General features: G+C 40.4%; 1 pseudogene; it reads left to right on the top strand.

The window, feature by feature from the left end:
- The first annotated feature begins 44,340 nt into the window (after positions 1-44,340).
- LOC118983194 (U1 small nuclear ribonucleoprotein C-like) lies at positions 44,341-143,703 on the top strand (annotated as a pseudogene).
- Positions 143,704-144,179: the final 476 nt, after the last annotated feature.

The following is a 144,179-nucleotide window of genomic DNA, read 5'->3' as shown; positions in this document are numbered from 1 at the left end:
TGGATGTGTGGGAAGTCCAAGAGCCTTTGACATGCTTCACTATTTTTTTCTTCCTCATTCCCTTTCACTCTCTTCCCCAACAAAGATTTATGACGGAGGGAAAGATCAAAGAAAAATAAATGCAAACTCTAAGCCAAGAGAGCCTCCTTGACAATATTTCAGCTCTCCTAACAAATTGCCTGATCAAGTTCACCTGGCTCAATCAACAAATCAGAGAGGGGATTTTAACCCCTTGCCCACCAGTATCACTTCGGGGATAGGTAATACTTGTCTAGCATTACCTATAGTAAAGTTCATTATGAATTATTATACTAAATAAAAACAATAAAACTAATCATAGTATATGAACAATGGTATGGTGATCCAATTAAAATAATCACAGCAAAGCTACCTTATCTCTAAAGCCAAAAAGACAGTGGTACTGTTATCGAACAAGGGTCCGAGGGGGGGGGCAATACTTGGCCCATCGAGGGATGCCAAAAACTGCTTCAGAAAACAGAGGCCCCTCCCAAGGACGGTATACTAATATCTATTGGACTCTTCTGTCCACCGCCAATTGGAAAGACATCTCTCAATGCCAGAGATTTGTGAAAAGGAAACAAAATGTTTATTTAATGCTATTAAGGCCTAATGCCTTCCTTAAAATATTAAAGTCTTTAAGGGTGTACACCTACACACACACACAGCACTCCCTTCTCCCACTGTCCCAACTCTGGGTACCGTAAATCAGGAAAAGAGCACATGTCCGTTTTTCAGGTCACTGGCACGTGAGCTGTGTCGCCTGTCCAGGCAGGATCTCCAAGTAATCCAAAGTCATGCAGCACCTTCCACTGGCAAGAGTTCTTTGTACCAAGTTCCAGTCAAAGTCTCTCCTGCTTTCCGGGCCACTTGGCCAAAGGGAGCTCCTCAAAGCCGCGTGGGCCTCTTCTACCAAAGCCGCACTCCACCAAAAGCGCGTCTTTCTTCTTCACCTAGCCTCAGGGATCTCCATTCTGGCAAAGCTGCGTGGTCTTCCCTTTTACCTGGCCAAGAGGGGGTCTGCACTCTGCTGAAACCGGGTGGCTCTCTTTCCTAATGGCTACAGGGGGTCTCCATCTTTCCAAAACAGCGTGGCTCTCCCCCTCACCAGGCCAAGAGGGGGTCTTCACTCTGCGAAAGCCACATGGCTCTCAAGCAGGCACTCTCTCAGAGAAGCAGCCCCCAATTCCATCCTGGATAGCAACCACTCACTTCTCCCTCACCCAAAACTTGGCCACAGCTATTTAACATATCTATGAAACCAGTTAAAGGTTATAGATATGTTAAATGACCATTCTAGAGGTTAGCTGTAAAACTGTTGCTATGCAAAACAGCTCTCAATGGCCCTGCTCCATTCGTCCCTTCCCCCAACTGACACCTGGTGGGGTGAGGGGGGGGAGGACATCTTAATAATATTTTTTCCAATATTCTTATACACTTTGAGTTCTGGACACCATTCCAAATCTTTCCTAGCCCCCCCCCCCCCCCCCCCCCACCTTTTGGCTGCACCCTGTATCAGTACAACAGATTCCTGACTTGGTCTCTGTTTTTGACTTGCTTCACTGCCCTTGTCTGCATCCCTGACAGACCTGACCAACAGCTTCAGGTTTGCCCTGGTCTCTGGGTTAATCAGAAAGTAGGGCACGGAATCCAGAGTCTGAGGCCTTAAAACTAGGTTATGTGGTCAGCCAGGCTCACTAGCTGTCATGGCAAAGATAGCCCAAGGCGTCTTTAAAGCCTCTGAGTTATAACATTCTCCATCTCCCAACCCTAACCGAGGCTAAGACACACTGTCTTAGTCTGTTTGGGCTGCTGTATTATAAACAACAGTTTACTTCTTTCAGCTCTGGAGGCTACAAAGTCCAAGATCAAGACACCAGAAGTTTCGGTGTTTGGTGAGGACCCCCTTCCTGGTTCCCAGTTGGTCCTCTTTTCACCGTATTTGCACGGCAGAAAGAACAAGGGAGTCCCCTGGCATCTCCTTCGAAAGAGAACTAATCCCATTCATGAGGGCACCGCCTTCACAATTTAATCGTCCCCAAAGGCTCAGCCTCCAAACACACTGGCCATTAGGATTTAGCATATGAACTTGGGGAAGGGACACAAACATTCAGTCTATAGCATACACCTCGGAGTCCATCCCCTTCCAGTGTTCCTTACTAACATAGTAGCTAACACTTATTAAAGATTTACTATGTGTGCAATATCTTAAACACATCATTTTATTTAATCCTCAACACAGCCATATAAGGTAAGTACTATTGTCATTACCAGTTTACACAGGAGGATATTACTTTTTAAAGGGATTGTGTAGTACAGAAGCTGATGACCTAATAAGTAGCAGAGTTGGAGTTTGAATACGGACAATCTGGCTCCAGGGAACACATGGTTAAGCCATTGCCTATGTAACAGGGTGCAGGCAAGGCGGGGGGGCCCTCAGGTGGGGATTTGTGGTGGGGTCCAGAACTCAGGGTGTCCAGGAAATATTAGGGGAAAAAAGGAAAAATATATAGAGGATGTCCTCACCCCCACAAGTCTGAGCTGGGGGATGGGACACATGGAGCAGGGCCACTGAGAGTTGTTTTGTGTAGCAACAGTTTCCCACATAACCTCTACAACGGTCATTTAACATATCTATAACTTTTAACTGGTTTCATAGATATGTTAAATAGCTGTGATGCTTTGAGCCAGGGGAATGGGAGTGACTTCAACCCATGATGCAAGTGCGAGCCAACTCTTCCTGGTTACCGCGCCTGAATGAGAGCTTAGAGATGATTGGCTCCACACCAGGGGGCCACGCCTGCCCAGACTCACTATATGGCAGCCCAGGAAAGCTGGAAGAATACAGAATGCTGGCGGGTGTAACTGATTGTGGGAAGAGTCGAAAATGGTGCTGTAGAGGAAGACTGGCATTTGGGAACACGTGGCTTTGGCAAAAGTTGGCACTGTGCAGCTGTAGGGTACACCTTTTTTGCCACGTGGCTTAGGAAGCGGGAGAGACCTTGCCTGGAAGAAAAAGGGTGAAAGGATTCTTGCTGGTGGGCCGTGAGAAGGTGCCGCATGGTTCTGGGTTAACTGGAGATGGGGGCAGCAACGCAGCAATGGTGCTGGAACCGAGGGGCTGCCTGAACCATGGACGTCTCCTTCTTTTCCTGAGATAGGGTGCCCTGGCCTAGGAAAAGGGGAGAAGGAAGGACTGTGAGTTTGTGGGCATTCTAACGGACTTTAGTATTTTTAAGGGAGACATTAAGTCATTACTCTAAGTCTGTAAAACTCTTTAAATAAATAATCCCTTTCCTTTTCACCAATCTCTGGCAGTGAGAGATGCCCTTCCCAGGCAGCGGGCCAAGCGAACCTAGTACAGGACGGGGACCCCCGGAGCACAAGGGTGGGTCCATTCGGCAATAGTATACCGTTCACCACCACCCTCACCTGGGTCTGTTGTGTAGCACCTACACGGCTGGCATCCCATCTTCCAGCCCGTGTCCCACACGACTGTGTGGGTCCCTCATAGCCTGCTGAGCTCTTCCGTCTCGGCACCCTAACCTCAGAGAGGAATCTTCCTACCTTCAGTGCAATCTCAAGAAGGAGGAAAGAATTCTGTCTTCACTGGAAGTTACAACTTCCTGCCTGAAATTTTCAACTCTGGCCTCGTCCTAACAGATTCTTAGGCTTCTAAGCTTATACCATCCTTTGACACTGTTTTTAACTATATCAGCTGCCTGGGACCAGCTGCCAAAGCTCAGCTTATTAGGGCTCTCCAGAGACACAGAAACCACAGCAGCTACCTATCTATCTACCTACCTACCTACCTACCTACCTAATGTCTGTCTGTCTACCATAAAATTTCTCATACTAAACTGGCCCGTGTCATTAGAGAGGCTGAGCAGTCCCTTGATGTGCTGCCTGCGAGTTGAGGACCCAGCAGAGCTGGTGCTGTAAACTCGGGCCCAAGTCTGAAGGCCTGAGAACCAGAGTGTGGATGCTGTAATTCCCCGGGCAAACCAGAGGAAGACTGATGTCTGAACTCAAACGGTCAGGTAGAAGGAGAGCATTAAACCTTCCTCTGCTTTTTATTCTACTCAAGCCGTCACGGGTTGGATGACACCCATCCACACTGGGGAGAGCCATCTGCTGGACTCGGCCTACCAATCTGAATGCAGCTTTTTCCTGAAACGCTCTCACCCACATACCCAGGAGGAATATTTAAACCATGTATCTGGGCATCCTCTGGCAGAAACAAGTTGACAGATAAAATTAATCATCCCACGTGGTCAGCCTCTTCTGTCTGTCAGAGCCCGGTGCTTTTGCAAACCCCGGCGTAACTTTGGTTCTTCCAACTCTAGCACGCCTCATGTCTGTGTGGTGACTCACCACGGCGGGACGTGGATGAAGGAAGACTGTTTGACTAGAGCATATTCTCATTTCACAGTAAACTTCTAGTAAGTTGTGCCCAAGAAGATTAGCCTGTCAGACCCAAGTTTTTGGCTGCTCTGTGCTTCCAGATAGAATTATAAACTGGTGTTTTCTATGGTTTTCAGTGAGCTATCTTTTGCCATTCAGAATCACTTAAGTGACTTTCAGATTTTTTTCTTCATGACATACCAGTATTTCTCCCATCCTTGTACTGTTATTATTTTTTGAGTAAAACTCCTTAGAACTAGCAGGAAAGGCCACTTGAAATTAAAACCCCACAAAACAGAGCGAATGAGAAATGTACATTTCTCTCAGTGACCTTTTCGTCATTCCCCGTGCATTAAGCAACTGTGCATTAAGCTTAATAACTTTGGGCTAATGTTCAAAAAGGACAATGGAGGCCCTGCAAGTGACACTGTGAATATTGAAGTCCATAGGGTAGAGGGAATGTGATCGCCTTCTCTCTGCTGATGACGGAGCAGCCTCATAAAAGGGAAATGAGGGTGTGAGTCTGGATGCCCACCAGGGGCCTTGCAGCTGTAAAACTCTGAGTGGTCAGCGGGGACAGCCCAAATAGGGTGGGTTAAAGCGTGAAGGTGATCATTAAAAGCACCACACTTGGCCCTAATAATTTATTTCCCTTGTATTGATCTAAATGAATATATTGCTACTAATATCTCAGAAATAACGACCCCTTGAAACTCTATTATAGATTTCAGTACCAAGTAAAGACTATGGGTTATTTTCTGGCCTGGTGCCCATAAAAGTGAGAACTAACATCAGTTGAGACTCTTGGTTGTAAACCTTAGAAACTAACGCTGGCTTCTTAGCAAAAGAATTTATTGGAAGGAGGGGCTGGTTCACAGAATCAGTGGGAAGCTGGAGGACCTAGGTTATAGAAATGGACCAGAAGGTTGGGACTTCAGCGGCCGGAGAGGAAACGCCACACCTTATTTTAGGCAATGCGTCCCCAGACCACATCTACTGTGCGATGAGCCCAAACTTTCAGAACAGGCAACCTTGTCACGTAACTGTCTCCTCGCTCTGAAAAGGAAATGATGGGCTCACCTACGCCTCTAGAGTAGGAGGAAGGTAAGAACTCCTGCTCCTATTCAATCTGTGTTCAAAGAGTTTCATCCGAAGGCAGATTGGGGAGGAGTATGACTGAATGCCAGGCAGCCAAAAAAAAGTTTGCTACGGTAGTTCATTATAACAGGTTATACACCCTAAGTTTGTCGCTGTGTGGCAGTGAGAGTGTATTCACAACAGTGTGAGTGTCAGGGTCAGATTTTGTTGGACGCCAGGCCCTGCCATTAGCTAGCCATGTGACCCAGAAGATGCTTTTTTAACTCGGGGATTCTCGAAGGATTTTCTCTCTTATAGTTAGAGACTGGGGCTGAATGCATGGGAACCATGACACACCGTAGGTTTTATTATTTTACTTTTCTTAAAGGAAGATATGTACCTCAGTTTGAATCTTGAATAGCTTATGCCTTAGCAAGCTTTTTCATAAAGCCTCTGACCAAGAGTCTTTGAAATGACAAAATAGCACAAAACAGCAATCAGTAGCCTGGAGCTTGAGCCGCGTTTTACAAACCAGTCGCAGGATCTGGGCGGAAGGACACGGTTTCTCAGCAGTGGTACCAACCGAGAAAGCGCCCTCTGCCTCCTAATTGGATCTCTCCCTTAGATTGAGAAATTAGATCTGCACCTACCATTTAGGAGGTGGAAGTGTGTGTGAATTTTGCAAGTACATTTGCTTAGCATTAACACTGTCGTCGTAAAGGACAAAGTGTCTTCATTTCTTTTCATGCTAAGTTAGCAGGGAAGATCAAAGTCCCCTCTGTTATGACTGAACTGCACAAGCATCTAAAAATGCCTTCAGGACTTCAGAGAGAAGTCACCACAGTGCATGACACTTACATTCTTTTTATAGGCTTACAGGTCTGTGAGGCTTTTTCCCCTGCTTGCAACCTAATACGGCCAGTTACTGCGCACTATGGCAAATGAAATCAAAGAGGCCTGCTTTCAGGAGCCACATTTCCTTAACTGAAAGTGCGGAGCCTACCAAGCAGCTGTGTTTTGTTTGTTTGTTTTCCTAGTAGAAGATGCTTTTGACCTACATTTCTTTTTAATTTTAGGGCCTTCAAAAAATTCTCCAATATTAACTTCAGTTAAGCAAGAATGAAATTAGTATTTTAAAACTGGGTCTTAGGGCATATATTACAGCTTCTGGTGGATACTGGTGAGCCGAGTCCATCTCATTAAGTTCACAAAGACTCATCATCTTCCAAAGCTAACCATGTTCAACATCCAAATATTACCAGAAAATCCCTGACTGGAAGTGGTGTCAAGAACATTGCAATAGGAATAAAAATAACATCATTTCTCTACCAGAAAATATCATGGATATTTTCTCTACAAGAAAAGAGAAAATATCATGGATATTTTCTCTACAAGAATAAGACAAAACTTCAGTTGTGAGCATTCTTATAATACGGAAAAATCAAAAGCAACCGAAATGTCCAGCTCTAGGGGATTGAGTAGATGAAATAAATGCGCTCTGTCTCTATAAAAGAAAACCTTACCACAGAAAATAAAATGAGGAACATATATTTAATGGCATAGACAAATGTTTATGATATACTATACATAAAGTTTTAAACATTCATCCCTGACCGTGTGGCTCAGTGGGTGGCAAGTGGTCCCATGAAACAAAAGGTCACCAGTTCAATTCCAGTCAGGGCACATGCCTGGGTTTGGGGTTCATTCCCCAGTCGAGGCACATCCAAGAGGCAACTGGGCCAGGTTTCTCTCTCACATTAATGTTTCTCGCCTTCTCTTTCTCCCTCCCTTTCCTCTCTCTAAAAATAAATAAAATCTTTAGAGAACACAACATTCAATTCAATCTCAATTCTGTAAATACACAGAGACACAAACAGGAGAAAGAGTAACGTGACATACCAAGTGCATAGTTATTTTTTCTAGATGTTGAGATTATAGTTGGTTTTTATTTTTTCCTGTTGTATATCTAGTTTCCAATTTTATAGCAAAGGAAACTTTGAAACGGTAAGTTACTCTGCACCCAAATGAGATATGATTGGCATTATTTTGTTTTCAGACTTAGCGCCAACGCCCAAACTTATGTCAGATTTTTGCAGTTTTTCTCACCCCTAAAGAAAGTATCAGCCTCATGGAGCAAGTGGGTGAATATCAGAATTCACAAGCTGTGAACATTTTCTCTCCCTCCATGTACAATTCTCTGACTCCATGTCTAATACCAGGTTTGTATTTGACCAGATGGTGCTGACACACGTGTACACAGTTTCTTGCTTGAGTTGCCCATTATACCCTTAATCAAGGTGCCTAATGAATGCCCAAATATCTGAGCATCCCCACTGCAGTCGGTAGTCAGTAATGTAGAGAGCAGCCCCTTACTGGAAAATAGACATTGAATATATTCCCAATACATTCTAGTTCTGAGAAGAAGTTAGAGTTTGTTTCTTCCATGGTCCCTGCACCTGAGATTTGTTTCTGGCAGGAGCTCGATGCCTTTTATCCTCCCCCGAAGTCGACACTATTCTTCTGAAGTCTAGCACGCTGGTGAGGCAGGTGGGCTCCGGAGTCAGAAGGCCTGGGTTGGAACTTCTAATGCTACCACCAACTAAACCTGCGTGGCTTTGCGCGAGCCATTGAGCCTCTTCAGGTTTCAGTTTCTCCACCTATGAGACAGGAAAATACTGGTGCTTTTTCCCGTGGGGTTGTTGTGAAAATTGAATTAATACATGTATTATTTAAAACAATGGCACATATTAAGCGCTTTATAAAAGTTAAAGGCATGCTGGCCATTCTGGTTTTTCTTCCTTAACCCTTTGTAAATCCATCCTCGCCCTTCTCTTCCTTGCCCAGAGTGGCTGACTTCTGTAAACTGCAGTCCCCAAGCTCTCTCCCCTCCAGTTTCCTGTGGGGTTTGCAGGGGGATTGCAGGTCAGCAGGACTTATTCCGGCCTGACTCTGCCCCTCTCTCTGGGGTCCTGACAGTGTCCGTCTTCCTCTAGGGCTGCAGTCTGAATGGCTACAGCTGGTAGCAGCCCTGCGCACAGGACACCCATTTTTCTGAGATTTCTTTACCACCATTCCCTTCCCCCACTTCCTCAAGCCTGGGAGTAGCAGTAGCATCTCCCATGTTGCCAGTTCCGGGATGCTTCACCATGCATTGTTGTTCCCTGAAGCCTGCCCAAACCCCTGTAAGTAGTCTCTTCCTTATTTATTTTCCAGTTAATCTCTTTTGAATGAGCCAAGTGCTTCCTGCTGGGACCTTGACTGACACTTCTGACCACTATTAATATCTGTGTTCTTTGGCTCATAGTGCTACTGCGGTCAGAAGAGACTCTAAGCACAAAGGTGATCATTTCATTGAGCAGGCAAGGCACCCAGCGACTTTCAGGTTCTTCTGAATTATGAATGCCTCCAGGTTGCTAAACCAGCTAGGAATCATGCCGGTGAAATCCGAAGGTCGAAGTTTTTACTTGCTGTTTTATTTGTGCAACAGGATATCTGCTGATTAGAAATCACACTAAGCTTTGGACTGTTTTAAGCATCTTATCTATTTACACAACTTTGTAAACCAAAAAGGGCAAGAAAAATACCTGGTGGTGATTTCTATTAAATTTATACCAGCCTGTATTTCTGAGTCAGTGAGCTATTCATTCCTTTATTCATCAAATATGAATTGAGTGACTGCTCTGTGGTAGGGGAGCATTCTGCTGGAGAAAAACATTGTGAGCAGAAAACAGAGGTACTCTGTTCTCATGGAACTTAAATTTCTAATGTGGGGGAGAAAACTTAATTCTGTAATTTCACACACACACACACACACACACAGTAACATTAAATTATATCTGTGACAAGTGCTATGCAGGGAGGTCCTCGTGAAACCAGGAAAGTCTCGGACAGGGAGATCTGACCTGCCTGGACACCAGGCATCCCTCAGACAATGATGTGAGCTAAAACCAAAAGAATAAGAAAAAATTGATAAGGGAGAAGTTATCGTAAAAAGGAGAAAAGCAGGTGCCAAATCCCTGGGGTGAGGGCCATGGTGAGACCTGGAGGAGAGAGAGGGCCAGGTGTTTCGGAGCACAGAGAGGGAGGGGGAAGGAGAGGTACGATGAGGCTGGGAGGGAGCTTGGGGCCAAACAAGATGGGGCTTTAAAGGCCACAGCCAGTCGTTTGTTTTTATTCCTAAGACAGGGTAAGACCATCAGAGGGTTTTAAGCAGGCCACAGGCAACTTTCAATCTCATTGGGTTCGAGTTTGACAAAGATGGTTTTGCCTCTACAGGAGCTGTTCTTCAAACTCCAGAATTCTAGACAAAACAAAACAAAACAAAAAAGTTGAACTAATAATAGAGAATATGCCCTGGCTGGTGTAGCTCAGTGGATTGAGCACAGGCCTGTGAAACAAAGAGTCGCTGGTTCAATTCCCAGTCAGGGCACATGCCTGGGTTGCAGGCCAGGTCCCCAGTGGGGGACCCATGAGAGGCAACCACACATTGATATTTCTCTCCCACCCTTTCTCCTTCCCTTCCCCTCTCTGTACAAATAAATAAATAAAATATTAAAAAAATAATAGAGAATATTCACTACATTTTTGGCAGGTGATTAGGCTGGGACTGAGTTAATTCGTTCTAATCAAAAGGATTCTTCTCAAGGCCTCAGCAGTGACAGGTAATTTCAAGACGTGATCGTTATATGTGTCTGTTTCTAATCAATCCCTGGTACCACATTTCAGCAAGTCAACACTGCTACATATTTTCGTTACTTTCCGGTAATTTTCATGTCACAGCTGTCACTGGGCTCCCCGCTGGACCCAAGTACACATAACTAATTAATCAATCAATCAGGAAGGAGAGAAAGACATGCCTGATGCTGCAATGAGAATCTTTGCTTGATGAACTCGATAACTACTTTGGGGTGGAATAAAAAATGAGGCCTCCTTAATGGGAGACAGAGTTTGCAGATTTAAAGATAATTCCTAAGACTAATGATCTTTGTAATTTGGAGTGTGCACACCACTGTTGCCTAGCTGGTTATACCACATTATCAGGAGAAACAAATCTATGGCTGGAACCCCACTGCTCCTACTTCTCTTCAGTGCAGAGGGAGGCAGAAGGCAGAGGGCGAGAACAGCAGGTACAGGGCAGAGCTCCTGGGTCTGGACTCAGGAGGTCTGGCTTCTAGTTCTCGTCTACCATGTGTGTATACTTGGGCAAGCCATTTTACCCCCCAGGGCCTCATTTCTTCATCCATTACTGTTGGGTGTATTGGAAGTAAAGGGAAAGATGCCATGGAGCAAAGCCAGGCAGCAGATCAGGCGCAGACTCAGGGTACGCCCAGAGCTGCACCATCCCCTGGACCTCCAGGTCCAGAAAGTTAACTCGGTGTACCCACAGCTGACCATGTTTACTAAAGATGGCTGCTTTGTCATTTTAGTAACCATAAAGAATTACTGAAGAAGGCTCTGTTAGTTAGGTTAGGCCTCATAATGAACTCCAGGAGTGCTACCCAATACAGGTATAGTTGTCACTCATGAAAATCCTGTGTGTAGGAGGCAGCCATCCTCCCTTCTGACACTGTAGTTCCTAGCATGCGTGACCTCCAAGTTTGCCACAGTAAACAAAGACTACATGGAGGAAGCACATTAGCTCAATTGCCTCTGGCAATGAGAATTAGGAGAAGTGACACACATCTCTTCCACTCAGCGTGCAGTGGGTGCACCTAGCCACAGGGCCCCGATCTTTCTGAGGGAAGCTGAGAAAGGTGTAGTACGTGGAGTATAAGTGAGCACTATGACATGACAGCTGCAGTCAATGGTAGGGGAGTACCTGGGTCCCTGTTGGAAAGGGTTCCGAGATCTTGTCCAAATTCAGCAGGAAAAAAAAAAGGCCCCATAGAGGTATAAGATATTTTGGTGTAGTGTTCATCAACACATTTTTCCTTTGACCAGAGTAATACCTTGTCCTTCTTTTAAATGTCTCTGAAAAATAAAATTAGTCTAGAAAAGGTGGTGTGATTGGTATAGAATTATGGAAAAGGAAATTAAAAAGTCCTTTCAGAGGCAAGTTATGAAAAACTAGTAAATGAGTAGGTATGGGAGAGTTAGATGGGTTGGTTAATACGGCATCAGCAGACACTGACGAGTGAACTAAGTGCTGTGATGTAGAAGTATTTAGATTGTGCCTGCTTGTAAAAATGGAAAACTTTTGGCTACTAGCATCACATAAGGAGCTAGGAATCTCCGTATCCCAAAGAAAAGAATGGAAAGGAGAGCAACCTGCTTTTGCCCTGAGCTCAGCATCCCAGTCCTGCCCACCACCTTTCCGCATGCTGCCCAGCTGCCTGCCCTCCTCTCCCCAGCTCCTTGGACTTGATGCCCCATACGTCCAGATCTGCGGCACCGATTACATTTCCTGTGAGTAGCTGGCTTGCCAATCCCAGACCTTCCAGGACAGGGTGTCCTTTGGTTTCTTCCATCTGATGTAACCCTGGGAGAGGAGGACATGCTTTCTAGCTCTGCTGTCGGGGGTGTTGTCCGTGAGTTTTCTCCTTCATAAAATGCGTGTATTGCATGAGCACATTGTTTCCCAGACTTCCAGCTCTCGTTCCACTGGTGGTAAGTGTTTTCATTTAACTAACAGGACATAGAAGCTATGATTTCACAAAAATAAAAATAAAGTAAAAAAAGGAGAGAGGGCAGGAGATTAGAGGGAAAGTTACCAGGGCAAACAATAATTCCGACCATTTCTACTTGTTAAAAGTAGGCAGGGAAGCCTTGCACTGAGCACCTGCCCAGTAGCCCACCTATCCTGTGAAGGGGTGACCCTTACGCATGGGAAGACTGAGGAAGCAGACATTACGTTGGGAGACCAGGATCGAACCTAGGTGGGGTTCATATCAGAGCCCATACTATCTTTTAACTTCTCAGCAATATTTTCCCCCAACATGGATGAGAGATGACAGAGAAATTCACAGAGAAAGCGAGGAAAGATTAAAATGGCTGGAGGGCGGGGGACAGTAGCACCAGGAGGCAGGTGGGGACTGAAAAACAGAAAAAGAGAAATCTTCCCTGTGGCCCGAGTGGGTGGAATAGATTGAAAACACCTCTCAGCCAGGAGGTGTGTGAATGACAGATTTGTCCTCAAATCTGAAGGGCAATGGGATGATGGATCTGAGACTCCCTGAAAATGTGCATCGTGAGACAGAAAATGATCACATGGGTTTAGAGCTTCGGAGAACAGGGCAGAAGCCCTGGCAGCTGGAGTGAGCGGTGCAGGGTGTCTGGGAGAGCCCTGCAGAGGGTAGCAACAGAAAAGACTTCATGACAAGCGAATCACTGAGAAGAAACAATGGTAGAGAAAAGAAGGCTGGGCTGCTGCACTTGCTAATCTCCCTCAAAATGTTCAGGCACGTGTTTCTGACCTAAAAATTTCAGTCCATGTCTCTTCTACACATGCCGACTGCAAGCAGTTTCTGGGTGTTGAAGAACCAGATCCTGGCAGCCAACACCACCTCGGGAAGGTCCCATTCTGCATGCCGAGGCTTCCACGTCTTCTCAGAAGAATTAGCCGTGGAAGCCATAGCCGGCTTCTAATCGCTTCAGACAACTTCGGACAATGATGGAGAAAATATAGGCAGCTTATCAGAACAGAAAGCTCCTTCTTGAGATCACAAAGAATTTCTTTTCCTTCTCACTGCATGTTCCTTATCTCAGGAGGAAAGAAAAAACTGAATGAAGTGAGCTGAAAAGGAAAAGAAAAGAAAAGAAAAGGCAGCGGTTCTATAATGTGGGGATTGGGATGGAGTTTCCAGCCAATGGAAAATGCTATTTATATGCCAGGTTTGTGCAATATTCAGCCCAGTGTTTGCAAATTAATTGAAAAACGCCCTGGCTAACCTGAGTTACAGCAAGCATATTAGGTCTCTTCAGAACAAAAGCAGGAGAATGCTTTTGTTTGGTTGCTGGTGCAGGTGACCTTGTGAAAAGCACACTATAAATTGCTGTAATTGTGGGATGATAAGCCAGGTTGATAGATTTCTGTCACTCTCCCTCCGTAAAAAATGGGCTCACCTTCCTGAAGTCTGCGGAGGCATATACATCAAACAGCACATCCTTGCTCTTCGGTCAAGACAGGTTTCTCTGCACGTTTGCCAACACCCAGCCACACAAGAATCCACTTGTCTTGCGACATCACTTGGTATCTTTTCCTTGAAGTTTTGTTCTGTTTCTCTTTGCTTTCTAGACATGTACACAGGTTTGGACAATGCTGTCTGGGTTCAGTTAGAAAACAGTGGAGGTGGGGAAATAGCCCCCACAAGACACTTATTTCACTTCTTTGTTTTTCAGACCAGACAGGCACAGGGACAGAGCGAGAGAGGGAAGGTGGGTGCTGTACGGGAACCAGCCAGAAAGACTGAAGGTGCCCAGCCCATGAAATCTGCTGGTCCAACGTAAAGCAGTGCGCTGGGGCGGAGGCAGCCTTAGACCCTACCGTCCGTGGGAAGGATAGGTCCATGGAAACTACAGTACATAGTCTGTACTCTCCTTAGAGAACATACTTGCTCCCTGTTTTTCCACTTAGTAAACCATGTGCTGTAAGAGTATCAGTCCTCTGCTATTTCCATGAGACAGTGAGGAGAAAAATTGACAACACCAAAGCTCCTTTGCCTAAAAAATCAAGGGTTCTGATGTGTGGGAACGTGCCGACATAGAATTCTTAAGAAATGAGCGCAGGCTTAGTCTGGGAGCTAAGAGGGTGGATTGTGGAGTCAGGGAAACCAACCTGGGCGTGAATCCCAGTTTAGCTGTGTGACCTGAAATCTGTTATTTGACTTTAGACCTAAGTTTCCCTGGATGCCAAAGGGAAACACTAGGCCCTGGCCGACAAGGTGAAACTGAGGGTTAGAGATGCTGCAGGAAAAGCCCTTAGCACTGTGCCCGGTGCATAGTAAGCTCCAAACAATGGTAGTTTTCTGCTACAAAGGGAGAACTTCAGTATACAGATGTGTTTCTAGCAGGGCTCGTTACGTTGCCTGAGAAAGCAGTATGACATACGGGGAAAGCGTTGACTCAGATAAACAACAACCACAGTAACAACAAAATGTACAGATTCTGGAGTCAGATGGCGCCACAGAGGCTCCCCAGGGCCATGTGGCCTCCAGAAAGTGGCTAAATCTTCCTGGGTGTCCCTTTTCTCAGTTATAGAAAGGAGATACTATCTTCGTCCTAGGAACATTATAAAGAGTCAGTGGTGTTTATAAAAACAATTAAGCAGATAAACAGATAAGCAAAATGCGTGGCACACAATACACACTTAAAATGTGCGTGCTCCTTCCCTCCTCCCCCACCTGAAGCCCAGTGACAAAGAAGAAGCCTGTGAAAACTAGTGTTCCTGTCTCCCAGCGTTAATAACACAAATGGCACGTGCAATCCTTTCTACGGTTGTGAGATACAATTTACTCCGTGCGTGTACTAGGATTCTCCAGAGACACAAGCCAATGGGATGTATATACTCACCGACGTAAACAACGTTATTTTGAAGGAATTGGCTAAAGCGAGTTTAGAGACTGGCAAGTCCAAAACCTGCAGGGCGGGCCAGCAGGCTGAAGGCCTCGGAAGGGCGGCTGTAGCCGTTCAAGACGAAAGGCAAAGGCAGTGTGCGGCAGAATTTCCTCTGGCTCAGGGGAGGTTAGTCTTTTACGCTGCGTAGGCCTTCAACTGATTGGATGAGGCCCACCCACATGAGAATGGGGACCTGCTTGACCAAAGTCCACTGATTGAAGTGTAAACCTCATCCAAAAAAATGTATACTCACAGAAACATCCAGCATCGTATTTGATCAAATATCTGGGCACCATGACCCAGCCAAGTTAACCCATAATTAACCATCATATACATCTTAAGTCATTTCAAAGGGACTCATGTAAAAACAGACAGGCAACTGGTTTGTTAAACTATATTTGAGAAATTAGAAATGGAGGGGAATGTCCTTCCTCAATCACCTGTGAGCTGGGGCTGGGAAGGGGGTGCACAATAGTGGCAGGAATCCAACAGCTTTTCAGCATTTGTTCTTACTCCTGAGAATCTGTGCTGCTTTTGGAGCAAAGACGAATGTCTCTGTCACAAAACAGAGCAGCCATCACTGCCTTCTCTGTGGCAGTTCACGCTTGTTACTGGCCTTTCAACGTGATTCCTAAAACAAACAGTAAGTGAGGTCTAATGTTCTCTGATTGTGGCTTGAAGATAAAAGGGAAGTCTAAGCTTCGTGTGACATGCAGATGCTTCTCAATATGAGAACTGAGACGTGCGACATGTTCTGGTATATTTCCTACCTTTTATGCTGCGTTTGACATGCAACAATTGCTTTGAGACTGGCTACGAAATGGCTATGGAAGTTGTTTCCAGAGGCTGTCTACTGAAACACCTTCTAAACGCTCTGCTTAATTTCTTCCCCACATTGTAATTCATTGTTGGCCTTTTCTACAGTGAATTGTTGGAATTAACCAATAAATCAGCAGGAAAAGACATGCCAATTTCCTTCCCAGTTGATAAATTACAGCGTGGGCATGGTGTAGTATGTTCTATTGTGTGTGCATGCATGCTTGTGCACGTGTGTTGTTGTCCCCACTTAAATTTACTTTTCAAGAGATGCTGAAACCTTGGAGCTTCTGAATTGGTTGTCAGTTTTAATGGGTAATATAAATATAGTATACTGTGTTATAAAAAATCTACTCTATCCATCAATAAGTGGCAGTTATTGACAACTAGAAAATAATATTATTCCTGATTTGCTCATAGGCGTTTACCATAAAATGATTTGCTTTTAGTTCTTACACTCAACTTGTGTTTGTTCATTCCTCTATCTCTTCCATCTACGGTTTTCTTAGTAATTAACATGTTAAATATATATTTAAAGAGTAATATTTCCATTAATCTGTATATCAGTAACTCCTGTAAATAATGCTGTAATATCCTTTATCTAACAAAATATTAATGTGGTAAAGATAATAAGAGTTCTTTTAAGGGAGAGAATATTTGCTATTCATGTCTCATAAAAAATAAGGGATGGACCCCCTGCTCAATGAGCTTACCATTAAAGCCCTTTGACAAATATAAAATGACTGTGCTGGCCAGTGATAACTCTGAAGGTGGCTTAGTGGCTTCCCAGGATGACACTACCACCCATATGTACAACGAACTTCCTTGAATTCCTCCCTTATTGCTGTGCAGCAACGTGGGCAGGAAGGCTGAGCAAAATCACCTGGGACAACCTGTCCTAAGTGACCACCTTCTGCACGTTCTGGCCTGTCTCTATAAGGCAGAGATTTTCCTTGGGTGCTGTAGTGAATAATGCGAAGTTCTTCAGTGGTCCAATCAAACACAAATATTTTGAGAGGTTTTTCTGAGGATTGATTGCCTAGTGACTTACACAGTACCTAGCACAGAGGAGGATTTCCATAGGGTGTTTTCCACAGAAAGAAATGACAGGGCTTTAGAGAGAACCTTGCAAAACACTTAAAGTAAAGGAGGGAAAAAAAGGAAAAGAAGTTTACAGAAACCAGGACCATCAGGAAGGAGCAGTTAGTGCCCAGGGTCCAAGAGAGTCTAGGCAAGATAATCTAACATTTTCTTTTCTAAAAGTGGTTTAAAATATTGTGCCCTGTGCTCTCTTTCTATTCCAAACCAGCCTGTTCACGCCAGGGCTGGGCCTTGTAAATAATTCAGTCTCCTGCCTAACAGTGAAATATATAAGATATGGGAGACCTGGCATAAGAGAAAATCACATGGAAAAAATCTAAAGTTTAATTAAATGAAAGTTTCAGGTGAAGCACCAGTGCATTACAGCTGCCAAGCAAACAAACAAACAAACAAACAACTCTGGGAAAACACAGCATGAATTAACTGAGAAAGGCTATCGTCAACAGGGGAGACTAAAGTGATAACACGAACAGACAGATGAAATCTAATGGTTCTGGCCCACGAGGGGTTAAACTCTTTAGGAAGGACTTGACCCACTATACTGTGTCCAAATGAAAGCAATGAGAGCGTCAGAAAGGCATATTATATCAAAAGTTCAAGCAATAGAAACTATTCTTTAAGCTGGGTATCAGAAAAAGTCCTAACAGGAAACTGAGTCCAGCCGAGATGGTTGAAAGACCGCAATAAAGTAGCTGTTTTGTAGATGTGTGGGCAGGGTTAAAGGATTCGTGGAGGAGGGGTGTTGAACAAGAGCTGTAGTCACAGAAACACAACCCAAAATGTGGATTGAGAAGGAACAGAAATCACTAACCCCTCTTTCCTTCTAACACCCAGGTTAGGTTCCTCTTGGCCCTTCCCATTGACCAAACCCAAACGGGAAATCAGTTAGTCCTGAGTTCTACTCTGCAGGGCTTAGCTTCTCAGGACCCACACAAGGGCTGATAAGGCAGAGAAGGGATCCTGGACAGTGTGGGAAAAGGAGAAACCAACAGAGACCATCCAGCACACCTTGGAAAATAGCAGATTTCAGATGTTTGTAGGAATGACCTGTGGAACAACAATGACGCAGTCAGAGATCGTACTGGGTCATGGCCCTGAAACCTTCTGAAGATCCAGCTTCTGTGACAGTCGAACTTCTGCCACATTGATTACTGAGCTTCCTATTCCTATGGAGTTTGACCAGCAGCTGGATGACTCTGTGTTGAGGGTGGTAGTGGGATGTAGATAGAATTTCTGCGTATGGCTCTTCAGCTACAAAGACACTATTATTTACGAATTTCCACCATTTTTATCTTTCTTCCAGGATCATATCAGTGTTTCACTAAATATTACAATCTGTCTATACCCTTTCTTCCCACTTGAGTACCTTGGGGAGCCTTTTTGACAACAGAATCAGTGGGTATTGCTATCTCATTTTGCACCTTTGCTAAATAATATAAATCACGGTAAATTCTCAGTTACCCAACAGTGAACTATTTTCCTTCTAGATTATTCATGACGTTTGGCCACTTTCTTCCATTGCTTAGCCTATTCAATAGGCCATTTTTTAAATCATTGTCACCCTCCCAAGAAAGCTCCACTAATTATACCCATTGTTTTATGTTTTTCAGAGAAATAAATCTGATTTCTCATTTCTCTCTCCAGATAATGCTTTCACCAATAAAATAATAGAAGAAAAAGCCCAAGTACCCCTGTGGTTTTGTAGCGAACTTACAAGAATCAGAAAGGGCAGAAACGTTGGCTCCCCTCATGGACATTCTGTAATTAGCTTTGTTAACATTTTGAATCATTTTTGTTCTCCATTTTTGTTCTTAAGTTGTTATCTACGGAATGACCCCTCATTGAATTTGCTAATCCAAGAGGAAAATGTTAAAATCCAAAGTTCCAATTCTTTTTTGAGAATTCTGGACTTCTTGGGGAGTTGTCTTTCCAGTTCCCCAATCTCACCACATTTTGCCCCTCCCAATTCGGAATTTGCCAAAAGAAGGCAAGGCTTACGTTTATCGTCTTTGTATTGTTTGTGCTAATTACCCCTCAGTTCACAGGGTAGATAAGGGGAGTCTTTGTATCTCCATAAACTCAATCCATCTTTGAAAATTATCATTGAGAACCTTTTAAATTTCAACCTTTAGCCTTCTGAGCACACAAAAAACATTTGTCATGGCAACATATTTCTCACAGTCTAGCATCAAAAGTGTAGTGACTCTTTTTTCCCTACTCTACCCTTAACCCCAGAAAGGGCCTGAATAACCTGTAAAATAAAACCTTAGTTTTTGAATCTGTACCATTACTACCTCCTTAACCATCTCCCAAGTCACCAAAAATATATTTGGATTTCCCAAACATAGTAACTTCTTCTTCTTTTTTTTTTTTGGAAGAGAGAACATATTTTATTGAGCCATTTCTGAGCTTGATTAACTAAAGTATTCAGATACTTGGTGCATGAACCTCTGTTTTTATCTTGCCCAGCCCCACAAAACTTTAGGAGAAGGAATGCTCTAGCTCATTCAGGTGTGTGGCTTTCCTTTCTATGAAGAGATGCACAATTTTTTTTAAAGATTTTATTATTTATTTTTAGACACAGGAGAAGGAAAGGAGAAAGAGACAGACATGTACCCTGACTGGGAATTGAACCAGCAACCTTTTGGTTTGAAGGCCTGTGCTCAATCCACTGAGCTACACCAGCCAGGGCCAAGAGATGCATAATTTTCACATTATTTACATATCAATTTTTATGTTCTTAAAATACATATCAATTTTTACGTTATTAAAATACAGATTGTTTTCTGGTTTTTTTACTATAATAAACCATGATGTGTTGAACATTTAAGTCATAATGCTTGCTTTCAAAGTTTGTCTTACTTGGTGTCTAATTCTTACTCATTTCACAAGCCATGTCTGTTTTTGACACCCAGCAGTATAATGAGGACAAAGCAATAGAGAGAGGTGTAAATAAGCTGTGAGGGGGTTAGATTTCAATAGAGAGCAAGAAACGTCAATTGCTGGTCACTCTATTTTGAGGTCAGTGTTAATTTAGGAAGTTGAGCACAGGAGCATACAACCTCTGCTGACCTCCCCCAAACCCTGGGGGCTCTAGCCCCGGGCAGCCGTCTGCCTGGAATGCTAATTTATTCCTCTTTTCAATCCAGCTCCATTAAACAATCCTGTGCACTCATTGAGCCCAGGATGGCTATCGAGTCAATCTAATAAATCACACCTGTGAGGCTTAATTAATGTTTATAAAATTCCTCAGGATCTCAGGATGAAAGGAGCTAAATGCTCAAATTGGCGAGCATAACTATCGTTGTTGTGGATTTCTTTTCATTGAGCCCAGTCTTCGGTTATAAGGTATTGATGGCCGTGAGACTCTGAGATTCATTAATTTCAGCTGACTTGTAGGAGGACTTTTCGAGACTGTAAATGATCTTGGGAACACCTCATTTCAATTTCTGTACAGTACATTATCTTTACTCATTAAAAAATTATCACAGTGATGGATTCTGCTTAATTTAAATTGACTTCTTTGTGGGGGGGAAAGGCAATTAAAGTTAAGAATACGTAAAAGGACTCCTAGGTGGGGGAAAGTATTTCAGTGGGAAAATAAAATAGCACCTTGATTCTTGTTTTGTCTGATTAGAGGAAACACATTCTCTTTAAAGTTTCTCTCTGAAGCCTTTCAGGCCAAGTTGATGAACTTGAGCTATGTGGAAAGCATGTTCTACTAACTGTTTGAAAATAACCAAAATGAATACTCACCTCCCAGAGGAAGACACTTGCAATAATGTTTAAAATTGATAAATTAAGCTAAAATATGAGATATTTTTAGAGAGATGAAAATAGCTCTAAGGGAAAAGACAGGGTGACCAATGGATGTCCCAGTTGGTCCAGGGCTGTCCTTGGTTTCACACCAAAGTACCAGGTCCTGGGAAGCTCCTCAGTTCCGGGCACACAGGAGCGGTTGGTCATCTTAAAAACAGATTCAAGTGCAAAAGTGGCTCTTCAAACCAGGGAACGAAAAAGGTGGGTAAAAGAACTGGACACTAGAGCTCTTATTTATAAGCCATTTGTGACTCTCTCAGTTTTAAGTCATGTAGATGCATGGCTTCGATTTAAAAGTTAGAGCTTAAATATAATGCTCTTTTAGCAGAGATGAAAGGAGGTAACTGTGTGGCAGCGAAATCGGCCATGGTGAGTGGGGCAAAAGAGCAAAAGATAGTAAGTTGAGCATTGTTTTGGGGAGGTAGGGCTCACACAGATAAAGGAGAGGCCGCCACACTCTAAAGGGTCTTTTCTTTCTGCCTCTCACCTTTCCTCCTTCCTCTCCCTTCTTTTTTTTTTTTTTTTTGCCTTGTTCCCCTGAAGCTTCATGTTCCTTCTTTGCTAGCCACTGATTATTTTAAATTTTAACTAATGAGGTTTTGAGTTCTTGTTCACTCAGTCAGTGTTTTGCCACTTAAAGCCAGATTTCTAACTCAATATTTCCAAACGTTTTTTATAAGGTGGAAATCTTGCATTGTTTATTTCACTGAGGCCAGGTTTGCCAGATAAAATACAGGATGCCCAGTTACATTTGAATTTCAGATAAAGAATAATCATTTTGTGTAACTGTAGGACCCAAACACTGCCCTAAAAAAAGCATGGAACACAGTGATACTGAAACAGTATTTATTTCCCTTACATTCAAATTTAACTGGCCATCTGTGTTTGTATTTGTTAAATCTGGCAACCTGACTTTAGGCCTCATTTTTTTGCCCCAAATTGTATGTGGTGTGGGGGAAGGGTCTGAGGCTGGAATTGAAAAGGATTGGGTTTGTTATTTAACTGTCCAGAGCTTCAGTTTTCACATGTGCAAAATGAGGGTGTAGATCCAGGTATTCTCTCAACTCGTCTCCAGCGGTCAGATTTATAACTTCACCTTGCTTGAGAATGGCCTTAACATAGCCGAAGATGTGTCATGAGCCACGGTTGATAGCTGTTGACCTTCTTTTAAAAATTATTTTATTTATTTATTTTTAGAGAGAGACGAAGAGAGGGAGGAGGAGACAGATTGATGTGAGAGAGAAACACCAATTGTACGGACCCTGCCTGGCAACACAGCCCAGGCGTGCGCCCTGAGTTTGCCCTCTGCAGGAGGATGCCCGGCAACTTGAGCCACACTGGCCAGGGGTGTTGACCTTACCTTTTCCTGTCCCGTTCAAGAAAGCGGGAGTGGAGAGATTGGGCATTTCGACCCTTGCAGATCCTCTGAGGTGACGGAGAGATTCCTGAGATGCAGGTCACACTTTATGGCTGTTTCAAAATCTGGCAGCAAGAGAATTTGAACCAGACTTTGAAGGTCAAGAGTCTTTTCCATAGTGTCTGTGTGAGGAGGAAAGACAAAAGAAGTGTCTCAGGGCAGCTTCAGCCCCGAGATATGCTGGGTATGTCACGTTTTACTTCCAGAAACATGCAGCCGGCTTCTTGGCACGGCATGCAGATTGACCGAGCTTTGAAAATTTCATCTTTTAATCGAGGGAGGGGTTTCCACACGTGAACCGAAGGCCACCACTTCACATTTATAGCTGAGGGATCAGTGCCATGTGGTGGAAAGTTCACATGCTTTGAAGTGAGCCAGGCGGGGGTGGCAAACCCTGGTGCCCAGCCATCCTAGGTTGTGACGCTCAGCAAGTCACTTTATCGTGATGTGTAAAGTGAGGAACAGCTCCCATTCAATGTGTGCTTACCATGTTCCCTTGCTACCTGCTTTATTTGCTAGCTATGATTAACCCTCACACTGTCTCCAAAGCCTAAGTAATATTACCAATTATAATTCCAATATAGTTTTGTCTATGATTACGTATTTTCAATTACAAATGAGGAAACAAAAGTTAAGAGAAGTATAAAATCTGACCAAGGTCATATGGAATATATGGTAAAGCTGGGACTTGAAATCAAGTCTGTCTGCCCAAAACTCTCGTTCTTTCCATGGCACTCACTGTCTCGCACCTGTACGTTCTCTCCGTCCCATTGGGCATTTCTGTCTCTGAGCAGATCCCTTCCCTTGGGTTATAGTGAGAATGAAAGGACACCACGTAAATGAAGCAGATAGCACAGCGCCTGGCACACATGGGCACTCCTTAAATCATTTCCACATTCTCTTCCTTTGACAATGATACTCATTATAGTAATACTAACCAAAAGGAATATTATATGATGCAAATATTTGCCATTTTCCCCCAAATCAAATGTTTTGACCACTTAAAACCACTCAAGCCTAGGGAACAAAAATGCCACAGTCTAGAGATGTCTGGCCAACCCCTGAAATGTCATTATTTTAGGCAAGGGGTGACTAAACCCTAGCTTCTGAGCCACAGCTGGCCAGCCTCCTGTTTTTGTAAATAAACTTCCATTGGAACGCGGCCAGGCTCTTTCATTTGACTATTGGATGTGACTGTTCCCTGCTGCAACAGCAGAGCTGAATAGTTATGAGAGATCCTATGACTCAGGAAGCCTAAAATACTACCCTCTGGCCTTTACAGAGAAGTTCCTAGTCCCTGTCATAGACTACACCAACACGGTAAGTGCAATCATTGGCAAGCTTGGAAAGAACTTGAGCTTCAGCATCAGGGAGGAAACATTACTGAGCTGCCTCACAGATCTGAGCCTCTGTATGTGAGGGCTTCACAGCCATGAACAGGGCCAGTGCATTGGTAGGGGACAAATTTCCAAATGCACATCAGTGCTATGTGATAGGGGAAATGAAAAACAACTTTTTTCAGCCTTGATTAAACTCGTTCATAGGTGCTTTGAATGGGTCGCTCAACCCACAAATAATAAATATAAATGCTACCATTAAAGGACCACCAGAATTACTTCTTAAAAGGGAGGCCTAGTGATGTAACAGAATGCATTTGCTCTGTCATACAAAGTAAATCTAACAAATTCTTCAAAGAGTATTGAGCAGGGCCCCTGTGCTACAACAGTGACTAAAGGAGCCATTTTATAACTGATTTATAGTCATTTGCCTTTAAATACATTGTTTGTGATATCTCCAAAGTTAATGAAATGGAGGTGCTTTTCAGTTATTATTCTTGCTGTTTAATAATGATGAATTCAGCCACTTTAATAATTCAGATTGACCATCACCCATTAAGTAAAAATGAATAGGTTACCCTTCTTATAGAAGATACTGTATTTTATGGTTGCTTTTGTTGTTCGTTTTGTTTACTTTTGTATGAGTTAAAAATCTTTTTGCCACAAGTGACAGAAAAACTAACTCAAAATGGATCAAGGTGAAGGGAGGAATAAATTGCCTGATGAATCTCAAAGGTCCACGAGTATATCTGGCTTCAGGTGTGCCTTCATTCAGAGACCAAACAAGGACAGTAGCATCGGCTCATTCGCTATGCCTCTTGAGGGGAGCTTCCTGGGTACTGGCTTTGCTTCCTGTAGATTTGTTCCATTTTAGGTTTTGTGAATTTCAGTCTTACCCCTCAGAGCTTTAAGGTTGCTGCTGATCCAGGCTTCACCTCCGATCTCTGCTAATTACAGTGGTAGAGAAAGAAACATTTTTCGCCCCAGAAACACCAGCTAACTTCTCACACTGGCTCTAATCCCCAGACTGATACAAGGGAGGAGATAGGCTGACTAGTCTAAGGCAATCCAGATGTATTTTTAGAGGGGAACCAGTGACAATTCCGTCTAAACCACTTTGGCTGAAAGTAGAGGAGAGAGAAGTACCTGAAAAAAAAATCAGAATTGTGTTGCTGAAAACAAGAGGGGAGGAGAAGCTACTTGTATTATGAAGAGGTGAACAAGCTATGTTCTCTACTACTCTGCAGCAGATTTTGTGCTCCCTCAATTGGCTTAAATTTTGAAGTACACTAAGGAAGAGGAGCTTTATAGTCAAAAGTAGGCATTTTGGAGTCAGACTCCTGGAGTTCAAATCCCAGCTCGCTTCTTAGCAGTGTGACCTTGAACAAGGTATTTAATCTGTCTGTACTTAGTTTCCCCTTCTGTAAAGTGAGAGTAAAAATACCTATTTTACAGGTTGTAGTGAAAACTAAATGAGTTAATATGTACATAAAGCAGTTTGAATAGTAATACATAGTAAGCATTGCATATTATCGTATTTAGGTTCAGATAAGTCGGATATGCCCAGGACTGCAGAAATGTTCCTAGGCTGGCTATCTGCAACCTTTTTATTTTTCATTGGAATTGCGATAAGATAGGACTACTTCCCCTCAGCATTTGTTACCTTTTGTATTAATCAGGATGGATTATGTTTAGCTGCAATAACAAGCAATCCCAAATGCTCAGTGTCTTCACATAACAAAGGATTATGCATTATGTCCACCACAGGTTATCTGGGGGCTTTCCTCTATGTTGTTTGTGTTCTTCCTTTGGGTCTGTGGATGACAGAGCAGCCACAATCTGGGGCGCTATTGGTCTCCTTGGCAGAGGGAAAGCTAATGCAGCAGAACCGTACAGATTCTTAAAGCTTCTGCTCTTGTGTGAATCTAATGGATTACAATTCCATTGGAAAAATCAAACCACGAGGCCCTAAGCAGTCGGGGTAATACAATCCTGTCCTGTGCCAGAAGGAGTCAGACTATCTGCAGGCAATCTTAATGGCCATCAGATTATTTGTTGATATTTCTGCTTAGTTAAAGTGCCATGTCCCTAAGTGACTTACAAACCTCTTGAGGTACTTAGTTCTTCTGGATTTTCCCATAGAAATTAGTCCTCCGAACAGTGAGACTTTGATCAGTGTTGTCTACATTGAGCTACCATATTTTGAATGAATGACCCATTTGGATTATTTTCTTAAATGGGAATTTAGGTAAAATATGTGATCAAACAGATATTAGTTGGATGATTTCATTTTTTGTCTGTACAATGGAAGTAATAATACCTACATATAAAGTATGTATAAGGGTTGCTATACATGTTATAGCGAGCTCACACCTTGGGAAATACATGAGTTTAGACTCTTTTCCTATTGTGATTGGCCAAAGAAATGGAGATTAGAGACATTTCCACAGGCAGTCATCTGCTGCCAGTGAGGTAGCCCTTGTGAATGAGGATGGAGAGATTTCATATTTGGGGCACCTGGCTGGGAAGTAGGGCAGAGGAACAATTTTTTATGAGGCCAGAGAACTAACTGATCACGGGCCACAGGAAGCTGACCAAGGCTCCAAGCCCAGCTTCATGGAGGGATGCTCTGTATGGTCCCACGGGGCCCGCTCTCAGCTTGTGAACAAGAAGTTCCATGTTCTCCATGTGTTTTGTTTTACACCAGGCCACACAAATCATGTAGCCAGACCTGTTCAATACAAACGGTTACATGGAGCCTCTAGTTTCTCTGACCCTCCCCCATTACTTCCTTGATGGGAGGGAGCAATGAAGACATCAGAGGTGGTAGAGGCCCATCTCAGGGAGCACCTAAAGGCAAAGAGGAGCCAGTACGCACTTGCCTCCAGTGAAGTCACTGTCCTTCCTGGGGCACTGGGGTGTTGGCGGGTGGGAGGGAGGGGCAGGTTTCCGACACAGTCCACTGCTAAGGGGGGGTTCTGCAGCTTGACCCACCTGGGAAATGTGATTCAGTTTGGGGGGAAAATGGCAGTGTCTACATGGCAAAAGTGGACACATAGGTTCATGTGTTACGTAGCACAAAGTTATAACAGTAAAAACCTTTAAAAATTACTAATTTTTGTTATAAATCGCTTATCTGGAAATGAAATGGAGAGACAAGGAATCTTCGTACCACCTGGGAAAACTATTATGGGGCTCTGTACAAGCGACGAGCATCAGGACCCACTAACTGTAGGTTCCCAGTTCAGGGGCCTCAGCAAGGTGCTGGCTGAGAGAGAGACGTGGGAGGCACAGGGCCCAGGGCAACCTATGGGGCAAAGGAGATGGGCACGCTGCCTCGCAGCTGCTGGGTGTAGTGGTCTCACATGGGAGACTGGACAAACCGCCAGAACGCTGGGCCCTCTGGGGCCTCCAAGGTGAGGCGCCTAAGGGACAAGAGAAAGACACTCTGGGGGGGGTTTATCCTTACGAAATATGTGGTCTCACGTGTTTTGAGAACATAAGAGAGACCATCGTGTACCCATAATTCAGATTGAACACACTCTAACATGCTTGTTTTATGTCAGACATACTTGCCTTGTATCTTTTTTTTAAATACAGTATTCCTAATGAGTAAAAGCCTTTTGGTAACCCATTTATTTCCTTTCCTCACTTCTCCCCTTAGACAAAGTGCTGCTGTGGCTTCTACTTCTACTACAAATGCAGATGTTCATAAAAATCAGAAGTGATATCATCTAGATTTTTATATTTTACATCAATGGCATCCTACAGTATATGTATATTTTATATATGGTTGGGATGTGTCCATGTTGATAGATAAAGATTCAGTGCATTCATTTTAAGTGATGAATGTAGCATTTCACTGAATAAATGAATAGACTATAATTTATTTATTCCCTGCCATATCTGAGATAATGGGCATTCTTGTCTTGCCCTTCACTTTAAAGAGAATAATTTCTAAAGTTTCAGCCTTCAGTATGACGTTTTTTAGAGGTTTTTGACATGTGCTTTTATGGTGTTAAAGAAACTTCATAATGTTTCTGGTTGACTGAGTTATTATTTTACCAAATGTTTTTTTGCACTAACAAGATGACCCTATGAATCTTTTCATTTAACCTGTTAATATCATTAATTTACTCACTAGGTGTTTAAGGCAGACACCGCTAGTTTGTGGCTCAATATTTATTCTTCCTCATTTTTCTTATGAACAGAATCCTGATTTTGTTCAGTCCAGTTATGGTGAAAGCCAATTATGATTATGCTCTTCACTGTTTTCCATCTTCGCTTTCAGCTAGAAGTGACATCCTGCTAGTCTGACTGATGACATGTGAATGGGGTTCTGCCAGGATAACTCCAGGGGAAATAAAAGGAGAAAACATGGAGACAGATCCCTTCATCTTCCTGCCTTCTTCTTTTCTCGAACCCGGGTCTCATGCTGGAACTGGAAACAGCAGCCCTTACATGACCATCAAAATCAGAGCTAAAAGATCACAGGATCATCAGTCCTGATATTAATGAGACGCTGAGCCAACAGCAGCAACTGTCTGCCTCCAGATTTCTTGTTGTGTAAGTAAATGCCTGTTTGTTCAAGACATTCTAGACAAATTCCTTATTGCTTGAACCTGAACGTGGTTCAAACAGACAAGCTGATGATTATCAATGATAACCACCTCTGTATTCTTGAAATAGACCTTAGTTGGTCGCTATGTATTTTAAATACAATATCGTATTTATTCTTCTCATACATTAAGTATTTTGCATCTGTGTTCATTGATGACATGGGTATACAAGTTTTCATTTAAATACTATTTTTGCCCAGTTTGGGCACACCCATAACAATAGATGACCAGCTTTCCTTCTCATTCTAATCTTTATAATAATTCATATAACATGATGCATACATGCCAATACTGAAGCCACGTATCTGGGTCTGGTTTCATTATTTCTGTGGTGAATGAAGATCTCATTAACTTAGTTTCTTCAGTGGTTGATTGCATGTACATTATAATAATATGGTACTTTTAAATTTAATTTTGGTAAATCATGTTTTTTCCTACTTTAAGATTTCAATATTACTATAATAAACTTGCTCATTATATTTTCTTATGGTTTACCCATCTTCAATATGTCTAAAATGATCCTTTTATTATTCGTATTGTTTTTATATACTATTTTCCCCATTCCACATCTTCCCAGTTTATAGTCTTTTTAAAAAACATATATTTTATTGATTATGCTCTTACAGTTGTCCCATTTTCCTCCCTTTATTCCCTTCCACTCTGCATACTCCCTCCCACCAGCATTCCCCCCAATTTTTATGCCCATGGGTCATACATGTAAGTTCTTTGGCTTCTACATTTCCCATACTACTCTTACCCTCCCCCTGTCTATTTCCTACCTACCATTCATGCTACTTATTCTCTGTACCTTTCCTGCCTCCATCCCCCTTTCACTCCCCACTGATAACCCTCCATTTGATCTCTATTTCTGTGGTTCTGTTCATGTTCTGGGTTTTTGCTTAGTTTTTTTGTTTGTTTGTTTGTTTTTGTTTTTTTCTTAGGTTCGGTTGTTAATAACTGTGAATTTATTGTCATTTTACTGTTCATAGTTTTGATCTTCTTTTGCTTAGATGAGTCCCTTTAACATTTCATATAATGAGGGCTTGGTGATGGTGAACTCCTTTAACTTGACATTATCTGGGAAGCACTTTGTCTGCCCTTCCATTCTAAATGATAGCTTTGCTGGATAGCGTCATCTTGGATTTAGGTCCTTGCCTTTCCTGACTTGGAATACTTCTTTCCAGCCCCTTCTGGCCTTCTGGTTTCTTTTGAGAAATCAGCTGACAGTCTTATGGGCACTCCTTTGTAGGTAATTCTCTCCTTCTCTCTTGTTGCTTTTAAGATTCTCTTCTTATCTTTAATCTTGGCTAATGTAATTATGATGTGCCTGGGTGTGTTCCTCCTTGGGTACAACTTCTTTGGGACTCTCTGAGCTTCCTGGACTTCCTGGAAGTCTATTTCTTTTGCCAGATTGGGGAAGTTCTCCTTTACTATTTTTTTTCAAATAAGTTTTCGATTTCTTGGTCTTCCTTTTCTCCTTCTAGCACCCCTATGATTCAGATGTTGGGATGTTTAAAGCTGTCCTGGAGGTTCCTAAGCCTCTCCTCACTTTTTAAAATTCTTGTTTCTTTGTTCTATTATGTTTGAATATCTTTTTCTTACTCCTGCTCCAAACCGTTGATATGAGTCCCAGTTTCCTTCGCATCACTGTTGGTTCCCTGTAGATTTTCCTTTACTTCACTTTTCATAGCCTTCATTTTTTCCTCCACTTTGAGACCATACTCAACCAATTCTGTGAGCATCCTGGTTACCAGTGGTTTGAACTGTGCATCTGATAGGTTGGCTATCTCTTCATTGCTTAGTTGTATTTTTTCTGGAGCTTTGATCTGTTCTTTCATTTGGCCCATTTTTGTTTTGTCTCAGCACACTTGTTATGTAGTAAGGGGTGGAGACTTAGGTTTTCATGAGGACAGAGCAACCCAGGTCACTATATGTGGGGGAGGGGTCCAAGAGGGAACAGTTCTGCTTGCTCTGCTCTTGGCCAGTTTTCAGTCACTTCCCTTGCTGCCCACAAGCAAACTGGGTCCTTCTGGTGCTGATTCCTGGGCGGGTGGTTTGTGTATGTTTTAGGACCCTATGGGTTTCTCCAGTGAACTCTTCTGAGGGACTGGGAGTTTCTCCCGCCTCTGTAACCCCCCACAGGTGTTTTCAGTCAGATGTTTTGAGGCTTTATTTCCCCTGCTGGAACCCTGGGTTGCACAATCTGTCCCGCTCCCCACTTGTGGTTGTGGAACTGCCTGATTTGCCAGCCGCTTCCTTGCCTGCCCCAGCCCTCCAGCCAGCTGCCTTGCTGTGGTCCTCTCTGCCCAGCTGCCCATCTCTGGCCCTCCTACAGGTCTGGGTGAGTGTTTCTTCTTCAACTCCATGGTTGTCAGACTTCCATATAGTTCGATTTTCTGGCAGTTCTGGTTGCTTTTGTGTTTTTAAATTTGTTGTTGTCCTTTTGGTTGTGCAAGGAGGCACCTATAGTCTTAATCTGTACAAAGATCCAGCTTTTAACTTTCAGCTCTCTATTTTTTTTTATTTTGTTTTCTATGTTATTTTGTGCACTTACTGTTTTCTTCCATTTGATTCAAGATACACTGTTCTTTTCTTCTACTTTCTGGAGCTAATTGTTTTGCTCATTTTCAATCTTCCTTGTTTTGAAATTGATGTAGTTAAGGCTACAGTCATCCCTTTAAATCTTTCTCTAGCTGCGTGTTGAAGTTTAGATGTGTGATGACTTCATTATCATTCAGTTCCAAATATTTCATAAATTTCATTGAGATTTCTGCCATAACTCATGGATTATTTGAAAGCATATTTTTCAATTTTCAGATACTTGGTTTTTTTTCCTTCTTTTTAGAATTGATTTTTGATTTTATTACATCATAAAATGTGGTCTATAAAATAATGACTCATTAATAGCTGTTAAGATTTTCAGGCCCAGGACTATGGATCAATTTTGTATGTGCAAATGTCCTGTGAAGAGCACATAATCTTAGTTTGTTGAGTACAGGATGACTTTTTTTTTCTCACCTAGATAAGCCTTGTTGATCTAGAAGCTACATTCTTTATCTAGTGGTAGAATTATTCTAGTCCTCTTTCCATGATTGGAAGATTTCTCAAGGCTCCAAGAATTATCCAGGAAACTGAATTCTAGCTTTTCTGCCCTGTGTCTCTATTATCACCCAAGCCACCCAAATCCCACGCCTCAGCGTTAGGAAACAATATATGGGTTCAAAGCTTCTGTTGGTTCCTGCTGCATCAAAAAAATTATCATTAGCTTTTGTTCCTGGCACCTGGGGATTTCCCTTCTTTCTTTCAAAATCAGCAGCTATATTTAATTCATCGTTTGTAAATATTTTTAGTAGGGAGGGCATTCTTTGACCCTGTCAGCTCATCTACCATGTTTTCTTGCAGTCTGGGGTTGAGCAATTTGAATACTAAAATAAATCCATTATATTATGAGTGTTATATCTTTAAATGCATGGCTCTCTTTAATGTAAAGCAACTGTCAATTGAACTGCTAGAAAGCCTCCCTTGGACAGGTGTCAATGTGTGTGTGTGTAAGATATGAAACACTCCATGCAGACCCAGATGTGTGGGGACTGATACTTTTATTTTCTATGCTTAATTTCCATTCTCAGACAAAGATTTCACCCCTCTTCTTCCATGGCTTTTCTCCCTTTCCCCTTCCTGCTCACTCCTTCAGCTATGTACCCACTTCTCTTTCTGAACCCCAGGTGGGGTTTGTCCACAGTTCTGTTGTGACATGTGGTCACTATAGGTCACATATGTATCCACAAAGATTACCACTGAGATGTTCATTGCACTAGGAGCCTAATTCTTTCAGCAGTTCTCTGAATTTTGCATTTTTTGGCTACAAAAGTGATTTTTTTATAAAGTTTCCTAAGGTTCCCTCTACTTACAGCACAGCCATTGCCCCTCTGAAATGTTGCCTTGGATGTTATTGCTAGAATGGACACAATGTGTTTCTCTGATCTTGAGTTCCATAGACCTCTCTGAGGACTGATATCATCTCCAGATCTTTTAGGAGGTAGAGTTCTACTCTACCCTGAGTCTTCTAGTCCTCTTTCCATCTTGTTCTTTCCCATCTTCCATTCTCCTGGCATGGGAAATTGTAGGGACAAGAGTGCGGGATGGGGAGGCTATAGGGAAGTGTTTCCTCTGTGACTTTCAGAACTGCTCCCTCATACCTTATTTTGTTCATTTGTTTGGTCTGTGCCTATGAGTCATTTCTAACCTCCTGGAAAGGAGAGTCTTAGTCTCCTGGAAAGAAAATCCAGATGAGAAGTGTTGGCTAGGAAATTTACTACATCCCTCTCCTGAGCAATAAACAAAGTTCATAAATACCTGCTTGAAATGGGGGAAACAGGGTAAAATGTAGAAAAAGAAAATGTAAATAACATTTCAAACCAAGAAGTCATCACAAATTGCTGTCAGAATCCCAGAAGCTCCTTTAAAAATATTTCTACAAATTGTCATAATTCTCCCAATTGGCCTCTGCATCACTGACGATCTCCTACTAGGATCTCACTGCTCTCAACTTCTATTTTCCTACTTGCCTCATGGGCTTGCTGAAAAGCAAATCCCTACTTCAGTGATAATTGAACTAGATATAGTATTCTAGGTTGACAGCTACTTGCCCTTAACACTTAGACTATGTTATTCTGTTGTGTCCTATGGGACTTACTGTTCAGAAAAAAATTTCAGATAATTAAAATTCTAGTTTCTTTTCCATGTTATCTTTTCCAAATCACATATTTTTTCAAAATCCACTAAATGTTATAATCTTTGAATCTATGATTAAAAATATTTTCCAACAGATATACAGAATTTAACCATTTAAAGTAAAGAACTAGCTGACAACTTTTTAATTAGAAGGCAATAATATTGTCATTGCTCAAGCCATTTTAGAGATTCCTCTTTCAGGACCTAGGGCCTGCGTCCCATTCTTTAAAAAATAGAATTAGTGCCAAGTCTTCATCCTTTTAGCAGTTTTGCAAGTTGCAGGTGCAAACACTCTTGTCAACAAGATAGTCAAGTCATAGTCAGAGATAATCGTAAAGCAATAAACAATTATTTTTTGAACTTCATAAGTAGTCTCCAAAGGCAAGATTCAAAGACATCTTCTAAAATTATTCTAAACAACGGTATAAATATTACAAACTCTTACTTGGTGGACAGGTTGTTGGACAAGCATTGTCCCTTGGTAATGGGATTCAAAACTTTTAACAACTGGAGGCGATGTAGTTAAGTTTGTACCCCAACTTTACCATTTACCCAGAAGTTTGACCTTGGGCAGGTGATTAAAATTATATATGATTTAGCTTCTCATATGGCAAAATGAGAACAGTTATCTCATAGAGTTGTGCCTGGAAAAACCCTTGAAGGATTAATGACCAGAAATAAAATTAGAATACTATTAATTTCAAAAAATTAAGTTGTATGTGTTCCCACACTCTACCCTTGATGCCAGAACAACACCAAATCCCATACTAGACACAATGCCTTCGATAGTTAATACTAATTATCATTCTACAACCTAACAAGGCATCATCTTCATTAATTATTTATAATTTTTCTCCTCTAAGTTTTTGTATAGCTCTTATGTACCATATCCAGAGGATTACACTCATGGAAAACACATATAACACAATATCTAAGTAATTCAATTTTAATGCAGAAGCAGAACAATAAACAAAGGCATAACATATATAAAAAAGTCATGAAAAAGATGAAATTTATAGAGGCCAATGTGTGAGGTTGCCAGGGATATTAAACCTGAGCTCGTGGACGGAGAACATCACACGATCCCACTTTAGAGCAGTGACAATGTCATGCAGCTCCCCTCCCAGTGGGGGGCCTCTGGTGGGCTAGGAGAAATCCTTGTCAGTGGTTGTAAATGTAACTGACATAAATAGCTTCCATGCTGGAGAAACAATATAACATGAAATGGCTCGAGAAGTTGAGTTATTACAACCCGAATGGGCTCATTTCTGAGTGCACCTCTATATAAGATAATGACAGTATTTAGCATGTGTCTGGCACATAGAAAGTGTTTTATAAATGACAGCTGGTGGGCCTGACTCCACAGTTTTACCATTACATCTTTCTCATTATATCAGTTTTTATACTTGATTCTGTAAAAGATAAAACTTACCTCCTTTTTTTTTACCTTGCCACTTCCAAGGGATTTCATGTTTAAATGACTTTTAATTTTTTTCCATTGAATTTTAAATTGTATTTATATCTTCTTCTATACATCCCCATTCCAGTCCCTTCATGAATTAAATCTATTTGGAAAGATACATAATTGGCTTGCGGCTTCAGCATGAGTCAATATGTCATTAAGCAATCATTTATTTAATGATTGCTTAAGATTGCTTAAGATAAATCAGTAAGAAGTTAAAAGATAATGTTTTATGATATAAAGGTTGATTAGTTAACGTTTTTCAATGTCATGAATTTTTCTCTGGAGAAAAAATAGTCAAAAACTCATTATATTTATAACAGATTTCTAGTTGTTGCCATATTCAAATTTTGTCCCCAAGTTTTATCTAACATGATTTTCTCTTCTTTAAGTGACCTTTGTCCCAAAACTCACAGCCAGCGTATAATGAGCATGAGACCCTGAATTGGGGTGGTAACTATGACAAAGTAGCATCAGCAATTTTAATGAGAAGAGAAAATACAAGAAAAAAAATAATGGTTGAGCCCCATGTGCGTTTAGATCAAATTAAGTATAAATATATACTTCAGTAGCAGTGTACGATCAAACCTTCTTCCCCCCATTACAAAAACTACCCTTAAAACATGCCTGATCAAATTGCATGGAAATGGGAACAGTGACTTTTTATTCTTCTACCTCNAAATCAGTAAGAAGTTAAAAGATAATGTTTTATGATATAAAGGTTGATTAGTTAACGTTTTTCAATGTCATGAATTTTTCTCTGGAGAAAAAATAGTCAAAAACTCATTATATTTATAACAGATTTCTAGTTGTTGCCATATTCAAATTTTGTCCCCAAGTTTTATCTAACATGATTTTCTCTTCTTTAAGTGACCTTTGTCCCAAAACTCACAGCCAGCGTATAATGAGCATGAGACCCTGAATTGGGGTGGTAACTATGACAAAGTAGCATCAGTAATTTTAATGAGAAGAGAAAATACAAGAAAAAAATAATGGTTGAGCCCCATGTGCGTTTAGATCAAATTAAGTATAAATATATACTTCAGTAGCAGTGCACGATCAAACCTTCTTCCCCCCGTTACAAAAACTACCCTTAAAACATGCCTGATGAAATTGCATGGAAATGGGAACAGTGACTTTTTATTCTTCTACCTCTTCAGTCCACAAAACAGAGTAAGGAATAAGCCACCACGTGTGCCCAACGCCGCGTGCTTCCTGATTGTCTTTAAAGGCACCATTTCTTCTTAAAAGAAGCAAGTGCAGTCGGATCACTGGTAGATCGCACAGTGATGGTTTGGGCTGTGCATGCTGGGTCGTAACATGTGAGTGCTGCCACCAAACACCACAACCGGCTGCTCCTACAGCAGCCACGAGTATCATCGCCCTGTGGGCTGAAAGCATCACTAAGAAAACATCCTCTGTCTGCGTTTCATCGTGGAACCCATCTGTAAGATTCTACTCCCCAATCCTCTCTTTGGTCTATTGTGAGCACACAGGCACTAGAATCCATCTAGAACAATGTTCAAAAAGTGACATGTCCCCCCAGGGGAGGGGGGTTCAGGATCCCTGGAAATTAACTAGAGATTTAAATGAAATGTAACTGATGACAGCAATGGACATGAAGAAATTCAGATTTGCCTAAAAAGAACAAATAATAGTGCCCTCTCCAAACACCCTAGCTCTTGTTAAGGAAACATTCCTTTGGATCTTCAGCCTGATCATATACATGTATAAAAAGCTATTTTTTAACAAATTGATCATTAGTTTAAAACTAGGAAATAACACGTATTTCAGTATGGTGTTGAGTTAGATACAGTATTTTTCAGACCATAAGACACACCTAGGTTTTAGAGGAAAATAGAAAAATATTTTGAAGCAAAAAATGTGGTAAAATAGGGAATAACATAAATAACATCATACTTCACCAATGTAAATGTAAACAGAACTCAATAGCAGCATTAACAACCATCATTTCTCCCAAATTTGGTGGGGTGAAAGTGCATCTTATAGTCTGAAAAATACGGTCATTTATGTTAACAATGTATATAAAAGTTTTAAAGCTGCTAAAGAATTTTTAAAAGGTTACAGAGAGTTATATACAAAAAGATAAAATTTATCATTTGGGTACTTGTACACATCAAAAAGGAAACTGTATACAATGTTATTTTTAAGAAGCAATTACTGTCTCAATTGAATTACCTCGTGATTAAGAGAAAAATATTTTAGAGGGCAGATAAGGCCATCTTGATACTGTTTGCATCAAACAGATAGTGAGAGAGGGGTGGGAGATAAAAGTGGATATAGAATTTCAACATCATGACCCTAACCTTTGATAGGCAGATAAGAATGTCCATTGTAGAGGAAATGAAATTCGGCAAAGTACGATTAGATCACCATGTGCAAAGGGAGAAGATCTTATTCTTGGCTTTTTATGATGCAAGAATAAAAGCCTTGTTTTATTTCTCTCTCAGGTGATGCATATCTCATTATGTGTGAAAATCAGGAATTAAAGCTGACTCCTCGTTGATGTCTTACTTCACTTCTTCCTTGGAATGAGGAAGCAAATTGAGAGAGACATTTAACGTAGCTGTAACTTTACTCATATAATTTTGTGAACCTTTAGAATTTACAAAACCTTCTTACATTCATCATCTGGCTTGAGTCTCACCACAATGCTGAGAGATGCAACTGGCCGAGTTCATTATTATTCCCACTTTACAAATGAGGGGAAAATGGTCAAAGAGGTGAAATGTTTAGTCTAAGATCAAATCGCTGTGTGTAAGCCAAGACGCAGTGTTTTTCGTGTGAATACACAGGCAGGATACTTCTTCCACTTGCTCCCACTCTTTCCTGTCCTCCAGGTTTTCACTGGACTTGGGTTTTGAGGCTATGACTGTGAAGTTCATCGTGTCCTGTGGTGGTGCACGATTTTCAATGCAGCAGATTCAGGAAGCTTTTTGCCAAAATAACTAGTGTCAGTTTGGTTTAAAATTTACTTCAAAGGAATAGTGAACACGTTTCTCTTCTGTGCCTATTTCTGTTGCAGACAAGCACTTCTACAGTGTCTATGGTGATTTGCGATATGCATGTGAGGTCCAGAAAGAAAAGCCCCAAATGCGTTATCATGGTGCATTGAGAAAAGCAATTTGAAATAAATTCGTAATAGCCCCTTGCAAAACATAATAAAATTCTTAGCTCCTGCTATCATTTGTTTTAGGATAACATTTTGACTGTACTGTAGTCCTAATGACCATACCAGAAAAAAAAAGAAGAAAAAAGAAAAAAAGAGAGTTAAAGGAAGACCTCTAAGTTTTTCCATATCTAATTATAGTGTTGAGAAATCATGATGTTGCTGTTTTATGTTTGTTTTACTTTAACAATGTATTTAAATAAAAACCCATTAAGTAGTCCAATTTTCACAGACAAAATAATAGCATTTTTTAGCAGAGTTCATGATCCTAAAAGTCAAGACATGCAAGGTTTCACTTCTTAAAAACAAACTGAGTATCACTTTGCAAAGAGATTGGGGCAAATGATGGAAATGCATACCAAATGGCTGTGGGAGAAGAGCTAACGGCAATTTATCCCTGCAGTTTCCTGAGAAATAAATTTGTGTTCTCATGTAAATACCCAGGGGGCAAGTTTAGTTTATAAATTACACAGAAGGAACTACTTCCCCCCAACTCCCCCAATTAAAAGGCATCTCTGTAGCCTTGAATTATGTGGGGTTGCATCGGATAACTAAAAACTTGATAAGCAAAGAGCTGTGTCAGGGAAATTGTAAAGAAGATTTGGGACTCTTTCATTTGTTTGTCACAAAGCCTGAAGCAGACCAATCATGAAAATGGAAATAATCATAATAATAACAATAGCAAAAACTAGCTAATGTGTACAGAGGACTGGGGCTGTGTATGCATTGTGCTCTCAGAGGAAGTGCCCCCATGAATTATATATATAATTCAATATTCCTTTCATGGGTAAAGGTATTGCAATTTAGTGAGGTTACGTGATGTGCCCAAGCACACATTGGCAATAAATGGTTTAGTCATAGTTTCAACCTGGCCCAGGAAAGAGCCTTCAAGGGAAAAATCAGGTATTCTGGCTCCACCTCGACTCTTTTCTGACTCTGTGGTTTGGATCATTCACAAGACCTCCATGAACTTTAGTTTCCTCATTGGTAAAACTACAAGCTCGATAATTCCCCGTCCATAGTTGACAAACTGTCAGAGTATGGAAGGGGCAAGGAATGGGCTTGGAATTCTTTTGCAAGTCTTCCATGTACTACTGTAGACTGAATAAGTAATACGGTTTGCTTATATACATGCTTCTATTTTAGAGGGGTGTAGATTGTTTCTGGAATATTAAAAGAAGCTTCAAGGTTATTTCTGAATTCCTAGAATCTCTGTCATAGTGTACATTCTCAAACAATAAGCTAAAGAGTTATTGCTGTGAAATCAGAACTCCTGAAAATACTTTTACATCAAAATTGGACCTTTGCTTCTTCAGAGGTAAGAATTCAAGATAATATCTCAAAACCCTCCCAGTCATAAATTTCTATGATTACAGGAGAAATTTTAAATGACTTGACTATTCTAAAACTTTCAGGCTGACGTATTTAATTACTTTTCCCACTCGCACGTACAGTTTTCACGTACTGCTTTTTTGGCAAAAGGGTTGCAGTCCTCAAATGCCCTTGATGTAGTCAATGAAAAGCAGAAGCCAATAGTTTCAGCAATGGCTACTCCTTTGAACCCTCAGTGATTTTTTTTTTTTGCATAAATTGGCCACTTCATATCCTATTGGCGATCAGTTGGGCAATACTTCAAAGCTCTCAGACTTTGTCACAGTAAGATGCTTGAAGAAAACTGATAGTTGAATCAAAAAGCAGCCATGTGGGCATTTCCTTACATGGAGTTTCTCTCGTTCTGCCCACTGAGGATAGTTTGGCCAGTTCTGAGCCACTTGGAGTGGGTCAGGACTACACTTACAGCCCCACTGATCATAGTTGCAATTGCTGATGGAAGGTTGACCGTGGAGGCGACCTGAGCTGTGGCAACTTTACTGACAGTTGTAGCTTTGCTTGGGAGTAACTTGCACAACCCTTCTTTTGTGCATGTGATACAAAGCAAGCCCATCTTCCTGCACACAGCTGGAAAACTCATAAACTTTCTGAAGGCAAATTGGTCACGTGGATTAGAATTTGTTTGACTCAGCAGTTTCTCTTCTAAGAATTTGCTACAAGAAAAAAAATGATCATGCAGGGGAAAAATATTTAGAATTGAAGGTGCTGACCATAGGGGTTTGTTTATCTGCTTTTATCATAGCGATTTGATTCAATAAACAGTATTACAGCCATACAGAAATACTATACAGCTGCTAAAAATTTTTAAATAAATTTAATAGCAATGATAGAGATAAGTTAAAAAAGGAGAGTAGGTATATATAAAATGTTAATAATGTTTTAAGTTAATTTTAAAATGTGTTAACAATTTTGTTTTGATTTTCCTAAATATAAAGGCTGCTGTGGCATTTGGACATAGAGCTTAGTGTATATAACTACCTACCTTTTTTTTTTCCTTCAAACACAACAGAATGGTTCCCACTCAGCACCTTTGTAACCGGGGTGCTGTCTGGAAAACCCTTCTCCCAGATTTCCACGTGGCTGGCTCACTGAAGTCTCTCTAACCACCTGTCAGAGACTGCCAGTCAGTCTCAACCACATCACTCTGGTTTTATTTTCTTTATAACCCTTGTCACCATCTGAAGTTACCTTATTCACTTTTTTGTTCATTTGATTATTTTTGTCTGCCTCAGAAGAATGTAATATCTAGGAGAATAGAGGCTTTGTTGATCCTGTCTCCTGCTACACACAGAACCATGATAGATACCTCACTGGTACTCAGTAAGTATTTGTCAAATGAATGTTTTTGTCAATGTGTGCATCACATTTCTGCCTGTTCCGGTGGATCCTTGGGGCTCCTTGATTCTAATATAAGAAGTAAACATGGTGTCTTGATATTCATCAGAAATCATTCTTTTGACCAATAACTGTCAAATATCTTTACCCCATCTTTGTTATTCATTTGAGAAACATTAACTGAGTCTCTTTCATGTACCAGAGATAGTGCTTGGCGCTAAAATAGATATAAAATAAGAATTAGATTTATTTATTTCCTTTTAGGAGGCTCATGGTTAGTGGGAATACAGTCACATACCATATGGAAGGATAGTTAATAATGGTGGGATAGGAACAGAAAAGAGGTGTGCGGGATGCCGTGGGAGACAAGTTAGAGGGGGTGCTGAAACCCCCTGCTGATGTGGAAGGCTTCATGGTTGTGAGCTGGAAGGACTTCCAGGCCAAGAGAATGGAATGTGTTCCATAGGCTTGACGTGTTCCCAGAAGGATAAGCAGCTCCGGATGACTAGATGTAGATGAAGAGGTGAATCTGGCCATGTAGGTGAGACACTGATTGACACTGGACTCATGCCATGCTAAGGAGTGTGAATTGTGTCCTATAGGCCATAGAGAATGATGAAGAATTCTCAAGTTGAAGATCCCATAGTTAATAAGCCTATATTTAAAACTGATAGGATTTTCAATTCCTTGGAGAAGAGTATTTGCATTCAGTGCTCATCATCTTTACGCTTCCTGTTTTCTCTCCCTATCTTCCACATCTAAATAGGAAGTCATGAGCACAATGTATATCTCTAATTACCTACTTCCTTTTATCTGCATTTCTCATCCTCAGCTAACTTCATGGACTTCTGCTTAGACACCTGCAGTAACCTCCTAGTTGGTCTTTTCACCTCATTCTTGCCTCTCTTCAATGTCCTCTCCATGTGGCAGCCAGAGGCTTCTTCTAAAATCAAAAGCATACCACTTCCCTGCTTAAAAAACTTTCTATTGCCCTTTGAGTGGAACCCAAATGCCCTCCGATGGTCTGGGAACCCAGCACGACCTAGCCTCTGCTCGTCTTCCCAACCTATTTTGTGTGTCTCTCTCCTCTATTGTCTCCTCAAACACGTCAGCCTCTTCCTCACCTTAAGTCTTCACGAGGTGCTTCCTCTGCCTAAAGTGTTCTTCCTCCTGTTTTCATCTCATTGGCCTTTTCTTACTCTTTGGGTATCAGCCTAAATTTAATCACATTCCCTAACCACACTATCAAAGTAAGTTCTCCTTTCCTTGAGTAGCCAGCCCTCAATAATCCCCACCATTATTTAGTCCCTGCATTAGTGTCCTAGGGCTGCCGTGATAAATTTTCCCAAATTGGGCGGCTTTTAAAAAAGCAGAAATGCGTTCTGTCACAGCTCTGGTAACTAGATGTGCAAACCAAGATACTGCAGGCTCTAGAGAAGACACTGTTTGCCTCCTGGTTTCTGCTGGTTGCCAGCAATCACCTGCACTCCTTCACTTGTAAATGCATCACTGTGATCTCTACTTCTGTCTTCGATGGTCTTCTTTCCTATGTGTCTGTCCATCTACAAATCATTCTCTTCTTACAAGGACACTAGTCATTGGGTTTAAGAACCACCATCTCCAGTACGATTTCACTTTAATTTGGTTGCATCTACCAAGACCCTGTTTGCAAACAAGGTGGATTTGGGTACCAGAGTTAGGACTTCAACATACCTTTTTTGAATTCAGCCCACAACTGTCCCCTCCCACATTGCATGGGACTGACCTGTGTAACTAATAGGATGGGTGACATGACAGTGTGTGAGTTTTGAGACTAGGTCATAAATGGCATTACAGCTTACCCTTGCTCTCTCTTGGATCGCTCACTCCAGGGAAGCACTCTCTGTTGGGAAGACACTCCGGCAGCCCTCTGGAAATGTCCACATGAGAAGGAGCTGAGACTGCCTGCCAAGAGCTGGCACCAAGTCGCGTGCCACGTAAGTGAGTCAGCTAAGAAGCAGATGCTCCCGTCGCAGTCCTTAGAATACAGCCTTCAGATGATGGCAGCTCTCGCCAGTATCTTTTTTTTACTGTATTTTTTCTATTAGCATCTATTCACCTATGACCCCTCCCCCAGTAATCACCACACTGTAGCCAACCTCTTGAGCCAGAGTCATCAGTCTAAGCAAGTTCAGAATTCCTGACCCATAGGAACTTTGAGACAATACATGTTTATTGCTTAAGACCATGAAATTTGGGGCAATTTGTTACATGACAACAGATAATTAATACACCTCCAATTTTTTGTTTTGTGCCTATTACAAAACAAGTATTTTTTAAAATGTTAGCTATTATTATTAATAATAATTTCTTTACAAAAATAACTCAATAGTATTGCCTTAGGTATTATTTTAATCTATTTCTATACACCCATCCACAGTTGTATTTGTGAAATATAATATCAAAAGATACCATAAAGAAGAGTAATCTTGCTACATTAGGAAAAAATATCTGCCATTTATTCAAAATAAACAGATCACTAACAGAAAAGCATGAATGAATCATAAAAACATTATGCCGAGCAAAAGGGGTCTGACCCATAGAGCATATGATATATGATTCTATTTACACAAAACTCTAGGAAAAGACATTTCTAATCTGTAGTGACAAGAAGCATGTTAGTGCTTGCCGGGAGAAAGGGGTGAAGGGGTAGACTGACTGCAAGGAAGCACGAGAGAACATTTAGAAATGATAAAGATGTTCTAAGTGATGACTGAACAGTCACATAGATGCACACATTTCAGAACTCATCAAATTGTGTCCTTAAAGTGCATGCGTTTTATTACATGTAAATTGTGTCTCAATACAGTTGATTAAAAAATGTACACTTTTCAGAGCATTCATGAGCCAAGTGTTTTCCATAATTATCTCTTGTACAAACCAATAGCCCTGTGTTTTGAAAATGGAAGTTGAGTCTCAGAGAGATTACTTGACTTCAAGGCCACACAGGCTTAGGTCCAAACCCTTTTGCTTGTTTCAATATGCTTTGTTAGAGTTGAAAGGAATGTTAAATGTCATCTGATCCAGAGATGGCCAACTCTAATATTTTTAGAAACTTGGCCACAAAAGTATGTAGGGGAGGATGAAGCACCAGAAGACAGAAAGAGATTGAGACTATTTTTTTTCTGGGCATGAGGAAGACACTCATGAAACAAACCACAGGGTCACGTTGAACATTTTACAAAGGAGGAAACTGAGACCACAGAGATTTAATGAATTACTTGCCCGTGGTCACCCAGCTGCAAAAGGGCAGATTTCCTAAAGGTGAGAGACAAGTTGAGGTAGGTGAACTAGGGAACGAGATAAATAATGGGACGGCAAATACTTAAAATCCCAGCATGCAAGAGATTATTGCACTTATGCATTATATAATATAAAATCAGAAATTCAGTAGGGGAGCACATACCACAGTTCATGTGGATTTTGATGACTAATTTATTTGCCTGCTCATTTTTCCATCCACACATTTATTGAGCACCCACTACATGCAGAACAGCATGCTTGGAGATCTACTCCTCCTGTGTGCTAAGTGTACCATCCTCTTTGAATCCCCCAAACCATCAGCCCCATTAGCCTCCCCCTTGTCCAACAACTCTTCCATGACTTTCATTCATTCATGTAGACCCTTTCTCCACGGCCCATTGTCTCCAATTATCTGTAAAACACACTTTACACTTTATTATAGCCCTGTAGAATGCTGTCTGGTCCACTAAGTGTTTTAAATGTGTATGTCTTATCTTCCAAGCTAATTTGTGAGGGATTTCTGAGCCATCTGAGAGTAAATATCTTGAATGGCTTAAGAGCCCCAGAGCGCCTGGCACAGGTTAGGCACACAGAAGACTCCCCATCAGTTCTTATCAGTTGATGATCCTGGTGTCCCGGGACAGCAGGATAATGTCTTAGGTTGGGTTTCCCAGAATCCCAACTTGAGAGAAGGATTGGAGTGCAAGTAGATTATTTCTGAGGCATCTCTGGAAGAGATGGAATGGGCCTGAGCAAATGAAACAAGGAAGGGAAAAGAACTGGCAATGGGAAATGTTCATGAGCTGATTGCTGTATGGGTCATTGGAGTTCAGTCCCACTGGGGACTTCTAGAAGAGTCTGTGGCATACCCCCTGGAGTCGTCCAACCTGCAGGGTGAGGAACAGAGGGATGCATTCACCATCTCCCATTCATCACAGCTTGAGAGTTGCTTCCTAGACCAGAGACTGTCCCTAGGAAGAGAGACCCACATGCGGGCAGCGAGACTCCATGGTGTACACAGGAATGTGGACTGCTAATGGGATACATGAGGGCACCACCAGCTTCAGCTACACAGCACATTCCCATCAAAGGAAGGCTTTTTCGTAGCAACAACACCAACCATGCAATGCCCTCCGGAATACAAAAATAAACACATGTTCCTGTCTGCTAGGAATTTAGCTCTGTTGTTTCTCACTGAAGATTATGGAGAAAGGCAGAAAAAAAAAGGGAGAAAGAAAAACAGCCCACTCCCCATCTCCTTGCAGTCTATATTCTCTGATAAAAATTTTACACGATTCTGCCCACCCATTCACCGCAGTCAAGATTCCCAGACAGCCATCATGTTTAACGGCTTATAGTCACTGTCAGAGAGGCATGGAGTCAGACCAGGGTTCGGAAGATGAAAGAGATACCTTTGCTCACCTCAAGTCCCCAGCGTGCCCCGGCTCAGCTTCAGTGATATTTCTACATGGGTGTTTTATTAACCCATCCCGAATATGCAGCATGATTTTCTGTGCCAATTAAACTAATCTTTGAAAGAAGGAGAAAGGAACCATGGGAGGGAGAGCCACCACGAGGACTTCACAAAGAAGTCATGAGGAAGAGGCGGCCACATGGTGCTTTTGCCGTACAATGAAGCTGTCTGTTCTTGTGAAGTACTGTAATTATAAAGCAATTTGCTACCTCTAATGGGAGGACTTTCCTTTCATAAAATATTAACTAAATATAATATCAGTGCAATAGGTTAGGAAGAGTCTTAGTTTCTCCATAAAAAGTCAATTTGTAACCACTATAAATGCCTTCTTCAAAATGATGGTTTCCAAAAACACCCTCCATGCCCGTCGCCACTTGGCCTTGAATTAAGCGCAATGCATTTCCCCGTCCTCTCTGGCTGATTTGCTGCTAAGTGCTTTTCCCTGTAAACATGTTAATTTGTGATCCTGTTCCATCTTCTTGGGGAACAATTCTCAGCTGAATGCACTGCTGTTTCCCAGGCTGTTTTTTAGTAATGGTTGCGTCCCAAAAACCTAAATTGCCAACCAACGAAAAAAACCTCAAGTTTAGGTTGAGGACATAGTTTGTAAAATCCCAGCTTCTTTGTACTGTAGGATTACCTGCACCTTTTCAAGTCATGCGAAGGACGGCTCATTCTGTGAGGCATATTCTCCAGGCAGGATTGCTGTCTGGACGGCAAACACAGGCAGCCTGGAGTTACCAGCTCAATTCTGCAGGCAGGGCAGACAAAGGCTCTAGGTGCAAGTAGGAAAGTCAGAGACTAGTGGGGAGTGGGAGTTTTCTACTTTTTTTTTTGCTATTTATATCTTTGCATAAAATTTTGTGCTTTTTTTGTGTATGTGTTTGTGTGTGTGTGATGCTCTGAAACCTGCGTAATGAATTAAAGGACCGTTTCCGGCTATTGCTTAGTTATCACCACTTCTCCTCCGCCAGAGAGCAGCCAGATGATTTGTTTTTCTAGGGAACAGAGACAATCTAAAGTGAGAAGTGAAGATGTTTATTTCCCGGGATGGTTTCAGTCCACGGTGACATTTTTCACTGAGAGAAAAAAACAACAAAAATAGCCCAAATAGCAACCACCCAACAGATCCCCAAACAATTTTGTTTTTAAAACCTTCTTTGTGGGAAGTAATGCATAGAAAATCCATACTTGCTCATTTGGAAATTGCCTAAGGGCTGCATCCACTTCCACACATTCCTCTGTTGATTTACACTTCTTAAATGGATCATCAAACTCTATTGATCTTAATCAGCAGAATCCTTTTGGTTTTCTAGTTCTTAGGATTCTCCAAATTAGCCAAGACATTTTGCAAGGAGAATGTATGTTGTGTTAGGACCAGGAGTTGGGGCATTTTTTAGATTAATGCCGAATGCAGACTGGAAGTAGACCTCTGGCCCCGTGTAGGCTAACATTCCGTGTATTCTCTGAATGGGTGAATGAATCCATGAGTTTAATCAAATATTCATATTTAAATATTAGAATATTGGTAAAGCAAGTTGTGTACCGGTATTATAACATGAGCTAATATTTAAGTACACACTGTGTGTTTACCTAATTATTATTATATGGAATATATTTTCTTTACCTTATATACATATGTATATATGCTCATGTATATGGCAAAGTAAATGTATATATGCCTATACATACATAAATGCAGTAAAGAAAAATAACCTGGAGAAATATTCACAAACTGATAAAACTGATTCTCCCTGGCAGATAGAACTTGCGGGGAGGGGGTTTCATTTTAGTTGTGAAAATGGAAAATACATTTAGTTGTGACTATTTCAAACAAACAGGGATAGAATACAGACTAACGTAAGAAACACGCATGGAACCGCCCTTAGCTCTATCAGATCTCAACATCATGGCATATTGCGCTTGAGGTCATTTTTTAAAGAAAACATTTCAGATATAATAGAACAGCATTTCATTTTGCTACATGATGTTTCCATACTACTTGAATTTCATCTCATGAACCTATTTGTGATCAGTAAAAAAAAACTAGTTCCAATTTGAAAAATAAAGAGTGGACATAGCCAAACTGAAGAGCAGCGAGTTTCCCCGGCTCATCTGCAGTTGTGTTTCCAAGGAGGTTTCCTGCGTCTGTTATTAACAAGAAGTGACCTCGGCCTACTGTCTGTCCGCTCACAGCCGTCTGGCCGCTGGAAGTGGCGAGCCGGGACTCAGAAACACAATGTCAGTTCAGGTGCTGACGGGGTGGCAAGCCACATGTTCCTATTTATCCCTGTCAGCCACAGGCCCTATTAACTATTTTTAATGAATCACCACTGCTTTTACTTTTGCCATCAGCCCTGACCTTCACCATTTAGAAACACATGGTCTCTCATAAACGATAGCCCACGACGTACGAACTTGAGAAGGATTCTATCACAGCTCAAACTACAGTATCTATCACTAAAACAAACAGCTCATTCTAGCCGAAGAGACACTCATATAGATCACGAAACCAACCTTCCATATTTCGAAATTTACTGCCCCGTGTGGGCTGCTTTTTTTTTAAGGAGGCCAGGCAACCTTGCTCACTTAATACTTTTGATAAACTTCTGCTGACAAGGAGTATGATTAATGATGGTTAAAAGAATTGAATCAAGAGTAGGAAAGACAGAGCCAAAAAAGCAGACTGCTGGGCTGATGGAAACTAACGTCTCTACAGAAATATATGATGGGCCCTCCTTTTTTACCATGCCAAGTAATTACTTGCACAGGCCTGTTGTAATAATTCCTATTACAGCCCAAACGGAAAAGTCAGTAACTCACCGCCCTGGGACAAGGTGAAGGCAAGGCCAGAGGAGCATGGATCAATATTTCATTTACTCACTGAGGTTAGCTCCTATCCCTGTATCAAATTCTTTTACAGAAAGCCATGAAAGAAATGAGGTTTGCTGCAGAACACCAATACAGGGGCCTTGTTTCCTTGGGGTGCTTATGAAGGAAGCAGAGCAACAAACCCTTTCAGGAAAACAATATGCACTCAAGGTCACTCATTACTTGCTACTGTTGGAAAATAAAGTGCCATTAGCCCGATATGAGTAATGTACATCAATCAACTGCAGACGAGAAAAAGTATGTTTTCAAGTTGGTGGCGCTGCTGGTAATGAATGAGCCGTTTGAACACTGTCTACACAATTTTATAATTGCGAAAAAATGTTCTCTTGACAGTGCATCATTTTTTTTTCTGGGTTTTCTTTTGTTTGTTTTAAAAAACCATTAGCATTTATCTCCGATTACCTCCTGCCTTTAAAAAAGAAAGGGTGGGGGAGGCCGTAATGATTCTCTCTGCCACCAAGAGGCTTCTAGTTTGGTACATTTCCTAAAGAGAAATCACAGGTAAGCTACAAAATGCCCTAAAGCAGAAATGAAGCATGCTGTTTCTCAACAGGTTTCCTTTTAAATGTGTAAAATGTAAGATTTCCTGTTTAAGTTTTCTATGAAGCTCTCTGAAAAAATGGGCTCAGTACTAATAAATTTTTGGTCATGAATGTTACAAAACTAGCTTATTATTATTGATGTGGAATTCTTACAATTTTACATAAAACCAGATTTAAATAGTCCCGACATATATAGACCATACATGAAATGCACAACCTGAATCCTATCTACTCATAATATTTATTGTCTAGTGTTTTGGGTTAGAACAGACTTTAATGCTACATTGTTCTCTTTCTTGAGATTTTATATGAACTTCTATTTATAAAACGTATTTCCACTAGACCTCACACTTCCATGTGGAATGGTCTTAGGAAAATTCTTCTGCACTTGCTTTTCTCCCCCCACGTCTCTATTAATTCCTGGTCGCTTTCCTTAGGATTCCAGGAAGGAAGAAGGAATGAAAGGATTGATTTACTTGCTTAGAAACCTAGGCTACTGGCAGTCACGACGGATAACTTTGAATGTTTCTTACAGTTCATTTTTTTCTCTGAAATAAATCTACATCCCTTCCCTGGAACTTCAAAGCCGCCGTCCACTAGGTCTTCCTATCTCCATGCCATGGACTGATGTTTAAATCATGGCAGGGAAGTCCTGGGCTGTCACGTGGGCCTTGGATGTGTGCTCATCTCCAGAAACTGGGGTCAGCTGGCATCAGCATTGACTCAGGCCGACCGGACTTGAGACCCGGCCAGTCGACACCTTAGAAGTATTTTTAAGTGTTTGGGGTCTGCAGAAAAGTACATTAGAGTTTCCTAAGAATTCTTGCCCCTCCTCCACTCCACCCCTTAAACTTGGACCCCAGGAGCATTTCGAGGGAAATTCAATCCATATGTGCCCGATTCGTGTTCACTTAACTCATTGACATGTTGTTTTCCAGGAGCTGATTGATGTACAAGGAGTCTTCTGACCTTTTTTCCTGAACCTTGCAGAACTGCCTTTCTCTGAGCTGGAAAACTGCCTTTCACTTGGGTAAGTAGCACTTTGGAGAGTTGAAAGTTTTGAGCTCAGCTTGAAACATAGTTCCCAAATCCACGTGGGCTTCTGGTCTTGACAAATGTGGCCTCGATACCTTTGTATAAAACCCTTTCTTGCCTCATTTTTTTTTCATGTGTGACATTCATAGCTAGAGGGAAAAAAAAATACAAAGATAATGATAACTTTCAGAGCATCCAAGCAGGTCTCTTTGGAAGTCACAGCATCACTCTGGTGGTGTAAGATGTCCAAGTCCATCTGTTCTCTTCAACCATCCTTCACTTGCCTTGATTTCTTTTATGTGGTCCCAACCCAAAGAACTTCCTCTGCCAAGTTTCGAGTGTGTAATAAAGGCAGCAGCTGACTTTAAACCCTGCTTTGATTCTGTTAGGCAACATCTCAGCTTGGGTTAGGTTCCCCAGCGAAGTATTTCAGTGGACTTTCATATAGCTCCCCCTTGGAACTCATCCTAAAATATGCCACTCAAGACAAACTACTCTCTCCATGAGTTTTAGTAGGTTCAGAGGGAGCTCTGACTGGGGTGTGCCCCTGCCCAGGGACAGCTGGTTAATTGATCTAGAATAGCTGGAATAACACCATGAACGGATAGTCTCTTAGCTCTTTTAAAACTCTGGATAGAGACACTAAATTTGATCCTGTGACAGAAATCTACAAACCCAAATGCCTAACAGGGGACAGATAAGAAATGTAAGTAGGCGAAGCAGAGTGAGGGGGCCTGGTTCCAATAAAGAGTTTGTGGCTAAAGCTCATCTAAGCTGATGTCCAGAGGCAGCGACTATAAATTGTTGCAAGCTTGGTGTTGCCAGGGCTCTCAGGATTTTAAAAGAATCCAGAGATCTTCTAATTTTTAAATATTTGCATCTAATTCACATATGATAAAGTCCTGTTTACAAGCCAATTTTATCCAACCAACTGGGGATAAAGTGAGAGAGAGAAAGAAGAATAACAGCAGTTGGCAGTTCGTTGGATGGTTGTCAGGTGCCAGAACGTATGCGAAGTGTTATACAGACATTATTTCATTTGCTCCTCACCATTATCCTACCATATGGATATTATTATTTTTCCCTGTTATAATGAAAGAAAACTAATATTTGGGGTCCTTGTAAAAATGCAGATTCTCGGGCCCCTCCCACACCTGTCAAATCAGAATCTCCAGGCAGAGGACCTGAAGGTACTGGAATGTACCCCACGACTGGAGAGCCATTGTGTCATGACAGAACACAAAGTCTGTGCACTGAGCTTCAGAAAAGACCTGGTCCAACTGCCCAGTTTACAGATGAGGGTCTCAGGCAGGAACGGGCTTGCCCACGCCTACACAGCAGAGCCGGGAGTCAAGCTCAAGCTACCTGGAAAGAATAATAATATCAGCAACACTAATCAGGATCCCAGGTGCCATTTACTGAGGACCTCCATGCACCAGGCACTGGACAACTAATGGTATCACCTCTGATTTAAGCCTCATAGGCACTCCAAAGCAGATATCGTTCTCTCCATTTTATAGGCAAGTAAGCAGACCCAAGTGGCTTTCAAGGTCACTCAGAGAAAAGTAAAGCGTAGAATCTGTTTCATTTTTTAAAGATTTTATTTGTTTGTTTGTTTGTTTGTTTGTTTATTTTTAGAGAGAGGGGCAAGGAAGGAGAAAAAGAGAAGGAAAAAACATCTATGTAAGAGATAGATTCATAGGTTGCCTCTTGCACACCCCCTAACCGGGGGCCTAGCTCGCAGCCTAGGCACGTGCCTTGACTGGGAATCGAACCAAGTCTGACACTCAATCCACTGAGCAACACCAGCCAGGGCTAGAGTCAATTTTTAAATTCAAATATATCTGTTGCCAAATCTGGAGCGCTTTTCATTATGTAACAAGGAAAAAAACTGCTGGGTCCTTCTGACTGAATGCTGATGAAGCTATATCTATTAAGCAAAAGGTCTGAGAGCACATTCAAAAAAACCCTTGGTGACGGCAGTGGTGATGGTGGTGATAATATGGAGGAGGATGAGGAGGAGAACGAGGAAGAGCCCAGAACTGTCAGATTGCCCAAAGTGAAATCAATGGGCAGAATCATCAACTTGTTGAAGGAACTCCCTTCAGAGGCCACTTAGCCCCTAAGGGGCTTGGTGCCCTCATCTTTTGAGTGAAAAAGATTTTCATAGATAATCTTTATGCTCGTGGACGGTTTGAAAATTCAGTATCTCTAAGTTGAGTCAGAAGCATTTATACCAAGGTAAAGGCAGGAATGAGTGCCCGATCCCACTGAGGGAGCCCGGAAGGCTGCCTTGGCCCCAGAGCCGCACCCCAGTAGGTCCCACAGCACCACTGTGTGAAGACTTGCTGACAGCCTCAGAATCCTCCACAAAACGACTCAGGAAAAGAAAAAAAACCCTGAAGCCAGGGAGAGGTTCTCACACTCCCTCTTAGGAGGCAGCCTCATATCGTCCTTGAATGTGGCCTTTGACCTTCAAGCCTGGGCAGTGGCTTCTATTGCTTTCTCCAGCCTTCCCTTCCTCCCAGCCTCCACTCCACTGTCCTTCCTTCCTACACAGGAAGCCAGCTCCTTCCATGATGGAGTAAACCTGTTCCTGGAGGTCACGGTACTCGGACCTCTGCTTTGCCTCATTCAACATCCAGCCAAAGGCCACAGTCAATACCACAAATCACAGCCAAATGACAAGGAGGCTCTGGTCCATTCTCTCTCCCTCTGAAGATCCCATTTCTAACACTTCGCACTTTTATTAAGCCAATTTCATTAGTCCATGTTTCCTTAAGAGGCCTGAACTAAAGGCTGTCTTTGGCACAAGAAAGAACTTGTTCCAGTACCATTACCTAAGAGACACATAGCTCCTCAGGGGCATCTACGTGTTTACAAGTAGCTGTGCCTCAGACAGACAGCCCTCAGTATTCAAAAGTACTTCATAGCAAAAAAAAAAGATCAAAGGCGTTATGGGCGAAGAAGCATCTATCTCTACGGAATGAATCTGTAAGAACATAATGTCAAAGCAGTGAGATATAAATGTGACTTGTCATAAAGTTATCTTTTGTGGAAAAGAAATGCTGCCATTCAAAAACACATAAAACCCCAGCTTGCTTCAAATAGTACATACATATTACATCCTCAGATCCCCACAACTAAATCAAATCAGGAGTAAGGCAAAAAGACCAACTCGCAGAAGTTTAATTTCTGTGCACACTACCTGGCGGAATAAAAGAAGGCTTTAATCTTTTAACACTTCTGGGTTTTAAGAGTAAGAGAGAGGAGAGAGGGAAGATGGCAGATAGGTAAGAGGGAGCGGATTCCACTTCCCCCTACACACGGAAGGAAAAACCTGGCTGATCTACGGAGCAACAGAGGAGACAGCCAACGGTACTGCAGCATATATGAAAATAGGAGATCAAAAATTGTAGCAGACATTGAAAAACCAGATGGTAAGGAGAGTGCTTCAGGACAATAAGGGCCCAGGGATCAGCTCGGGGACCAGGGAGGCTGCAACCCCAGGCCCAGCGCCCACAGGGCTCTTGGGAGAGAGCTGGGTCGGTGCTCCCTACCTGGCCAAACAGGGTTTGAGCAGCACTGGGAGAGACCTGGTTGCTTGAAGTCACAGAGAGTAGAGTAAGGAGTAAGTGGCAAACATAGGGGGCTGTGAGCACCCATGCATAGTCCTGGGAAGAGTGTACGCTAGAGCCTGTGGGACCAGAGGTGGCCTGGCCGGGTGTATATGCCTGCAACCCCAGGAGAGAGAGCTTTGTGGAACACCTGAAGACCACACCCAGGGTCCTGGAGAAGGGCACTAGCTAGCTCTGGGGAGAATGCACACGAGGTTGACTGAGTGCTGAACAGGAAGGGAGAAAAGCATACCAGTTGCGCCTCAGCCTGCTGCAGCCAGCAAAAACAGAAAAACCATTTGGCCAGTTTGAAACCAGCAAGATGTGGGTTTTGTTTGTTTGATTTTTGTGTGTGTGTGTGTGTGTTTCTTTTTTAAAAAATATATTTTATTGATTATACCATTACAGTTGTTCTATTGCCCCCCTTCATTCCCCTCCACCCGCACACTCCCTCCCCCATCATTCTCCCCGACTTAGTTTATAACCACCTGTCTCAAGTTCTTTAGATTCTATATTTCCCCCACTATTCTTGCCCTCCCCCTATCTATTTTCTACCTACTGTCTATGCTATTTTCTGTACCTTCTCCCCACTTCTCCCCCTCCCACTCCCCTGTTGCTAACCCTCCATGTGTTCTACATTTCTATGGTTCCACTCCTGATCTAGCTTTCCTCTTGGTTTGCTTTTGTTTTAGGTGTGGTTGTTAATAACTGTGTGTTTGCTGTCCATTCACTGTTAATATTTTTCATCTTCTTTTTCTTATATAAGTCCCTTTAGCATTTCATATAATAAGGGCTTGGTGATGACGAACTCCTTGAACTTGACCTTATCTGAGAAGCACTTTATCTGTCCTTCCATTCTAAATGAAAGTTTTGCTGGATAAAGCAATCTTGGCTGTAGGTCTTTGGATTTCATGACTTGGAATACTTCTTTCCAGCCCCTTCTTGCCTGTAAGGTCTCTTTTGAGAAATCCGCTGACAGTCTGATGGGTACTCCTTTGTAGGTGACTGTCCCCTTATCTCTTGCTGCTTCTAGGATTCTCTCCTTCATTTTAGTCTTGGCTAATGTAATTATGATGTGCCTTGGTGTGTTCCTTCTTGGGTCCAACTTCTTTGGGACTCTCTGAGCTTCCTGGATTTCCTGGAAGTCTATTTCCTTTGCCAGACTGGGGAAGTTCTCCTTTATTATTTGTTCAAATAAGTTTTCCACTCGTGGCTGTTTCTTTCCCCCTTCTGGTACCCCTATAATCCGGATGTTGGAACGTTTAAAGATGTCCTGGAGGTTCCTAAGCCTCTCCTCATTTTTTTGAATTCTCATTTCTTCATTCCTTTCTGGTTGGATGTTGTGTTCTTCCTTCTGGTCCATTCCATTGATTTGAGTCCCAGTTTCCTTTCCATCGCTATTGGTTTCCTGGACATCTCCCTTCATTTCAATTAGTTTAGCCTTCATATGTTCCTCTAATTTGTGGCTATAATCAACCAGTTCTGTGAGCATCCTGATAAATAGTGTCTTGAATTGTGCTTCTGAGAGGCTGGCAATCTCTCAGTCGCTTAGAGTTATCGGCTCTGGGACTTTGAGTTCTTCTTGCCCCATCTTTTGGGCTGTTCATTCCTGTTACGTAGCAGGATCGGAGCGATAAGGTGTTCACTAGAGCAGGGCAACTCAGTCGCTGGGTTGTGATGCTGTATGTGGGGGCAGGGTCAATGAGGAGCAATGGCGTCCCGTCTGCCGCCTGCCGCCGCGGCCCCCACCATCCACGTGTTTCTTTCCACTGCACGCGAGTGTGCCACCGCCGTCAGCCCTCCACCACTGGGTTCGCCCCCTGGGGCCTGCATGGTTCGACTCACTGTGCGCAAATGTGCGGCCGAGGTCAGTCTGCCCCACACCCTGACTGGGTCCGGGCCACTTGCACGCCTAGGTCGGGGGATCTTTCCTGCCCGACCCTGCTCCGCTGCTGGCTCCCCCTCTCTTATCATCCTGGTTGAACGGTTAATTGTTGTTGGAATTCCATATAATTCAATTTTCTGTTCTTTGGCTCTGTCTTTGTTCTCCAAACCTTTGTTGTATTCAAACTTGGTTGTGGGAGAAGGCACAGTGATTCCACCTATGCTTCCATCTTGGCGGAAGTCTCTGTTTGTTTGATTTTTTAAAGTAAATTTTTATTTTAGAATTTGTATTATTTTTTATCTCTTAATTCCTTTTGCTTCTCTTTTCTTCTTTCTTGTTTTATTCCTTGTTCCTTTCTTTCCAATTTTATCTCTTCTTCCTTCCTTAGTCTGCTTTCTTTTTTAAATACCCACAAGTTAGACAAAACACCTGGAACTGTGAAAAGACCAGAGTTGAACCCAAAGAGGGGGCATCCCAACAGCTGAGACAGAGCGACAAATTTCACTTTGTGGTTACAGAGAACCTGCAAGTTATTGTGTATTTGTATTATTATTTTTTCATTATTCTTACATATTTTATTTGAATAATATTTTTGTATTCCTCTTCTTTCTATTTAGTCTTCTTTGCTTTACTGGTTAGATTGTATCATTTGACAGGTTTCCCCTATTCTCTCATTCATAGCGTATTGCTAATTTACTGTCCTTCACTTCACCTGTGTCCCATTAGCACACTACTGAAGGTCCTATAGTCCCTATTCTTGGTATCTAGATCTTATAGATACTATCATATGATTGTTGTTCTAATATTATTGTAAACAATAGCTCTTCCATACTATTGTAAATACTACACATCACCCCTCCCAGATCTTAGTTCACTTCACGGTTTCCTGAACTCTATTACTGTAGTGGTTAACTCTATTCTCTCACATGCTACACCTATTTACTATCCTTTACTCTCACCTTACCTCAGAATTTGACCTTCCACAAACTCACTGCTTTTTAGATCCAATTCACAATCCTTCCCCCCACCAAAAGAGTCTTACTTTCTTTACATTCTTTCTAAAAGATGGCTAGTTGGATGGAAGATCACTGTTAACACTATACATAGCCAAAGGATCTTCTATCTCTTCTCTACCAGCTGCTACTGTAAATAGCATACAATACTCTCTTGCTGTCTTAAACCATTTTGCCTTACCCCTCCAACTGATCATAAAAAAGAGGAGGCGGAAGTGGTGAACACCAGGATACCCAAAGGAGACTGCATCACTGAATCCCACAGGTATTCTACCACAGAAGTTCACACCATAAACTTAAGGAGTCAGAACAGATCAATTTAAGAAGCTGAGGCTAACAAGAAGAGTCTCACAAACAATGGGAAGACAAAGAAACTTTCCCAAATGAAAGGAAAGGAGGAAGCCTCAGAAAGAATGCTAGATGAAATAGAGGCAACTCAACTATCAGATATTGAGTTCAAAACAATGGTTATCAGGGAGTTCCATGAGCTCACAGTGAATTACCAGAAACTACAGGGAAACTACAGTGAACTCGCTGCAAACTATATCAACATGAAAAAGGAAATAAAAACTATCAACAAAGGCCCAGAGGAAATGAAAAATACAATATCTGAACTGAAGAACACAGTAGAAGGAATCAAAAGCAGATAGATGAAGCAGAAGATTGGATCAGTGAGCTGGAGGACAAAGTAGAAAAACACACCCAGAAAGAGCAAGAAAAAGAAAAGAGGCTCAGAAAGAATGAAGAGGAATTAAGGGAAATGCAAAACAATATGAAACAAAAATGATATCTGTATAATAGGGACACCAGAAGGAGAAGAAGAAGAACAAGGGATAGAAAACCCATTTGAAAAAGTAATGAGGGAATACTTCCTGAATTTGATGAGAGAAAAAGTCATACAAATCCAGGAAACACAGAGAGACCCAATCAAGAGGAACCCAAAGAGGCCCACTTTAAGACACAGACAGAATCTTAAAGGCAGCAAGGGAGAAACAGGAAGTAATATACAAGGGAGCCCTGGTAAGGTTAGCAACTGACTTCTCAATGGAAACGCTCCAAGCCAGGAGAGAATGGCAAGAAATATTCTAAGTAACGAGAACCAGAGGCCTGCCACCAAGGCTACTTTACCCAGCAAGGATCTCAATCAAGATAGAAGGCCAAATAAGGAGCTTTCCAGACAAAAGAAGTCTAAAAGAATACACCTCTACCAAACCAGCTCTGCAAGACATGCTAAAGGAACTGCTTTGCGGAAAGGAAGGAAAAGAGAGAGAGAGAGAGGAACACAGGTATGAAAATGACAATGAATAAGTACATATCAATAATAACCTTAAACATAAATGGATTAAATGCTCCAATCAAATGACATAGAATAGCTGAATGGACAAGAAAGCATGACCCACACATATGCTGCCTACAAGAACCCACCTCAGGACAAAAAACCTACATATACTGAAAGTAAAGGGCTGGAAACAAATTTTTGAAGCAAATGGACAGGAAAAAAAAGCCGGGATAGCAATACTCATATCAGACAAAATAGGCTTCTAAAAAAGGGTCATAAAGAGAGACCCAGAAGGTCACTTCATAATACTCAAGGGAAGAATCCACCAAGAAGACATTAACATCGTAAATATATATGCACCCAACATAGGAGCACCCAAATATATAAAGAAAATCCTAGAGGATCTCAAGAAAGATATTGACAGCAACACAATTATAGTAGGGTATTTTAACACCCCACTGTCAAAAATGGACAAATCTCCCAAACAAAATATCAACAAAGATATTGCAGCATTAAATGACACCCATTGATGAAATGGACCTTATTGATATATATAGAGCCCTCCATCCCAAAGAAGCTAAATACACATTCTTTTCAAATGCACATGGAATATTTTCAAAGATAGACCACATGATAGGACACAAAATGAGTCTCAACAAATTCAGGAAAATAGAAATCATACCAAGCATTTTCTCTGATCACAAGGGACTGAAATTGGAAACCAATCCCACAAGAAAAAACCCAAAACACCCCAAATCATGGAGACTGAATGGTATGCTATTAAGCAACAAATGGGTCAAGATTGAAATTAGGGAAGAAATCAAAAAGTTTCTGGAAACAAATGAAAATGATCTCACAACAACCCAAAACTTATGGGACACAGTGAAGGCAGTCCTGAGAGGGAAGTTCATAGCAATTCAGGCTTACCTAAAGAAGATAGAAACATTTCAAACAAACAACCTAACACTATGCCTACAAGAACTCAAGGAACAACAAAGACAGCCAAGAGCTAGGAGAAGGAAGGAAATAACCAAGATCAAAGCAGAATTAAATAACAGAGACGAAAAGCACAATTCTAAGGATCAGTGAATCCAGGAGCTGGTTCTTTGAAGAGATAAACAAAATTGACAAGCCTTTAAGCAGGCTCATGAAGAAAAAAAGAAAGAGGACTCAAATAAACATAATCAGAAATGAAAGAGGAGAGATTACAACTGAAACCACAGAAATACAAAGGATTGTAAGAAATTACTATGCAGAACTGTATGCCAAGAAATTTGAAAACCTAGGTGATATGGACAAATTTCTAGAAAAATATAGTCTTCCAGAACTGAAAAAAGAAGAAGCAGAAAACCTGAACAGACCAGTAATAGCAGAAGAAATTGAAGCAGTAATCCAAAAACTCCCAACACACAAAAGCCCTGGACTAGATGGTTTCACAGGAGAATTCTACAAAGCATTTAAGGAAGAGCTAGCCCCTATCCTTCACAGATTATTTCAAAAACTTCAAAATGATGCAATACTCCAAACACTTTTTATAAAGCCAACATCATCCTAATCCCAAAATCAGATAATGACATAACAAAGAAAGAAAACTTCAGGCCAATAACACTGATGAACATAGATGCTAAAATCCTCAACAAAATATTGGCAAACTGCATCCAACAATTCATTAAAAAGATCATACACTATGACCAAGTGGGATTCATTCCAGAGATGCAAGTATGGTTCAACATTTGTAAATCACTAAATGTGATACACCACATAAACAAAAGCAAAGACAAAAACACATGATCATATCAATAGATGTGGAAAAAGTATTTGATAAGGTACACCACCCATTTATGATACAAACATGCAGCAAAGTGGGAATAGAGGGAGCATTCCTCAACATAATAAAGGCCACATATGAAAGACCTACAGCCAACATCATACTCAATGGGCAAAAACAAAGCTTTTCCACTAAGATCAGGAACAAGACAAGGCTGTCCACTTTCACCACTTTTATTCCATATAGTATTGGAAGTCTTAGCCACAGCAATCAGACAAGAAAAGAAAATGAAAGGCACCCAAATCAGAAAGGAGGAAACCAAACTGTCATTGTTTGCAGATGACATGATAGTGTACATAGAAAATTCTATAGACTCCACCCCAAAACTGCTTGACCTAATAAATGAATTTGGCAAAACAGCGGGATACAAAGTCAATATCCAGAAATCAAAGGCATTTTGGTATACCAACAATGACTCAGCAGAAGCAGAAATCAAGAAAAAAAATCCCATTCAATATAGCAAAAAGAAAAATAAAATACCTAGGAATAAACCTAACCAAGGAGGTAAAAGACCTTTATGCAGAAAACTACACAACACTGAAGAAAGAAATCAAGGAAGACACAAACAAATGGAAACATATATTGTATTCATGGATCGGAAGAATTAAAATTATTAAAATGTCTATACTACCCAAATCAATTTACAGATTCAATGCAATATCTATTAAAGTACCAATGGTATATTTCATGGACATAGAACAAACACTTCAAAAATTTATATGGAACCATAAATGACCCCAAATAGCTGCTGTGATTTTGAGAAAGAAGAGCAAAGTAGGAGGGATCACAATATCTGATAGCAAACTGTAATACAAGGCCACTGTAATCAAAACAGCCTGGTACTGGCCTAAAACAGACACATGGACCAGTGGAACAGAATAGAGAACCCAGAAGTACACCCAAGTCCTTATGATCAATTAATATTTGACAAAGGGGGCAGAAGCATAAAATGGAGTAAAAATAGCCTCTTCAACAAATAGTGCTTGGAGAACTGGACAGCTACATGCAAAAAAATGAAACTTGAGCAACAACTTACACCATACACCAAAATTAATTCAAGGTGGATAAAAGACTTAAATATAAGCTGTGGCACCATTAAAGTCCTAGAGGAGAACATTGGCAGGAAAATCTCAGATATTTCATGCAGCAACATTTTTACTGATATGTCCCCTAGAGCAAGGGACATAAAGGAAAGAATAAACAAATGGGATCTCATCAAAATAAAAAGCTTCTGCATGACTAAAGAAAACAGTATTAAAATAAAAAGAGAACCAACCATATGGGAAAATATATTTACCAATGATACCTCAGACAAGGGTTTAATCTTCAAAATATATAAAGAACTTAAACGACTCCACTCTAAGAAGACAAGCAACCCAATTTAAAAAATGGGCAAAGAACTTGGATACTTCTCTGAGGAGGACATAGGGAGGATCCAGAGACACATGAAAAGATGCTCAATATCGCTAGCTATCAGAGGTGCAAATTAAAACCACAATGAGATACCACTTTACACCAGTCAGAATGGCTATCATAAACAAAGCAACAAACAACAAGTGTTGGAGAGGTTATGGAGAAAAGGGAACCCTAGTGCACTGTTGGTGGGATTGCAGACTGGTACAACCGCTATGGAAAACAATATGGAATTTTCTCAGAAAACTAAAAATGGATTTGCCTTTTGACCCAGCAATTCCACTGTTAGGAGTATACCCTAAGAATCCTGAACCACCAATCCAAAAGAACCTATGCACCCAATGTTCATAGCAGCACAATTTACAATAGCCAAGTGCTGGAAGCAACCTAGGTGCCCATCAGTAAATGAACGGATCCAAAAGCTATGGTACATTTAAACAATGGAATTCTATGCAGCAGAAAGAAAGGAGGAGCTCCTACCCTTTGCAACCGCATGGGTATAACTGGAGAGCATTATGCTGAGTGAAATAAGCCAGGTGGTGAAAGACAAATACCATATGATCTCACCTTTAACAGGAACCTAAACAGCAAAACAAACAAACAAGCAAAATAAACCAAAGACAATGAAATAGAGAACGGGCTGAGAGTGTCCAGAGAGGAGAGGGGAGGGAATTTCAGGGGAAAAGGGGAAGGGTCTACAGGAACAAGTATAAAAGACACATGGACAAAAACTAAGGGTGGGGTGGAAATGGGAGTGAGCCAGGGAGGGCTGGGTGGGTGGGCTAGGATGAGAGTAAAAGACAGAAAACTATACTTGAACAACAATTAAAATTAAAAAAAGAGAAATGGCAAAAAAACCCCACAAAAAACAAACAAACAAAGAGAATAAAGCCCAAATTTATTCTGATGTTTAAAATTAAAAAAGAAAAAAAGAGTAAGAGAAGGTTATTTCCCCCTGTCAATTTATCAAAAAGCTTATTTTATTTTTAATATTTCTACTGTTCAGTGTACACACAACATACAAAGATTCAGAAAAGAATTTCTAGCCCTGGCTGATATAGCTAGTTCAGTGGATTGAGTACAGCCTGTGAACCAAAGCATTGTGGTTTGATTCCCGGTCAGGGCACATGTCTGGGTTGCAGGCCAATTCCCAGCAGGGAATGCACGAGAGGCAGCCATACATTGATATTTCTGTCCCTCTCTCCTTCCCTTCCCCTCTAAAGATAAATAAATAAAAATTTTTAAAAAAAGAATTTCTGATGCCAAGTCTAGGATTTGAAACAGAATAAATGATTTCATTAGACTCATCTGGACATGTTAGCAATTGTGGGTTGTATGAAGATATTCATTAAAGCATTGCTGGTTACTACTGATCTACTGTAAACAACCTATGTGACCATCAGCAGAGGAACAACAAAATGAGCCGTGGTAAGGCCAGGTTATGGAAGCAGGGCAGTGCCACCACAAAGTAGGCAGCACACCACACAGGTCCATCAGTGCCATGTATGAAGGGCGACCCTGCCATGGCCACTGCCAAAGCATCTTAAAAGAACGAGGTAGATTAAGTGTGTTAGTATGGATAGATTTCTAAGACATATTGTTGAGATAAAGAGAGTTTCTGAGGAATATCTATGCATGTGTTTCAATTAACCTACACCTGAACAACTATGTGCATGTGTGTGTGTACGTAAATGTAAAATCTTTGAAAAGATATGGACTAAATCATAGCAACAATTACTAGTGGGGGAAGAGGTAAGAAAGAAAGCTTGGGTGACTATCAAAGTACTCTTATCTATATGTGTAATGTTATAATTTTGAGTAGGGTGAATGGGAATTCAAAGGAAATTTTTAAAGAACAGATGAAGCCCTGGTTGGTGTAGCTCAGTGGATGGAGCGCAGGCCTGCGAACCACAAGATCGCAGTTTGATTGCCAGTCAGGGCACATGCCTGGGTTGCAGGCCAGTTCCCAGCAGGGGACTCACGAGAGGCAACCATACATTGATGTTTCTCTCCCTCTCTCCTTCCCTTCCCATCTAAAGATAAATAAATACATAACTAAATAAGAACAAATGAAAATTGCAGAGCAGCTTAAACTCACATTTGTGACTTTTTCTTTTATTGTTATATTTTAATATAATTATATATTATATTTTATTTAAATTATGTACTTATTATTATATATTATTATATTTATACACCTATTTCCCTCACTAGGCTAGGAGCTCCTAAAGAACAGATATTATCTATAATTTTTTTTAACTTTAGAAACTAACACAATAAATAGCACAGAAAATTATAAGTTAAAAATTCATTAATTTATCAATACATCATTCCACAAATATTTCATAAGCACTGATTCTGTGCCATAAGAACAAACTAGGGAACACAACCAAATGAGTTTACTTTTTATGAATAAGAGAAAGAAAGAGAGAGAGAGAGAGAACACACCTGACAGAAACCAGCCAAAGACCACCAAATCCATTCAGAAAGATCCCCAAATATATAACCAACCTACTTCTCAGAAAGTCCTAGTTTAGAATTTCTACTATTTGGTAATCATTTCCATATGTAGCATAAATTTTCTCAATTTTGTATCCATTCCCTTCCTTCTTTCCTCCCTCCCTTCCTTACGTCTTTCTTCTCTCCCTCCCTGCCCTCCCCCCCTCTGCCTTGTCTCTCCTTTCTTCTTCCCTTTCTCTTTAATGGGCCTTCTCTACATTTATATTTTAAACTGAGAAAGAGTCTTGTAGGGGTTTTTTTGGATTATGTTCTTTCAACATAAAATAGATCACTTAAAATATTTGTTCCTTAATACATCTGTTCCACAACATTCTTGCAAAGTTCTATTTAATTATATTAATAATTTCTCACAACAGTATTGCTCTTTACATCTTGCCAAATGTTTTCCATATACTATTTTTACATGATCTTAAAAATAATTTTTATTTGCTTCTAACAGAAATGTATAGTGAGGTATGCTGAGCAGCATTTATTCAGTAGGCCCATGGACAAGGCTCAGAGGAGTTCAGCTACTTGCCCAGCATTACACAGCTGAGAACTGGTAGAACCAGGACCGGAATGAGATCATTTGAGTTCAAAGCCAAGAGCTGCCCATTTGTCATGCCTACACACTTGGTCCAAGAGTTCCGGGGCAAAAATACTGAATTTTTCTAAGAAAGTAAATTTATTTAAAAGCTGAGACAAATACGACTTAAGAGAAAGCACATAAGTCTCTATACACTTGCATGCTTACTCCATGCCAAATGTCTAAGTTGGAGTCAGGCAGGCTTGGTTAATACCTATGGCTTCTTTATGCTCACCATTGAGATTTCAATTCATGAAGGCAGTAATGACAGCAGCGAAGACAGTTTCTGAAGGTTTTCCTGCGCTCCTGTGCCCTCTATTTGATCATCTGCCAAGGCTCATGAATGGTGCCAAACCAAACAGCACAGCATCTCTGTGAGGCTCCTCCTGGGAGCTGGAGAGTTCTGCAGTTGGAGCACGGGGTAGGCTATAAAAGGCACGATTATGGTCTTCTTTGAAGAGTTTAGAGGCAGACAATGTTAATCTATTCTTTTGGAATTTCTAGTCTAAACTGCCTTCAGGGAGCAGCCTCCTCACTTCCCTGTGCTTCTCTGGGCAGCTTATCCCGTATTAGCATAAACACCCTAAAATGAGAAGGGCTACAGCGGTCTGATGTCTTTGAGCTTTCTCAATGCCAAGGTCAGACATAAACATAAAAGAAACAAGCACACAATTTCTGTTGGTAATCTCATTTACCTATGAAAAAGTATAAAGGTTTCTCATTCTGATCTTGGACATAAATCTCTAACGATCTCCTCATGCTTCTATTTTTCTGACTTTATTGTTAGAAAGATTGCATGAGTATTAGCATGTGAAGTGTGATGTTATTATTTTTTATTTAATGGTGATGAATTGCAGAAAGTGTTTTGACATACTGTATTCAAATTTTCTCTTCAGAGATGCTCCTCTTTTTGCTGTCTAACCAACCACTTTTCATTCAGTGAGGCAAACCAAGGGTTAAAGCTTCTTACGCTTGAGAAACTTAGAAAAATTTGTGCAGATTTTGCATATCCTTATAATAGCATGGGAACACTTAAAAATGCAGAGGCACACTTCAATATTTTTAATGTAAGAAACCAAAACTACGTTTTTACTCATAGAGTTTTATCAGTGGTTCTCTGATTTTTCTTATAGAAATATACATTTTACTTTTGTGTTCATTAGCCAACATTTTCTGTAAAATGGTACTAATGAATTAAAGCTTGATTGTTACAATTGTAACTTACCTAGATTAATATTACCCATTTATGGTCAACCTCTGGATGTGTCTCCTTTAAATTTGGTGTTACAGTGGATTTTTGATATTCAATTTTAAGAAAAAAATGATATGCAATAAAATTCTTTTGTATGGCACAAAATGTTTGGAACACAAAAATATAGATATAAATATCCAATAACTGTTTAGGTATATTTTAAACATAGTAATGAAAATAATAGATCAAAAAGTGAGCTCACTACATTTTTATCTATTAATATTTTTAAATGATTGTAGTTTATGTTTGTGAATGCATAGAGAAATTAAGACTTTCATTGTCACTTATTAATTAAAGTATAGTTTTTATGATATTTTGGGACAAAAATTTAATAAACACCAAATGTTAATTCAGGGTGGCTTTTTAATGAGGGCTAGAATTTCCAGTGGTATTTATTTTGTTCTTTATAATTTCTCAATATTTTCTAAATGTTCTATAGTGAAGAACTCCTATTTTTTTCTAAGAATAAATATCAAATTTATTTTATTACTATACAGAAAGAATTAAGTGGATAAATTGCTGTGACACATGAAGCCTAGAACACGGTAGAAATCTTTCTCATATTCTCACTTAAAAGGCAAATGTGAAGAAGGAGATACACACTCGAGGAGGCTCCGAATATGACTGGGAATCAAACTGTGGGACAAAAGAATAAGCAACAATTCAATATGTTTAGACCTAAAGCTGCATTCCTAGAGAAACGAAGTTAAATTGGCAATGTGTTCATCTTGCAGCCTCCCTTTAAAAGGTAGATGACTGAGGAATTTCAAAAGTTAGAGTGAAGAGATGATGGATTTATAGCTCTTCTGTCTTTGAAAGGGAGTTGCAGGTAGAAGATCGCCTGTTGAAGCACCTCACCAGAGTGTTTGGACTTTGAGTTATCACATCTTGACAGAAACCTCCGTCCCAGCTACTAGCCCACTGCTCTGAACATGCTTTGGGGAAGCCAGGGGTGCCCTAGGGTAACTATGTTTTCTCCTTGGATGTCTTGATCTAGAGCAATTCAAATCCTTCTGCTTAGCTCTGTTGCACTCGCAAATATAACTTTCTGATTCATCTACCCACATCACCTGTAAATTTTAGCTGTTTGTTATGGTAAAATGTTATTATCTGGATATGTTATTCCAGGTTAACAAATAGGTCATGTAACCTCCATGTAATTGCTGAGGAGGGAAAACATACGTTCAATGTCATAGATACAGAGAGAGGAAGGAGACTATTTTCAGGTGAACCTCTTACAGCTGCCTAAACAGAAGGATGCAATTAGGAATCTCAGGTGTAGAGCCAGAAATTCGAAATCCTGGAGGTGGGGTTGATGGAGGAAAGACTGAGGATGATAATGAGTGCATTGAATTGAGATCCATAGCCAAAAAATAAAAATAGTATATGTTGATCTTTAAAAAGACATATTTGGTGACATATATACACACATATATAAAATGTATATGTGTGTATATATATATATATATATATATAATTCCGTTGCTTACTAAGTGGCTGACACTGGGCTAAGCTCCTTAACTTGCATAATTAAATTTAATTTTCACGATTGTGTGAGGTAAGGGCTGCAATTATCACCCAAATTTTACGTGTGAGAAAACAGATGCAGAATGAAAGGAAGTCATTCTCCTGTGGTCACACAGTTGGATGACAGTGGTTGAACCAGGAATCAAACCCAGGTCTTGCTCACACCAGTGCCCGCAACGTGTGCCACAGACACCGTAAGACTGACAGCATGATTATGAGACCATCCCCACCGTACTGCACTGTACGGTCCAAATGACTCCCTATTTTCTCTCTTAAGCATGCACATTTAAACCGATGAGAAGCAGCTTCAGGAATTTATCTCAGAAGGTCGACTTTTAACTTGGCACAGCCAAATCCAATAAGGCAATAAATACCAAGTGCTTTGCACACCATAAAGTGTTGAAGTAAGTAAAGGATTAAGAATCATGACGCTTGACATCAATAATAACCATGAGTGCATTTTCTAACATCCCTATTATAGTTTATATGATAGATTAAAGTATAGAGATTACAAGATGTACAAATCATTGCATAAACCCATCGTATACCTGGCTGGCTTTAACTTTTCCGAGAATGGTTTTCCTCATCTGTGAACTGGGACACCACTTACAATATCACTGGAGTGTTGTGTGATCTGTAAAGCTCAATGCCCGTGTTCAGAGTTCATGTTCAATAAAGAACAGCTATTTGCTTAATGATCATACAACTGTAAAAATGAAAACTGATTCATTAACCTCTGCACAAGTACATTTTACATTGTTTTCTGTCTTCACATTTTACATTGTTTTCTCTGTTTTTAGGACAGGACACCCTTAGAATAAATCCTCTTTTCTCTCCTCTTTGCCTCCTTGCTCATGAAAGAAAGGGCATGCCACAAGAACGAATACTGCATGGCCGTGTTTATGGGTGGAATCTAGTGAACAAAATAGACACAGAGGCATAGATGCAAGGAACAGACCTACAGCTGTCAGAAAGGAGTGGGGAAGGGGAAACTGGATGGAAGCAGGTGAAGGGTTGAGCCAAGGAACAGATGTGCGTAACCCACAGACACAGACAACGGTGTGGTGATGGCCAGGGCGAAGGGGACAGGGACTGGGTGGAGGCAGGCAAAAGGGAAGAAAGTGGGAACATCTGTAATGGCATCCATAATCAAAAATAAAGTTAAAAAAGAACACCTTAAAGTGGGTTCTCTACTGAACAGTGGAATGGAATGCCCTTTGGGAAAACGTTTATGTCAACTCCTCCTTGGAAATAGTTTAAAACTTTAAAGCCTAGGTATTTAAAGGGTGTTCTGCCAAGCGGCCTGTAATGGCTCTACCTGTGAGCTTGTTAGAAATGCAAAATCTCAAGCCCTACGCCACACTCACTGAACCAGAATCTGCATTTGAACCAGAACTTCGGGTGATTCATGATTCATGGGTACTTCAATTTTAAAGCACCCTGCGCTGAGACTGTTGAAAAACTACTGGGATGACAGACCAAGGGAAGTTTAGTTATGTTGCTATGGTAATAAGTTTTAGTCCTCCAAATTCTCCCCTGGGGTTTTCTGCCAAAGGTTACCATTCAGTATCTTCTCCAGGGAACCGATGGTATTAATAACAGCAAACATTCATGGGTGTCTTGATTGGTGTCAGACACTACCCTGAATGCCTTAAATACTGTAATGGATTTATATTGTTTTGTCTACCCCCCAATGTTTTCTTGTAGTCATGCAAAGCCCCCCGTGTTGTTTCGGTTGGGGTTGGCTGGTATAACCAACTGGCTCCAAGGTTAGGCCGATGTGAGGATACTTGCCCCTGGCCTCAGTCTGGAGCTCATCATTCAGGATCCAGAAATGAGGTTCAGCTGTAGGAATTTTGTTGGAACTGTAGAAAAATAGGAAACGCTTTTTTGCTGTAGTTGCTGATCTGTAAAGTGTATAAGTTTGGAGCTGGCTGTTGGTGGTCCTCTTTGCCAACACATGAAGAGAGACTACTTGAAAATAAAGCCAAATGAAAGAAAAGTAGAGCCAACAGTTGGAGAAGAAGAGGCCGATTGTGAATACGTTCTTTGAAAGTCTCCATCCAACCATGCCTAAAGCCAGTTTTGCATTTTCAATTCCTTATTGCATAAACCAATAAATTTCCCTTTATGTTTGAGGTGGTTTGAATTGGATTTTTGTGACCTTCAACTGCTAACATCCTGACATACAAAAATGTTTTCATTTAATCCTTACAACATGCTCTGGGATAAATACTGCTAACACATCCATTTTCCAAATGAAGAAACTGAGGTTTGGAATGGTAAAGTATCTCGCTCAACTATACAGAGCTAACAAATGGTAAACTACAGAATAAATCTCAGGATATCTCAACACAAAGATTTATAATTCATTAGTACCATCGTAAATATTATGTACAGTCTGGAATCGTTACTGCATTTGAAAAAGATCGAAAGGAAATAAGTACTCTGGAAAGTCACTTTCAAAGCATAGCCCTGAAGGACCATTGTAATAACGGGTCTATTGACAACTTCCTATAACTGAACCTTCTCCAACAGGGCTCATTGCAGACCTCATCTTAATTCCATCTGTGCAATAACAGGTTGCAGGTTTATGGCTACAACAGTGGGTAATTTCATCTAAGGTCAAAGCCATCTCAAGGTAAACTTGAAAAACAAAAAGGTTTGTCTTCATGAACCTTTCAGCCTCATTGTTCTCATCCTCCCATACTTTTCCAGGTCTTACTTCCCTACAAGGACATCGCACTCTAGCACTTTTTTCCTGGAACCCAGTGAAAACTTCAAGAAAAAAATCAAAATTGGTTTCATAGTGAGAGAGTTATACTGAAAGCAACCTTCATATTTTGGGTCATCTAGTTCGAAGCCACAGAAATGAACTATTAGTCATGGAAGTCTATGATCAGGGAAGGCAAAGTTTACCCATGGTTTCTGTAATCAGAGTACCAATCCATCTATATATATATATATATGTATAAGTCTAGATATGAGTGGTCTCTGAGTACTCCGGGCCTGCAGTCATTGCTAAACAAACAACCTTTATAGTGTCATGTCCATTGAAAGAGGCTAGAACGTAATTCTGCCCACTTTTAGGGGACACGAGAACTCAAACAGGGAAATGATATAAAACTCATAGATATTATGGAAAGGCAACATGAACAGAGAACTTTGCACAGAAGTACCATTTATTAAAATGAACTACCAAAGGTAGCTCTTCCACTGGTAGCTCCTGCCAGTAGAAGAAGTTAAAAAGCACTTGAAATATCTAAATACCACTGTGTCCCCACTGGTTGTCTCCTCCCCTCTGACCCCTCTAATCCCCCATCCTGCGGCTGCACCACTTCCAAGACAAACTGCTGTTTTGTCTGTTCTGCAGGCCTGCACTGTGTTTGCCCAGCTAAACCCGAAAACGTTTTGTGCGTAAGTGGGGTCAGCTGGAACCGCAAGAGGAGACTTAAGTCCTGGCTGGTGTAGCTCAGTGGTTGAGCGCGGGCCTGTGAACCACACGATCTCGGTTCGATTCCCAGTCAGGGCACATGCCTGGGTTGCAGGCCAGTTCCCGGTTCCTGGCAGGGGACGCATGAGAGGCAACCATACATTGATATTTCTCTCTCTCTCTCCTTCCCTTCCCCTCTAAGATAAATAAATAAAAATCGTTTAAAAAATCTTAAAAGAAAAAAAAAGAGGAGACTTAAATCTCACCTACCTTGTCCAAGTGTACTTGGAACAGATGTCAATGCATAAAAATGGCCCTTCCTAACAGGGGGATTCTTTCTCTCTCCATTGTACTCACAGCCCTTAGAAATGTGTGTCTATCTAATTTTCATCTTTAATTTTAGCCTATATAAATATGTATCCATTTATTCATTGAAAAAGATTCAGCAGCACCTCTTGTTTGAGACCTTGTGTATGAGAGATTGTAAAAGGACTCGGAAAGGGAGGCCCTCCAGGCAAGGCCTTCCTTTTACCCAACAAGTGTCTCAAGGGCTGGGAACCGTCAGGCCGAGCTGTGAACAGTGTATACACGTGTTCTGCTTCAGTGAATTACATTCTAGTGAGAGAGACCGATAATAAAAACAAAACTTGTCACAGTAACACAATTTCAGAAAGTGATAAGAAAATAAAATAATAGAGTAGAATGTTAAGTAGCCTGGGGAAGAGGGATGACTCAAGGTGCTGGTGTTACCGAACCGCTCCTTGGAGGTGGTTTCATGTGAGCGGAGTCTTGTGACGGGTGATGTTACTGTTGCCAAAAAAGGCTCCCTCTTCCTTGTAAGAAGATTATATGTCCCCGTCATGTGATTGGCACTTTCTTCTGTCCGAGGTGTTTCCTTCCCTGCCGTGTTAATCAGGCTTGGTCATCTGATATGCTCTGACCAATGAAATGTGAGCACAAGCCACAGTGTGCCAGCTCCTGGGAGAAGCTCTGAGAACCAGTATTTGATTTCATCAGGTTGCGTCTTCTTCTCCCTTGGCCATGAATTTGGCCTATTCCAGACTTGAGTTTGCTCTCTGCTTCTGCCTCTTAGGATGAAGAGGATCTGGGGAACAGACCCACAGCTAATTCACAGTTTTGGGATCAGCCATGCAACATAAGCCAGAAATAGGACTTTGTTTTTGTGAGACAGTATAACCCAGTAAAATAAGACTAATATATAGAGCTAAACAATGAGAAGATGCCATTTTATCCTCACTTGGCACACTCAGGGAACAGAGAGAAAACCAGTGGGGGAGGCACAGAGTTACAGATGACAGGAGAAGGTAAGAATGGGCCAGATGGTATAGATCTTTACTGACCACAGTAAAAAGTCTGGACTATATAAGATCTTCAAAAATATTTAAAGGACCCATTTAAAAGTTGTTCTTTAAAACAATTTTCACTTATCACAGTTTTATTTTTTAAACTTTTGTTTCATTTTATACTTACGTAAAATAGTTGCATGGATAGCACAGAGAGTTTCCATGTAGCCCTCATCCAGACATAACCATAACACAATGCTCAGAACAAAGAAATTAGCATTGACGCTCTGGCTGGTGTGGCTCAGTGGATTGAGTGCCGGACTGGGAAGCAGAAGGTCGCTGGTTCGATTCCCAGTCAGGGCACATGCCTGGGTTGCAGACCAGGTTCCCCAGTGGGGGAGCACAAGAGGCAACCACACACTGATGTTTCTCTCCCTCTCTTTCTCCATCCCTTCCCCTCTGTCTAAAAATAAATAAATAAAATCTTTTAAAAAAAGAAATTAGCATTGGTGTAACACTATTAACTAACTACCAACCTTATGTGAACTCTGCCCACTTCCCCACTGACATTGTCTTTGAGTTCAGCCAGAATCTTATTTGAGATACCACATTGCATTTAGTTCCCATTTCTCGTTCATCATTTGCTTTCTGTAACAGTTTTTCTTTTTTTTTTAATTTTTTTTTAAGATTTTATTTATTTATTTATCTCTAGAGGGGAAGGAGAGAGGGAGAGAAACATCAATGTATGGTTGCCTTTCGTGCATCCCCTGCTGGGAGTTGGCCTGCAGGGAACCAGCCTGCAACCCAGGCGTGTGCCCTGACTGGGAATCGAACCGTGATCCTCTGGTTCGCAGGCCTGCGCTCAATCCACTGAGCTACACCAGCCAGGGCCTGTAACAGTTATTCTTGTAACCGTGTTTTCTTATCTTTCATGACCTTAAAATTTTATAGAGTATAGATTAGATATATTTTATACTACTCTGTAAAAAATTGGGGTTTATTTTTGGGATATTAGATATTTTTTATACTACTCTGTAAAAATTTGGGGGTTTATTTTTGGGATAAACCCAAAAATTTGTTAAAATTTGGGGTTTATCAAATTTGAGTGAGGTTATGCATTTTGGGAAGAATACTATACAAATGATGCCATATTTTGTCAATACTTCATATCAAAGAATTAATGGTATTGACATATCTTTATTGCTCATGATGCTGACTTCCGTCACTGGGTTAAGTTGGTGTCTGCTGCATTCAACCACTATAAACTCGCCTTTTGTAGAATCAAAGGTGTAGTAAACTCACCTTCCATGTTGTAGTTAGTAAATACATCGGGGAACAAATTTTGGTAATTTTCTATTTCCTTCTTTCCTTGTACTTTTATTTATAAGAGTTCTACAAAATAAGAAAGAGTTCTTCTTTTCTCATTTGTTTACTTAACTGAACATACACTCATGCCAATGCATACTCATGAATAGTTCTCTGGGTCTTTAGCCTCACACTATCCGATCAAGATACTGTTTTCCAAAGTTACTTAGGTTAGTAAGTGTGATTGTGTTTTTCGTTTGCACTACAATTCAATCAGGTATAAGTATCTGTTTCACTTTGGGGTTCACCCTACCTCCGAGTTGGTTTTAATGATTTATTTAGCGATATTAATAACAGTCATTTTTAAAGCCAGTAGTTTATATGCCCTCCCCATCGTGTGGGCATGCAAACGTTGGATGACATGTGACTATGGCTCTAGGCACTTGGAGTCATGACTCCGAAATGGATACTCGGGGAAATGCCAGGCCGTCCTCACCCCTCACCCCAGAAATGCCAGTGCCCCCATTCTTTCCATCCCTCACCAGCCCATCCCACTAAGTAACCAGTCTCTTTGGTTTCTGCTTTACCCTTTCCATATTTCTTCTGAGAAACTGAACGGAGACATGTATTTTCTCAAATCTCTTTTTTCTTTTTCTGTTAGAGATATTCTTTAGCACTCTTTTTTTTTAATGTAATAGTGTGCCCTGAAAATGCATAGCGTGTCTTAAAATATGGTGAAAAATACCTTATCCTCTCAATCAGCTTAATACTCTGCACCTATGACCCAAAATATATGACAGCTCTGAATTAAAGAAAAAAAAAAGTTTTAGTGTAATGTGTTCTTTGAAGCATGCTGTTTAAATGTAAATCTTTAAAATGTCTCTATTTTACACTCATCTGTATTTCTGGCAGGGGAGCAAAAATTTTGGACCAGACCACAGACTTGCATCCTCTGGCCAGTGTTTACCACTGTCAAGTTCAGCTTTTTTTGAAGGTCAGCAGGCCTGCCGTCTGACATGAAGTCAAAACCGTCTCTCTATTTCCGCAGTTGGAAACCCTGCACACGGATGGAAAAAAACTGGAAACGACTGGCTGTGTTTGGTTTGGACAACTCACTCAAAGGAGAGGGAGCCCAGCATGAGTTCTGCCTGAATGATGTTTGAAAAGCTGGCTCTTGGGTCTACCTTAACAGCCTACCTATTTGAATTTGACTGGAGTTCAGCTACATAAACCAAATTTCTTTGCTTTGGCTTCTCTTGAGTCATATCAATCTACACCTCATCAAGAGCATGAAGTTTGGAAGAACAAAGAAGTGATTGAGCATCCTAAGACCAGCTGTTAATTTTGGCCTTTGGGAATGTCAACGAAAGGACTAAAAATTGTTTGTTTAATCACATTTCATTGGTACTTTCTGCGATTAGTAGGAATTTGAGTAAAATTATTAGTATGATGAATTCTTTAAAATGACAACTTTTATTTATATTTAAAATGTCAAAATGCTAACTCTTAAATTTGTGATTTCTAAAATTACACTTTTATAAAAAGAAAACACTTATCCAGAAAAGTAGACGTCAATGAACATTTCAGGAGATTGACTTGTTTGAATGTTGAGAAGGCCAATTATATTTTCATTGGTCAGTTAAATAATTTTTTCTGCATTTGTCAAATAATATTTCAAAACCCAGTTTAGCAGTGTGTCTTCAAATGGAAAGATTAACAGCTTGAAAATTGCATTTTCATGAGGAAAGAAAAAGTAGAGTTTATTTTATTTGAGTTACAGCTTTTCAACCAAATCTGGAAATACTATATCTTTGTCTTCCTCCATCAAGAATGGCAGAAATTCTCTAGAGAGAAAAGCCTTATGCAAAATATCCATCTCTCAAAGATAAGAGTGTGAGGAATTGCAGAATCACATTATCCAAATGATCACCTCCACTCTCCACTTGCCCTTTGTATGTAAATGCCTTGGAGTGGTCAAAGCTCCTACTTGTGAACATGTTTTAAGGTATGTATATGGCTCTTGAACAAATTTTCCGTCCATAAGAAGCATCCGTGGAGCATGAAAAGGACAAGTGCCCAGGGTTCGTCCCCAAAGACTTTGACTCAGCTGGGTCCTGAAATTCATATTTTCAATAAGGCCTTGTAGTTAAGAAACTGTCCTAGACTGGAAGGGGACAGGAAATCATCTAGCCCACCCCACTCATGATACAAATGGAGATGCTGAGGCCAAGGTAGAAGTCATTGCCAAATGCAATTTGGCAAAAAATATTTCATTCGTTCAAACCGTATGTAGGGGCACATACTCAGTTCAATTAGGTGTTGGGAATGCAACGGCAAATTGGCCAGGTTTGGGCTTTACCTAGCAGGAAGATAGGGTAACAGCCAAAGTAAGATTATGAGAACTGGGTTCTGTCCCAAGTCACTGTTCTCGACGTTATAACACACAGTGTTTGCCTTAATTTGGGTCATCGTTATAATCTCAATCATTGAGAGAGACTTAACATCACTAAAATAAAAGATGGCTTTTAAATGTGTCCCATGTTCTTGAAAGATCTGTTACATTTCTTACTGTTAAATCGCCTTATGCCCTGACCCCTATAAGGTTTCAGGGTTGTGTTGAAATAGTGGGGTCTAGGAAGCATCTGCCCCTCACCCACTTCTAATTCCTCAAACCCACACTGGGGCTAAACTAACGGAACCCTAATCCCTAATGTCAAACTCAAACTTTGCTTATGCTGAAGAAGGCGAGCCTTTGTGTGGTCAAACTTGTGTAACTTTTACTTGTAAAAAAAGGTATTGTTTTGTTTGCTTTGCATTCAGTGGAGCAAGAAATGCAGATACGTACTTAACACAGTTTCTTCTTATTTTCCCCTGAAAGGTGGCTTGGTTGGTGTATTCTGCACGGACTTGAAAGGTTTGTGAGTTAAGACAAATCTCAAAGTGAAAATTGTGGCATATTAAACCTCTCTATGAAATCAAAAGAGCTCAAAACTAAAAGCTGATCATTTGGAGATTAGTTTAGAGTCCAGGGCTAACATACAATCTCACTATTGCTAACTCTGAAGTCTGGACTAGATGACCAACCACTTTCAGGGTCTCGACCCAAATTCCATTCTTAACATGTACACCTTCATTAGAGGTCCTAGGTACCCAATCAAACTCTGTTGAATGAAGGAAGAGTAAATTACAGTGATGTGGTTTTCAGCAAATGCTAAACAAAGTTTTAAAGAATTTTATTAGATGATTAGCTTAACATCTGCTGTTTCAATTGTAGATTTCCATGTAGGCTTATAGTGGAGATTCTCAGGCATACTAATAATGGTGTTAACTTTTAATTTCATATTAACTTAATAGATAATATAATATATTAAAATAAATTTTAAACTTCAAATTGTTTCACTCTCACCAATTAAATTGTCACTTATAGTTAGATGAAATTCGGATAGAATTTCATACAAAATTTTTCAAAAGCCAAAGTCCTGAAAAATTATTCCATTTGATATCATAAAGTTTGCATATTGATTCAGAAGTTCTTGACCTTGCAAGTCTGTTAAAAGCGGTATGGAAATTGTTCGTGAACAGGCTTTCTCATTAAATTGCTGGCGCCTCTGCATTGGTCTCAGCCAAAACCCTGAAGAGCAGAGGCAAAATTGGAACACATTTATCTAAATATTTCAGAACCTCCGACCAGGTTCCTTCCAAAAGCCAAAGAAGGATTATGGTGATTCTTTTCCCCTGCTTCTTCTTCTATGAAGATCTTTCATTATGGGAGGTAATTGCTATCCCCAAATGTGCTTTATTCGTAGAATGTGTACACAAAAACTTTTTGGTTGAGTTTCAGGTAGAGAAAACAATCTTATTTAACACAGTGGCCATTCAAGTGCCATTTAAAGATCATATGGCAATTTTCAAAAGGGGCAAGGATTATTCTCAAATCCTGGCCAATGTCAATAAAATTACTTATAATCTCCACAGTCCTGTTTGAGCTACTATCGAGGGCATAATGGCTTTCTCCACTAGCTTCCATAGCTTCTCACTATCAGTGTTTAACTCATTACTGTGGAAAACACTTTAAAGTCCTTTAAAATGACTCAAGTATAAAAACCGCCATTTAAAAATATAATCCTGCACTGTTTGGCCCCATATCAGACTAACCCAGTTAACCCCTCTGAAGTAACACGAGTGATTTCTGTACTCGGGGTTTTACGAAAGCCTTTTTTAAATCCGCCAATTCCAGATAAAGTGGGTAGCACCATGTAAGTTACTTTTAACCCACATCCGGTTAACACCCTGTAGAGCACACTAATTCTCTTGAAAAGGACCATGAGCACTGTAAGTCCCCTCCTTGACTACAAATGAATTGAGAACAGGGTTCATTTTTAACTTGCCTCCCTCAGAGCCAGTCATGCTACCTTAAAAAGTAGATGATAAACATTTAGTATGCACATTGTAATTCGTTTATGAATCCTTTCAAACATACGCCCATCCACTCGCGTAGTTTTGAGCCAGGTACTTGCTCTGACTAAAACGATATTCTGAATGGCGGCAGGACTGCCCCATAGGAGTTGCTTTAAATAAACTAACAGATATTTTATTTGGCCCCAGTGATTAGTGGTCAGTACTGGCCTGTAAGTGATAAAGGGCCAGGGATGCTATATATTTTATTATGGGTAAGACAATCCTGCGTAATGAAAATCGTCCCAAGTGCTACATAGGTGTGGGCTGTGCCTTCGTGTCGATGAAAACTTAGTTATAAGTCTCTTGGCATAGAAGCTAGTCTCATGTTGCATATAACACAAAATATTTTTACATAGTTCTAATGTACACTGAAATTTTCAAGAATACAATGATCAAGTAAATCAAAGTAAGGATGTTCTTTGTCTTGCTTGGAGCTTTATGAAGAGTCTTTTATCATTTCAAAAAATAACCAGTGACGCAATACAGTTTTTGGCATCTGAGTTGCAAATTCAGCCACCTGTATCAATCTATATTTATAGTTATCACAAAGTGATTCTATTTATGGACACGAGCATCTGACAACTTCATTAAGTCCTGCAGTATAGTTGTGTCCAAGAATTTTATATTTTTATTATATATTAGTTTCTTTTTATTTTTCTTTATATTATAATTAAGGTATTAAAAACTCTATGCACAGCTAAGTTCTTTTATTCGCAAGTTTCATTTCAGGATATTAAAGGTGTGTTCAAAATGCTTGTAACAAAACAATGCTTCTAACAAAGGGGGCTCTAGTTTACAAAGGAGAGAATGGGCTGGTGTGTTCATAGCCTCTTTCCCCAAAGACCTCAGTTGTTACACATAAACCTCTAATTGCCATGAGATGTTCTCAGCTGTAAGAGTTTGATTACGGTTTAATGCTTGCTGAAAAAAAATAAACAAGCAAAATCAAGTTAGGGGACCACTTATTTTTCCCTGCATGAAACATTTTAATATGATTTATACTTATATTTGCCTGGCCATTTACATAACATAAAAAGCCCATCCCAACTCCGGGCCCAAATGGATCCGTTTGAGAGCTGTGTTTATTTTAATAGATGTGATTGGACCTAACTCTGACATTCTCCAACACTGGCTGAAATATGGAATACGATTATGACGTACTGAAGGAAAAATTAATGCCTGAGCATACTGTCCTTATAAAGAGATTTTCTTCTTATTTAAAAAGAAGATGTGATATTGAAATCTTCACTATGTGAAGTGAGGGATTCCTCACACCAGGGGTAATGTACCCATCTCATTCTCATCACTACAACAGATAGGTACCACTTCTTATTAAAAACACTTAGAGTAAAAATTTCCAGTGATCTGTGAAAGAGCTTCAAACAGTATTTGCCTTAAGTTCGCTCTGATATACAGAATTGAAATGTCTGCTGGACTTTTCTTTGATGTCATTTTCTTTCCCTTTTTTCCCATTCTCCTGACTCATCTTTTCTCATCGCCGCCACCACCACCCACAGGTGGAGGCAGTGGAATTGAGTAGGAAGAAGGTTGGCCCTAGAATCAGAGAAACTTGAAGTTCTGAGTCTGTCCAGCATCCCTGGAACAAGTTGCTTTTCTTCCATGTGCATCATTTTTCTTATCCAGCAAGGGAGGATGGTACCATGTGCAGAGCAGACTGCGCCTGACACAGAGCTGGTGCCCAGCAAATGGCAGCTATAGCTGGACCTGGTGAGTGTCCAGAAGAGGAAGAGGCATAAAACACAGCCCCTGCCCTTTGAGCAATCTAAAATCTATTTAAAATAAAAGGACTCATACATAAAAGATTAATGATACAGATTGTGAAATACGATACACAAACACTAACACAGCCATGAAATACAATTTTTTACTTTTTTCTGTGTGGAAGAAAGAGCCCATGAAGGCAGATATTCTAGGGACCTCATCAGTCATAATGTAGCCCTGCCCGAGAGGAAACTGGAAAACTTTTTCCAGAAATTTCCGTTACTCAGTCTGTTGTTTGTTTACTCTTTGCTATAGATGGAGTATGCCCCCCCCAAAAAAAATTCATATGCTGAAACCTAATGCCCGATGTGATGGATTAGGAAGTGAGGTTTTTGAGAGGGGGTAGGCCATAAGGGTGGGGCCCTCATGAATGGAATTAATGCCCTTATTTAAGTGAAAGAACAGATTAAAACTCCCGAGGAAAAAAAAAACCTAAATGAAATGGAGATAGGCAATCTATTAGATGCAGCGTTCATAACACTGGTGCTAAAGATGCTCAAGGAACTTAGTGAGGAAGGACCTCAGCAGCATAACAAAGACCCAGTCAGAGGCAAAAGATACACTAACCGAAATAAAGAACAAGTTAGAGGGAAACAACAGAAGCATGGAAGAAGCCCAGAATCAGATCAATGATTTGTAACATAAGGAACCGAAAAACAACCAATTTGAACAACAACAACAAAAAGGAATCCCCAAAAAATGAAGATAGAATAAACAGCCTCTGGGATAATTTTAAGAGGTCCAGCATTCTCCTCCTAGAGGTGCCAGAAGGAGAAAAGAAAGGGCAAGAAATTGGAAATCTATCTGAAAAAATAGTGAAAGAAAACTTCCGTAATTTGGTAAAGGAAATAGACATGCAAGTCCAGGAAGAGCAGAGTCCCAATTATGATGGATGCAAAAAGGCCCGCTCCAAGACGCATCATTATTAAAAGACCAAAAGTTAAAGATTAAGAGAGACTCTTAAAAGCAAGAGAAAAGAAGTTAGTTACTGGAAGGCTACCAGATGGGAGGGGGGAAGGGAGAATGGGTGGAGCAGTGAGGGGATTAAGAAGTACAAATACATAGTTCCAGAATAGCCATGGGGATGTGAGGTACAGTATAGGAAATGGAGTAGCCAAAGAACTTACATGTATGACCTGTAGACATGAACAATGGTAGGGGTATTGCCTGAAGGTGTGGTAGGTACTGGGTGGAGGGGCGCAAAGAGGAAAAACTTCATATTGATTATGTAATAGCATAATCAATAAAATATAAATTTTTTTAAAAAGACCTCCCTAGCTCCTTTCAACATGTGAGATTATAGCCTTCTAAGAAGCAGGCTTATAACAAGGTGCAGCCAAAGGGGTGCTTCAAACAGGGATTTGTAATGGGGTCCAGAATTCAGTGCCTAAGAACTATATATATATAATGTCCTCACCCCCACAAGTCTGAGCTGGGGGATGGGACACATGGAGCAGGGCCACTGCAGGGCCACTGAGAGTTATTTTGCATAGCAACAGTTTCGCAGATAACCTCTACAACGGTCATTTAACATATCTATAACCTTTAACTGGTTTCATAGATACGTTAAACAGCTGTGGCCAAGCTTTAAGCCAGGGGAATGGGAGTGACTTCAACCCATGATGCAACTGGGAGGCATCTTCCCCTGGTTACAGTGCCTGTGTGAGAGCTTGGAGATGATTGGCTCCCCATCACAGGGCCACACCTGAGGGACTTACTATGGCAGCCCAGTAAAGCCAGGAATACGGGAATGCTAGCAGGTGTAACTGATTGTGGGAGGAGTTGAAAATAGTGAGGCAGAGGAAGATTGGCGCTGGGATTTGTGATTGGCCCTGTGATTGGCTCCCCATCACAGGGCCACACCTGAGGGACTTACTATGGCAGCCCAGTAAAGCCAGAATACGGGAATGCTAGCAGGTGTAACTGATTGTGGGAGGAGTTGAAAATAGTGAGGCAGAGGAAGATTGGCGCTGGGATTTCAAACCGAGATGCAGCAGCCTTGTGGGGGATTTTGGCGGCCATGCAGCTTGGGCAGAGAAGAACCACGGGCTTCTATTTCTTTTCCTGAGATACGGTACCCCAGACTGGGCAGAGGGGGAAGGAAGGACTGTGTGTTTCTGGGTATTCTAAAAGACTTGGGGATCTCAATGAAGACATTACGTTATTACTCTTAAGTTTGTATAGCTTCTTAAATAAATAATCCCTTTCCTTTTCACCAATCTCTGGCACTGAGAGACATCTTTCCCCTGGCAGCAGGCAAGGTGAACCTAGTAGGGGGTGGGAGGACCCCCAGAGCAGAAGGGTGGGTCCATTCAGTAATAGTATATTGTTCTTCAGCACCCCCTCCTCCAGGTCTGTTCGGTAACAGGCTCTCAACACACACTGAGCCTGCTGCATCATGGTAATTAGAGTTTCCAGCTCCCAGAACTGAAAAACAGACATTTGTTGTTTATAAGCCATCCAGTGTATAGTATTTTTGTTATAGCAGCCAGAATGGACTAAGACTCTTTTCAAGGAGTTTTGTGAATTAAACACAAAATTAATGGTATGTCATATAATGAAACAAGTAATTGTTTTTAAAGAAAGATGTTAAGCCTTTCTTTCAGTTCATCTAAACTTGCCTGTGCTTTACCTCATGAAAAAATCTTCCAAGTTTATTCTGGATTCCCATGGCCTCCAGAGGCAAGGTCTTCAATCTGCAGAAAGACACAGCTTCTCTCTGTGCCTGTGTGTTCTCGGGCTGTGACCAAATGCTCACTGAGACAGATGTCACTAATTCCTTCCCTATAGAAATATCAAAGGGACCATCAGAGCTGCAGGCTGGAGGCCCTGCGTGCCTATCTAGATTATTTACTGCCACTAAAAAGGAGACATGCACCTCATCCCTCACTCAGGAAAGGAAGAAAGAAGCACTAAATTTGAGATGCATTTTGTTTTAAATAAAAGGCTCCAAGTTACCTATCTTGTTTCCTACTTGGTTTCAGAAAGAAATATTATACTTCTAAACTCACTGTCTCCAAATCCAAACGATATTAATAAATTGATAGGTGGGTTGCCTGAATTCAGATTTTTTATCTGAATTCATTCTAGGTAAGAATCACAGGATTTCAGAGCCAGATGACATAATTGACACAAGATCCTGGTGCTGTCTCTCAGTCTACAACTAAGTATCATCACTAGGTTGTCTCCTCCTGTTCTTCCACTCAGCCTTTCCTTTCAGGCTGTGACTGATCTCTTAGGCCATTTTATAGCTTCCCTCCTTTACCCTACCCTGTAGGTGTGGAGTTCACTGGTCTTTTGTTTCCTTCCCTTCCTTCCATTCCTTCCTTCCATTCCTTCCTTCCTTCCTTCCTTCCTTCCTTCCCTCCTTCCCTCCTTCCTTCCTTCCTTCCCTCCTTCCTTCCTTCCCTCCTTCCTTCCCTCCTTCCTTCCCTCCTTCCCTCCTTCCTTCCTTCCCTCCTTCCTTCCCTCCTTCCTTCCCTCCTTCCTTCCTTCCTTCCTTCCTTCCTTCCTTCCTTCCTTCCTTCCTTCCTTCCCTCCCTCCTTCCTTCCCTCCTTTCTTTTTTCCTGTTCACTTTTGAGGAGTAACTTCCAAGTTATCCTTGCCTCAGCAGGGTTGGGGATGTCTGCAAATGACCAGAGTTCAGGAATCTTCTTAGAAGAAAATTATTTCTTTTTTAAATTTTGAAATATAAAATTTTATTTTTTACATTATGAAACTACAAGTCAGCTTTCAGCAAATGTTTTAAGGACTTTTTTTTTAACCAAAATATTCCTTCCCTCAATATAATCAATGAAGGCTGGAATTAGGGGTTAGGAAGGGTTGCTGATAGGCCCAGTCTTACCAGTGGATTTTACATTCTTCTGATAGGTTTGGAATTCACTCTGACAACAGATAACCCACATTTCTATACCATGGAAGACTTTATAACACTTTAAAAATGTCTCTCACACCGAATCAAAAACCACATCTGTTATCAATTAACTGTGAAAAGGTAAAGTATCTGGAGTAAAACTAATTCTAATGCTCTGGTCTCTATAAAACTGCTACCTAACACACAATGGCTACTGAGTGAGCTGTATAGCTTTAACAGCTTATAAAATAAAATATAAAATGAAATGCATAATAAAAGTCACATTTATTTAGTAATCGGTCATATGAGAGCATGGTAAAATAATCATGGGGTTTGGAGTTAAGAGACCTGGATTTGAACCTCAGCTTCCAATGCCTTGGGTTCAAACACAACTTCTTTGAGATTTTTGCAAAACTGGAAGGCTGATAATAATTCATCATTAGTTTGATGAGAGAGAACATTTTAGATATACAATTTAAAATGTTTTATAAATATTTCCCTTATAACTCATATCATATAAGTAGCTTATAATTTTCTTTATTTTTTAACTATTAAAGTATATGTTTATTAATCTATTTAATAACAGTAATAAACTTATTACATGTTAACATATTTATAAAAATGACAATAAAATAGTCCATTTTATAAAATAACATATTTATTAAATTAACTATAAAAATAACTCTGAAACAAAAATATTTAGTGAGTATAGCATTATTTTACATTTTTACCAATCTTTATTTTTCCCCTTTTAAATTTCTCTCAGTTACATTCAATATTATTTTGTTAGTAATTTTTTTTTATTAAAGAGCTATAAATTCTTTGAATATGGGGAGAATGCTGAGATAAGTAGCTCTATATCCGTTCTGGTGATTTCTGTTATTTCTGACTTTTATGTTTATTCACTCAGAAAAATTGTCTTTGTTCACTTGACTCAGCAAATTAACACGTCTCGCCTCCACTACACTTGGCACACGCCAGGTGCCCCAAAATATTTGCTGAATGTTGACAAATACTGTGAAATTTCATCAGAACACTCAGAAAATGTACATGATGTGAATAAGTATGAGAAACTCATGGAAAAGACAGTAACAAAGAAAGGTAGAAACTCTGAGTGAAAAGATGAAAATCAAGGCACCAGGGAGATTCAGCAGGAAGAGGGTCACTGTTCCCCAGATGAGACCTAGGAGGCGTCTCTGTCCTCAGGGGAGAGTTCTCCGGTCTGATTCCCTCCTCCCTCTGACCCTGGCATCCATGGCCATCTTCTCAGCAGGTCTTTGCAGGCTGGCTCGCTTCCCTCTGTCCCATTTAGTTCTCATTTTCTTATTTCCTCCTGCCTCTTACCTTTTCTGTGCCTTCCTCCTATCCGTCCTTTCTCTCTTTCTCTCAATGTCAATGACCATGTGTGTGTAGTGCATCTCTTTATGTGGTGTAGGGACACATACATGCACACATATGCACACACATGCACACATCCACCCCTACACTATATTGAAAACAAGAACTTCTGAATTCAAGCAAAACGTCATTTTAAAGAATAATTGACTGATCTTGTAATAGGATAACCCTTTTATCTACTAACTGGTGTTCTTTTGTTTTGCCTTGTTTTGTTTTTAAATTTCTGAATGCTTCTTTCCTTCGAGCAGCTGCTGAGGTATTCGAGACTTCCGGTCCTAGTAAAGGGACGAACAGCTCACTAATCAGATTCTTGCAGAGGCCTTGACATAGCTAGGAGATTTGGAAAAATATGTAACTTGACAGAGTTGGGTTTGTCCCAGAGTTTTCAAGTCCAGAGTTGAAAAGGGGTTAGGGAAAGAAGAGAGTAAGAAAGTAAAACATCTATATTTTGACAGAGACTCAATGTGGTACCCTTAGATGGACAAAACAACAGGCTCTCCTGATGAGGGCTGTGATCTGAGAGCAGAGGAGACCCGAGTACCACTTTTCAGCATGAAGATCGGCTAAGTGGAGATATAGAGAGAAAAGCCCCAGTCAGTCTTGGCATGGGCAGCAGAATAGAAATGATTGAGTGCATTAGTTTCCTATTGCTATCTTCATATATGTTAGCTCAAATTTAGTGACTTAAAATGACACAAATTTATTCTCACAGTTATGGAGGTTGGAAGTACACAATGGAATTCCATAGGCTAGCATCACGGCGTTTCTTTCTGAAGCTTCTCCTGAACTATCCAGCACCTCAAGGCTGCCGACACTCCTTTGCTTGTGGCCCCTTTCCTCCCTCCTCAAAGCCAGCCATGGCCGGTTAAGTCTTTCTCACATTGTGTAGCTCTGACACTGACTTTTCTGCCCCCCTCTTCCATATTTAGTGGCCCTTATGGTCACATTGGGCCCGTCGGAATAATCCAAGATGGTCTCCCCATCTTAAGTTCAGCTTGCTTGATAACCTGATTTCTTCCACAACCTAAATTCTTTTTGCCATGAAGCATAACATATACATAGATTCTGGGGTTTAAGACAAGGACATCCTCAGGAAGCCATTATTCTGTCTGCCACAGCTGTGCTGGCTGTGATAACTGACACCACTTCACAGTGTCCAAGGCACCGCAGGGAACGCCACAGTGTTTTCATGCAGTTGGGAGTAGCACGGACAAAAGCAGGCGCTGGAGGTCCAAGAGAGGTTGTACAGTCAGACTCTGGAGAATACAGCAGGAGATGTAGACAATACAACAGTGACTAGGGATGAAAAACCAGGTACCACAGAGGCCGAGGTGCATTTCAGTGGCTGCCATCATGGGAAGTTTGCGGCCCAGGACCAGACAGCCTCTTTTCTCCTGACCTCAGGGACTTTATGACCCACAGGGCCCTGGTTCCCCTACCTTCCCCCTGTGAACTTAGATGCAACCTCAGGGGAAAAGAGAAACAGGAAACCTCACATCCACTGAGTTCCTCTGGAATTAACCATGACTCATTTCCCAGTCTCAACAGATTAGAGGCTCTGCGTAGAGATTCGGTATACTCCCCGGGGGATAAAAGCACATTTCCCATTTGAGTTTATTGTCTGAGATTTCACACCCATTTGACTCTCCACACTTTTTTTCCTAGTGAGCACTTTGCTTTCTTTGTTAAACCCACTTGGTGTGTGGGATCTCACCTGTACTTGGACTTCTCACATTCAAACCTTAACCACACAGGTGAAGATGTGTGCGGAGCCCTGTGTCCCCTGCTGCCACATCTTCCCCCTTTCATCTCAGAATGGATTACCTTACCAAGGAAGAGAACTTTCCTTCAACATGTATTTCTATGTCTATTCCACTTGCGTTATCTTCGTGTGGAGTCAAGACCCTCACCCCAGAACTGCTGCCTTTCTCAGGGCTCATGTGAAAGAAGTTTAGAGGGTCCTATTTTACCAACCGCATAGACTCTTGCCTTAAGAAATGTTCATGGAAAAGACAATAATGACTTCTTTCAGACACTTTCTACAGTCTCTCTAATTCCCACAACAACTTTTAAAAATAGAAATTATTGTCCTGGATTGATGTATGAGAAAATTGAGATCTAGAAAGACACCTTACTTTCCCAAGACACCTTAACCTACACCCTCCCATCCCCCACCCTGCCCACACTCTCCCACACCCTGGCCTCGGCTGCCAAAGCAGAGCCTGACACCTGGCACAAAGGCTCGTAGGCAGGTAGTTTATCTGGGAAGACAGCCAAGGAGCAGGAAAAGAGCCAAGGAGCAGGACTTGGGGACATAAGAAAGAAAGAAAAATACATTATAAAGGATTCATTATAAAGTGGGCCCCTTCTGAAGGTGACTGAGCTTGACACTGCCGTCCCCTTCCAGGAGCCTTGTGCAGTGTGTCTCAGAACCGTGCGTCTAGGTTAGCAAGGGGAGAGCAGTGTATCTTTGGTCCTCTACCCTTCCTCATCAAGGTGGCCTCACGGGTGCTAACTCGGTGGCTCTTCTAGTTTTGCCTGTACAGCGCTGACTGTGTTCCCACAGGCACCCCACATCTAAGCCCTGGGGAAGGAAGCTAGAGATCAGGGTGGAGTGTGGCAAGGCGCTGTCCACTTTCACCTGTGCGAAGCTGCCTGAAGCCTGTGCAGGAGAGGCCAAGACAGCAGTGACTGTAGGAGACAAGGAGCTGCAAGGAAATGAAATGAAACCCAGAGGTGGCTGATGCCCGAGATCGTATGGCTGTTCGATATTTAAAATCAAGCCTGAATGACTGCAAGGCCTGGGTACCTTCCATAACTGAGATGCATTCCCAGGAAGACATTTGGCTTTGTGCAACTTAAGCATGAGTTTATTACCCTGGGCAATTAGATGAGGATCTAGTATTGATTTTACACTATATCAGAAGTGGACCATTATACACTCACTCTTTGTGTATCTGAGGGCATGAGTTTTTCCCTCATTAACCTCCAAAATGGGTTTGAAAATAAATACGTTAAATATAGGCCTCCAGAACAGTGCTATCAAGCAGAAAAATAATGTGAGTTATAAGTGCAACTTCAAATTTCTTGGTAGCTATATACGAAAATGAAATAACAAATCAGTGAAATTAATTGTCATTATCTATTTTATTTAACCCACTGTTTTTCAAGTATTATCCTTTCAACATATAATCAGCAAAATGATTATTGAGAACTGTTTATTGATTATTGAGAACTGTTTGGCTTTTGCTTTCGTCATACTAAGTCTTCAAAATCTGGTGTGCATTTCACACTTATAAGCACGTGTCAGTCCAGACTACTGTTCAATAGCCCCGTGTGGCCAGCGTTACCATTTTGACAGCAGAGCTCCAGCGTGAACGGAAACAGTCGATCTGGGAGAGGCAACACCATCGTACTTTCCTTGGGACGGGATGGAGGAGGAGATTTCTACATACTCTCCTGACACTATGAGAGTTTGGTCTCCATTGTTTCCCTCTGAAATACACAAAATGTCAAATCAACAAGGTTCATGGGAAGAAGTGATTAGAACAGTAGTTCAAAGACCAAACCAAGCCACACATGAATCTAATATTTCAAGGTTTGTTTCCCCCTGTCCACTTCTCTTTAAACTGCAGGATAAGTCATTTTTAACTTAGAAAAAAAGTTTGATACATTCAGGCACACCCCCCCTGATGAACAATGTAAGTGATTCTAAAAGTAAGTGGCAAACAGGGCAAACTACGTGCCCTGAAGTATATTTATATTTCTTTTTCTTTAGTCCCATAAAAACTACATGTTTATTTTCATGGGTTTGTATTTCACATAAAGCAGTATGTCATTTATATAAAGTCTAATACAACATTTGGCAGATACAGGTACTGCAATACTACCATATACTAATTAAAAGCACGAGATACAGAGGTGCATCTGGGTTCAAATCGCGCTTCACTACTTACTGTGTGAAAGTTTGAGCCAATCACTTGGCCTCTTTTAGCCTCGTTTCATCTTCTCCAAAGTGGAGATAACAATAACTATCTTAAAATGGTATAGTAAGAATTAACTAAGTTAGGGTAGGTTAGCAACCGTGGCTGATACATGGTTAATGCTCAATAAATGGCAGCTTTACCTAGAAGTGAAGAAAAATCTAATAATAAGGCAGGCTGCATAATGTTCATCTTACCTCTGACACTTCTCACAGTCTACCTGTCAGTTAAGAAACATCTGTAAACCCTGCCCAGAACCACGAACTACTGTGCGTGCTGCTAAGCTTTATGGTGTTCAGAAATTTACCAATAAAAGGAGCATTTTCCATTCAATGGTGGGCAAATTGTTCGTATAAATGCACAGGCTTAAAGCAACCTGACTGGGAAGTTTGGTGGGAGAGGGTTCCTGTTCTTTTGTCTCTTAATCTGCACTGTGGTCTGATTGCCATAACAGTTGAAATTAGCACTTTAATTTTTGCATTATCATATTTATATTACAGACGAATAATACACTAGAATGAAAGGGGGGGGGTCTTTGAGAGAATTACCAAAGATTAAAAAAAGTATTATGCTTCCTCCCAAACAGTCTTTTATATCTGTACTGAATTATCCGTGGCCAAGGAGAATACATCTCCAGCCATTCGGTCAAGAGCCAGATTCGAAGCTACCCCCCTGGGGGACAGGAGTCTCCTGAGATAAGCCTCCTGCATTATTTGCCTCACATCTTCTTTTCACTACCTGCTCCAAGTGACTTAAGTACACTTGCTTTTAAATAAAATGTTATAGATTCCACATAATAATTATAGCTAAAATTTAGTCAAATGCTGCCTGTTAGCCAAGTATTGTGCTAAGTGTATCACATGCATTCCTCATTTATCAGTCCTATGAGGTAACTGATAGATTCAGGAATTAAACTATAGAAGTCAACAGCTTTCCCCAAATCATACAGTTGGTAAGCAGTGGAACCAGAATTCCAAGAGAGACATTGGTGTCAGTGCCTAAGCCCAAAACACTGCACAAAACACACAGGAGACCCAACATATGTACAATCCACTAACAGTTCTGTTGGCTTTACCTCCAAAACATGTTCCTGGTCCATTCACTTTTCCACATCTTCACCAACACCACCATAGTCTAAGCCACTACCATTCTTGTCTGGAGAACTGAGACTTTTCAACAAGTCCTACAAGGACTTCTGTTCTTGTCTCCCTACAAGCTCTGTTGCTCACAGCAGCCGCGTGAACATTTTTAAATATAAATTAGCCTTTGCTGCAATGCACGAAGCCCTCTAATGCCTGCTCCATCCGTCTTAGAATAAGCCCCATGTCCTCACTGTAGCCTTTTAACATGCACGTAGTCTGGGCTCTCACCCCATCTCCTCCTACTCCTTCTCACTCATCACATTGTCCTTGTTCCTCTCAAGTATGTCAAGACCATTCTTTCTTTGGGGACTTTGCACCTGCCATTCCGTCTGCTTGGCACACCCATGCCTTCACATAGCTAAATACTTCTAGTCATCTGAACATCTGCTCTAATGTCCCCTCCTGAGAGCGAGAGAGCAAGAGAGCGCTCTTTCCTCATCACCCAAACTGAAGCCATCCACTCTTTTCTCCACTTCCCCATTTGCTCTCAGCATGACCCTGTTTTACTTTCTTCAAAATGCCTCTCTATACCAAATCATTTGTCCACTTATTTCTTAACTTCTTTGTCTCCTGCCTCACCTCTTTCACTAGCACAAGTGCCACAGACCACACACCTTGTCTGTCACATTCACCACTGCATCTGCTGGGCCTAGAACATGACTTGGCACATAATAAAAATGTTATGGAATAAGAATATGAATGAATTCATTCATTCATGACAAAAAGCAGTCACCTCTAAAGACATCATTCTTTTGAGGCCTCCTACCAATATCAGTAAATCAATGAGAAATAGGGAATAACAGAGATATAGACAGAGAAGCTACAAATGATTAATGCCAAAAAAAACAGGAAGCCAGACAAAATATGACTCCCATCATGGACACTTTTCCCATGACTCCCACTGCATCTCTGCCCCAGTACTTGGTCTTTTCTGCCCTCCTCTTACTTCTCTTAAAGAAATAGTTTTGAGAACTTACGCATCAGGTACTGTGTTAGATACTTGTCTACATAAATGATAAGGAGTACTACTAATAACGATACAAATGCCCTCTTTGTGGTTTATAAAATGTGCTTTTGAACAACAGGAAATTAAGTAATCATTAAGAAAAATCCATAAATTTCTAATAGCAGGGAAATAGTTATACTATAAAAGTTTATGAGAAAAATGTGACATCTCAAATACCAAAAAAATGCATTGAAAATTACTAGTAGTAATTTTAAGTAAGGAAATTACTAATACTATTTGCTTCCTGTGGGCAGAATGACAATGTTTTTACTTCCTCCTCTCTCTCCTTCGCTTTGTTCTAAATCAATCACCTTAGTTTCAGTTATACATCAAGAAGAAACAATCCCCAAATCTACCAGGTACCTGCTCCACATTCACGTCATTCTTATCCATGCCTGAAGGATAACCCTCTATTCAGGATACTCCAGTCTCATGACAGAGGTCAAGACCAATGTCATTCTCTTGAAAGTGGCACATGTCACTTCCCTTACCTCTCATTGGTTGGTCTAAGCAAGCCTCATGGCCATGGCATCTGTTAATGGGGGAAGAACTACACTCTTCCCATAAGAAGAGGCCTCCAATATTTAGAAAAATAAAGCCCTCTGTCCTTCCAAATTTTCGGAATGAGAGCATACAATCTTTGTTAAAAGAAAAATGTCTGAGATGTTGATTTTTAAGTAATTGTACTCCTCGTTAACTTGAAATTCATTTAGCTGGAATAATAGAAAAGTTCACTTTCGATGGCTTAAACATAAAGGCTATTCTCTCGCATAATAAGAAATATGAGGTTAAGAGGCTTCAAGCACTAGCTTAGCAGCTCCTTACGTTGGAGTCAACTTCCCCTCAATTCTCCAACTCCTCTCTTGTATTCACAGTCCATTGTCGCAGACGACAGCTGCTGCCACCCTCCCATCTTCCACGAAGGAAAGAGAAAGGGGAGGTAGAAAAGCAGAGCAGTCTCTTCATCAGAAAAGCAAAGATTTCTGCAGAACCGCCCCTGCCTCCACTTTCACTTACATCCTACTCACCGGAAATGAGTCACATGTCACTTCCAGATAGAGTGAGATTTGGGACAGCAGGGCCCAGTATTGTGACTGCCTTGGAGCAATCACGATCTTTCCTGGAGTTTAGCATATGACTGCCTTAAACAAAGTCTGCGTCGTGTTAAGGACTGGTAATTGGCTATGTGTCTACTACAGAAGCCAAGAGAGGGTACAATTCATCTGGAGAAGTGATATAGGTGGACATTTTAGCTGGATCTGAAAAGATGGGGTAGATGAGGGGTATTCCATCTGCAGAAAGGTGGTTTGGAAATGCCAACTCGTTAGTCTGATATAACTGGAGTATGCCCTGTGAAATTGTCAAGAAAAAGTTGAAGCTGGGGAGATAGGCTAGTGTCAGGTGATGGATGATAATGTTAGTTAGCATTCACTGGACGATTGCTAGAGATCAGGTACTTTTATTCCCATCATTGCACTTAATTTTCACACTCCACGAGTGGCTCTCTTTCCTCCTGTGTTACATATGAGGTTAAGTAGCCTGCTCAAGGGCACAGAGCTAACAAGCGGTAGAGCTGGGATGGAACCTGGTCTGCACTGCAGTGATTAAGGGCATAGGCTCTGGAGTCAGACTGCCTGGAGCCTGCAGCCCCGCCCTCCCTCACCTCATTTACACCCTCACCCCTACCCCACTCCCTCCTACAGTGACCCCCAAGGAAATGTTTTGCAACCACCAACACACAAATTACACATCTGTGTAATTTGAGCACAAATTAAAAGCCAGTGTGGTAGAGACCTCCTGCGTGTGGAGTAGGAAATAAACTAGGAAGGGTCTAGAAATGGGAAGGTTCATACCGAGACTGAATCATCCAGGAAGACGCTTCTTGTCTGCACCTCTCAAATCAGAGCTAAAGGGAGACTGGAAGTTGAAAATGCTTGCTCCTCCACCACCCTCCCCCAACACCCGCCCCTCACCCCTTCCCCTGCTCCAGCCAATTTACATTATCTGACATAAACCAGAAAACACATGAGCCAATGGCTGGGCTATAACTCATCTACTATCAGAGAGGAGATGAGCTTAACAATAAGGCTTCCCAGAAACATCTTTCAAGCCCCAGCTTAGCTGCTTAAAAAGTACTGCCTGAATCACTGATAAATACTGGTATTCCGTACACTGCATCTTTCCTAGCTTTAACCGTGATGGACTTGAGGCTTCCTTAATTCTCAGACCTTGCAGTCACAGGGTCTTCCACTTGTCTTAGAGTATGATAGTTTCCTTTGAGTTCTACTTCTCTTCACCCAGATCCATAAGATTCCTTTATAAAGATCTAAATTCTTCCCCCACCGCATCTTTTTAAAAACAAAAATATAGTCAAAATGTTATCAAGGAATAAATGCATGCATATTCTAATTGTCACTTCTAGAACATAAACAATTGCGTGTTCTGCCTTATTTTAGGGTGGTATAGGCCAGTGTTTTCTTAATTGGACACTGTTGTGTTGACACCCTTGGCCACCAACAGCATTCCCTGAACCATTGTGACAGTCAAAAATAAACAAAATCCCACATTTATTTAAATCATACCCTCTGGAAACACTTTTCCTTCTCTCTCTAGACTCTTGAGAAATACTAGTTGAAATATGGTGACAGAATTTTGGTTCTATCTAGCTATTCGTAGGAAAGAAATTGATTTCCATATCTGTAAAACGGGTATATTAGTACCTGCCTTATGTTATAGATCAAGTAAGACATGTAAAGCACGTGGTTGATTCACAGTCAAGCACATACCCAGGTGAATATGCTACATTGAACCAAGAACAACTTCTAAACTATTTTTCCTCCTTCCCTAGCAAATACATAGATAGGTAAATAGAGTTTAAACTCACTGTTCCACTCTGAATCACCGCATTCTGGCTCCTGTTCATTTAAGAAATTAGATAACTTGGAGTGATATATTCAAAAACTGAATATAGCCGTATGTTTGGGGTAAAATAAGATACTATAGTGATAATGAAAAAGGAGAAAAAAATCCATTCTGGAAAAGGTAAGAACTACAGATCAGGAGTATCACAGGATTATAGAAAGTCTTATTTCTTTGGTTTATGAATTTATAAACTAGAAAACGATCTTTTAGTATTTCTTAAGAGAACATTCCTTCCAAAAGGGGGAAATTAAACTAGATAATTTAAAAGGTTCATCTAATTTCTAAAGGGCTATTAAAACTTTTGTGATTGAGCCCTGGCTGGTGTAGCTCAGTGCATTGAGCACGGGCCTGTGAAGCAAAGGGTCATTGGTTCAATTCCCAGTCAGGGCACATGCCTGGGTTGCGGGCCAGGTCCCCGGTGGGGGACACATGGGAGGCAATCACACATTGATGTTTCTCTCCCACTCTTTCTCCTCCCCCATCTCTAAAAATAAGTAAATAAAATATTTTTTAAAAACTTTTGTGATTGAATCAACTCAATCTCAGCATTAAAGGTGTGAATGGCTTTAGATTATGCTAGTCTATAACATTCCTTTATGTACTGTGATGATGGTGCTTAATAGCCTAAAGGTGAGTCAATACTTCTGAGCTGGCAACTGGAAGCAAAACAGGGCTTCTATCCACCGAGTTGTATCTACATATTCAGACAGGTAAACATATTAGTCACAGAAATTTAACTAAGCAAACGTTACCTGGGAACAATTACAAAAGCTCAGCTCCTTTCCAAAAGCAACAAAAATCTTAAAAAGGACCTTTTTAACACTTTGTTGAATATGTTAATTTTGTTTTGGATTTCAGTTTTGTATGAAATTATTCCAGGAACAGAGTACTTTCTTAATAGAGCAATTCCTTCTTTGGATATTTCCTATTATCCCTCAAGGAGCATCAGCCCCCAGGTACATGGTGACCATTACCTGAGAGAGAAATCAGCTCTGCCCCATTTGTTTATGATTTTAAAGATGCATTTGCAGCTAACTAAAATCAGAAGAAAACTTTCTTAACGTGATAAAAGAATATCTAACAAAGCCTATAGCACATTTTCTACATAATAGTAAAAATTGAAAAGCATTCTCATTAATGTCAAAAGTGACATAAGGATACCCACTGGCTTCACTATGATTCAGCATTGCACTACAGACTCTGGCACTCCAATAAGTCAAGAAAAAGAGATATAATATATGACTAAAATACACAAAATAGTCATTATTTGAAACACTATCAATTTGTTTACATAGAAAGTTGAATACAAATTATGATTATTAGAATGTACAAGAATGTAGCAAGCTTTCTGAAGACAAAAAATTCATAGCCTTCCAGCAACCAATCATTAAGTGGTTTCAGACAATTAGATTTCCAAAGCGAAGAAAATTAAATTGAATCTATACATTACACATGCCAAAAATATTAATTCCAGATTAATTACAGACCCAATAGAAAAAATACAAATTTTCTATTAGAAAAAAATATACAAAAACAGCTAACTTTATTAACTCAAGGTAAAGAAGGACACCAAAAAACTCAATGCACAAGGGGAAAGTTTAATTAGTAAACTTCTGTCCATTATTTCTGTCATTTAATGTCTGCCAGTAGGTGTCAAAACCAAAGGAAAGGACACCGCAGACAGGGAGAAGACGACGCACATGATTAGCCAAGAATTGACATCAGAATATACAAATCACTTCCAAGGAATGGGGAAAAGAGAAACAATTCAATGTAAAAAAATCAAAATATGAACAAACCATTCATAGAAGAAGATATAGAATAGCAAACAAGCTTATAAAAATACTCAATATAGAAAATAGGGAAGATAATATAACCCACCATCAGAAATTTTTAAATGCTAACATTTTGCCTAGTAGCTTTACATATTTTTTCAATGTGAAAGAACTAAGCGATTACTGATAAACCTAAAGTCACCTTTGTTTCCTCCGTAGGAAACAAAGGTTCCCAGATTCACCTCCAAAGAATAACAATCATGCATTGTACACGTGCGCTCCAGTCCATGTTTTTACACGTATATTGTAGGTACAAATATTGTTGTGTTGTGTTTAGAATGTACTAAACACAATACAGCAGTATTTTTTTCAAAAAGTAAAAATAAAAGTGGTCAAAGACCCTACACTCAATCCCTGGCGGGCCTGACTTCAAAACCCACATCTCTCCCATTACGAGTGATCACGGGCAACTTCTAAAACCATGAAGATCTCCTTCCAGATAGCAGAACCAGACTGCTGTCCTGGGTGACAGATCTCTGGGACCCTCTCCTCCCCTGGCTGTGATCGACAGAGTATGTGCAGAGCCATGGATGAATTGAGGCCTCTGAGAGTCAGATGAGCAACTCTTGTGGAAACCCTTCGGAAAAGCCCTAGCTTCAAGACCTGGAAAGACTAACAATAAACCTGCAACTCATCCGAGTCAGAACATACATGTGGGGAGCAGAAGCAAGAGTCCAACACTTGGTTCAAAAGTCCAAGAGTGGCCCTGGCTGATGTGGCTCAGTGGATTGAGCACTGGCCTGCAAACCAAAGGGTCATCGGTTCAATTCTCAGTCAGGACACATGCCGGGGTTGTGGGCCAAGTCCCCAGTGGGGGCCATGTGAGAGGCAATCACACACTGATATTTCTCTCCCTCTCTTTCTCCCTTTCTTCTGCTCTGCCTAAAATAAATGAATAAAATCTTAAAATAAAAAAAAAGAGTCCAAGAGTGGCAGCATTGATGATGGAAGGAGGGGAAGAGGTGAAGCCTTCAGCAAAGGAGAGCTCTGGCCTCGCTAAGAACTATCTCAGGTCCTCTGCCCTGTAGGGTCCTCTTCAGCCTTTGGCTTAAAAGAATCATTTAATAAGACACACTCCCCACCCTGGCAAAGCAGAGTGACGGGCAGAAAGTAATCCTACCCATTTTTCCCCTTTCCAAGAAAAACCACCATCCCATTGGTAGGAGCACAAGGCATTAACTTTTTGATGGAAAAAAGGATCCTAGAAAACCCAGACTAACTGTGGTCCTGCCAGATGGAAGCTCGACTGAGGAAGAGAGACGAGCAGGTGAAAATGGGTTACAAAGAGGTCAAAAAAGTCGATATGAAAGATGAGGCCAAAGTCCTAGGAGCACAGTAAAACTCTTCAGCTTTCATAACCCACCACAGTGGTGTTAGCTTCACTGGGTCAATTAGCTGCCCACTCTATCTTCCTCTGTTGTTAATAATGGCCAATATCCTCGCCTTTTAAAGAATGAAAATGAGGGATTTGTGGTTAGAGTAAGCTATCATTAAAAGCACATGAATTCCTAAAAGCCTCTGAAAATAAATGACCATCTGCAACCATTTCACCTCAGCTAGTGATTCCATTAGCCCTTGCACACTGTAACTAGGAGAGGGTTTGGATATTACTTAAGGAAAAATCTCCGAGGAAAATCAAGCGATTGCAGAGATCAAAAAGAGAAATGCCAAAGGTGGCCTCTGTACACTCGCATAGCTCCAGAGTCAGGACCCCTGTGCCACACGAGGGTCACCAACTGAGCCATCTCTCAGAGATAAAGACAAACTCTCCTGTACAAGTCATCAATGAAATTCCAGGATGACTGGTGAGAAGGGGCTTGGCACATTCAGACTGAAGTCTAACCTACTTAAATTCTATCTTTGGGTCTGTTGACAGAAAAAATGCCCAAACCTGTAAGAATGTTTATGAGTTTATTTGAGTCAAGCCGACAATAATTGCTGGGAAGCAAATTCTCAACGGATTGAGTAAATGCTGTGGAGAATGGCAGTCTTGCCCCTCGTTTTGTACATTAGAATTGAAGGAGAGAGCTGAAGAGGGTTACATGAAATTCATTAGTGATAGATTAGGGAGATGGGAGAAAGCAAAGCAGGGAAATGTCTGGGATATTAGATATTTAGATTAAAAAGTAAAAGGGATACACACCATAGGCTTCTTTTACGTCGGCCGTTATAGGATAGTTAACAGCGAACAGTTAACATGATAAGAATAGCCATGTGGGGTTCTGTGGTCTCCTGCTCTGGTGTAGTGATTACACCCTGGGGGCCTGGAAAAAGGAACTTTACCCAGGAAGGCTCACTTAAGGTAAAAATTGGCCTTTGTCAAGGAAGATACCTGCCTAGGATATGACTACTCACCATGACTTGCTCTCAGTTAGGAAGTTTTAATTTCAGACCATCCTAGGTGGTTACTATTGGTCTCTGGGTCTGTAAGGCCCACCATGCAGGCCTCCCCTGAGCTTGTCAGGTTTAGTATGTGGCCCCTTTTTCATGCACGGTCTTTACTTTCCAATAAACCAGGACAAGTTTGAAACCATTCTCTGGACCTCTCCACAGCATCAGATGTTACTGACCCTGTCTCCTTTTGGAACTTATCTTTTTCCCTGGTCTTCTAGGTTGGACAGTATCCCCCTGAAATTCATGTGTATCCCAAACATCAAAATATGACCTCATTTGGAGATAAGGTCATTGCAGATGTAATTAGTTAAAATAAAATTGCCCTGGAGTAGGGCAGGCCCTTAATCAGATATGACTGCTGTCCCTAATAAGAAGAAGAAAAGAGACACAGCTATAAAGATGCAGAGGAGACACATGGATCAGTGGAACAGAACAGAGAGCCCAGAAGTAAACCCAAGTTCCTATGATCAATTCATACTTGACAAAGGGGGCAGGACATAAAATGGAGTAAAAATAGCCTCTTCAACAAATAGTGTTGGGAGAGCTGGACAGTTACATGCAAAAAAAATGAAACTCGATCACCAACTTACACCATACACAAAAATAAATTCAAGGTGGATAAAAGAGTTAAATATAAGTTGTGACACCATGGAAGTCCTAGAGGGGAACATAGGCAGAAAAATCTCAGATATTTCACACAGCAATATATTCACTGATATGTCCTCTAGAGCAAGAGACATAAAGGAAATAATAAACAAATGGGATCTCATCAAAATAAAAAGCTCTGCACAGCTAAAGAAAATAGCATTAAAATGAAAAGAGAACCAACCATGTGGGAAAATGTATTTGCCAGTGATACCTCGAACAAGGGTTTAATCTCCCAAATATATAAAGAACTCACACAACTTCACTCCAGGAAGACAAACAACTTCATTTTAAAAATGGGTAAAGGACTTGAACAGACACTTCTCCACAGAGGATATACAAAAGGCCCAGAGACATATGAAAAGATGCTCAGCACCACTAGCCATTAGAGAGATGCAAATTCCCACCTGCATTCCCTTCCCCCACCTTAGCTCATGTCCATGGGTCATACATATAATTTCTTTGGCTTCTCTGTTTCCTATGCTATTCTTCATTTTTAAAGATTTTATTTATTGTTAGAGAAAGGAGAAGGAGGGAGAAAGAAAGAGAGAAACATCAATGTGTGGTTACCTCCCACACTGCTCCCACTGGAGACCTGGCCCGAAACCCAGGCATGTGCCCTGACTGGGAATTGAACTGGCTACCCTTTAGTTCGCAGCCCGTGCTCAATCCACTGAGCTACACCAGCCAGGGCTCCCATGCTATTCTTAACCTCTCCCCGTCTATTTTGTATCTATTCTGTACCATTTCCACCATTCCTTCCAGCTGATAACCCTTCATGTGATCTCCATTTCTGTGATTCTGTTCCCATTCTAGTTTGCTTAGTTTGTTTTTGTTTTTGTTTTTTTTAAGGTTCGGTTGTTGATTTGTAAGTTTGTTGTCATTTTACTGTTCACAGTTTTGATCTTCTTCTTTTTCTTAGATAAGTCCTTTTAGCATTTCATACAATAATGGCTTGGTGATAATGAACTCCTTTAACTTGACCTTATCTGGGGAGCACTTTATCTGCTCTTCTATTCTAAATGATAGCTTGGCTGAATAGAGTAATCTTGGATGAAGGTTCTTGCCTTTCATGACTTCAAATACTTCTTTCCAGCCCCTTCTTGCCTGCAAGGTTGGGTTTTTTTGTTTGTTTTGTTTTTGTTTCTTTTTTGAGATATCAGCTGCCAGTCTAATGTGAATTCCTTTGTAGGTAACTGTCTCCTTTTCTCTTGCTGCTTTTAAGATCCTCTTCTTATCTTTAATCTTGGCTAATGTAATTATGACGTGCATTGGTGTATGCTTCCTTGGGTCTAACTTCTTTGGGATTGTCTGAGCTTCCTGGACTTCCTGGAAGTCTGTTTCCTTTGCCAGACTGGGGAAGTTCTCCTCATTATTTGTTCAAATACGTTTTCAATTTCTTGCTCTTCCTGTTCTCCTTCTGGCACCCCTATGACTCAGATTTTTGGAATGTTTAAACATGTCCTGGAGGTTCCTAAGCCTCTCCTCATTTTTTTGAGTTCTTGTTTCTTCATTCTGTTATGGTTGAATGTTTATTTCTTCCTTCTGCTCCAAACCTTTGATTTGAGTCCCAGTTTCCTTCCCTTCACTGTTCCCTGTACACTTTTCTTTATTTCACTTTTCATAGCCTTCACTTTTTCCTCTATTTTGTGAACATACTCAACCATTTCTGTGAGCATCCAGGTTACCAGTGTTTTGAACTGTGCATCTGATAGAATGGCTATTTCTTTGTTGCTTAGCTGTATTTTTTTCTGGAGCTTTGATCTGTTTTTTCATTAGGGTCTTATTTTTTTGTCTCAGTGCACCTGTTAAGTAGTAAGGGGTGGAGCCTTAGGTATTCACCAAGGTGAGGAAACCCACGTGGCTGCCTTGTTATGCTGTAACAATGCAGCATAGAGAGAACAATGGTGCTTGTTCAGCTCTCTGCTGGCTTTCAGTGACTTCAGCTGCTACCCACAAACAAATTGACCTCTCTGGTGCTGATTTCCAGGTGGGTGGGTTTGTGTACCTTCTAGGACCCTATCTCTCCAATGAACTCTCCTGTGAGGCTGGGAGTTTCTCCCGCTGCCACCTCAACCCCTACAGGTGTTTTCAGTCAGAGGTTTTTGAGGCTTTATTTCCCTGTGCTGGAACCCTGGTTTGCGGATCTATCTTGCTCCACAGTTGTTCCTCCCAGTTTATCTTCAGGAGAATGTGGGACAGCCCCCTCCACCAGCCACGGCCTCACCCAGTTCACCAGCCACCGCCTTGCTGTGAGTTCTCTCCACCTGCCTGCCCATCTCCAACCCTCCTACCAGTCTGGATGAATGTTTCTTCTTTAACTCCTTGGTTATCGGACTTCCATACAATTTGATTTTCTGTCAGTTCTGGTTGTTTTTTGTTTTTAAACTAGTTGTCTTTCTCTTGGTTGTTCAAGGAGGCAAAGTGTATCTACCTATGCCTCCATCTTGGCTGGAAATTTCAAAAAATTCTGTTTTTATAACCCACCCAGTTGTGGTATTTTGTGGCAGAAGCCCTGGAGAACTAACACATGTAACTTCTGTGGTGCCACATTCTTTGGCACCACAGTCTCTAACCTTTATTCCACCTGGCCCTCAAGTAATGGAGCTTCCTCATGCTCTATCCTGGATGTCTTCTCTTCTTACTCTAACCTTCCCCTAGCTGACGTCATTCCTATCCATGACTTCCTTTACACCTTGATACAGTGACTCAGACATTTGTACCACCTCTAAAGTCCTATGTGTAACTTCTTACTCCATCTCCTGGCTTTCTCAAAGCACTTCACATACATGTGTATCAAATCAGATTGATTATCTTTCTCCCAATCTCATATTTTCTTTTCCCAGTGTTCTCTTTTAATGCAGAGTCAGCAAACGTTTCCTGCAAAAGCCCAGAGAATAAATATTCCAGGATTCGTGAGCCAGTCTTGCCCCAACTACTCAACTCTGCATTCCCAGCACAAAAGCAGCCATACACAACACATAAACACATAAACATGGCAGTGCTCCAGTGAAGCTTTACTTTCAAAAACAGGCAACGGGCAGAATTGGCCCATGGGCCGTAGTTTGCTGATCTCTGCTCTGAATGAATGAATCCCTCCACCCCCATCAGTTGCATCACTTATTGCACCAGCTGGAAACCTGATCTTGACATCTAATTCCCCCTCACAACTCTTCCCTAATACCCTCTCAGTCCTGCGGGTTTTACTTCCTAAATGACTCTCATCCCTCCACTCCTCTGCATTTCCTCCAGTATTCCTCATATACTCTTCTGACTGGATCATAGTATGAGACTACTGACTTGTCTACTCAGATTCATGGTTAGTCCCCTACTCAAAGTCTTCTGTACACCACAACAGAGTGATCTTCTCACGAGGCAAATTGAGTCATGCCACTTATGGCATCCCATTGTTTTTATAATAATGACAAAATTCCTTAACACAGCCAGCCACCCGCTACCTGGTTTGGCCCTGGAGTATTCCTCTAGAGTCATCTCATTCTATACGTCTTTCTTTTGTTCCTGGTTCACCACGTGTTCTTTCCGTTCCTCTTACCTCTGAGCACAGAACTTTGCACATACTTTTTTCTATTCCTAGCATACACTTAATTTCCATCTTTTTTCTACTCATCTTTTAGATCCAAGCCCAAGCACCATTTTCTTAGAGAAGACTTCCCTAACTTCTTCAACTCTCAACCATTCCTGCCATTCTGATTTATCATAGTTCTGTGTACATCTTATGTTCATTAGAGTCAACATTGTAGTTTTACACTTGATAACATGGTTAGCTGACTAATATCTCTCTCCTCTACTGGATTGTACGCTTCACGAAGCCAGGAAGCTTGTTTCTCTTGACCTCCCAGGGGTCCCCATCACCAAGCATAGTAGACACACCATAATGAATGAATGAGCGGGAATAGATCTTTCTATGCACAGGGATTCAGTCTGCTCTCATCTCTGCTTTGGCTATATTTGCTTTGCACTTCTCTATTTGATATCCTGGAATTCTGTAAAGACTTCTTTGTGAAGAATGATTTAGTATGCTTGACTGCTGTGAGCTAAGACTTTCTTTACCTCTGCAGAGTTTCCCAGTCTAAAGCCAAAACCGAGTCAGAAGACACCTGTGCAGGAATGTCCTTTCTACAGAAAGCAGCTAGACTCAGGTAGGAGAAATTTAAAATTTTGTATTCTATGTTTTCTCACCTCTTATTTTAATTTTTAAAAGCATGATAATAACTTTTATATTAATACATTTTTCGTGATTAACAAAACAGCATAGAGACTTTTTTCCTGCCCTAGAGGTCAAATGTCCTACTGGATAGTAAATAACAGACAGCAACTGTATACCGTTATTGAAACAAAAAGTCACAAAGTAATTGAAAATACCAGCTATTATCTGACCATGATGAGTTAATTTGTCCAGTTCACTTGCTTTGAAATGTCTAGTTTCAGTGTAATGATGAAATTATATGCCTATCCTCATTAGATCCTGGCACAAGATGAAAATTATGTGTTGAGCATGACGAAGTGGCAAGTTCTCTTTGAGTTCATTTTTTGGATTAAATGTTATGCATATGATTTTTTTAAAGATTAATTTTATACATTTATAGAAGGTTGTGTAGTGTCCAAGAAAGAGCTCCAAATAGGAACTGGGAAACTCCAGCTCTACCTTGCCTATGCCAGTGCCTTATAGTTAAGTTTTCTGCATCTGTTTTTTCACCTATAATGATGAAGATAGAAATACATTTCCTACCTACCTGGCCAGGGAGGTTTGCTATGACACTGTCCAGGGAGATAAAGTGTGTGAAAGAGTTTAAATAAAGCTCTATGCAAATATAAGAAATTATTAGTGTTACACGGAGAACACAAAGAATAAGACAGGCTCAATCTGCAAAATACGGGTGAAGAATAGTTCATTGATAAAAGGTTTCAAGTCATTGGTAGATGGTAGTTAATTAGTGGCCATTAACACAACCATAGGTGATCACCAGTATGTAAAATATGAACACCTTTACAAATAACTGAATAAATGCCACAATAAAGGCAAAATATTCAGAGGTCGGAACCAAGTGAATGATTTAGAATAATATTGACGCTTCTAAAAGAAAATTATAAACCAAACTAACAGCAGTCATGCCACTGTTGATAGAATAATAACTCAGCACAACCCTTCTGGAGTGAAATGTGGCTTGCATTTTAGGAGACTTCAAAATAGACATAACCTTATTACACAGGAATTAGGTATCTAGAAAGCTCACCTAAACACATAATCAGAACTACGTTCAAAGTTAGTCACAGAAACTCAGTCTCACAATGAAATGCTATTTCACACCCAGTAAGATAGCTATTACTACTACTGCTACCAATAACAGCAACAGCAGCAACAATAGCAATGTGCTGGTAAGGGTGTGGAGAAACTGGAACCCTTGTGCATTTTACAGTGCAAGAAACTAAAATGGCACAACCACTGTGGAAAACAGTATAAAGAGTATAAACAATATTCCTTAGAAAATTAAGCATAGAATTACTATATAATTCAGCAATTTCACTTTCAGGTATCTACCCAAAGGAACTGAAAGCAGAGATTTGGACAGATACGTGTACACTGATATTCACAGCAGCGCAATGCAACATAGCAAAAAAAAGGAAACAACCCAAGTGTCCATCAACTGATAAATAAAGATAGAAAATGTGGTATAGACATATAATGGAATATTATTTAGCTTCACTAAAGAATTGGATTCTGATTTATGCTGCAGCATGGCTGAGCCTTAAAAACACTATTGTAAGTGAAATAAGACAGGCACAAAAGAACAAATATTCTATGAGTCCACTGAGAAGTCTGCTTTCAACAGGAAGTAGAATAAAGGAGCAATGAATCGGGTACAGTTTCAGTCTGGGGCGATGAAAAATCCCTGCGGATGAATAGTGCTGTTGATTACACAACAGTGTGAATATACTGAATGCCAGACCACTGGGCACTTAAAAATGGTTAAGTGATAGGATTTGTTTTGTACATTTTACCATAACAAAAAGGAGACAAAAAGCCCACAAATATTTACACTATATAATTCTTTATAAAAGTGAGAACGGAGAATAATTTACTGGTGAATATAAGGTTGATTTAAGGTATGCATATTACATAAATTCAGTAGTATTCAATGCAACCACTGAAGATCTTGTATTCACAGAAAAAAAAAAGAAAAACATGAATAAGAATGTTTCTAGCAGTTTTACTCAAAATAGTCAAAAAATTGGAAATGATTCAAATGTTCAACAACAGGAGGATAGACAGCCTAACCAAAGTGTGGTATAATCATACAATGAAATTCTACTCCGTGACAAAAATATTAAGCTACTTTGTGCCGCAACATGAACAAATCTCAAAAATGTTGTGTTGAGCAAAATAAACTAAACCCAAAAGACTACGTACTGTATAGTTCCACTTCAATAAGTTCAAGACAAGCAAAAATAGCCCTAGCCAGTGTGTCTCAGTCAATTGAGTGCTGGCCTGCAAACCAAAGGGTCACTGGTTCGATTCCCAGTTAGGACATATGCCTGGGTTGCAAGCCAGGTCCCCAGTAGGGGTCATGTGAGAGGCAACCACACAATGATGTTTCTTTCCCTCTCTCCCTCCTTTCCCCTCTCTTTAAAAATAAATAAATATTTTTAAAAGACAGGCAAAAGTACACATTGATTGTATTAGCGTTAGTGTTGGGAATTGTAGGGTAGGAGATTGACCAAAAGGTGGAATATTTTCTAAATCTGGATTGTAGTGTTGATTACATGGTTATACATGTTTGTCAAACTCATAAAATTTTACAGGGTAGTTCACTGTAAGATTTGCCTCAATAAAAAGTTATCGAGAAAGAAGATGCATTTGTGTTAAAAAATTTTCACCGCATGTTGTTAGAAGTAGCACTAGATGCTTCATGATGCCAGAGAAGGAAGGAAAGAAGGAGCAGGGAGAGAAGGAAGGAGGAAAAGGAAGGACTAAAGGGCATATATGATAAGGGTGTCAACTTTGGGATGGAAGAAATCTGAGTCATTTTTTCCCTTTGTGTTTTCTGGTTACCAACTTTTCTATGTCGAACATTGATTACCCTTGTGAAAAGAACAAGACATATTTTTAAAAGTGAAAAATGACCCCCCAAAATGTGAGCTGAGAAAATCAGGTATTTTTCTAATTCATCTATATATTCAGTATATCAATATATTCAATATTGACTTTTCTCAAGGTTGTTTGGCAGAGGATAATTCAAACCAGCACCCGCCCTGGCTGGTGTAGCTCAGTGGATTGAGCGCGGCCCTATGAACCAAACAACTACGGTTCGATTCCCAGTCAGGGCACATGCCTGGGTTGCAGGCCAGTTCCCGGCAGGGGACACACGAGAGACAACCATACATTGATGTTTCTCTCCCTCTCTTCTTCCTTTCTCCTCTAAAGATAAATAAATAAAATCTTTAAAAAAACCAGCACCCTACATTTCTTCAACCTTTGGTGTCATAGGCAGAAGGTAAGATTATTCAAGATATGTTAATAAGCTTTTATTAAAAGCTGAGTGTCACCCTGGCTCTATGATTTTCTAACACACATAATTTGGGAAATGCTACTTTCTGTCAGAGCAAAGAAGAAAAATGCAGATGATATTCAAGAGAAGAGCTGGTTTTGTGTTTAGGGGAGACTTTTGTTCTGTTTTCAAGGCTAGATTTGGGTTCTACTTGAAGAAAAATCCAGTGAAACAACAACAACAAAATAAATTATTGTATCTTCAAAATGAATTTACAAGATGACACATATGGGAAAGAAAAAAAGCTCCGCAAAATTGAATGCTGGGTCCTGGAAATCTATATATCTGATAATATGGTGGTTAGGTATGTGGAAAATCAACTTTCCCCTTCATCTGGATAAAATTAAATTTAAATGTCTCTTTCAGTTTTCTATGTTTAGAATTTTGAAAAATAGATTGAAGAGAACAAATATCTATACCAATTTTTTTTCCTGGAACCTCAAGTAATTTGATGTGAATGGTCAGCTTATAAAAAGCACTATTTGTAGCATCTACTAAAGCACAGATAAAAGGAAGCATTGAAATTTTTCCACGCGAAGGACTCTTAATACTGCAAAAGTTGTTTGGGATCATCTAGGGTAGGATGAAGGAAGAAGTTTTCATCTCATCTGTCACCTTTCCAGCACTAATTGGGTTGCCTGGTCTGCTGGACTGAGGGATTCAGAACTCACAACTGTCCTCACCAGGGCAGTGGGATGTCATTGGTTATAAAGGGGGAAGTGGTGGAAAGCACATCAAAAATGTGCCGTCCCAATTTTCGTCCAACCCACTGATTTACAAAGGAGAAAGGGGAGACCAGAGAGTTGAATTTGCTGCTTCATGAGATGAACTACGCCCAGCCGTGCCCATTCTCCTTCAGCATCAAATCCACTGCTAATGCCTGTTTTCATCGGGTTAATAGCTCACGAAATTTACCTCCATGTTCCCGTCATCCTCACATTATTTCCTATTTTTTATACCTACCACCACTCAAGGCTCATCACTCCCTTCTACTCCTCAAATAGAAATAAACAGAAATATATCTGTTGGCTCCTCAGACCTCATGGTGTCTATTAAATGAAAAAAAAATTGTTAACATACAGTTGTTAGATTATTTGAGGCCGTATAATTATGGACTCTTTAATCATAACCTATTTGAACCAAACCTTAACCACAATTGTCCAATTCTTTTGCTCCATTTTTAATTTGGGAAGCTACGGACCATGTGACTTTGGGGGAAGATGTTTTTTAGACAAAGAAGTCTGATTAAGTTGTCCAGACTTGTCCTCCCCTTAACAGAAGTTCCTTACTTCCCCGTCATCAGCTCTACCGCCAATCCAAAAAGGATTTTCCTTTGCAGATCACAACCTGGAGACTTGGTCCTACTCCCCTTTATCCTTTTCTGCCCCTTTCTCCTGAACTTCTTTAAAGATAAAGAAGCCAAATTATATAAGGGAAAAAAATGTCAGTAAAATTCCCATATGGATGGTGAAATTTTCCAAGGATAATGATACACAAGAAGAAAAAAGGTGAGTCAGATATGAAAACATTCAGCTGCATCTTCCTGCTTAATCACCCCCATGAGTTAGAGGCAGACACTGCAAATATGTATTATTTAACTCACGTTCTACGAGTTGGCTGGGATGACTTAGCCAAAAAGACTGGGGCAGCTTTTCTGGTCTAGGTGGGAACTGTTGGTCCTTTTAGTTGGCTTTCATTCCACTGAGGCTGGGTGGTGTAGAATGGCCTCATACACTTGCCTAGTAGTTGGATCTCAGTGAGTCTGCTTGTCTGCTCCATGTGTGTATTTCCCATCACCTATACCTAGCCTACTTACAAGGTGGGAGTGTTCTGACAAAGCAAAACAGAGACAGAGAGACAGGCAGAGACGGAGGCAGAAAGAGAGAGAGAGAAGGCTGAAGGCTGAAGAGCTTCTTAATATCCTGGCTCAGAATTAACTCAATGTTCTTTTTGCCACATTCAACTGGAAAAAAAAATTCCCAAAGTCCAGAACAGATGTAAAGATGGGGAAGAGGACTCCACCTCTTGATGTAAGCAAGGGCATCAGTAGACTTTTTATGTGGATGTTGACATTCTCATGAGTGATGACAGAAGTCCCATATACATGGAAGGGGGAGAGGCATTTGGCAATTTGTCGCCTGACAGTTTATCACCCGTAGAGAACGAACAGGAGATGAGAAGTTGCCAGCAAAGAGGGGAAGAGGATGGTATAGACAGACGGAACAAACTCTCAAATAACAAGAGGTTTTTACTTGGAAGTTGGAAGTAATAATTCCCTTTCTCTATAATTTTTGGGTGTCTCATGAAGAGTGGCCTCTGCCCAAGTTACAAAGGAAGCAATATCCTCAAAGAAGAGAGGGTTTCTATTAGGAGAGCAAGAGGTGCAATCTTTAGATAAAGAGGATTTGGTCAGTACTGGATTATGGACTCTGGGGCTACTGTGCAAGGAGTCGGGAGAAGGGAAGGAAGGGAATGATTAATTGGGCCAAGTGGACAGCAGAGTTTAGGTATAAAAATATGAAAGAGGAAATATTGGCAGTGGTATCTAAAGATGGCAAAGGTGAGAAGCAAGAAATTAACTTCTGTGATCTTGGTAGAGAGGGGCAATTTTTGTACTGACACTGATATTGGCCACCATGTTTGCAGAACCTCTACATCTGCCTACACGAGGCTCCGGGTATCACTGTGGGTCAGGTGGTAGAGTTGCCAGATTCAGCAAAGAAAATACAAATAAAATTTGAATCTCACATAAGCGTGGGATAATTTTTAATATGTCTCATGTAATACTTGGGACATATTGTTACTAAAACATTCCTCACTATTTGTCTAATGTTCAAGTTTAACTGAGGGCCCTAAGTTTTATCTAGTAACCCTGGCGAGAGGGAAGACAATGGAGCAGCTATGGAGCATGGCCGATCACAGCCTATATCCTTGGTGGCTAAATGGTACAGAGCCTGATCTCAGACCGAGTCCTGTGACTTCCAGCCTGGTGCTCATTTTCCTTCTCTCTCCCTTCACCCCTATCTTACCTCTCTTCCAGCGGTCCCTTCATTACTCCCATTTTTCTCTTCTTTCCCTTTTCTTGGCTTTCAGATCTCCGGATGCGAAACCATGGCTCCTCCTTCCTCCCTTCCATTCTCTGACCCTGATGGTCAACCTCCAACTCGTTCTAAAAATAATTTCTACCACCCACATTTTCAGATTTTTGTCTCCGGAGAAGGGGGTCAACTTGGCATGTACTATAAATAGGAAAAGGGGAAACTTCTTCCATCACATCCTCAATCCACATCCTGATATTGCCCCTGAAAGAATATGTCCCTAATTTTACAAATCAGGAATGAAAGTGACACCCCTTAAGAAGCATCAAATATAATATTTAACTGTATTTAGATTTCATATCCTCGGGTTAAGGAAAACCATAATATAACTGATTATGGAGACCCTTGTGGTTTGTTGGAAAGGCCGCTTCTCTCCGTAAGCAGTGAATAATACTGAAATGAAGTACTTAAAATTGGTTTACAATATACCTCAGCACAGAGCCAATAAATTAATAAGATCTGATAAGTTTTCAGATCCCTTGAGGGGTGTACATGTGGCTTGCAACACAGCAAATTCACAGCAACACCACAGAACAGCGAAAGGTAATTTTTTCATTCCCTTTATGGTAAGGCCCAGCTAATTTTTCACTGCCAACCCCCATTTTTTTTTTAAAAATGTGTACTTCTAGTACATATTGCTTAGAAGTGATTTTCATGTCATGTCTTTCTTTTCAATTGCTTTTGAAGAATTCCAACTTATTCATAAGAAACAGCAGATGGCTTTTATCTTATTTACTCAAGTATTTTCAGTGCACTCAGTCATCAGTGGGGTACACTTATCCTGGTGTCGGGCGGGGAATTGCATACCCAGCTCCTATTACTGTCCATAAATTACTGTTCCCTTATGCACCACCCTGAAAATGTACCCCAATGGGCTCTGTTTGGGCTGTGTGCTTCTGCAGTGGTGGCAGCAGGAATCTTACCAGAAACCTGGAAAAGACCGATTAAAAGGTGGGGCCTCTCTTCCTATTCCTGTACCACTGAACAAAGCAGCCAAACACAAGGAGGCAAACGTGACTTATTTTCCAAGTTTTGCATAAACATTGTAAATTTTATAATGCATTTTAATCTTGGATACAACATACTGTTTCCCTAGAGAGTTCTGTTTACAAACCTTTTAAAGACACATCAGGCAGACAGCCCTCCTTGGTCATTCTAATGACCTCAGATATTTCTGCGTTAAGGTGGTTCTAATGGTCGGTGCCTAAATGGTCACAGAATTAAGTAATGGCAAAAAGAAGCTTCCATCTTTATTGAGAACACAAATTAAACGTAATTAACAGCCAGCCTATCAGGGTCCACTCCACACCAGTGCATTTATTTAGCCCCCACCTTCTTTGATGAAATAATGTTTAATTGTTTAATTAAAGGTATAGTTACTGATCATTGCCAGGATTTCAACTTGGGAGTGGTCCCCTCTCACGGAGGCCCATCAGGTTCTGTGGATCGGTACAGTATTTTATTTACTGGTCTTCTGGGTATGCCAGAAAGAGTAGGACACCATCCTGCCCTGTAGCGATGCCTCCTCTAGGGAGAGAGCTTGAAAGATGTATCTGGAGCAAAGAGGATAACACACCCTAAGTAGAGAGGACTCTTCAGTAACTAAGCACATGTAATCCAGTCTTATGTATTTTTTTTTCTTTTCTCTTTTGGAAGCACTGATCTTAATTATTAGGGGAAAATGTTTGAGTATTCTTGAATTTCACCTACAAAAACTATTTCTTTTCTTTGCAGATAAAGATTTCTTTCAGGAGAGGTGTCTTCATTATAATGGTTACCTCTTCAATACAAACCCAAACTAAACCAAACAATCTAACGTCACAATAATAGACAGTGGTTGGTCAAAGAAAAACAAACATCCTCGCCCCAAAATGAAATGGAAGAGTTGTCACTCCAACGGAGGAAAAGCAAAGTGGTTCTGAAATAGTAGCAAAGCCTGGTTCTAACATGATCTAAAAGATTCGTGGGCCGTTTGCTTCTCTCTACATATCTATTTTATCATTATTAGGGAAGTTGATGAAGCCTTTGGTATCTCCAAAGCACAATATGGAGTGAATTAAACATCATTTTCACAGTCATGTATGCAGATTTGGATTTGAGATTTTTTTTTCTTCAGTCCAGCCAGCAAGTGTCCAAAGCAGTTTCCATTATATATTATTGTTAACATCTCCCTCCAGTTTCTTTCCCAGCCTGATACCTCACCCTGATGAACGGACTAGTAGCAGGGACTCCTTTTCTTTTTAAAATGATGGTTTGCTTGCAACATCTGTTTATGTTTCAACAAAACGAATAAAGTCAAGCATATTTAGGACTATGGTGTGTTCGAAACAAAGAAAACAACCAAGATTAGAGGAGAGTTAACTGTTCCCTTGGGAGAAACCATAGTGGTTAAACCGTTTCAGCAGCAACAATGCAGACATTGTCATGATAGTGTTTTCAACATCTTAATTCTTGAAAAAACAACAATACCCATGCTCACAAAACACAAAGGATAGAATCAAGACTCTCCATTTGGGAAGTGGACATTTATTGAATAGGATATTTCAGAAAATCTGTTAAAGCGAGGAGAATGAGGATATAGAAACTTTTACCACATACCTTCGGGCCAGATCGAATATTTTTCATGCTAGACTGATTGATACTATTTAGAACAATTAATATTATTCAGAATCTGGACAGAGGTTTCCATTCTAGTGCTGGGTCGCTGGATAAAAAGCACATCGCAAAGCATACTTTATAACAGTTTAAGAGAAATTACGCAGGAAATAAAACTGAAGTCTTCTATGTATGAGTGAAAGTGGACCTCTGGAGTTTGTCTTTGCTCTCCCTTCCCAACTAAAAATACAGCATGCTTTTCTTTCTGTTTTCATTGTCCAGGCACCAGTTTAAATTTTTTATTTGAGGGATGGGGGAGGGAAAGACACTTCTTTTTCACATACTGAAATCTACTGTAGCTTTTTTCTGTCCTTTAAAAACTGTAGCCATTAAACGCACACGGCCATCACCAGGCTAACCTTGGAGAAACTTCCAGGTTTGTCCTGACAGCAAACGCTACCCTCTGTATGGTAAGGTGCAAACAGGCAGGGCAGCGTCCGCCTCAGGCAGAACATCCATGTCAGAGGCTTTAATTTTTTTTCCTGCCTTGCTCTAAACTACAGATTGGTGTTCTTCCATTAAATGCTTTGGTTTGCTTCAATAAAGGCTGTTTGTTACAGCCGGTGATGGGGGCAGAAGTTCTTTGGTAAAACTTGTCATTATTTATGTACAAGAAAGGAAAACCTTGTCTATTAAATTAATTAGAATGTGACCTGAAAAGGAATATATTTGATCACGAAAACAGAAGTCTTCGGGTAAAGGGGGGAAAAGGCAGAAAGGTTCAAAATACAGAGCTGCATTGTTTGCAGAAAGCCTGCTGCTTCCTTTATGCCTGGCTGAACCATGCCAGGAGCCCTCTTGAATTTCTGCAGGAATACAGTTTAAGATCATCTGCATTCAGGGCCAGAGTCATGGCCCTGGAACCGATAATTGCCTCTGACAGGATTTAATTACCTTCTCTAGGACCTTTTCTCTGTTTGATTGGAGACCACCCCCTGCCTCCGATCAAATCAGACAGTAATAACACGCTGAAGCGCAGCAGCCAATCACGAGTCAAGTCTGAACAGTGACCTTGCTGAGTCGAAGCTGATTGGTGGTGTCAGCCTTGTCAACGGTGTTAGGGAACCGTCAGACAAGAAAGAGCGAAGGGGGAGCGGAGGAAAGCGAGCGGAGATAAGAGAACAGCATTAATGCTAATGGAGGCTGTCAGCATTCAAGGCTCCGGGGCCGCCTTATGAGCGGCCTTGCACAAAAACAAAAATATTAGAGAACTCATACAAGTCTAAAATATTCAGAAGGGGAACATTTTCGCTTCTCCAGTTTGGGCACTCTCTTCAAGGTATAATTCACATGCAATTTAGATGTAGTGACAGATACACGCACATGACGTGATGGAATAATTTTCATGAAAAGAAAGAGCCCCACAAAACTTAGCCAGATGAATCGGGGGCTTGGGGGTTGGAGGGAGAGAGGAAGTACTGCTCCATGACTTTCTGTTTTTCACTAGGGGACTGAAAATGCTGGTATTTAAGATGCACCACAGAACTCTGCTTTTAATATTAACCTGACTTAGCCGTCACCATATTATTTATGACCACTTTAGTATGGGATATAAGCCCACCTATAATCTTAACAAAGAATAATACATTCATTAAATGGCCAATCTTTCTGTACATTTGATTTTAAGAAAATTTATAGTAATGGCATAATTCTGAATCTGCAAAAAATAATTTAATTAAGCTATAAAATTTGGTTAACCTGTTCCATTGGGGGAGAAATGGTACTTTCCCCCTGAAAAACAACACCGTGGCATCAGTGAATTATGATATGCAGCAAGTCTGTTACAAAACAGTAATAAATTGAGATTTGGGAAAAAAATCGAATGCATTATTAGGACTGAACTAATTTAGAGTTTAACTTATTCATTACTTTTTCAATAAATAACTTTCCCCATAGCATTTATTTTGTTTCTAACTCACCTACCTTTCTTACAAATGCAGGAACTAATATGAAAAAATATTCCATATTTGCATATTGGAATACTCTTAATTTAGAATCTAAAAGTCTGTTATGTTTAGTAGAAATAGAATGTTTGTTATGATTCACAGTATTTTTCATAAATGTTTCAATCTTTTAAGAAAACTGTGATCTAATTTGACTCATCTCCCTAAAAAGGGGACACTTTGTTCCATGATTTCTAAACTTTACTGAAAGGAATATTGCTTTTAAAAAATAGTACTAGCTGATTTAAATTTAAAACAAACCTCGAGCATTTCTTCGAGAAACAGTTTCCAGCCCCACCAAAGAATCTTACAGCCAGTGCACAGGTCAATTCACTGTTTTTTACTCCTATTCTTTACATACCTCTCTTCCAACAACATGTTTTTAAATATTGAGTGGAATCATATCCTATATATCTCCATAGATACATGGGTAGTTGTGGAATTTAATAGATAGTCAATTAACTTATGAAGAAATATTTCTCTGTACTAGATTAAAATGTATAATAGACTTGTTAAGATGATCAAGTTATTCCAACTTTTGAAGGAGCTCTCTGAAACACCCCAAAGGATACCGTGCTACTTTAAAAAGCCTGCTTATTTTGAGAGCCCCGTGGTTAAAACAACTCATTTAAGGAAAAAAATGTATCTGACACAAGAAATCAGGGTTTAGAGTCTGGAATCTAGTTCCAGCTGTGCTATTGACAAGCTGTCCAATTTGGGCCAAGTCACTTTGTCTTCATGGGTATTGGTTGGCTCAGCTATAAAAGGCAGTTAACATTCAGTTACCTGAAGAATTAAAAGTGTGCAGAGTGCAAACATAATTAGAGTGTAGACATGATAACAGCGTCATTTCACTTCTTAGGAACACTGTCAGGCCTGGTGACATTCTCTCTGCCTCTGCTCCCTCCAACCCTATTCTGTCACACACTTCACCACCACCCAACACACACGTAGACACTGGTAAGTATTTTGACCGATGCAACAGTAGTCTTTATCACTGTCAGGACTAGAAACCAGATGGGCTACATCTTATCCCTAGGTTCAATGGAAGCACCCTTTCTGCCACTTGGAACTAACACAGTTTTGGTACTCAGGTAAATGCTGATCATTTGCCATGTTGGTTTTAAGTATACTTAATTCATAGGTCCCATATACATCATTCAAATCTCACCTGGGTAAGGGAGCAGATGTTTAACAAATGCTTTTAAAAGCAACTGTGCAAAGTAAACAGATTTAATCTTTGCATGATTGGCATCAATTTGAATTATTGGCCACTTCAGTTAGTATTGCCAAGTCTGGAAAGGAGCATGAACTTTATTTAGCTATTTTTAAAGTATTAAAGTAGTGTAACAGATGAGTATGTGTCTATTCCAACATGAGTAGGTTTATTATGTCTCAAAGCAAACAGTAACATTTCATTGCAATGGACGATATTACATTCTCCAAAGGCAACCTATGCCAGCTGTGAAGGGAAGGGCAGATTTTCATTCAGCTCCTGCTACCATTTTTTCAACCAGTGCAGATCAGAGCAGCAGCAACAGAAAGAAAGGGAGGGAAGCCATCGACGTGCCTTATTTCATTTCTTTCGCAACAATGCCATTCTCTCCCTGGAAAGGTGAATAATTAATAGCCATCTGACTCCACCTAATTAGGCCCACATTTGCTTGTTCTGTTCATTTGAAAATGATTTCCTTTAGAGAAAATAGCCTTTGCTTATCTTCACAGTTTATATTTCTTAAATGAACACTTTTGGAATTAAAGAGATTCTATCTTGGTTTTGAAAAGCCTTCCGCCTTTTGAGCTAATCATTAGGAATCAATGACAAAGCTTACTATTTTTCTAAATGGCAGAGAAAATATTAACCAATTGCTGGGTTTAGATTCCTATAAAATAGGTACTCAAGCCTTCCATAATCCTAGATTATGTCCTTTTTACTGGAGAGATGAAAATGAAAGCCTATTGGTCTTTTAAAAACTAAATATCTGCGCTCACAGAAAAAAAAAAGGAGAGAAATTCAAAAGAAACAATGCACCGAATTCTGGGTCATATCTCAGTTGCTGTTGCAGCATAATCTTTGCATAATCTGAGTTACACAACAGAGTGACTCTATTTATACATTCAATCACTCCTTGACTGAGGCTCAGAAATCAATTCACAGCAAAATATGACACTCAGTCATTCAAAGCAATAGAACAGTCAATATTTCATTATCAACAGTCTAGTTAGGACCTATTTCAATGCAATACAAATTTGGTTCTTTTAATATGCCAGGCTTATCTCTTCTATTCCTTGTAGCCTTGCCTAACATTCCCAATAATCAAAATCATGATGGATTTATTGATGATCGCCATTCTGACAGGTATGAGGGGATATCTCCTTGCAGTTTTAATTTGCATTTCTCTGATGATTAGTATTAGCAAGGATGTAGAGAGAAGGAAACCTTTGTGCACTGTTGGTGGGAGTTCAGATGGATACAGCCGCTACGTAAAGCAGTATGGCGTTTCCTCAAAAAATTAAAAATGGAACTGCCTTATCACCCAATTTCACATATGGAAATATATCCAAAAGATCCCTAGACACTGATTCAAAAGAATCCATGCACCCCCATGTTAACGTGGTGTTATTTACAATACAATAGCCAAGATTTGGAAGCAGCCCTAGTGCTTATTAGTAGATGAGTATATAAAAAAGCTGTGGTACATTTACACAATGGAATACTATTCAGCCATTAAAAAGTGTTCACTCATATGTGGAATCTAATATACAAAATGAACTATTAAGCAAAACAGAGACAGACCCAAAGACATAGAACAGGCTGAGAGCTGTTGGGGAGTGAGGAATTGGGGTGCTTGGAGGGGAGATGGAGAGATCAAGAAAAAAAAAGAGAAAAAACTTATGGACATGGACATGTATTGACATGTATAGACAAGGACAGTGTGGGTATTGCCAGGGGGAGGAGGGGTGGGAGGAAGTAAAGAAGGTATAGGGGGGAGTAAATGGTGAGGGAATTAGATTTGACTTGGGGTAGTAAACACACAGTACAGCGTACAGATGATGTGTTGTGAAACTGTGCAACAGCAACCTATATAATTTCATTAACCAGTGTCATCCCAATAAGCTCAATTAAGAAACACGAATAATGCAAAGTTAAATGAAGTCATGAGATTTCCAAGACTTGTAAGCAGAATTTCCCTAAAAGACTTCTGATCTCAGACTTCTAATCTCGTCTTTAATTCGTATTGCTCATCAACTTCACTTAGGTCCTCATGGCTTGGCAATTTAAATTTAGACAGGAATCATCCAAGTGAGGGAGAGAGTAGTGTGGACTGGGAGGAAAGGACAAGGAGGGATGAATAAGATCCAGGTTCAACTAGATAGTCCAGAGTCTGATCTGAAATTATAGAGTCCTGGAGTTTACTATATTCACAGCTACTGAATGGACATTGCAATGCAATCTTCCAACAGACCTCACTTGAGCATCATTTTCTCTCACTCTAAAAGACTGGGGTAGAGAAAAGATAGAATTCACATACAGAATAAAAAACCAAATCTACATAGAAATCAGGTAAATGAACAGTTTAGAGTCAGTGAAAATTTCCAGGACTGAAATTCCCAACTTTTGACTCCTGGTACTGATTTCTACTTACTTGGTGACTTGATCAAGTTATTTGCTGCCAAAATCTCAGTTTCTGTGTCTCAACCCTGGGTCCCCAGATAATAAGGCATGATTCTTATTTTTGAACTTGAATTTTTATTATCCCTTAATAAAATATCCAAGGTTTATTTTGTTTACTTGTTGTTAGTATAATAGTATAGCTATATTGTATAGTATAGCTATATAGTCCCAATAGAATATTGGGGCTTGCCAGTATGTTTGGGAAAGGGATGTTTCTAAAAAGAATACATCTAATGAAGTGCACTGTTTATTTACTTTAGAATCCACATCTTAAAAGACAAGAACACAAAAGGCTTAGAAAAGCACCCAAAATGAGAAACTCCTGTCAGCTGATTACTCAGCTGGCAAAATGGAAATTTCAAGTTGCATAGACAGCTAATTGTGGCCTGCCTCTAGAATGACAGGTCTATAATTTTTAGTTTTGTGTGCATTGAAAGCCAGTCACCTTGACACTCAGAGCTCCATTATCCACTGGCCACCAACCATATGATGCTGTTCAAGGAGTGACGGGCACTTTCCATTATGGCTGATGAAACACACCGTGTTTTATTTGGATAAAGCTGTCCTAAGAAAAAAAGAAACCCAGGTGCCTACTCCTCCCCGCGAGCAACCACGACACTGGACCACCTTTAATTCCAGAGAATCAACTTCTTTGTTCTTGTACAATAACAACGATCAGCACTCTTGGTATTCATTACCAACACCCTTAAAGTGCTTTAATATGTCACGTTCTAAGCCTTTTAAATATAAATTTTGCCTCTTAATGTCAAGAGCTCTCCCCATTAAAGTATATTATGTTAGAAGAACTTGAAACCTGGTTAAAACCTCTTTTCCAGGGAAAGCATAACATGTTTGTTCTTGGCCTTTTCTTCCTCAAATCTATCATTTCAATTTTCCTGAGGCTTCATGGGAGATATTATTGAACCAGGAGCCAAGAGACAAAATTGCAATCTGGTTGCGAACCAATTTTGGCTGTTGACTTTGCAGAAATCTATCAGCTCTCAGAGCCTCAAATTAGTAATCTTTTAAAACAAGGAGTCCGATCCTGATGTTCTCTTTGTTTTCTTCCATTCCTAGAGGTCTTTATGTCTCTCAGTCTTGATCACAACATCTCCTCTTGTCTGCAAACAGCACCAAACCTTATTCTTCAAGTAAAGCAGTGAAGATGTATTCCTATGCAAGTAACGGTATCTACTAACTATGGCCTAGACAGAAAAGACAATCATCTCAATGTAACAGGAAATCTGGAGGCATATTTGCAGAGTTCTGTGCAGCAGCTCAACGTTACTGTAACAAACCCAAGTTCTTTTTTTGTCCTCAGCATGTCAGGGTTTTACTCTCTGATGCCACTTGCTGATTATAATATGGCTGCAGAACCTTCCGGCATCGAAGGCCTCAGCAAGGATGAACCCAGAAGACATTACCCTAAGCGAAAAAAGCCAGGCAGGGAAAGAAAAGTACAGATGATCTCACCCACATGCAGAATCTACAAACGTCATACCTGAAAGAAGCGTGGAGTACAATGGTGGTTGCAGGTGGCTCGGGGTTGGAGGAGATGAGGAGATGCTGGCTAAAGGGTATACATTTTCAGTTATAATGTCATGATTAGGGTTTGATGATTCTAGTTGACAATACTGTATTGTATACCTGAAACTTGCTAAGAGTAGATTTTAAGTGCTCTCAGACACGCACTCGCAAAAAAGTAACTGAGAGGCGATGGGTTGTGGTAATCACTTCACAATGTATGTAAGTATATAAACTCATCATATTGTACACCTTAAACAAGATCATATTGTATAACCTAAATACACATGATTTTTGCTTGTCAATCATACCTCAATAATGTTGAGAATTTAAAATAAAAATTTTTAATGAAAAGCCATGGCTACGAAAACAGTAAGTCTCTCCCCAAAATTTCCAGCCAGGAAGGAGAAACTGGAAAGGGGGCTCTCCAATTATCAGGAAGTAGAAGTTACCCAGAGGCCTACTGGTGGGCTGAATAATGACCACCATATCCAGGTCTCAGTCCCCACAACCTGTAAATGGCACTTTAGATAGTAAAGGGACTTGACAGATGTGATGAGATAAGAGTTTTAAAAAGGGAGATTATTCTGCAATACCTGGGTGGACCCTGAATGTAATCACAATTTTTCTTATTGGAGGGAGGCTGAGGGAGGTTTCACACAGAAGGGAAGTAAGTAGGTGACGCAGTGACTGGCCGGGGGTTGTGGTGAGGTGAGGAAGGAATCACAAACCAAGAACGCAGGTGGCCTCCAGAAGCTAGAAAAGGCAAGGAGACTGATTCTGTTCTAAAGTCACCTGAAGGAACAGCCCTGTTTACACTTCAACTTTATCCCAATAAAACTGATTTTGGACCTCTGGCCTCCAGAACTTTAAATGAACACATTTGTGCACTAAGGCACTAAGTTTGCGGTAATTTGCTATAGCAGCAGGAGGAAACTAAGACAAGCCCTCACCGTACTTTTCTTTACATCTGATTGGCCAGATACAGTCTATATATAAGCTATTCCTCAACACAAAGGAGACCGAGATAATAAGTAACTGGCAAACAGAAAGAAAATAGACAGGCTTGTATTAGAGTTATTTTGCTTCATCCCCTGGGGGTGGGTACCTAGCTAGCCTCAAACCAATTACAATTCTGTAACCATGGAAATAAGGTCTATCATATCAAAGTTTGAGGAAATTTATGAACTTGGAGATTATTTCTCAACTTTGAGATTATTGTGATATTTAATCACAATATTGGTTAAGTGCCTACTGACTCGGTTTAAAACTTCAGTGACTTGTACAGTTCTCCTTGGCCTAACCTCTGCTTATCTTTCCAAGCTATCTCCCATCACTCTCTAGGAAGCCAGCCTTACTGGTTTTTCAGCTTTTGTTACAAATTAGTCTTTCTTCCTCAAAGTCGCCCCACCATGTATTCCATTTGCTTTCCGTAAAACTTCCCCCACCCATCTCCAGCCATAGCTATACTCTTTGTTTAGCTGAATTCTACTGACTTTCCTTTCTCAGCATAAACAGCAATTCCTCAACAACGTTTACACTGACCACCTTGGACTGGGTTGGCAAGATGTTACATGTTCAGGTATCATCTTCTATGTAATACTGAATCAGACTGAAAATGATCCGTTTGATGTTTTATTCTACACTGGGCCAGGGTACCCCCTGGTCTTAACAATAAAAGTACATTCTTTGGGTGGGGAAGGAGAGGGGCACTGCTAGAAAAGAAGGTCAGCCCTGTTGGCTGGTGGGGGAGCAACATATAAAGAAGGCAACACAACTCTTTCCTATCTGTCTCACTGTTGTGGCCTGAATGTTTCCCTTCAACATTCAACATGAGGCTGAAATCCTAATGTCTCTTCTGATGCTATTGGAGGGGATAAGAAGGTGCTTGTATCATGAAGGCAGAGTCCTTGTGAGTGGTATCAGGGATTTATGAAACAGGCCCCAGAAAGCTTGCTGGCCAAATATATGTTTTGGTCTGTGTTCCTGATTCCTGGCACAGAGCTTCTAAAAGCCTGTCATTTCCTAAGTATAAGAGTGCTCGGAGCATCTTTTGGTCTAATATTTAGTCTTACCCCAGTGCCCGACACAGGGCTCCTAAATCCCTTGGAATCCCCTGAGTGATGGGAGTGGCTTTTGTCCTATTCATGGTGGGTTCCTGAATAGCTTCAGAATGGCAGCTGGTCACCAAAAAGACCAGTCTGTGGTTGGGAGCTTGGAATTTTCAACTCTGTTGCCTATCCTTCAGGGTGGGGGGAGGGGCTGGAAATTGAGTTCATGAATGGCCATACCTGTGAAACAGAGCCTCCATTAAAATTGCAAAAGCACAAGGTTTAGGGAGAATGCATCCATGCACGGGCATGGTGGAGCACTCCAGCTCCTTGGGGACAGAGGCTCCTGTGCTTGGGACCATTCCAGACCTCGTCCTGTGTGTCTCTTCTTTCTGGTAGTTCATCTGCATCCTTTACCACACCCTTTATTATATAATAAACTGGTAAACTTCAGTGTTTTCCTGAGCTCAGTGAGCTCTTCTAGCAAATAATTCAATCCAAGGAGAGGGGGTGATGGGAACCTCTGGTTTATAGCCAAGTCAAACCGAAGTTGCGAATGACCTGAAGACCTACTTGTGATTGCGTCTGAAGTGGGGGCAGTCTCGTGGGACTGAGTCTGTAACCTGTGGAGGCTGTGTCAACTCTGTTAGCATCGGAATTGAATTAAATTGTAAGAGAATTTCTTGCTATGGGGGGAAAGCCCACATATCTGGCATCAGAAGTGCTGTGAGTGTGGCCGTAGAGTGAGGGTAAAGGAGAAACCCAGAAGTGAGTTTTTCCTTTACACACCCCTTTCACCAACTAAAGACACACTGAGAAGTCAACCATTATTAACCAGCAAAAAGGCCCTCATCAGAACAAGACTATGCTGTGACCTTAATCTTGGACTTCCCAGCATCAAGAAATCTCAGAAATGAATTTCTGCTGTTGAAACATCCCAGACTGTGGTATTTTGTGATAGCAACCCAAACAGATTAAGGCCTCACTGCGTGAGCACTATTTCCATTGTGTATTGAACTGTCTAATTCTGGATTTGAACTGCTTTCTTTCACATCTTTTTATTATAGTGCCCACAAGCCTGTCCATATATTACCTTAAAATTGTTGCAAAGGAGCCACTCAAAGAGAGTGAACTAACAGCCAAGGTGTTGAAAACTGCTCCCTCTACTCAAGTAATCAAAGCTCATCTGCTTTATTGACCACTGCACACACAGAGCCAGGCACAAAGTATTCTCCAGAGAAATGAGATTTGTTGAGTAACAGCACCAAGCTAAGTGCTGGAGCTATATAAGTAAATGAGACAAAAACCTTGCCAACAAGGTGGTCACACCCATCTAATTTCACTGTCTTGTGCTTCCTAAAATTTGGTCCACCAACCACTTGCATCAGAATCACCTGTAGGGCTTACGTAAGAGGAATATTCTTGGGCCCGACCATAAACCTACTGAGTAAAACTTTTTGGGGGGAGTAATACTCCTGGTAATTTTTGGCCAACAAGAACCATTGCCAAGAATTGCAAATAAAAATAAGTAGTTCTATTTTTTCCAGCTAAGAATTTTTTTTTTTTGCTCTATGTGCTAGTTTCTAATTATTTTAAAGCATCACACAGACACCGGCTCTCTCTCCCACGTATGTTTGGCACAATGCTTCACACACCTCTTACTCAATTGGATGTTGTATCAGCTGACCTATTCCAGGATCTTCCTCTATTTGTCCATACAGTTTTAAAACTAACACTCCGTTTATGCTACAGGGTAGCTCGTACTTGGGGAATTGTGCTTCATCTAATTTCTTACAATTAATGAACACATGCTATCAGTTTTAATGATGTTATCTCAGGCCTGGATTTTGGTATAAATTATTTATCCTACTACTTTAATGGCAAACAGTCACCAAGGCAAGCTTAAGGCAGTAATTTCATATGTGTATTGGTTACAGGTTAATTATTTAGGAGATACAGCCAGCTTTGCAATAATGAACTCTCCTAGGCAGACCCCATAAAACACATTCTTCAGCTTAAAAAAAAAAGAAGTTTAATGTTTGGAGTTTCTCATGCTGAGATTTATATAACATCTGAGTTGTGCTGAGATTTTGGGTAGAAACAAGGGATGTAGACACCAAGCAAAAGACAAGGAAGACACCAGGACGCAGAAAAAAAGAGCAAAATCTTTATATGAAAGTTCTGAAAATTAGTTGTGGCTTAAGTCAAAGAATTATGGGTTTTGAAAAACAAAATGCAAAAATTTTAGAGCATGGGACATATTTTTAAACTCTTATAAATCCCTCTATTTTTAATATATAGAGTTAATATTTATAGTATCTTATGCTCAATTCAAATCATTCATTTATTTTATTATAATAGGTAGGGGAAAAAACCACCTTGATACAACAGTGGTTCTTAAACCTCTCTGAAGTGACGCTGGGTTACAGTGAGTCTTCCACAGACATGTGCCGAAGTCTGATGACTTTGGAAAATGGTGCTTATTACAAAGTGGGATATATATGAGGAGATCAAAGGAGGAATTGAACAGCTTATGCAGTGTAGTGTTTTGCAGAATAAAAATCATGAAAAGTAAAAGATGCAATGTTAAGCCACAACCGTTGAAAGTTGTAGATTTACTTGAAAAGCTTGAGAAGCTTGTCTCCTGGCTGTACCAACCAGTGGGCTAACATCCCTCACAAATAGCAACGCAAAGCTGAAGTGCTGCCCAAGAACACAGTGATGGTGATAGGTACAAGTAAGTGCCTTCAAATATGCTGAAAAAACATATGTTCAAAAGTCAAAAAGTGCAGACTCCCTTTTTGATAACAGTTATGGCACAGACATGCTTAAGTATTTTGGGACGCAGAAGAGGAATCCTTATTCTGTTTGGATTTATTGATAGAAGGCCTTCCTTGAGGACTTGCAATCGTGAAGAATATAATGCAATCTATGTGGGTGATTAGTTCCTTTCCCCAAATAACTCTGAAAATAGTGAGCAGAACATCAGGCCATTCCACTGAGAAGAGAATGAACAATGTGCTGAGGAGAATAAGGGATCTCTTCTCTAATGGTCAGAGATCCAACACCCACACCACTTGTATGTCCACACCACCTTCATCTGTCTGCCCTGCAGAGTACTTAGGCATATACTCCCTTGCATTCCAAAACTAGGAGAGGTATTAGATTAGCCGGTCAACATTTCACCTCTGCAAACCTGGGTTCATTTAAGCAGTGTGTGAAATGTGAACTTTTCAACAGATGCCAATATAAATCCCAAAGCTCTCATTTCTATTTCACTCCCGTACCCCGCAATCAGGAAATCCTCTTAGTTCTTCTCTCCCAATGAGCATCCCAATGAGACACTTTTCTTCCTTGTTCCTTTGTTCCACCCAACATTTAGATTTAATCTCTGCCCTGTGAACCCTTCTTTAAACACCCAACAGCCATTCACGCCTCCATCCCTGTCACTCACACGTGCGGAGGTTTCTGTGAAGGTCTGAAAGAGTCTCCTTTTTCTCAGGAGCAACTGATGAGCCCCGCAGTTTTTAACATATCTTTGGAGCTTTCTTATATACATGTATTACTTTAGTTTTGGGGTTTTGGGGAGGATTTTGTGCTCATGGACAAATGGATATTTTTCAGGGACTAATTAACAGATCAGAAAAGTAAACTATTATTTCATTTCTGTTTTCTAAGGATCTCTTATTGTGATTCACGATAGTATTAACTATATAATTTTCCCATCCCTTGAAATAACACCAAGTTTTATCTCCTGGTAATTTAAATATCCTAGAATGGGTGGTAGGATCACATAATATTTTAGCATTTATGTAATTTTAGACCTGTAATTTTAGAATAAATACGATCCTTTGATGAGCTACTGTTGGCCTGAGAGGAAGAGTTTCAGCCCATTTCTTCAGAGGAGCTAGGATCTGGTTTCAGCATGAACACCTGGAAAAAATGCCTTTGTTTTTGCTGTTCTTTAGTGTATTCAGTTTAAATTATAAATGTATACATTTCCCATGAGATGTGATAAAATAATTTTCATTTGAATAAGAAATGTATCTTTTTAACATGACTTCTTTCTGAATGGCCCTTTTACTTCAAAAAAGTGAATTACTATCGAGAGCGCAGACTCATTCATTTGCGGTACATACAACGAACTCATTGTATGAGTGTCAAACGGAGTGTCAAACTCATTTTCACTGGGGGCCACGTCACCCTCACCGGTCACCTTCAAAGGGCAGAATGTAATTTCAGCTTCTTAATAGTTAAGGAGTAGTTACATTTGTACAGTCCTAAAATTACATTCAGCCCTTCGAAGACAACCAGGAGGCTGATGTGGCCCCCAGTGAAAATGAGATTGACACCCAAACTCTAAAACATAAAGGACTTGACTTCTGGTTTCTGGTGTGGCGTGGAAGTAGATTAAAAGTCTCTGTCCTAACAAGCAACAAATAAATAACTAAACAAGTCTTCTTAGATTTGTCAGAGAACCAAAAATTGGTGAGGCAGATAGGCAGATGCAGAGAATCCTAACTTCCTAGAGAAGAAACTTTGAAGCAGAAACCTACATAGAACCAATATCCACGTGGGAAGCCTCAGCTCTCATTGACACGTTGCTGGAGGCTCGGTGTGCACAGCCTGAGAGAGGATAACTCTGAAAGGGCCCGGTTGTAAAGAGACCTTCACATTTTTGTGAGTTTTACCTCTGGTAACTTGAATGGGTCTTTACAGTCAGTAGCAGGGAAAAATCCTCTGTGTTTGTAACAAGGGGAGGGGACAGGGGACCATTTTGGGCTCTGCCAGGGCATTCTTGCCTTCTAATCAAGGCCCGTCCTCAGAAGAAACTGTTTCACCAGAGCACAGACTGTTGGAGACCCATCAGATCCTGAGGGAAAGAGGAAAAGACCCAACCCCTCCTAGCCTTCCACGTAGGAGAAGGGACGTATGGAGATGACCTCCTTCAGCCACAGCCCTCTGTGCCTCATGTGTGTGTGTTGGGGAGGGGCCACTTAGGGACTTGGAGGCACTAGTGAAGTTCACAGTCTAGGGCCACAGGCTTATTGAACTTTGGGACGTACTCATGGGACTGCAGAGGCTTTCTCCCCACGTTCCACCTCACTGCACTACTAAAGGCCTGTTTTATCCAGTACATCACGTCTGCCTTACAGCCAAAACGTGCAAGGCACACAAAAAGACAATAAACAAACAAAGCAAAAAAAAAAAAAAAGCCCAATCAAATAAAAATCCTACGGTGTAAGAATTCCAAACAAGCATCAACACTAAAGATAAAAAATGGCAAAGAACGTTGGAGTTATCAGACTAGAAATTATTTTTAAAATGATGATTAATGTGCTAATACTTTAACAGAGAATGTAGACAATATGCAAGAAAAGATGGATTGGTTATACAAGCAGAGGTGGAAATTCTAAGAAAGAATTAAAAGGGAATGTTAGATGTCAGAAGCCCTGTAACAGAAATAAAGAATGCCTTTTATGGGCTCTTCAGTAGACTGGACACCGCGGAGGAGTTTCTGTGCTTGAGGATATGACATTGGAAACTGTCAAAAGTGAAAAAGGAAAAGAAAAAAGACTAAAAGAAAAAATGCAATATTTAAGAACTGTGAGACAACTACAAAAGATAAAACAGATATACTAATACATGTAAATGGAATGCCAGAGGAGAAGAAAGATAGAGAGGGAAAGAAGTGATATTTGAATAACAATGGCTGAGGATTTTGCTAAATTAATGTCAGGCACCAAACCAAAGATCCAGAAAGCACAGAGAACATCATGCAGGATAAATGCTAAAAAACTACATGTAGGCACATCACATGAAAACTTTAGAAAATCAAAAATAAAACTAAATTTGAAAAAAGACAGAGGAACAAAAATACCTACAGAAGAGCAAAGGAAACAATTACATCTGACCTCTCAGAAAACAAGAAAGCTGGAAGAGAGTGAGTGGAATGTTTAAAGTGTTAAGAGATTAAAAACTACTCACCTGGAATTCTGTAGTCTGCAAAATGATCCTTCAAAAGTAAAGGGAAAATAAAGATTTTCTCCCAAAAAAATGAGTTAATTTGTTGCCATTAGACCTGCCTGGAAAGAAAAGTTAAAAGAAGTTCTTCAGAGAAGATGAAAATGCTAAGTCAGAAACTTGGCTCTATATAAACAAACGGAGAACCCTGGAAAATGAATAAGAGAAAGTAAAACAAAGCTTTTTCTTATCCTTAATTGAGCTATCAGATAACCACTTGTTCAAAATAGTAGCAAAAATGTATTCATTTATGTATGCATATGTGCTTGTGTATGCTTACATGTATGTGCAATGAATGACAGCAATGATATCAGAGATAGGAAGGAGAAATAAGATATATTTTTCTTATTATAAAGCACTTACATTATACGTGAAGCAATACAGTGTCATTTGAAACTAGACTTGGATTAGTTGTAAATATATCTTGCAAACTACTGCAACATCTAACAAAAATTAAAAATAAAAGAAATACAATTGCTATACCAAGAAAGGAAAGAAAATGGAATCATTAAATGTTCAACTAAAGCCATAAATGGTAGAAAAAATAGAGGAAGACAAAAATAGAAACAAAGAACAATGGCACCAAATAGAAAAGAGTAGCAAATATGCTAGTTACTAATCCAACTATATCAACAATCATCTTAAATGGCAATTGTCTAAATTCACTGCTTAAAAGAAAAGAAAGGTTGTCAAAGTAGATTACAAAAATCTACTTAACTATATGTTATCTACGAAAACTCATTGTAAGTATAAAGACACAAATAGATTAAAGGTAAATAGATAAAGAAAGATATACCATGCCAACACTGATTAAAAGAAAGCAGGAGTGGCTACATTAACTTCAGATGGAGCAAAGTCATTATCAAAGTTCAGAGCAAGGGAGGTTATCAAAGATAAAGAGGGTCATTACATATGATAAAGAGGTCAATACTCCAAGAAGACATAGCAATCCTTAATGTGCATGTGCCTAACAACAGAGCATCAAAGTACATTAGGCAAAAATTAATAGAACTGCAAATAAAAAAAGATGAATTCACTATTCGAGTGGGAGACTTCAACACTCCTCTGTCAGAAATGGACAGACCCAATAGGAAGAAAATCAGTAAGGACGTAGTAAACTTACCAGCACCATCAGTCAACAGGATATAATGATTTAATTGACATCTCTAGACAACTTCCTCCAACAAGGGCAGGATACACACTCTTTTCAAGCTCTCATCAACTATTTGTCAAGAAGTATCACATTGTTTGACATGAAGCACATCTTAACAAATGTAAAGGGTGATAAATTGTACGACACCTGCCCCAAAATATTTAGAGCTTAAACAACACACTTCAACTCATACATGGGTCAAATTAAAAAATGTCGAGAGAAACTTTTAAATGTTTTTAACTAAATGAAATGAAAAATACAATTTGTTAAATTTATGTGCAATGTAGTGCTTAAAGGGACATTTATAACATTAACTCTCTATTTTAGAAAGGAAAGAGTCTACTAAAATGAATAATCTAAGTTTTCATTAGAGGAAAATAGAAAAAGAAAAATGAATTAAATTCAAAGCAAGCAGAACAGAAAATAATAAAAATTAGAACATAAATCACTTTGAAAACGGGAATCAATATTGAAAATCAATGAAACCAAAAGCTGGTTCATGGAAAAGAGCAATAAATTTCTGTAACCCTTTAGGCAGGCTAACTAACATAAAAGACATAAATTACTAAAATCAGGAATGACAGAGGGAAGGTTAATAAAGATTCCACGGACATTAAAAGAATACTTTAAAAAAACTCTATGCCAACAAATTTGATAAACTAGATGAAATGGGCCAATTTCTTGAAAGGCACTATTTACAAAAACACACAAGAAGAAATAGACAGTCTGAAAAATCCTATATTCAAGACACTGAGTCATTTATTAATAACCATTTGATTCAGTAGTCATACTCCTTGGTATTTACGTAAAAGAATTGAAAACTTACGTGCATGCAAAAACCCGCATATAGATGTTTATAACTGCTTTATTCCAAACAGCCAAAACGTGGAAGCAACCTTCAGTAGGTACATGGATAAATAACATTTTAGACAATGGAACATTATTTAGCACTTAAAAAAAAATTAGCCCTGGCTGGTGTAGCTCAGTGGATTGAGCACAGGCCTGCGAACCAGAGGATCACAGTTCGATTCCCAGTCAGGGCACATGCCTGGGTTGCAGGCTGGTTCCCTGCAGGCCAACTCCCAGCAGGGGACGCACAAAAGGCAACCATACATTGATGTTTCTCTCCCTCTCTCCTTCCCCTCTAAAGATACATAAATAAATAAAATCTTACAAAAAGGCAATACAAAAGTGAATTAAATATTTAAAAAAAACATTATTTAGCACTTAAAAAAAAGACAGAAGAAGCCAATCTGAAACGCTACATACTACATGATTCCAACTGTATGACTTTTTGAAAAAGGCAAAACCATGGAGACAATTAAAGATTAGTGGTGGCTGTGAGTTAGGAGGGGAGGAGGGGTGGACTGCCAGGGCACAGAGGGATTTTAGGGCAATGAAACTATTCTGCACTATATACCATTCTACTACTATGGTGAATGCACATCACTGCACATTAGTCAAGACCCATAGAATGTACACCATAGAGGGTAAACCTCAATGTAAACCAGGGACGCGGGGAGATGATGAGGTACAAACGTGTTTTGATTGTGACAAATGCACCTCGCTGATGGGAGATGCTGATTGTCAGGGAGGTCGTGCATCTGTGGGAACAGTGAGAATATGGGGACCCTCTGGATATCCTGCTCCATTTTGTCATGAACCTAAAACTGCTCTGAGAAATAGACTTTACTAATTTGGGAGGAAAACAAGCAATTGACTCACCCACGGACACAGGCCAGAGCAACTGTTTGGAGCTGGAGCTCCGGTTCCTCAGCCCAGCCATTTCCCGTTATAGCAAACTCCCATTTTTCTGTGAGTTTTTCTGGTTTCTTATCCTGAAAACATAGATAAAACATTTGTCATGCGCCCTCTTCTTTGTAGAATATGACTTATTCGTTCATAACTGAACCATGATTCCCCAAGTGTTTTCTAGTTATATATAAAAATATTAAATTATTTGGGAAATTATGATTCTCTCTCTATGTATATATATATATATATAATTCATATAGAGAAAATATGAATCAGGCTCATTTGCACAGCAGGGTTTTCCTGAGGCTGCATCTTCGTAGTTCAGGAGCGCTCAGTTCAAGCACCCTCTTCCTCTTCTCGGCCTATGTCATACTTCTTCTCAGGTGCATGTTGTCTTCGAGGCTTCAAGTAGGTCGTTTCCATGCCAAGAGTTGTTCAGTGCCATAAATTTTAATTTCTTGATTATCTGTTCAAGCATAATCTGTATTTCATTAGTACTACTTATTTCCCCCTAGAGAAAACTACAGACAGCTTACATCTGTTTCTCATGGTCTGGTATAAATAATGATGATAAACTGTACATATGAAAAGACAGCGTACTGTTTCAAAATATTTTCTAGAAAAGTCTTGTCAATTCAAACTCTTTTTTACTGGAGTTAACACTCTATCTTTTATCTTAGTTGCAACAGGAGTAGTGAAAAAATATTCTGAATGAGTATTATTTCCTATCTCCCATATCCAGACACTACAGACTATTTCTATGAGGAAGTTAGTTAATGGAAATGCCTGGTTATTATAAAAGGCTCCAAAATTCTTTCAACTGAGATTTTTAAGAATTAAACTAACCTGTACCTTAACGCAAGAGCATCGTTATGCTGAAACCTGAGAAAATGGGCTGAACAGAAATTCTGTCACTTAACATTCTTCCAGATCTAAACACACACAAAAAAAATTAAAATTGAATTAATATTTTAATTAAAAAACACGAGATAAAACACATTCGATATAATTCCCTTTTGAGAAACATGAGCTGTATCATTTTAGTGTATGCTTTAAAATGGCAGTTTGTAGGAATATAAAGGGTAGAGGAAATACACAAAATTAAAAATAAGGAACTTGGTTTGTTTTTAATCCCCTCAAAAACCATTAGTTTGGTCATAAAGTATAGAATCAAGAAACTATCTGAGGAATATTATCGGCGGGGGTGGAGGGGTACTGGAAACGAAAAAGTCCCGAGGACTGTCTAGTTTTGTTTTCCAGGCTTCTTTTTCCTGAGACTCAGAAAATCAGGAGAACATCATAAGTTACCTCAGTAGAGGAGGGAAGAGGAGTTGCTAGGTTTTATGTTTTGTTTGTTTTGGCTTGGCTTGTCCTGTTAGAAGCATCTTGAGTAAGGTGTTTCACCTGAGATAGTATCCAACCAAGAATTAAAATTGCATCAGTCATTTATTCAATCATCCATCCATCTATTCATTCATTCATTCATTCATTTATTCAACAGAACATCTATTTGAAGAAATGGCAACTAAGCCGAGTTGTACAGGATGAGAAGCAAGAGCAAAAGCATTCCAGGAAAAGGAAATATCGTATGCAAAGCACTTATAGGTATAAAAATTTTGAGGAGGAAAAGATCAATATCACTAAATGACAAAGTCTGAAATAGAAAATTGACAGCAATGTAGTGAGGAACATAAGCAGAAACCCTTGCATGTAAGGCCTTGAAAGCCTTCAGAAGAAGTCTGAATAATTTTTAGAGCTATTCAGAAGGGTTTATGACAAAGGGAAAACAACTGATACATATTTTAAGTTTAGTGTTGTCTCTGTGCAATGGATGGAATACAGCAGTGGTTCCCAATGGAGGGTGCCTTTGTCCTTGAGGGGCATCTGGCAGTGTCTACAGACACTTTAGTTTATGTAATTGGGAGGAAGGGTGCGGGGATTGCTGTTAGCATCAGTGGGACGAGTCCAGGAATGCTGCTACACGCTCTGTTTAATGCACAGGACAGCACTCCCTCCCCTGCCCCAATCCGCAACGAAGTATTGTTCTGCCCAAAATGTTCATAGTGCTGAGTTGAGAAACCTTAGGTTCAAGGAGGCAACCAAGGACTCAGGAAAATTCGTGACTATTTCAGTGATCTCGGTAAGAAATAGGGATGCTTAGGATGTTGGTAGTGAAGTGGAGATAATTGGTTAGATTCCAGATATAATTTAGAGAGAAAGTGATGGAACTAGCCTTCTACCATTGGTAATGGCAGCTTAGATCATTCACACCGTTACTGAAGACTATTAATACAGGTGAGCTACAGGTTTTGTTTTAACCTCTAGAGATATCCAAACAGATAACAAATAAGTTCGAAATTAGTGGGCTAAGATCAAAAGAAGGTGGAAATCCAGAGCTGTGGGCCCAATACTTGAGGTTATTTTTGCCCTGTATTTTCCCAAGACAGGAGGTCCAGAAACTAAATTTTTTTTTAACATCCTCAAAAAGCTTAGGGAATAACACTCAGAGTCTAAAGTTTGGCAAGAGTGGGAGCTCTGCCGAGCCATCCCCACCCCAGCCTGGGACTCTGAAGGGCTGCATTATTAGAGTTCAGTGAGTTGGAAACAAATCGGCGTTTACACAGATGGCACCAGCTACCAGTCATCTGGGAGACCCCGAAAACTTTCAGGCATGGAAATTGGATTAGAATGATCTTTAATTGCTCATGTACAGGTGTGCAAGTCAAAAGAATATCCTCTCTAGAGAAAGAAAATGTCCTTCACATTCTTTTTTTTTTTAAACAAATGCTGTTTCAAGCCCAGCATAAAATCAGGTCAGATTAGATACACGAGAATACAAAACCAGCAGATGTAAAAGCCAACAGAAATAGCCCAACCAACACTCTCACCCCTGGCATTTTCAATTACAAACTATTAATCAACTATGAAATTCCATCTCAATAATTTCAAATAGGGAGTCAAAAACTTAAAAAGTGACAAAACAGACTTGAGTAGAAACAAAATAGAAATTCAATAATGTAAAACTACAACATCAAAAATTAAGAATTCGATGAACAGTTGACTTGGCTGAAGGGATAATTACTGAACTGGAAGAAAATAACCGTAATAAAGCCAGGAAAGACAAAAGGGCAGACACTGCAGAAGAGAGCGTAAGTGACATAGAATAGACAGGGAGACATTTCCTATATTCTTAGCTGCTGTCAGGAGAATAGGAAAGAGATAATAAACAGAAGCAACATGTAAAGAGAAAATAACTAGGAAATTTTCAAATCTGTTGAAAGATGTCAATCCACAAATTCAAAAAGCTCAACTAAGCTTAAGAGGATAAATGAAAATACTTCACGGCTAAACACATCCCCAAAGACAAAACAAAAGTCACAATTCAAGGAGGGATGCCATTCACAGGGATGGTGAACACTGGGGAAGAATCAATGAAATGTAAGAATCGAATCCTTCCAGTATGATACAGCTGGATAATACTAAAATGTTTTGCTAAATCAGCAGCATCACCAAATAACACAAAACAAATTTTTTATTGAACTAAAAGGATGCCCCAAGTGAGACTGTATGTCCCTTCTAAGTGCTCTCCTAACACATTAGCACTTATCACACATTATTATAGTCATTCTTCGCTTGCTATAGACTAAGCACTTTGAAAGTAGGAATAATCTCTTTCATTTATTATCCTCAGACCCATGACTGGCAAAGAGAAGAGTCCCAATACGTTCTCTTTATGTCCCTTGTATCACTTACAAATAGTATTTTAGTTTCTAGGAACAAAGTCCTAAAATATGAGTAACTTGAACAAGACCCATATTTACTTTTATCTCATGTAAAATTTAAAGCAGGCAGACTCAGGCTAGTAAAACAGCTACAACTTTCACAAATTTACCAGGCTTTCTCTATCTTTCTTCTTCTACGCTTCAAGTCAGTTCATGACTACAAGATGGTCACTGCAGCTCCACCCATCACATCTGCACTCTGGGCATGAAAAACAAAGAAGAGCAAATAGAGTGTTCTGGTCCACTAAGTGAGTCCCCTCTAAAGAGCTTTTCTGGAAACACCGTGTTTGGAACTTTTACTGCCTACCAGAGTCCTGTCCGCAATTTCCTGTCTCTACTCCCCTCTATTCCCCTAGTTTGAGACCTGTTCTGCATCTCTTCCTAATCCTAGGAGACTGGTAAAGTCACTTCCTCTATTAAGGGAAACTTGTTTCCAGACTTTTAAGGAAGGAAAGAGAATGCGTTTTCTCAGAAAAAATGTTATCAGGGGTGATTACATTGTATAGTATGTTTGTGTTAAGTTGATAACTATTAAATGGTTTTCTCTGGCCTAAATGGAGACCTCGAACACCATTTATAACTTGCTTAAATTAGGAAAGTTACTTCTGATTACGTATACTTGCCCTAGAAGCAAATTTCTGAAACACAAGCATTTGTTAGGAGGTGTTAACATTGTTGGGTTTGCTGGAAATTTGGCAATGCCCAAGGTAGTGGCCAACACACTTTTGAATACTTGTTCATAGTTTACTTCTCCCCCATGCTTTATTATCTTTCTTGCTATTCTCTGATTGAAATGTGCTTGTTCTGTTTTGTTTATTTTGTTTTGTTTTTAGCCAAGGACATAATTGTGTCCCTCTTATAATCTGAAACATTATTTTTTTCTCTTCAGACACAACAGGAAATGATTTTCTGGTATCTTGAGTGTGGCACGGACCCAAACTTAGGTTTCATGTTGGAGATCTCAGCTGGCAGTTAAAATGACACCTGTGACATTTTGCATATTTCATCTGGTAAAGCCAGAAGTGACATGTTAGCCTTTGAAATCAACCTACATATTCTAAGTAGTTCTGTCTTGAAGCCGTGATGAATGAGTATTGGTTTCCTTGTGATAATGTCCTGGAAAATTTTAGGAATTATTTGAGATATTGCTAATCCTAGATATTATCAAGTGACCTGACATAGAACCTTCCGTATTTATGATGTTATTTTTAACTTCATGATTATGGCTCATTATCAGCTAGTAAAATCTTTGGTTTCATGTTTGATAGTGTAGTGAGTACAGATGTTAAACATGTAAGGGCTTGCAGAGCTGTCCGTCTTCTTCGCTCCCATCAGAGGTGGGTGTACAATAGAGCTTATGGTTCTTAAACCTCAGGGCCCACCTCTTCTAACGCACCAAGGGAAAATCCTGACTACTCTTCAAAATTTGTAATTATATATTCTTTTTGGAAATAGAGATTAAACATGTCCCAGATAATGTGGCCATTTCCTAACTTTTCCCCTCCTAACTCTCATNGCTTGCAGAGCTGTCCGTCTTCTTCGCTCCCATCAGAGGTGGGTGTACAATAGAGCTTATGGTTCTTAAACCTCAGGGCCCACCTCTTCTAACGCACCAAGGGAAAATCCTGACTACTCTTCAAAATTTGTAATTATATATTCTTTTTGGAAATAGAGATTAAACATGTCCCAGATAATGTGGCCATTTCCTAACTTTTCCCCTCCCAGCTCTCATTATATCTATGTTCGCTTTCTTTCTCAAATTCCCTTCAACTCCCAGCTCATCAAATGAAACCAGGATCCCAGATCAGGTGAGCTGGGGACATTGTGATTCCACCTAGCAAGGAGCGAAAAACGAATAAAGTGTTACCTTCGTGAAAACTTTCTTTACGATCGGAATCACAATCTCACATTATTTCCGGAGTCCAGGCAGTGACAAATGAATGCAAAAGGATAGGGGAGGACCAGAACAACCGCAAGGGCTCATGCCCAGGTTGAAGTGAGGAACTGGTCATCATCGCCAGCCAACTGTGGCATGAAGTTGAGTTCACTAGGGCCAGATCTTCTTTATTTTTTAAGAGAAACTGAAAATATAATTTTTGCCAAATTAAACATGAACTTTTTTATTTTTAAAGGTATATTGAAAGAATTTTAACACATCTCTGAGCAAAGCAAGTCATATCCAAGAGATGTATTGAATACCTGGGATGCCAGTTTATAACATTTGTTTATAGAAAATATGTATAACTCAAAAAAATTATAGCCAAGTTCTTTTCAAAAAATTTGGTCTTTCTTTTCCCAAAATCCAAATCAAGAGAAAGAAAAGGCCCTGGCTGATGTAGCTCAGTGGATTGAGCACAGGCCTACAAACCAAAGGATCGAGGTTCCATTCCTAGTCAGGGCACATGCCTGAGTTGCAGACCAGTTCCCAGTAGGCGATGCATGAGAGGCAACCATACATGGATATTTCTCTCCCTCTCTTCTTCCCTTCCCCTCTAAAGATAAATAAATAAAATCTTTAAAAATAATTTTTAAAAAGAGGCCCTCGCTGGTGTAGCTCAGTGGATTGAGCACGGGCCTGAGAACCAGAGGATCTCGGTTCGATTCCCAGTCAGGGCACATGCCTGGGTTGCAGGCTGGTTCCCTGCAGGCCAACTCTCAGCAGGGGATGCACGAAAGGCAACTATACATTGGTGTTTCTCTCCCTCTCCTTCCTCTCTAAAAAATAAATAAATAAGTAAATAAAATCTTTTAAAAAATTTAAAACAAGAAAGAAAAGGATACAGCCACCCCAAGAAGTCTCTGTCCAAGCTCTGTTAGAGGTTGATAATTATTTATTATAATAAAAATAGATTTAAAAAATCAGGTTTTTAGTCAAGCACATCACCGGTGCTGCTGTATAAAAGTAAGAGCAATGAGGCCAAGGAAGCACAGGAGGACAACAAATAAGGAACTAGGTGGAATACTGTGATGATAGAACAGCTAACAGATATTGAGTCCTTGGCATGTGCCAGACACTATGTTTTCATCACTCAGACAAGTAGTCAACAAGCCTGTGTTAGGCCAGGCACTGTTCTGTGTGCTGGAACACAGCAATGATGGAGTAGGACCCTGCCTTAGAGTCCAGTAGAGGGAGATAGAAAATAAACTTATAAGAGAGAGAGAGAGGAGGTGATTTCAAGTGCTCTGTAAGGAAGTAGAGATTGACTAATGTAGGGGAGATAAGAGTGTTCAAAAGGGGTCCAGGAAGACCTCTCTAAGGAAGTGGCTTTGAGTAAAGACGTGACTTAGGAGAAGAAGGCAGTCAGGAAGCAAAATTTAGGTAGTGTGTTCCAGGTGCAAAGAACAAATGCTAATGGTTCTGAGATGGTTGCAAGTTTGGCGGATTGGAGGGATGGAAGTGAGGCCAGGGTGAGCAGAGCCAGGAAAGTGAAAGGAGTGAGCTCAGAGAGGAGGCAGGACCGCTCTGGCCTCATAGACCATGATCCGAGAGTTGGCGACTCATCCAGCATGGGCCAGGAAGCCACTGAGAGTTTTAAGCAGGGCCTGGTATGTTTGACTTCAGCATTAAGATCACTCTGGCCGGTCACAGGAGGATGATGTACTGATATGAAGGCTGAGCTGACGGAGGGCTGGACTAGACAGATTGTGGCAGTGCTGATGGTGACACACGGGCAGATTGTTTAACCTATTTCTTTGTAATGGACTAGGCATGTGGTCTGAAGGCAAGACCCAAGACAAGGATGATATCTTAATTTGGAACTCACAGGAGCTGCCAGGCCACCACCTCCGTGACCTTGACCCTTAGCACTCACCCTCAACCACCCCTTACACACCAGCACCACTCCCCAGCCGCCGCCACCCTCTGCTGGAGCTGCTTCCGGGCAGCAAGCAACTGAGAGTTACTAGAGTATTTCTCTGTACCAACCAGTTTGGAAGAATTTTAACAACTGATACAGACATGCCAGTTCATACCAGCCAAATATTAATCTTAGACTAAGAAGTTTGAAATCTAACTCATTAGTCAAAAAGCCTCAGTATCAATTTCTGGCCAGGGGAAGGGCATGATCAAAGTAGAGTTTCTAGAAGGCTGAACTGGCAGTCGTTTGCAGGATGAGTTAGAGAATGGAAGGGGAAACTGGAGGCAGGGCGATCAATTAACAGGTTATTCCAGAAGAAGCACAGGATCAGGTGAGAAGAACACATAAATTCCCCAAAGGATTTTGCTGGGAAAGTTAGACCTTGGCTTGATAGGCAGAAGATAATTCCTTCCCCCTTTAAATTGATTTCCCAGAGCTTCGTTTTGTTGTTGAGGGTGCCAAGGGAATATATCGCCATCACCTACATGCCCTGCAGATTAAATGATAAAATTACTATCCCTGATTCCTCTTTCTTGAAGGAATGACCTTTCGAAGCCTGTGGTATGGGCAAGGCTGGATCAGGAGTTCCTGGGGTAACTTGGTTCTTTCCAAAGACAGGGTCTAAGTACGAATCTTTGACATGTTGCTGAAACTGGGGAGAGGGAGAAAGCCACACATGAGGAGCATGCGAAGATCCTTGAAAATCGCCTTCCTATACATATCTTTGCTTCTTTCTGTCCTAAGAGAACAATTGCAGCAAAGAGGAATCAGGGGACGGAGGACATAATAGTAACAGCTGAACAATTGGTGAATGTAGGTGACGGTATGCATAAGCGTTGCACTGTTTTGAAACTTCTGTAGAATTGAAATACAGGGGTACCTCAGTACTCGTCGTGAATTCTGAAATGAATTCATGACAAGTGCCTGAACCAATGAATACCGAGCGATGAAGCATTTTCTCTTGCGGGGTGGTGTGGTGACTTATACAAGTTCTCACCAGTGCGATGAGTCTCAAGCAAGAAACGAGTTCTGAAACATTTTCTTCCTGTCCAAAGATGACGAGTAGAGGATTTGACAAGTTCTGAAGCCAATGGCTACTGAGGTATTATTGTATTTAAAAATAAAACATAAGGGTAAATAATTTGCTAGTTTGCTAATTGTTCTTTTGGGGAATGAGCTGACATTTGGGTTTTCGTAGCGATAATTTTAATGAGTTACTTAATTTTCACTTGCAGAGGTCTCTCTACAGTTTAAATGATGAAATGAACCCCATATATCTAAATCAAAGGGCCAAGGTCTTAAGTATTTCCTTTATTCTTATTATTTTAATTTCCTTCATTACTACTATGCAAACAAGGGACCTTGGTATGGCTGTGAAGTTTCCTGGGAGAAAAAGCTACCGATGCTTCTCTTTGCTATTCGGGTTGACACCAAAAGTACTCAGATAAATCAATAGATATTTTGCATTATCTATTTACGATTTGTTTGTTTGGGTCCACAATAATCCTGAAAGTCTCTGCTGTGTCAAACAAATCGGATACATTCAAGAATGTCAGAGAACACTTTAAACTCAGTCCATCACTTCAAAGTGGGGGAAAGAAGGGGAAGGGGCAAATGAAGGACCACGAACACAGGACTCCTGGGCATGGACAATGGCGGGCATTGCCTGTGGGACTGTGGGGGAGGGGATGGGGGGACAATGGGGAAAAAGACAGGACAACTGTAACTGAACAACAATAAAAAAAGAAAACATAGAAATGGATGATCTCAGACTATTTCAAGAGTTAAGAAATAAAATGTTTTCAAATTAATAAATTATCTTTGTTGTTTGGAAAAAATACGATCAGGGTGTAAAAATGTTCAAATCCTCATGGCTTCTGTTAACTGGAGTGAATTCCAGGCTAACTCCAGTTATTGTTAGAATCCAGAAATAATATCGTTGCTTTGTGCTTTATTCATATCTTAAAATAATAGGTTGAACCATATAAAAATTGGCATTTTGTAGAGAAAAACAGTTAAATTAAATATTGACAATTTCCTATGGTTCTCCCTATGAACATCAACGTATTTCTCATAACGTTGACATCGGATAAAAATGCGATTCATATTATCTAATATATATTGTTTCCTCCCTGATGAAATCTCATAGCTTACACAGACACGAAGACTTACAGTTTATAGAATCTTAGGACATGTACCCAAATTAGCTGCTAGAATAAATACTAATTCTCATGTAAATTCACAAGTGGCAAAGTTCAGCGAGTAGCATCCAAAGTTTTGTATTTTGTCTCATCTCTAGTCAAGCAGCAATGGGAGGAAAACCCAAGTGACTCAGGTTAGCTGGCAGACGTGGCACAGCCTGTACAAACCCGACACAGTTTGTGAATCCTACATGCTATTTGAGCACCTCTGCCATGGGTCCCCATGGTTATCAAAGTGTGGCACTTCCTTGCCAGTAAGATGCCAACCCCACTGAGCAGGCTGGGAGTTCACGAAGTAGTGCTGTCTGCTGGGCAACCTACATCTTCCCCTTTCATTTCTTCTTGAATTACAGCTTCCAATAACCTCTGACAGGTGAAAAATCACTCCTAGAATTCCCTTACTCTTTCTTTTGAACAAGTGGATATTTTCAATTTAACATGTATCATACTTAAATGCCAAATCCTGGACGTACCACATGATGCAATAGAGCATAGATTATCCGAACTGCTCTGCTAAGTGCCATTAAAAAAAGTCTGTGAATAATTCTCATCATTTGGCCCACTTACAACATGGGAATATTTTTTCCTTGACACAGAAAATGTATTTTTTCTCCAATGATTAGTGTTCCCCTTGGATATTTCTCATTCATATCTTTAATATTGCAGTTCTGAGAACTACAGTTTTTCTAGAAACAGGAAGTTACATAGATTTTTTTTTAAACCAGACTCTCTTAACAGAAAATACCATATTGGAGCTTTAATACAACATAACTGCTTTTTCTATCACCACATCAAAACTGTACTGGCAAAAATGAAGGAGAAACGGAGAACTGGGGTTCTTTGCTTATTGAATCCACATAACAGTTTTCCAGGTGCTTCAAAAGTTCACTATTCGGTCAATAAAGATGTTTTTGTTTTTTGGCATAAAACCCACATACTTCCTAACGTTATGTAAGTATCCCAATACTTACAAGCAGAGGAGAAAAGAAATTGGAATTTAGACATGCGTGGGGGAGAGAGATGCGAAGTAGAAAAATAGCACGAGGAAGGCAATAAACACTCAGGTCACGATAAGGAGGCTTCTGGAGAAATCCTTCTGGCTGCCAGTTCTCAGGCTTCACACCAGCAGGGAGCATGGTATGGTAGCGGACACCCTGGTTGCTCATGTCCCACTCCTGGGTCCAAATTCTACTTACATTTGAGTCGTCTTAAGTAAGTTGTTTGCCCTCTGTGCTCCAGTTTACTTGTCAATAAAATGGATGTAAGAATAGCATGCATAGGATTGGTTAAGAGGATTAAATGTAATATCCCAAGTAAAACACTTAGATTCTAATTGCCAACAAATGTTAACTATGAATGCTATAGCTATATCTTAGTAATTTCTTTTCTAGCCTTCACAGCAGAATTCTCCCAAACATACACACACAAAATCATAATCCTTGGCAACAGTCTTGAAAAAGAAGTCTAAAGCATGATTAGGATTAAGCCCTGGCTGGTGTGGCTCAGTTGGCTGGAGTGTTGTCCCATAACCAGGAAGGCTGTGGGTTCTATTCCCCATCAGGGCACATATCAATACCTAGAAATGCAGATTCTATTCGCAGTCCCAGAGCATATGATCCCCATTCTGGGCCTGAGCAAGAGGTAACCAATCAATGCTTCTCTCCGTCATTGCTTCTCTCTCGCGTTGATGTTTCTCCCTCCCTTCCTCTCTCTCTGGAAGCAATGAAAAAACGTCCTTGGGTGTGGATTTATAAAAAAAAAACTATATGGATTCAGATGAATTCAAACAAATATGCTAATTGAATCAAATGACGGAACGGCTATTGTATCTTCATTAGATGGGCCTGCAGCGGTGTAATGTGCTATGGTGGAAAGACAGCAAACTTATAACCAGGTAAGGCCAGCTTTACATGTGTGGCTTTGAGCAACTCATTCACTCTGCCCAGGGCTCAGTTTTCTGACTTCTAGAATAGAGACAATGGCACCTCCATTGTAAGATGGCTGTCAAAAAAGCAATAATGAGGCAGGTGCTAGGCACCCCTTACACTCTTAATAAATGGCAACTCTCCAATTGTTCTTTTAAAAAAATATTTTATTGTTGTTCAAGTATAGTCGTCTGCATCTTCCCTCCACCCCAGCCATCCCCACCTCCCTCCCCTGATTTCACCCCTCCCTTGGTTTTGTCCATGTGTCCTTTATAGTTGTTCCTGAAAACCCTTCCCCCTTTCCCCCCATTATTATCTCCCACCTCCTCTCTGGTCACTGTCAGATTGTTCTTAACTTCAGTGGCAGGGAGCTTACTGGATACAGAAAGACCAAAATATCCGGCACTTTAACACATGGCAGATGCAATTCAACAAACCTTCACACTGGCTTCGAGATCCAACTTAGAATGCTTTTGACGTAAAGTAATATTTTTAATTTACTCAAAGTTTATTTTGGTTACCCTGCATTTTCTCTTATTGTCTCAGACATTTAAACTTTGCAAATCTAAGAAATTTGACACTCTTAAATGAGATTCTAAAAATCCACCCCTAACTACATTCTCCTTTACTACTACTTACTGAACCTTTACTATGCATCCTAAGCTCGGACCTTGCGGCAGACCCGAACCGAGTACCTCGGTACTCGGGTGATCTTAGACACCATAATATTAAAATGCAAAAGCAACAGTTGAATTTCAGGGATGTGAAATAAATTACCTATAAAGCTAGTTAAATATAGTGCTAATATTATTAATTATAATTTTTGTGCCAAGTTCAAGGTGCATTACATATATGTGTTATTAATTCTCAAACTATCCCCTGAGTCAAATATTATCCTAATCTTTACTTTATACATGAGAAAACTGAGATTTGGGGTTGCGACAGTCCAATTAGCAGCTGCTAGACACATGTTGTTATGTAAATTAATTTAAATAAAATGTAATGTTCAGTTCCTCAGTTGCACGGACCACATTTCAAGAGCTCAGTAGTGGTTACCACATTGTTCACCTCAAATTATAGAACATAAGACATCATTACAGGAAGTTCTGGTAAATGTTGCTGCCTTAAAGTCTACGTAATCATCTAAGTTAGTACAGGTAGCATATAGTAAGACCAGGACTCAAATCCAGGTGACGTGGCTGCTAAATATGTCTTCTTAAACCTTCAGGCCAAAGCTAGAAACAAGATTTCCCAATATTCACATCAAAGTTTTCTCCACCGTCCACTGTTTCTTCTTAAGCACATCATTTCCTTGGTGAATTGTTGGGTTGGCCAAAAAGTTTGTTACATGTTTTTCATAAAAGAATTTTTTTATTTTCACCAATAACTTTATTGATGTGGATATTGTGAGTATGTTGGCTATCTCCCAGTATTGGCTTCTAGTAGGTAGAGGCCAGGGGTGCTGCTAAACATTTTCCAATGTTTAAGACAGCCCCAAGGCAAAGAATTATTTGGCCAAAATATCAATAGTACCAAGAACCTTCACAAACCACTTTTGACATGTTTGATCAGTCACAGCACCTTCTCCATGCATTGCACAAATCTTTTGTGTGTGTTTCAGTTTTATTTTTACCTGTCTTGAAATAATAAAGCATAACACAACAAGAAATATTGTGCTTCTTCTTCCATCTTCAATATTAAAATGGCTGCACAAAAATCAGCCTATTTTGATATTTTTTAAAAAACGCAGGCTGATATTACAACTGTTACAGTTCAATCTAACAAAATTGTTTGGGATGAAGTTAATGACAACTAAGCACTCACTACTAGAGCCATAGTTATGGAAGAAATGTAATGGACTTTTCGGCCAACCTATGCTTCATGGTCACATAGCATTGGTAGCTCATGAAACCAGAATTTTCCAAACCTCTGGCCCTTGTGTATCCCTTTATGATTATTCGTACACCTACACACAGACTCTACTTGTACTTACTTAATTTTTGACATTTACTCACATTTTTATTTGAATCTATCTATTAAAATTACATTACCACGGTGAATGGTTTATCTCTATTACTTGCCTTCTATTTATAAAAATAAATACAGTGGAATCAAAATATTTTACGATATTCCCCCCCCAATACCGAGACACTTTCACTTCAATATAGGGAGGTCTTTGTGGCTGAGTGGCCTGCAGAACAACGTGCTCCAGTTTTGCTGTGACTTCTGCGAATCGGACCTCACCCAGGACTCTCCATCTGCGAGGAGGACACACTGCAGTGAAAGGCCACTCTCAGAAACGGAGGGAAGAGCAGGCTCAGAGCCTGAGTGTGGAAACAACCGCAGCACTTCAGCAAGGACAGCCACCTCCTACTCCGTTCTCTGCCTCTCCTCCCGCTGGGGCGACAATTCCACCTCGCCCTGGTGTGATGCCAGCACCCTATATCGAGGCCCCTCCCATGATGCCAATGATGGGTCCTCCTCCTGGGATGATGCCAGTGGGACCTGCTCCTGGAATGAAGCCACCTATGGGAGGGCACATGCCAAGGATGCCTGGGCCCCCAGTGATGAGGCCTCCTGCCCGTCCCGTGGTGGTGCCCACGCCGCCAGGAATGACTGGATCAGACAGATAAGAGAGGGGAGCCTGTTTCTGTCAGTTTTATATTCCTCGTTCTACTTCACCAGGAGAGTGTGGTGCTGAGATTCTGGATGTTTTCTAACAGCGTGACAAGGAAGACTCACTCCCTCTTCCTATCAAAGAGAAAACACTTTTGGAGGGGAGTGGCGGGACCAAAAAATGTTCATTTGTACTGTGAAATATGAAAATAAAATCGTAAACTCTGTGGGCTAAAAATGTGTTCCCTTTTCCCTCCCTTCTGTGCTTATTTGTTATGAAGGAGAGGAACCATCTCAGTTGTGTTTCTCTAGCGTATTCCCTCTTCGGCATGCCTCCGCATGACATTCTTTTTCCTTAGCTATAGAGCAGGTCCCTTTGGGCACCCTGTCTTTATTGAGTAAACTCTGGTGCAGGGCTTTGGTAAATATGACACTTGCAAAGCTTTGGTTAAGTAAAATAATAAACAGCACAGTTGGTGAAAATAAATAACTA

This window comes from Sturnira hondurensis, unplaced genomic scaffold (assembly GCF_014824575.4).
Source record: "Sturnira hondurensis isolate 20B ecotype Veracruz unplaced genomic scaffold, ASM1482457v3 Scaffold0002638, whole genome shotgun sequence".
Classification (NCBI taxonomy): Eukaryota; Metazoa; Chordata; class Mammalia; order Chiroptera; family Phyllostomidae; genus Sturnira; species Sturnira hondurensis.
The sequence above is the reverse complement of the archived record's forward strand: the minus strand, read 5'-3'. Positions and strand labels throughout refer to the sequence as shown.